Here is a 106,174-nt window from a genome sequence, read left to right as displayed (position 1 = left end):
AAAAAGATGGCGGACTGCGTTGTTTGGCGACCCCCGTGAAATGGTCGTTTGACCCACAGGTTGAGAACCACTGCTTTATATAAATATATTGGAAAAGTAAGGGCTTCATGCTTTAGGTATAGGTGATTGCTTATATGAAAAGAGCACAGTAAGGGGAGGGGGGGAAAGGAGTTACGGATGGAGCCTGGGTTGCTGTGTATGAGTCATGATCTGGGAATTATTTTTTTGTGCCATCTCATGCCTAGTACCAAGACCTGATCTCTTTGTTCTGAAAAGGTATAAAAGGTGGAAGACATCTTTTCTGGTTGTTGCCTTCATCTCTCTACCAGCCACGAAGAGAGATGGAGTCACCCAACTCTATTTTGATCAAAATAAAAGTTGTTTGCTTGCTGAAACCTCGGCTCAGGAGTTTCTTTGGCTCTTTTAAATTCCTGAGTAATGCTGGGGCAATTGTGACGCTAAGTGGAAAACCTTACACTACCTGTAGAGACAGCTGAAACAGATGGCATACACTCTTTTTTTTAATTAGAATCCTGCTTTATCATGTGGAGAGAAGATTATAGCCGTCCAGAGTATGGAAGCTTCATAACAACCACAGAATTCATGCTGGCTTACCAGCACAATAATTGGCCCAATCCTGCTCCCACTGTCAGTCACTACCAGCATTCCAGTGCCAGAGAAACCTGGAATCCTGAAACAAGGCATCCCGAATTACACTGTGACCACCAAGCAGAGGGTGCTGTTGCTAGATGATCACTTGCAGCTAAATTTGCTGCTGTTGTTGCCAACTGGCTAAAAGTTAACACCAGCTCTGCTTCTACCACGTCACTACTGAATCTTCATCTGATTGGCAACATCTCCAGTCCAGCACAAAGTAGCTGAGAACTAAGAGATGAGCTGCTATATAAATTGAAGATAATAAATTGAATTGAGTTGAAAAGTGTGGCCAAACAGTACACTGTTGCTGGATGTCTAAACAGCCTGGTGAGCCATTTTGTCTCCTCTGGCTTCTGAGGTTATCACCATCTGCTGTGCACACTTTCCTTCTAAGCCAGAAAGTTGGATATTTCATCTGCTGTAATTACCATGAGGATCTTTGACCTTTGAAGGGATATGAGGAGTTTCCAGACTTTCCTCAACTATTGCAAATTCATAGAACATGTATAACATTCTTCACCAGCAATCTCTTGTGCCCACCACTAATTTTCACATTCAATCAATCTGTGTGTATTTTTGTGTGTAAAGTAGTTATCAACTGTATGACCTTTCTATGAGTTCTCTGTGGGCATATGGTTAATTACTTTGGAATAGGTCACCAGTCTTATTTGTGACTAACAATACTCTAGTATTGACTTACAAAAATGAGATAAAATCTTCCTGCAAAGCTCACATTATTACTGACTTTTTGATGATGATATAGCATTGCAATTAAAATTATATCTATTATATCAATCATGCTACTTTAATATAGAATTGACAAGCTGTTCTTGTTAAAAGATATGCTTGACAAACAGCAGCAAGTTGAGTAAGGACTATATGCAGTAATACTTTGGTAATCTCAGTACAGTACTTGTTTTGAATAAGATGGGTTTAAAATCTATGTTGAGATTGCAAGATCAATAAAGAAGAATATTTGTAGCTCAGAGTTGAAATGAGGAGTTATTGGTGCTCGCTGAGCTTGGTTGTTTTCTTGCAGATGTTTCATTACCCAAACTAGGTAACACCATCAGTGTTGGCACTAATTGCAATATTAACAGCAAACTGAAGATGGCAATGCATACATAAGTTACCATTCTTAGGACTTGTTACATCAGACCAACTTCCATGTTGTCCCTTATCGTTTTGCATGTAGAAACCAGTTATCACCCCACAAATAGGGCAGTAAGACATTCAGTTTTTTCCACTGCTGCCTTCCAAGTGGGAAAAGGACTGGTATTCCATTGCATTCTGCAATTTAGTTATAATAGTCTGAGTCAAGATGTGCTGTGGAATCAGCTGATAAAAAAATATTAATTTAGACCGCAGACAAAAAATGTCACATTTAAATCAATCAAAATTTTGCAAAGAAGAAACATGTTCTCTCATTCCTTATCATGCTAAATTCTATTGGATTTAGAAATATTGGAAATGTATTTTTAAAAAGTATCCAACAAGCTGTGATGTGTCGTCTGTCCTCAGTCTGCTTTCTCATCTCAGTCCTATGAACAAATACCTCAATGCGACTTTGAATTTAGTTTATTTTCCAGCCAGAATAAGATGCAGATTGTTCTTTTAAATTTAGAATTTAACATTTAGGATTTTTAGATGTGTGATATTGTTCTTACCCTTGTCTCCTATTATATTGATATATGTCATAGATTACCTGAATTTTTTATTAAACTCTGTGTGCACCTCTGAGTCAGGTGGCATCTTCCTGGACTAGTCCCTGTTTTCTTGATGAGATTTCAGAAGTGGCTTGCTATTGCCTTATATTTAGAGAAGAATGACTAGCCCAAGGTCACCCAGCGGGCTTCATGTCTAAGGTGGACTAGAACTCACTACTTCCTAGTCTCTAGTCTGGTCGCTTAATCACTGCCCCAAACTAATTCTCTTTTTATTTAATTTTTAATTAATTAATTTTTATCCTGCATTTATTATTTTTATAAATAAATGTATCTTCCTCCTCCCATTTTTCCCAAGAACAGCAAACCTGTAAGGTGGACTGGGTTGAGAGAGTGACTCAAATTCTCCTGGTTTCTAGTCTAATGTCTTAACCCCTAAATCAAACTTGCTTTCAAATCTTTCTCTTGTTAAAATACACATATGAGTTTATTTATGGCATTTGATATCTCTATTTAATAATAAAGGTAGCCTTAATTTACATAACCACTTAAGCAAAGCTTTTGATAGAGACTCTAAAATCCATGAACATTGTAAGAGGACAATTGCATTAGTCTATATTAGCCAAAAAACTGAAGTTTGGTAATGACTTTTCAGAGCTGTATAATTTAATGGAATTAAAAAGCAAAGCTTTTGTGAATGACAGCTCACTTTGTCAGATGCACAGAATGGCTTATTGATGTTGCATTAAAATCAGGATAAGGTAGAGGAGGAAAATGTGTGTGGAGGTGGACAGAGTATGCAGATGCAGGTTACAGTACATGTGCAACAGGTTACAAGTGACCTAACTAACAATTGTAATGTGGTAAAATCTCACGTACTTCAAAACATTTCAGGCACAGAAGCAGAATTTAGAGCTCTGTTGTGGAAGAATTCAAGAGTACTGAGATAGAAAAACAAAGGTCCTAATTCTTGACTTGGATGAAACATCTCCTAGCTACTCTGAATGCCTTCTTGTCTGCTCACCAAATACTTGGGCCAGCATAGTTATCTTCCTTACTCTCTTACCTTTCAAAGAGACTGTCATCTTTTCAAGATCTCCATTGTGACAGTGGGACCCCTTGTGATAATAGAGGAAAAGGAGAAGCTGAAAACAAGCACATCTTTCAGACATATTTCTCCTACAACTCTCACTAAAGCAGGAGAGGAATGGAGTGCAAGATCAAAGACTTAAGGGATCACACAGCAATTCATCACAAGTCTAGAATCACAAGTCTAGAATCACTACAGCCAGAATTACTTTCCCCTTTCCTGATTTTAGCATCAAGCAGAGCTTCATTTAGGAAAGTCCCTCTGGAAGTGATTTCTCAGGGTTTTTTTTATTACTAAGCAGAATCCTAAAGTTAGTGGCCCTTGGATTCCATCAAGCAAATTATGATATAAAAGAAATGCATTCCTAGCTTTTAAGAATTTAGTTCACTCAACAGACTGCAAGCTGTCAATAAGACAATTGGTTAAAGACCTTTATATATGTCAAGGCATTTGAAATAAAGCTGTGTTGGGTTGCCTAAACAAACAAACAAGAAATAATTTAGAGTGTCTCTTAAGATCTCAACATACATAGTGCATTTTTAACATATTACAATTAATAAGTACTTATAATTTATTTTATGTGTAATCTGTACCTGCATAACCACTCTATCTTCTGCCTCCTCCTGCCCCCCCACCTTATGCCAATTTATATCCTACACCGTATCAGTCTAGTAACCACATTGCATCGAATGAAATACCTGTGGCTCATAAAAAGCTTATCCCTTTTTGTACAATTTGTTAATCTGAAACGATGTTATCAGACTCCTCCTGATTTTAAAATATCAGAGAAATATCAGAAGGCCAGGACGTTTTAGGAGCTTTATTTTAAAAAGACCTGCATATATTAAATAATGTTGCACAGTACAGGTAGTCCTCGACTTTACAACAGCTCACTTAGTGACTGTTAAAAGTTACAACGGCACTGAAAAAGTGACCTATGACCATTTTTCAGTTACGACCTTTGCAGCATCCCCATGATCATGTGACCAAAATTCAGATGCTTGACAAATAGTTCATATTTATGACCATTGCTGTGTCCCAAGATCATGTGATCACTTTTGGTGACCTTCTGACAAGCAAAGTCAATGGGGAAGCCAGATTCACTTAACAATCAGGTGACTAATCAACTGCAGTGATTCAGTTAAGGTCGTAAAATGGGGCAAAACTAACTTAACAAATGTCTCACTTAACAACAGAAACGGGCTCAATTATGGTCATAAGGACTACCTGTACTGGTGAGGTTCATACACTATACATGCTAAGTGAGGGTTTTAAAGACATGTTGATCAAGTCACTGTGGTTTGATAACGGTAGTACAAAATATAAAATCATAATGAGTGAAATCATGTATTACACAATGCCAAAATCAAAGAAACTGTATTAAGATTTAACTCTGAAATAAGCAATCTGTAATTTCAAGATTGTTTGGTAAACCCCCGTTTTCTATTCTAGTGCCAGTTGGAATATTAAAACAAAAGGGAGCAGACTAATCAGTCTTATCTTTCTGGCCAATATTTTGTACATTATCTTTTTTGTATGTTCCTTTTATGCTTTTCTATGTGTATTCTAAACAATCATATCTCTCTAGCTGTCTTAGAACTGTGGAGTAGATAAAACAACAGCCAGCAATAAACCTACGGTTGACTGTGTTTGTTTCATGCATACACAATGCAAGCTATTCGATCTGCAAGAGCTGCTCAGCACCTGCTGCACAACAGTTTTGTCTGAACTAGGTAGATTGCAGGGGAGAAAAGCCCATTTAGAATAGGGGCTAAAAAGTGGACTGGATGATCTTTCTAAATCTCATTCAACCTGGAAAATAATTGCAACTCATACATAACCATATTTCCAAACAGAAATGATGCCAAACCTTCATGTAGAACAATATATAAAATGTATGCATGATAATATATCTTTCTTAATCTAGATAGGTAAATATAAAACTATCTGCAATGTTGTGCAGTATATTATATATGCACATGCATATTACTTAACCTAACAAATTAGCTGCAAACATTGTCCACAAACTACAGCAGACATATAACCTAATCAATGTTCTCATTTTCTAATCTGAAATGATCAATAGGGAGAATGGTGCACTTATTGTAAAGGAGATGAAATAAATATAATCAACACCCAACTTTTGTGTAAAAACTGATTTCTAGAAGCAGAAAAAAATATCTCAACTGCAAGTTAAAAATATACCATAAACCAGGGGTCTTCAAACTTTGCCCTTTTATGATTTGTGGACTTCAACTCCCAGAATTCCTCAGCCAGCATGCCTGTCTAAGGAATTCTGAGAGTTGAAATCCACAAGTCATAAAAGCGCTAAGTTTGAAGACCCCTGCCATAAACTCTGGCAAAAATAAATCCACTATAAAAATCTTTTTAAAGTAAGGCTTTATTTGTTCCTAGCTATAAAGCCAGTCATGGGACACCAATACAATTATGTGTTGGTTGGGAGTTTGAGAATTCTTGCCCACTATAGAGATGAAATGTAAACAATTCAGTGACATATGATGAAAGAGGAGAAAACTCTGTCCAGCGGTAGCCTTTAGTATGTCCAAATTCCTGCTTCCCCTTCAGTGAGATACTTTGGTCTGTATCAGCCTTGCCTTCTCCAACCTTGTGGTCTTCCTTTGTTAAGAAATCTCTATTATTCCTATTTGACCAAGATGATGGGAGTTGTAGTCTAACAAAGATGGAGAGGCCCAATGTGCGGAAATCATGTCTGTAAGTACAGGTGGTCTTCAACTTACGACAACAATTGAGTCCAGAATTTATGTTGCTAAGTGAGAAATTTGTTAAGTGAGTTTTGCTCCATTTTAAGACTTTACTTGCCACTTTGTTAAATGAATCACTGCAGTTGTTAAATTAGTAACATGGTTGTTAAGTAAGGTGACCAACTTTTTTACAACAAAAAGGAGGACACGAATAAATTGAAGAAAAAAATATCGTAAATAAAAGAAACATTGTATTTATTGCAACAATAATACAGAATACACTATAATATGATCAATGCATAATAAAAACATTTGTAACAATAACATTTTATATTGTAATTATGCTTACATGCCTATTAATTATTTAAATGAGTACTTTTCCATTGAATGAATATTTTTTGTCAATGTATCATCTTCTAACAATATATTGGAAATATCTGAACAAGAAATATCCTTCATATTGAATTTTACGGCAAGTGCTGCAGCTAGAGTATCAACATTCAATCTCAATTTCTCACTTGTCCAAAAATCTACACGGCTGGACTGTGCGGGGGTGGGCAGCGGAGGCAGGTGTTGTGAGCCAGGCGCTCCAGGATGGCCACGTAGATGCGCAGGGTGAGGTGGTGCACTGGTCAGCACTGCGTAGACCATCAGCTGGCGCGGCTCATGGAAGCTCAACTGCCCGCCGCGCCCCTGCCCACAGCCGCGCTGCCAGCACCGCTGCCCTGCCGTGGAGAGCCGGCCCCGCGGCTTGCAAAGCACCAGTCGAGCCAGCTCCAGCCCTGAGCCGCCCCCCAGCACACCGCCACCCTGCGCATCCCTGTAGAGCCGGCCCACGGCTCACAAAGGCAAAGCACCAGCTGCTCCGGCTCCGGCCCTGCAGCTGTCCCCCCAGCCATCCCCCAGCACCACTGCCCACCCTGCGCATCCCCGTAGAGCCAGCCCTGCGGCTCGCAAAGCACCAGCCGCGCTGGTTCCGGCCCTACAGCCACCCCCAGCACCACTGCCTACCCTGTGCATCCCCGTGTAGAATCGAACAGGGAAGATCAAGAGAAACTTACCGCTCCAGTCTCCTCCAGCTATCTGCGGAACTAAGTAAGAGATGGTGTAGTTGGGTAGCAGTGAGGGGTGCAAAGTTCCTGCAACTTGCACGTGCAAAGTTTGCCGCCTGGGTGTTTTGGCGCGCTCAGCAGCAATTCCTATTGGCTTTCAAAAGCCAATAGGAGGAGTAGCACAGCTCAGGCAAAAGTTGAAAAAAGCCATCAAAAAAAGGTCCCGGAATGCCTTCTGGACGTTCTATGAGGGAAAAAAAGCCCTGCAGATAAGTCTTCAAATATAGAAAAAGAGGACATTTAGGAGGACATTTTCGAGGGAGGACAGAACTCCCAAAAGGAGGACTGTCCTCCCAAAAGGAGGACAGTATATGGAAAAGGAGGATATTTAGGAGGACACTTTTTGAGGGAGGACAGAACTCAAAAAAGGAGGACTGTCCTCCCAAAAAGAGGACGGTTGGTCACCTTATGTTAAGTGAATCTGGCTTCCCAATTGACTTTACTTGTCAGAAGGTTGCAACAGATGATCACATGACGGGGACACTGCAGCTGTCATAAATATGAACCAGTTGTCAAGCGTCCAATGTAAATTAGGTGACCATGGGAATGCTGCAATGATTGTGTGAAAAATTGGTCATAAAAATTGGTCATTAAGTGTCATTTAACTTCAAACGGTCACTAAATAAACTGTTGTAAGTCAAGGACTACCTGTATTTTTTTCTTGGGATTTTGCAGAAAAGTTTTAGGTGCCTTCACACTTAAAAAAAGGCACTGCACAAACCTGTCTGATTCTGGAGGTTGCACTGCACATTGTCTTTAACACACAGTTATTTTAGATACAGCAATGCAAAAAGCTCACTCACTCGGTGAGTGGTATCTAAATTTGATAAATAAATATTTTTTTTTTTTTTAAAGGCTATGCAAAGGAATCCCTTCCCACTCTCGCTTTTGGAAAAGAGCGCGTCTGAAGAGCTGGGCCCCCGAACGCAGCACCCACGCAAACCGTGTAACCCGGGGTGCCTTCCTTTCCCGTGTCGCGTAACTCCTTCCCAAGTGACATTGTCCGAATGGGGGCTGCTTGCTGACCGGCCCATCTGGAGGCCAAAGGCGGGGACGCAGCGGCGGCTGGCACGCGGGGAGATAAAAGGGCGTCGCGGGACTCTGCTGGGCGCGAGCTTCTCACTGCCTCGGCCTGCCACCTCCTCCTCCTCCTCCTCCTGCCGCCGCCGCCGCTGGTCTGCACCCCTTTTGACATCGAAACGACATTCGCCTCTCTGCATCGCTTCCATCCCGTTAGCAGACTAAAGTCATGTTACACTGGGGATACGAGGAAGACAACGGTGAGGAGGAGAGCTGGTGGCTCTCTGGGGGAATAGGTGCAGGGGGCGGGCTGTCGGGAGACGCTGCCCGAGGGCCAGGAGAGACTCCGCTCCCGCCACGACCATCCTCATCACACGCCCAGTTCTTTCCTTCAGTTGGGATGGGAGCGGGTGGAAGGGCTTCCTTCCTAGGCCGTTGAGTCTTCAAGCCACTTCCACTAGACGTGCGACCTCTCTCTTACATTTCACGAGTTTCCTTGAGAGCAAGCCTGCTTTCCAATGTGACGGGATTTACTTCCAAAAAAGTACCCATGGAATTTATTACAAACGCGGAAGGAACATCTTCGCTTAGATTTTCTCTCTCTCTCTTTTTCTTTCTTTTTCTCTCTTTTTCTCCCTCCCTCTGCTATATTCCTTTGGAAACCAAATTCCTAAAAGTTTTGTATAGATATAGGTGCATTATTTTTTGTGAGAGAATATATTTTCTCTGAGTCTGGATATATTTAGAGATTAAATGAAATTTCTTGATCATAAATTTGAAGCTGCAAAGTCAGGACAAAATGTAAAAATGGAATTTAAAAGGATATTGCATAACAAATTATTTTTCATACTCAGTTATCTAATTCTTTTCTATTTAGCCATAATTTTGGAGGGAAAAGGAACACTCACCAAGGATCTGTGAAGAGAATAAATCACAAGTTATCTTAAATTGCTCTAATATTATAGAAGGATCAAAAATCTTGATTTTTACTCCATTGTTCCTAATAAGAGAAAGAAACAGTTTCATTTTGTCTGCATGAGTGGCGTTGGAGCATTTAAGATATGCTAATTGAGATAAGACAGTTTACTGTTCTCCCATATTTTGATTCTTTTTTGCTATATGTAATGTTAAGAATCACAATTAATATTTTTCAATACAGACTTGTAATAATGATATTCAGATTAAATTTGAAGGCTCATGGTTTGCACATTCTATGTATCTATTCTATCTCTGCACTTCTGTACCTATTACATTAAAATTAATATCAGGCCAGGGAAAATATTAAACTGAGTTCACAGAGATACTTAAAATTAATTTTACTTCAATTCTAGTTCTTAAATGGCACACATGAATTCTGTTCATGTAGTTATTCAAAAGAGAAATGCAAATTATCAACAATACTGATTTTTAGTTACTTCTACTTCTTTTAGTTAATTTTTGCAAATAAAAACATGGTGCAGCTGGAGCTCTTGAAACCTGAAAGTGATTTTGAACATGGAAGGAATAAATGAAAGATTCATGAAACATTTATTAAATATTATTCAGATATCAATACGTTGTCACTATCCTCAAAGGCTTCTTCTATAAAGACCCCTTTAATTTTTTCCAATACAAATATATTTTTTGAAAGGTTCTAAGTTTCCGAGTGTTTGGTTGATGAGTTTAGAACAACTCTGATTTTGTATACTCCTTTACTGTCTGTGATAGACAGGATTCAGTAACAGATTTAGGAAGACATTTTAAAATGTACCATGTCTTATTGGATGTGTAGTTATCACAGTAATACAGGTAATGAAAGACTTTAGTTTGGGATGCTGTTGTCTAATCTCAGTGCTACAACAGGGTGGATGACGTCTGTTTAGGAAGCAATGTATTAAAGATATCCTCCAGAACTTTGTGTCCTGCTTCATAAGGAAGAACTTAGATAAGTTATTAGAAGGCTGGGTGTTACATCTAAGAGATATTGCTTTGGTGGACTAAATACGTATCAAGATTATCCAACAGTTAACATGTCAAGCTTAATTTGTTTCCACTATCAGTGGGGGCTCCACTTTTAATACATTGGGGTTCCTAGGTTAGAGAACCTACTAACATCAAAGCTTTGCAAAACTTTGTCCTTTTCTTATCAGTGACTCCAGTTGTGTTGTTGTGATCATACAAACACACAAAGCATTTATGTATTACTTACGTGGTGTCTACTCATTGGAAGGAAGATTTATATTATTAGCTCATACTAATAATCACTTGTATACATTTTTCCATTCACATTTATTCCTGTGAATAAGTTATTATTAGATTCTCATTGTAATTACCTTGAATAATGGGTTAGATTAATAACTTTATACTTTCACTGAATTAAAAAGTTTGTGGTAAACCATTCCACAATTACTAAAGCCTATTATTCTATTATCACTTTTAGTAAACATAACGGAAATTCCTCTTGAATAAAATCTGCATAGGATTGCCCCCTATATCAGCATGCTGGCATTTAAAACTTAGTAAATTTAAAACATTTGGGGAGCAGAAGTTATTTATTCCTTATTTGATATACCTATGCAAAGATAAAATTACTTAAGCAATCATCTCAGTAAACTTTTGTCTGTCTTTTTCTATACTGAATGATAAATATTAAATGATATAAATGTTCTTTGAGGAATGAAAAATGATATAGCTGACTCATTCTAGAAGTACAATTTGTCTTTGCATATATGGTATGAAACAGTGCAAAAGATAATCTTGGTGGGACAGAAATATGGTTGACGTAAAACAGACAGTGTGTCCAAGAGATGATAAGGAACATGATGCTGTATTTTTTCTCTCCTGAATTAGAAGCACAGAAGGTTGAGATATTATTTTATTAGACTAAAGGACTTTAGGCAAGCCAATAATCTCTCCATCTCACCTATCTTGCTAAACTCTTGATGAAGAATTTTGAATGATGGATTCTGACCAGAGTAATATAAAATGCTAAACGTGAATTGGGTTTTCTGTGTTAGGAAATACAAAATATAGGTTTGAGGATTTCATAATTTCTTCCCTATCAATACTTGATAAATCAGGTATAATATTTATTTAAAAAATATTCCCTCCCATTTAAAAACACAACTCTAGGTGGCTCACGGCAACAATAAAACCCAGAAATAAATCATAAAATCATAGAATTACATAAGTTCATTTGACTCTAATGCTTAAGCTTAACCAGTGTATTCATCATATTATAGATTGGGTAGAATCAAGTCAGCTTAGCACCTTATACTCCTTTCATTTTTTGGGGGGGGGGGAATTTCAAAGACAAGCAAAGTATGTATTTAAAATAAAGATCCCTTGTGATTAAAATTTTATGAAGGAACCTTGTGCTTAGGTAGGAATCTTGCTTTGAACACTTAAGATAATTGATTTATTACACTCTGAATTACACTCTGTACAGTGTTTCAAGAAGTTAGGCAGGACCAGACTCTATTTGGGGAGGGTGGTATTAGGATTTTTAAGTACGGAAATCCATTCCCTAATCATTCATTTTATCTCTTAATAATGAAAAAAAGGGAAAGGTCCCAAAATTTTGGTACCACCTTCAATGGCATAATGACAACCTGATTTTGCATTCCTGCTGAAGGAAATCTAAACTTAAACCAAATTCCAAGTTTGGCTAGAAGCGTTTCTGACAACAGAAATAACAAAACAATTTCTGTTATTCCTTTCCCAATGCAGAATTCTTCACTGAATGAAAAAGAATAATAACCGCTATTCCACAATCTATTGCTCTTCATTTGTGTTGCGATTACACTTCCTAGAATTCCCATTAATGGCAATCAGCCTGGGTGGGCTATTTCAGAGTAAGCAAGGCTGCCACTTGCTTGGTATATTTTTAAATAACATTTTATATTAAGGCTAATGTGTAAAGCTGATCTAAATGCCAGTTACTCAAAATGTTATTAGGATCAATAGCTGACCAGTAGTTTGCATCTATGATATACTGTAACGAACAGATATCACTTTTCCCAAGGATTGTACAACTACTGTTTTATAATTTTGTTATAATATCAAAATGCCTGACACTTTTACTACCTTATAATTCTTTTATTTCTACTGAAGAAAGCTGGGACAATTAAACTAGGATAACAAGTACCTTATATGTAGTTAATATGCTGAGTATTTTGGTTCTATTTTCTATTGTGCTCTAGATTGATATTTTTGAAGTTTGGAGCTTCTAAAATTTAACTCTTGGTATTGCACATATGATAATGACTGGTAAACTGAGACTTGGTTGTTTTGAAATAAATGACTCAGGTATTTTAGGGGGAAAATGTAGACTATACAAGTTCTGATGGCAAAGTTAGGAAATCACCTTCTACATTGAAAAAATGTATATAAATGTATATAAACTATACGTACCAATGAGAGCACAATTTTTAAAACTGTTAGCATTTTCCAATTTAGTTCTAAGTGATATTGTGTAGTATGCCATCACAATTCTATCTTGCTGTATTGCATATATAAATCAGTTCTGAACCGTCTTCCGTGACGGTGCAGTATTTTCTTTCAAAGTGACCATACTACCGTATATCAAGTTTGGAGATCGTTTATGGGCTTCTTAAGCCATGCTTTGTTTCCTGAATTCATTAGGCGAAATATCTTCTTCAACCTTACCTAAACTTTGATGAGCCAAAATTAATCTATGTTTCTGAATAAAGCACTTTCTATGTTACTGAACCAAAGTAAAACATTATAGTTGTGTGAATCACAGATTAAATCATCTGATGGATAAATGTTCTCTGAATCTATTGCATGTGTGTTAATTTCAGGTGTTTGCTGCATTCCTAATGACCAGAATGCCTGGAAGTAGGCAGAAAATGAACAACTCTAGTGTTCTAACCTGCATCCTTGGGTATTCAATTCATTAGAATTAAGATATTTATGTAGAGGGCTGCCTTTCAGCCCACCAAAGATGATGGGGTGGTATATATTCCATCCCTTTAAATCCAACCATTTTTAATTATTTTATTTATTTTTTTAAAAAAAGAAAAATAAGAAAATCCAGGTAGGTTCTTGTGCATTTTCTTATATGACAAATTCTTTGTTTGTCTGACTGTACCAAATGATATTCTGTAAACAATGTTTTCACTATAATGTATTCTAGGACCTACTCACTGGAGGGAAATTTTCCCCATTGCTGATGGAGACCGGCAATCTCCCATTGATATTCAAACTAAAGAGACTAAATATGACTCCAACCTGCTTCCTCTCAGCCCCAGTTATGATCCTTCCTCTGCTAAAGTCATACTCAATAATGGACACTCCACCAGTGTGGAATTTGATGACACTGAGAATAAATCAGGTTTGTTTTCTAGCAAATCTATGTCTGATTTAATGCTCTATAACTAATTGTATCTAAATTATAAGGCAGCTATTCTCCAAAGAAGATCCTTTTACCTTTTCACTTGAGTGAGTTTCAATTAGTTGTAATTGTCTAAATATGTTTGCATTCAAATGAGCTGTCCACATCTTTCTTGAATATGATTTTATCTGATTGGGTGCAGAAAATTGGATACCTTCCTAAAAGCCCTATTCAAAGTGGGCTAAATTCCTTTCTCAAACACTGCTTTATGTCGCTCCCATTTTATGGGAACAGTTCAGACATCCTTTGTAATCACAGAATTTTTTGCTTGCCTTTTTTTTTTCCTCTGTAGAGTGAATAGCAATTTTCAGAACAGTTATTTAGAATTTTAAAAAAAGCATGCAGGGGACATGCAGCCCTACAGTGCTAAGCTAGAACCTCCAGCAGTTATTTAACACTGAGAGATCCAGTCAGTGTTTTCTACACCAGTTTTGTGTTAGTTTTCAAGTAGTCTGAAAATACGCTTAAGCACTAAAGGTTTCCCACTCTCTGTTTAATAATAAGAATTATTAATATTTTTTACAGTGCTAAGTGGGGGTCCACTCACTGGAAATTATAGGCTGCGACAAATCCACTTCCACTGGGGAGCCAGTGATGACATTGGTTCTGAACATGCTGTGGATGGAGCAAAATTCCCAGCAGAGGTAAAGTACTCCTCTGAGCTGTTCTGAAGCAACAGGATTTACTTTTGCAGCATAATTAAAGCTGTCCTTTCTAAGATGACTATTGCATATAGCACTGGTGTGATTTCAGCAGTAAAATTATTATTAATTTTCAATGGTAAATTTTATTATAGGACCGGTTGAATGTGTTTAGTTATACTGCCAACAAAAAATGTAGCTGATCAAGTTCAGGCAGGAAAATGTAATACTGTATGATGAATTTTATTATTTAGTTGGGAAATTTTTAGTTCCTAATATGTAATTTTTGGAATTTAAAACTAGCCTGGCTGAGAAATTTTCACTGTATCTTGTATATTGATCATATCCTTGGTAGTAAATTCCATGGATTTCCATGGGAATTACTCCCAATCACATCTGCTTAGAATTGCACATCGGTGTTGTTGTTTTTTTCATTAAAACCTGTGCTTTTGATTGTTTCTGGTTGCTATGGAAAGAGGTTTTGGTGTGATCTCAGCAACATTTCCATATTGTCTTTCATTTATGTCTATTGCACAGTATGTTTTTAGCTATTATGCTACTAGTGCATCTGTAGCCCATTGTGAATTTATTGTCTCTGCTTGCCACATGTCTGTGAAAACTGAAATTTTTAAAGGAACGTACCTTTTGCCGAACACAGGTGGACAAACATGGCGAGTTATTCAATATTCTGACCCTCTCACACACAACTGCTTTGGATGCACATCTTCCTTTAAAATATTCCAGTGTTCACTGTCAAGTGACATGGTAAAACTGCTGTGCAAAACATGGAGGCCCTGGAATTAATCAGCTCTTTGGGTTCATATTGGTGAACATCAGAATAAATAAAGCAAAACTATATTGCATATCATTTTCTTCTCTGAGAATTAAACTTGTAAAACTTTCTTGTTCACTGAAACTATAACTAGCATTCTAAAGATGAGAAGAGGCTTTGAAATAATGGAGCTTGACTCAGTCTTCTGCATTTAAATTCCAAGATTTTCATTAGGCTTAATAATTTTCTGTTTTCCTCCTTTTCACTTCACTTCTCAGCACATGGGAAGTATGCACTGATCTCAAATTGGCATTACATTTTACTAAGCCGCATAAGGAGCATAAACTTGTTGGAAGAAAATGAGGGTCAATTAAGCATCTGGGAATACCTAACCTGTAAATACTAAGACTTCCCTTTTATATTTTTCACAGTATTTGCATCAGAGAGAATAAAACTCTTAGTAAAACAGACTAAAGTGCTTTCTGTTGATGTTTTCAAAAACCAAGGGAAACAACACTATTTCCCTCTTGGCTGATTTATTGGTCTGCTGGATGGGCTTGAGACCATGCTGGGTGGAGCTGTAGTGAGGTACATCTGTGTGGAACCAAATTCAAACACTGTAAATGTTCTGTTTTTATAATAGGGTAACAATTCTCTCAGATAAAAAGTATAGTCTAGTTACAATCTCTGTCAATTCATTTTAATGTGTTTTCCATGCTGAAATGAAATTGCAAAAATGCTAAATGGAAGAGACATTACTAATACATTAACATTTCCAATGATTGCTTTTCTCAACATGAAGTCCTCAAAAAGTATAAATTGCTTCTAGTTAACTAACATTAAGCAAGAAACTTTTCTGTTTTTTTTAAATATTTCTGAAATGGAATAGTAGTTTGAAATAGTAGCACATGTTTGTCAGTACTGTAATGAAAGAACGAAGATTCACATAAATAATGTCCTTGATCAAATAAAGGAAGATAGAAAAATGCCTAAAATTAATGGGGGAAAATCAGTTGGGGGAAATGACATTTGCAGTGTTTAAAGACTTATGTTTTCCACAGGAACCAGGTGAGATGGAATATAACGAATTAATAAGAGGTGCTTAGAAAACAGTATGTTCCAAAACAGATATATAGCTGGAAAGAAATAAGTTCCATCTAAGAAACCAAATGGAAGGAGAAAATATTTAGGAGTGTTTAGTCAGTTTAAAACATTTTCCCTCTGCCGATTATCAAGAACCCACTAGAAACCTTACTGATTTTGGAGAAAAAAAAAAAGACCCTAGATTTGAGAGAGTGACAGGCTGATCATACGGGTGGAGATATGCCCAAAAGGTCAGTGAACAGATGTACGGTGTTGAGCCCCGGGAAGAAAAGGCTCTTTGGCTCAAGAATGCACCTCTGCCAAATTGGCACATGCAAAAAGAAAGAGCTGCTCTGCAGACAGAAGACAACACTGTTCCTCTGGCAGATGATCTCTGTGGATCCAAAGTCCTATTAATCTGAGGCAGCCTATCTCCTGGACCCAGGTGTTTCCAACAGGCTGCGATACAGTTCTGCTGAGGATGATGCATAAAAGAAACAGGCCTTAAAAGATTTCTCCAACAAGCTGTGGTGAAAGAGCGGTGGTAAGACAAGATACAGTACATACATCCTTTAAAAAGAAGTCACGGGCCATTGGGATGGGCCTCCCCCACAGTGTTCCTCGTGTCTTTTCTTGTTTGTTATTTTTCATTAATCTACAATAAAAGCCATTCCTGTTGAAAGCATTGGTTTCCTTTTTGTAAAATGTTCACAATATTTCAGGAGATATATTGTCCGGCTTTTTTAAGTGTGTGTGTTGACACCTTAAAAATCCAGATTTAGCGAACTGAGCCATTAGAACTGCTAGATTTTATTCATAATAATATTTTGCACTTACAAAGCAGCTTTCCTACAAGGATGTTAAAGCCCTTGATCCAGTATGTGTGACTGAGAATTTGTGAAAGAAAAATGAGGGTGGGAACACGGCTGGTGGGAGGGACTGGCATGAGGATTTGTCACAGACTCTTTTATTATTTTTATAAATATGCCCCAAACTAGGACTGACTAGAATGGATCTTCAGAGCTTTGGACCAAAGTGTGTGGAGCTTCCAAAGGACTACAGGCGTCAAGATGGCTTTTGGCTACTTGTAAAAAAATAATGACTTAGCTCCCAATACTCCATCATGTGTTACAGATTCATCAAAAAGTGATGATTAATTGTACTTATTTTCTTGCTTTTCAGCTTCATGTGGTGCACTGGAATGCAGATAAATACCCCAGTTTTGTTGAAGCTGCTCAGAAACCTGATGGATTAGCAGTCATGGCTGTTTTCTTAAAAGTAAGGAAATAAAATGATATTCTTTCATTTCAAATGTAGGAAGCAAAAGATCAGACTATTGTTTAGCACATAATTTTGTCTGTCTGGGCAAGGAACATTTTAGTGGTTCAAAACTAAGCATAATGGCTTCTAGGGGGATGAGAATCATAGTGGTTGGGCTTATCATTTGTACCTTTCACCAATTTGGGTGCTGGAATCAATTATAGACCCTCCAGGATCCCAAGTGGATGGGTGATTCTTTTTTCCTGGTTTTATTTGGGGAAAATGGAATTTTCTGCTGTTTAAAAACAAGCCTTTGTAAACTTATTTTACATTTACTCTACTGTTTTTAGTACTTTCTGTCTCCAAATGTTGAGAAATTAAAATTTGACAATACAATTGGGAATAGATTCAGATTACACAATGGATCACCTTGTGGGTGCCAAACTCCCCCTCCACAGATATATATTTGTATTCATATTTAATTTTTTTTACAGCAAATACCCTGAAGAATGTACGTGATGTTTTAGTACATACAAATATATGAAATATTATATGGGTAGCAAAGTATTTATTTTTCAAACTTTTAAGCAAGAACAACTTCCTAGATGCAGTTTCCTTTTGTGGAATGTGTACCCTCATTCACCTCATTATTCCAAAAGAGCCTTTAAGACGATATTCTCCAGAAAAAATATCTCCAGAATTCTACCATACAATCCATGCAAATCTATTCAAAAGTACATCTTCCTGGAATTAGCAAAGTTTACATTAGATAGTGTGAAGTGGGTTGCATATTCATAATTGGACTTAGTAATAGAATCATAATTATAGAATAGCTTTTCATAAAACCTCTTATTTTTCTTAGGTATTTTGACATTTTTGAACATTGGAATTTTCTTTTATCTTCTGTGGTTATTTTTTAAAATACATTTTCTTAATTGCATATATTTCTGCTTTCTTTTTAAACTTTTCAGATAACCATTTTGCTGACAAAAGTTAATGATAAAAACCAGTAAAGTTTAAAATCAATAAAACCATTTTCTCTCAGACAAAGAAACGATCTTACATTTATATTTACAGTTGGGTGAATGCAATTCACAACTGAAAAAAATCACAGACCAACTGGATACCATTAAAGTGAAGGTAAGGCAGATCAGGTCCTTGTACCGTTTATTCTTATTGGGATTGCAATGGAAGCTTTACTACTAAAAACTATTTCAGATAATAGATGGCAGACCTGTCTATACTTTTCGTTAATTCACAGAGTTATGAATTCTCTCCAGGTAGTGTGGAACACACAATATCGCTATAAATATAGATGATGAATCAAAATCTACATGTTCTCTTTCCGGTTCCCCTCAGCTGCTTTAATAGAGTATTGTGTAATAATTTCTAGGGTTGTCCATACAATTGGAGCTCTTTAAACCTTTCACAAGCACACTGTCTCTTGCCATTTGCAGGTGGTCCTTGTTTAGCGGCCACAATTGGGACTGGCAATGCCATTATTAATCAAAGCGGTCACTAAGTGAAACTGCAACTATGCTCATGATCTTACTTCAGATTTCCATTGCTTTATAAACCTGCAAAGGTCATAAATGCTGTGATAGATCACAAAGCTACTTTTTCATCACTGTCATTAATGACAAATAGTTGCTGTACAAGGCAGCCCTAAACGAGGACTACCCCTACAACAGACACGTCAAACTCGTGACGTCACATGATGTCGTGCAACATATCAGGACAGTTTTGCCATTGTTGGCAATGGGGTGGGCGCGGCTTCCACGTGATGCGTTGGGCCTACAGGCCGGCAGTTTGACACTCCTGCCCTAGAAGCATTAAAAGCTACCAAATTTTGGCAGTAGAATGTGCAAAACCTTTAAATGGAAGTTGAGAGGATACAGAAAATACTAATTCTGCCCTCTAGGTATTGTCCACATATTTGCAGCCCAGATCTGGTAGTCCGACAAACATTAGAGTTTGAGGAAGGGCAACTAGTGCTGAGAATGAGATGCTGCTATGCCTGAACAACCATAGAATAATCTAAATCTCTCTATGCTCATGGAGGCAAAAGTGGAAAAGAAAGGTATCTTCGGGAAGCAGGAAGCCTGCCATAGAAGGAAGAATTAACAGTGGAAGTTATATGCCACATTGTGATGAAGAGGGCATTTGCTAATTCCTGCCATCCTTCTTTCTTCAGGGTAACCAGCACAGGTTCACCAATTTTGATCCTTCCTGTCTGCTCCCTCATTCACTGGACTACTGGACTTACCTTGGGTCTCTCACAGTTCCTCCTCTTCTTGAGAGTGTCATTTGGATCATCCTTAGGGAGCCTATAAGTGTTTGCTCTGAACAGGTAAGTTTTGGCTCTGACCAGAGAGGATACTTTCCCATTTGAAATCTCTCTTCTTAAAGGGGTTCTCATATGAACTTTTGCCATTTATTGCATTCTGATATCAGAAGTCTACATGGGTCACCTATTAAAATCTAACTATATTAACCACTCAGATAGTCAATAGGAAAAATCTGTCTATGTATCTTGTAAAAGTCAGCATTGACTGGATGGTACATATTTAATCAATCAATATTAACCAATAAAGTGTAAGTATAATTAAGAGCTCCTGTATTCGGTTTCAGTGGCTTCTCAAAATTGTGAGATAGTAAATGTGCGTTTGAGGCTTGTACATAATGTGCTTAAATGTTACAGTGCAAATTAAATACATTCAGTTTATGTTTACAAATGTTATGTAGGCACTGTTTCATAATAGGTCATCATTCATTAACTGTTTGTTTTTGTTCAGGTGTTATGTCTTTATGGGTTCAATTGGAAACTAATTGCTCATAAAAAAGCACAGGTTTATACCAATATGTATCACAAGGAAGAAAACTATGTGCATGTGGAGTGCATTTTTGGCATTAATTCTTGCTGAATTTTGTACCTTTTTTATCCACAGCTGGCCAAATTTCGCAACCTCCTGTGCACTGGTGAAGGAGAGCATGCCTATTGCATGCTGAAAAACTTCAGACCACCACAGCCTTTAAGGGGGCGGGAAGTAAGAAGAAATTAAAGAAGGATAATTTGCTTGACACTGTTTTGGATGCAAAACCCATTTAAAAGATTGCCCTTATTTTTTAAAAAAATGTTTTAATTTGAAGTGTGCCAATGTTTTTCATTTTTAAATTATAGGAATTTTGTTGGAAATACAGAATAGAGTAGAGTAGAGTAGAGTAGAGTAGAATAGAATAGAATAGAATAGAATAGAATAGAATAGAATAGAATAGAATAGAATAGAATAGAATAGAATAGAATAGAACATTATTATGATCCCTGACAATTTTGCCCCTACAGTATAAATCCCAAATAAAAACCTATGAGCTTATATAAAATAACAGTAAATGCAAAATCTGTGTAAGTAGTGAGATGATAAGGAGAAATAGAACTAGAAATACTTATATCCAATTCAGGATATAAAGTTTATTTTATTGATACAATATTTTTGTTCAATTATTTGATTCATCTATTTTAAATAATAGTTTTCTTGCAGTTTGACTATGTTAGAAAGTCAAGACACTCCCTTTTTATTAAGAATATAATTAACAATGTAAGAAGTTATTGGATTGCAATATGATATAATCAAACACATTTATTCTGAATTGTAGTTAATACATCAATATTACATTTAGTGGTCTGAATGAACTTCATGCTATTATTTGATTGCAGTATAGCATGCTAAGTGTAGTGATGAGGATTCTATAGACATAATTTAAGGTTTGTGAATGAAATGAGGATTCATTTCTAGGCAGAGGATTAAATGCTTTAATCTTCTACTCAGGGATTCTAAGCGTTTATCTTCAAAACATCCTAAGAATTGTTGCTCTGTAAAGAAACTCAATAGGAAATTATTCAGCTCATTAGACCAGAAAGCAAGAATGGCAACACACTTAAAAAATCCAAACAACTAACAATATAATGATGGCAACGTATTTGTTTTTTAAATCTTTTTATCAGTGATAACATGGGTTTTTGCCTCTATTCAGAAGTGAAGTTTGGATTGAAATATGCTTGTTGAATTATATAATCTGTATACTAATTGGTGGGTATTTGTATATAAGGCTATGAATGATGGTTTGGACATGACATTGTTTCATATTTAAAAAAACTACGGATCTTAATATTTTCATGCTATTTAATTTCATAAAAACATTGTTAAGGAGTAGGGGGTAATTTTGAATCAAGGTAAGGAGTAAATAAATATTATTGGTCTATGCTCTTATGTTAGATATTTTTTAAAAAAAATATTGACAATAAATTAAGTTTTCTTCTAACAGTATGTTTAGCAATTATTTCAAATAACAGCTAATCATTTTAATGTTTTCAAATTTACATATGGTTAATTTTTTTAATTTGCACATATGGAAAAGTAGGCTAATTGCTCTTTGTTTAGCAATTGCATAAGACATATGAAACCAGATCCAATCAGAAATTATAATGGGATTAAATGTAATTTTACAATTTTACAATTAAGAACAAGATTAATTGAACCACAGTCAGTATTTTATTCTGTTACATTTTCCTTCAAAGTTCCCACTGAATGTAATGGAACTTACTTTAGCATAGAGATACATAAATGTAGATAACCTTGATTTGAGGCTGCTCCTGATACTACATAAACAGATGTTTATACAGTTTTCAGATTAGAGTGCAGTCAGAGAGCCCACTCAACAAACTCAAAAGATTAGATGTAGTTCTCAAATATATGCTTCATGGGGCTTAAGTCCTTTCATTAAGCTACATCAGGAAAAATGCTGACTGTGGTTCAATTAACTTTTCTGAGGCCAAGAAGATGTAGAAAAATAGAGAAAGAGGTGGGAATAGGGAAAAATGCAAGGTACCTAATGTGTGTATGTATGTGTGGCAGTAACTGTGAGAGGGATCTCAGAGTCTTAGTGGACAATCATTTAAATATGAGCCAGCAGTGTGCTGCAGCTACCAAAAAGGCCAACACAGTGCTAGGCTGCATTAACAGAGGGATAGAATCAAGATCACATTAACTATTAATACCACTTTACAATGCCTTGGTAAGGCCACATCTAGAAAGAGTACAGAGAAGAGCAACAAAGATGATTAGGGGACTGGAGGCTGAAACATATAAGGAACGGTTGCTGGAATTGGGTATGTCTAGTTTAATGAAGAGAAGGACGAGGGGGCACATGATAGCAGTGTTCCAATATCTCAGGGGCTGCCACAAAGAAGAGGGAGTCAAGCTATTTTCAAGCGCCTGAAGGCAGGACAAGAAGCAACGGGTGGAAACTAAGCAAGGAGAGAAGCAACCTAGAACTAAGGAGAAACTTCCTGACAGTTAGAACAATTAACCAGTGGAACAACCTGCCTCCAGAAGCGGTGAATGCTCCAACACTGGAAGTTTTAAAGAAGAAACTGGACAGCCATTTGTCCAAAACGGTATAGGGTTACCTGCCTGAGCAGGGGGTTGGACTTGATGACCTCCAAGGTCCCTTCTAACTTTATTATTATTATTGTTGTTGTTGTTATTGTTATTATTGTTATTATTATCTTTGTATGTTTTCCAGCCTAGCTTGGGAAGAAAAAAGCAAGCAGGACAGGAAATGACAATTTCATGACTTGCTATTGGGAAAGTGTCAAAAAGATATCTATAATACAAGTCCAGCTTCCCTACAAAGTTGCCCACAGAATATGGCCCCCAAACTCAAAATATTTGCCATATAAATAGGTGATGCTTTGACCACACCACTGTGGTTTCCATCTTGGCTGCAAAACTCCCTAATGTCCCAGTTAAATATTGTCAGTGTTCGATACAGAGTCTTTGGAGTAGGTCAGGACTAGCTGGTTGAACAACACAGTGGAAACAATAATAACTGCTGTTCAGGGTAGTGATGTTAAACCTGTGTTGTTTAATTAATAGAACTATCAACTAAAGCCAAATATTGACTAGGGCAGGGCTCAGGAATTCTGGAAGTTGACGTCCACGAGTCATAAAAGAGCCAAGGTTGCCTACCCCTGGACCAGGGTATTGTATAATCAACACAGTGGAAACAATAACAACTGTGGTGTTCAGGATAGTGATGTTAAACCTGTGCTGGTTAATTAGAACTAATTATTTAGTAGAACTATTAGAACTATCAACTAAAGCTAAATATTGACAAGGGTATTGCGTAATTAACATGAACATTCATTAATATGGATAAATTCATATTTTCATATACATTTTGTCCAAGCCCTATTCCTTATGCCAGAATTTTTATATTATCCGCTTTGGAAATTCCAATCTTTTATGCAGCACTTTGGACAGCAAGTTGGGAGGTATACACATAAAATAAAATCATTAACTATATAAGGAATTTAACATGCTTTTCCCAATCATTACTCTAAAATTTGACATTTCAAAAGAAAGGATTTATGAACTGGACTGTATTTTATGGAGGCAGAAATTTCTCTTTAGCTTTTCTGACCAGTAGGTGTCATTAGAAGCAAAGTAATATTAAGATGTGATCTAAAACCATTAAAATTATTTTTAAAGGATAAAAGAGCTACAGCTTTGGAATGAATAAACATGAATGATTGAAACGTGGCAAATAACTATTTTTTTCCAGCAAATAGTAAAGCATTAAAGCAAAAAACATCTGATACAAATGACATCTTTCCTTCCAATTTATTGAATGCAAAGCAATGAACATTTTTTAACTCAATGAGAAAAATGAGAATACCAGTAACACAGAGATGCAATTATAGGTATTAAGGAAGATTTCAAAATCTAAATTATCTAAAATAAGGGACACTAATGTGGGGTGAGATGAAAATAACATTTATTCTTTGAGTGATGTGGCTAAGGGCAGATATTTACATTTGCATTTAATTAATTGCATTACATTAAATTTGATTAAATTCAATTAATATGATTCCTCGTGTATTTAATAACATTACACATATTAAAGCTAGTTTAGTGAGAACTTTTGGAGAGCTATGAAGTCTCTACTATAAGGTCTTTCCTAATTTATACTTAACTACAAGAACACCCTAGTAACACATTTGTGCTACCATTATATTGCCTTCAACTCTTCCCCAATCCATGAGTGAGGCATTCTTCTTAGCTCTACTAGTATCTTTCCTCTTCAGCCAATGGCATATATAACATGTTTTTGATCCATTATGTCATAGGCAAAGGCAGGTGACCTGGTGGGAATAGAATGGTGCTTACCAGTCATTCCAAGCTAATTGTGGCTGTTCAGACTTGTTTGATGCCATCATATTGTCTCCTTAGAACTGCCTACAGGAGTGCATTAAATATAACAAAAAACAGTTGGACAATATAGGCATCCATGGCTAATCACCAAAATGTGAAAATAAAAAAAAAGTATCATGACATCACTACATGAGCCCTCTCCTTTCACACTTGCACCCCAATGACAGACGCCTCAAAACCATAATGCACGAAACTTAGTTTTTTTTTCTTAATTTGAATCAACCTTCAATATAGAACTACCCAGCATTTTCTCAGAAAGGCACCCACAAGAGAGTGCTAATCCTGTTTTTAAAGGCCAATCTAAATCTCTTCCTATGTTTATAAGGAAGCTAAATAATACCTAGCAAAGCATTAAGTGCTCAAGGATGTGCAAAAACTGGCAACATTTTTTTTCTCCTTTAAAAGAAATATATTGAAGACATTTTGTCTTCCCATCAAATGAACTGGGAAGAGAGAAGATTTGGAAGATTGTTTTGGCACAACGTTCATTTTTATGCTGTCTCTGAAAGTTTCAAATATGATGGATTAAAAACTCACTCATTTGCAATGAAATACAAGAAAGACAGCTTTGGATGTGCTGACAAGCTAAAGGCAGAATGCAACCATGTCCTCCCATTGCAATTATAATTGTTACATTGCCAGATTCTTTAGCTGCAACTTCCAACATAATGCTCCCCCTAAAGTATCATTGTTCCCCTTCAAAAAGAATCAAGCAGGATTTATTGAACAAAAAATCAGTCCAGCATAAGCAGTTTCAATTTTGGGGGACTCTTGATGCTCTCTGAGCTTGGTTGTTTCTTGCAGAAGTTTCATTACCCAAACTAGGTAGCGTCATTAGTGCTAGTAAAGAATGGGGTTTGCTCTCAGTTTATATTCTAATGGCTTGCCCTGTCAGTGTTGGTGGGAGTGTTCTTGATGGTTCTTTTGGCTTCTGCAAAGCTCCCAGCTTTTTCAAATCTTGTTTTCTTTAGATGAGAAGATGTTTTTTAAAATATTTTACTGCATTTAAAATATTAGCAGAAACAGAAAAAAGCAAATGGAACAAAATGCAAAAATGCACACATTATAAAAAATACACGTGCTTAAAAACTTGTTCAGTTTTTCCACTGGCCCATCTTCCTTAAGAAATATATACCAAAATATACCAGAATGGTATAAGGTTTCCTGCTTGAGCAGAGGGTTGGACTAAAAGATCTCCAAGGTCCCTTCCAATCCTATTATTCTACCGGTTTGTTCTACAACGAGCTTTAACCTACTAGTCTCTCATTTAATCCTGAGGACATCAGCTTGAAGATGGATGCCTTCTCCATTTACATCCCAAGTGCGCAAAAGCAGTTGGAAGATGATCAGTGATCACGTACTAATTTGCCAGCCTTGTAAAGCTAGGAACAAGAAGAAAAAATACTTACTAAAAGTTATATTCTTCCTCAGGAAATAAACAAAACCTCACTATATTTTATGCAGAAATTGCTTGTGATCACTCCTCTCTTCTACAACATTACCTCATCTTATGTGTACTGTGTTTGTTTGGCTACTGGCTGAATGATTATTACTATCAGATCAATTTTAGCAACTACATAATAAAACATTATTCAGAATGGTTTGTCTCCAACCTGGCCCTCCAGGTTTTTTTATTGGAGTACCCATTGCCACAATAATTGGGTTATACTGTGGTCATCCTCTTCTTTCCTTTCCTTCTACCTTTCCCAGCATTTATAGGCTTCTCAAAAAAAAAAGCTGGGTCTTTGCATAACGTGTCCAATATATGGCAATTTGGTCATCTCTATCTCAAAGCATCCACTTTGCTTTCATAGAGGGTCACAGGAAAATTGTCTGTGGCATATATTTTGAATGCTAGTTTATTTATTTTTAGTTGTTGATCCTAGAAGGCAGATGTTGTCCACCTATTCAGTATCTTCATTGACCATTCTCAAACGGATTGCTACATCTATTATCATTAGTTTGTCTTATTTATATTTCTCATTTTTCCATAGTTCTCCTTGACCTTGATTACTAGGTTTTACACAACATTTACTTTTTCAGCTATCATATTTGATTATGTGTAAATCAAATGTGAGCAATCCCAATATGAACTAGAACTACAAAGCTATCAAACCAGTTTTCCTTTTGAGAGAGTGGATAAGCCACCTGCAGCCAAGAGACTTATGGAGAGAAATGTTTCTGCAAAAAAGAAATGAAATATTTACAAGAACCACAAGGGTGCAGCATTTCAGAGAAAACATTACATTTTATTGAAATTTCAAATAGACAGCATGGTGCCAGAAATAAATTGGCTTAGCTTTCAAATATTGCTAACATAATAAATTACAGAAATCAAGAAGTGATTTTTTAAAATATTCATTATCTGACAGTACCAAAAACAACTGATAATGTTAGGCTGAGCCTTTTAAACTAAGATTGCACACCCATATTATGTGTTGCAAGATTAGTTTGAAGGAGCACAATACTTGTTCGCGTTCTTCATTTGATCCCACATTTGTTGTGGGATCATTTAAAACATTCCCTAACTTTTCACAAAGCTGCAAATTGCTGTGACTTTTCCCTCTATGTTGGTATTGAGTTCAACTATCTGGCAAGTATCATCTCAAGAAAATAGAAACCATTTCTTTCTTATAGATGAGGAAGTTCACCCACTGGAGCAACGTTTGTCAAACTTGGAAAATTTAAGACATAAAAGCTTTTCATTCGAACTCTTTTGTGGGAAACAATGGAATATAGGGTTAGGGTTAGAGTTAGATCCCTTTAGAGTCAGGGCTGAAAAATGGTGCGACAACTAGGTTCTAGAAGGTTCTGAAAGGAAAGGGGACATAAAAGCTTTTCATTCAGACTCTTTTGTGGGCTGCGTTGAAATACATGGGAAAATCCCATTGACAATGAAAATGAAACTAGGGTTAAGGTTAGGGATAGATAAGGTTAGAGTTAGATCTCTTTGGAGTTAGGGTTGAAAAATAGTGTGACGGCTAGATTCTAGGAGGGTCTCAAAGGGAAAAGGACATAAAAGCTTTGCGTTCAGACACTTTTGTGGGCTGCAGTGAAATACATAGAAAAATCCCATTGACAACAAAAATGAAACTAGGTTTAGGGTTAGTGCTCAGGTTAGTGTTAGGGTTAGATATCTTTGGAGTCAGGGCTGAAAAATGATATGAGGGCTACATTCTAGGAGTTTCTCAAATGAAAGAGAACATAATATGTTTTCGTTCGGACTCTTTTTTTTGGCCGCAGTGAAATACATGGGAAAATCCCATTGACAATGAAAATGAAATTTGGGTTAGTGTTAGGGCTCACATTTGGTTTAGGGTTAGATCCCTTTGGACTCAGGTTTGAAAAATGGTATGAGGGCTATATTCTATGAGATTCTCAAATGAAAGAGAACATAACAGCTTTTGATTTGGAATCTTTTGTAGGTCGCATTGAAATACAAGGGAAAATTCAATTGACAATGAAAATGAAACTAGGATTAGGGTTACAGATAGGGTTAGGGTTAGTTCCCTTTGGAGTCAGGCCTAAAAAAGGGTGTGAGGGCTACATTCTAGAAGGTTCTCAAATGAAGAAAACATAACAGCTTTTCATTTATATTCTTTTGTGGGCCACAATGAAATACATGGGAAAATTCCATTGATAATGAAAATGAAACTAGGGTTAATGTTAGGGATAGGGTTAGGGTTAGATCCCTTTGGAGTTAGGTTTGAGAAATGGTGTGAGGGCTAGATTCTAGGATGGTCTCAAAGGGAAGAGGATATAAAAGCTTTGCATTCAGAGTTTTTCGTGGGCCACAGTGAAATACATGGGAAAATTCCATTGACAATGAAAATGAAACTAGGGTTAGGGTTAGAGCTCAAGTTAGGTTTAGGGTTAGATCCCTTTGGAGTCAGGATTGAAAAATGGTGTGAGGGATATGTTCCAGGAGTTTCTCAAATGAAAGAGAACATAACAGCTTTTCATTCGTACTCTTTTGTGGGACACGCTCAAATACATGGGAAAATCCAATTGACAATGAAAATGAAACTAGGGTTAGGTTTAGGGCTCAAGTTAGGGTTAAATCCCTTTGGAGTCAAGATTGAAAAATGGTGTGAGGGCTAGATTCTAGGAGATTCTCAAAGGAAAGAGAACATAATACCTTTTTGTTTGACTCTTTTATGGGTCACAGTGTAATACATGGGAAAATCCCATTGACAAGGAAAATGAAATTAGGATTAGGGTTGAAAAATGGTGTGAAGGCTAGATTCTAGAAGGCTCTCTAATGAAAGAGAATATAACAGCTTTTCATTCTTACTCTTTTGTGGGCCACACTCAAATACATGGGAAAATCCCATTCACAATGAAAATGAAACTAGGGTTAGGTTTAGGGCTCAAGTTAGGATTAGGGTTAGATCCCTTTGGAGTCAGGGCTGAAAAATGGTATGAGGGCTACATTCTAGGAGTTTCTCAAATGAAAAAGAACTCTTTTGTGGGTCACAGTGAAATACATGGGAAAATCCCGTTGACAATGAAAATGAAATTAGGGTTAGGGTTAGGGCTCAAGCCAGGGTTAGGATTAGATCCCTTTAGAATCAGTGGTGAAAAATGGTGTGAGAACTAGGTTCTAGGAGGTTCTGAAAGGAAAGGGGACATAAAAGTTTTGCGTTTGGAGTCTTTTGTCAGCCGGAGTGAAATAAATGAGAAAATCCCATTGACAATGAAAATGAAACTAGGGTTAGGGTTAGAGCTCAAGTTAGGGTTAGGGTTAGATCCCTTTGGAGTCAGGGCTGAAAAATGGTGTGAGGAATACGTTGTAGGAGTTTCTCAAATGAAACAGAACATAACAGCTTTTGATTCAGAGTCTTTTCTAGGCCGCAGTGAAATACATGGGAAAATCCCATTGACAATGAAAATGAAATTAGGGTTAGAGTTAGGATGGGGTTAGGGTTAGATCCCTTTGGAGTCAGGGCTGAAAAATGGTGTGATGTCTATATTCTAGGAGATTCACAAATGAAAGTGAACATAATAGCTTTGCGTTTGGACTATTTTTTAAGCCAGTGTATCTGAAAGGCACTAAGTTGGGTTCAGTTTATTAAGGAAGAGATATCATCACACATTGGTAATATCCTACCCAAGTAGATCTTGTTGGTAGATACCTTTTCATAAGATTAGAAACCTTGAGGACATTCTAGGTGGAGTCCTGTATTAGTGTATGGTGAAAACAAAACAAAACAGGAGTCTGATAGTCTAAATGTTATTAACAGACGTGAGCTTTTGTAAGCTGCAGCCCCTTTCATCAGATGCATAAAGTGAGCTACAGCTTACAAAACCTTATGCTGTTCAATAAAATGTGTTAACTGGAAAAGGTGCTATCAGACTCCTGATTTTAAGCCTTGAGGGGTCAGCTGGAACACTGAGTTCTAATATCCAATATGTGCTGTAAACATTGTGTAAACCTGTTGCGCCTGATACTGCTGGTAGGGAATGTGGCTCTATCCTAGTTTCTGTGTCATAGTTGAACAATTTTATCACTCTTGCAATGCACTTGCTCCAATGGTTGATATGAGCTCTGAGTCTATCATAACTCTACAGGATTAATATCCATTAAGTATTGCAATATGCAAAGATAACAATATCACAACTTATATATCATTGATTATTTTCTTTAATAAGAACAATCAACTCAAATTTAAAGTACTGGTGTGCCTGAACAATGTCACATTACATATTGTTTAAAACAAACAAGACATTTAGATATTCACCTTTAAAAGACACAACTTGTTTTTAAACAACTATTATATCTCACGTGCTCCATTTTTTTAAACTGTCCAAGTCTGAGACAAAGTTTTATTTTTACAAACAATATTATAATTTATTAATTTGATATGCCTCTTGACTTCTCCTAATTCTGGATTAAAAAAGGTAATGTGTAGACCTCTTTTCCTTTATTTTTCTTTTGTTATCTATATTATAAAGTACTATAAAGTATTGCTATTAACAACTTCAAAAGAATGCAGTTGCAATGCTTCCAATATTACAGTCAAAAGTTTTACAATAGCTATTTCAGAATGTAATCATTTATTCTGGCTTTGACATTTTATGTGAAAAAGAATTATGATTTATTTTAATTCAGTTAAAATTAAAAAATATATAGTTTTCTTCCAGGAAGGAAGGAAGAAGGAAGGAAGGAAGGAAGGAAGGAAGGAAGGAAGGAAGGAAGGAAGGAAGGAAGGAAGGAAAGAAGGAAAGAAAGAAAGAAGGAAGGTTTTGTAGATTTCTATGTCCTAAGGCCAAGACTTCTGGTGCTGATAGCAACTTTAAGAGTTCAGATTATAGATCCCTAGGCTAGGAAAACAGTCCCCAAGTCTTTTGCTTTGAATTTTTTTGAATTCTTTGGTCCATGCCAGCCATATCTATTTAGAATCATTGGCTAAATATTATAATATAATACTATAATATTATATTATAAATATAAGATACAAATTCCAATAATTTGAATTCTACATTGAACAAAAGAAAATGGTAAACCACTATATCAGTGGTTTTTACTCCAAGAATGTAATTTATAGCAACTGTTTCTTGATTCGTGAAAACACTGTTCAAGATTCAGGAGCAAAACACTATTCACTCTTTGATATCTTCTGTATTCTGTTTAGACATTTTATTTAGTGGTAAAACTGGATAACCTGTAAATGTATAAATGGAATTGCTGAGCAGCCTTCTGAGTTTATTCAAAAACCTAAGTCAGTGCAGAGGTTTATGCAGATGTAATAGGAAATGAATTTAGTAAGTCTAAAAAGAAGATCATGTGCAAATAGCAATGACACCCTCTTGTTTCAGATTACAAGCATAGAAATGAGTCTGCCTAAGATCTCCTAATTAGAGTATAAAGTTCTTGTCTGAGTATGCTTGCAATGTGAAATCAATTCATTTATACAGTGAAACTGAGAGCTTTAAACAGAGTTTTGTTTAAGAAATAACTAGCACCTCTCCCTCTAACTGAAAAAGGCATGGTCAAGTGAATAGTCTTGTGTTATCAGTGATCACAGCCTTGGTCATGCTGACTTGAAAAGTAGGGTGGGTCTTAGTACTAGAGCAGTGAAGAACACAAGATTTCCATGATGATACTGTCTGCATGGTGACATACAGCAAAGCATGCAGGCTCACTTACTCAATGGACCTATACTTTTAATAGCTTTGACATAGACACTTCGTACTATGAGAGTTTTGAAGTCATTTTGTCATTACTGTGAGTCTCATTTTAAATTTTTATAACATCATTAAGAGCTAAAAACAAATGGCAAGATGTCTCAAGCAATGATTTCTTTGGCCTGTGCTTGTCTATCTTAAAACAAGCTATACCTTCTTAAAATAACCGTGGGGATAGGAGAGTGATGGTGAAGTCTGGCCTATCTATATTTTTCTTTATTTTTCAGTTTTTTTAAAAAAAGGTCTGAGCTTTTTAGCCAGAAAAGATCTAAAAAGAAGCATGCAAGCTTCATCCTGCTCTTTCGTTCTTTTGGAAATAATGCCATGGCAGAACAAGCTCAGTATTCAATTGGAACAGTGCAAGAAATTAAAGTCCCATTTTGGCTGGAGCTCTAAAAGGAAAAATGAGAATAAGGAGAAGGTTATGTTGGGACATCATTTGCACATCAAAGGAAGCTGGGGATGGTGGCTTGAGGAGCCTTTGAATTTGCCCAGCTCCTTAGACTCAACTTTGTGAAAATGCTTAGGTTAGAATTTCCTGATCTTGGATAAAGCCAGTCATGGACTGTCAGGAAATGGGAGGGAGTTGTGGGGAGTCTGATATCCACTTTCCCTTCCTACAGTTAGAACAATGTCCCCATTCTGAGAAGGAAAGAACTGAATGGAACAATCCTATAGCCTTGATGACCATGGGCATCTCTGGTGGAGGGAAATAAGAATGCCAAGTCATATCAGATATGGCCATCACATCTCATAGCCATCATAACAATACCTGATAAACATTACCTAATTTGTGTCATAGTGCATTCATCATCATGACTTCTTCAAGAAACCTATAATTGGAACAGTATTTCTGGGATCAACAGATGGTACCTAAATAGTTCTAAATATATTATGGGTCTTGCATTTAATCTCTAAGTGCACTACGTATATTTACCGTAACATTAATGCTTTCATATTAAATTCTAGCATTAGAGCTTTTAGGTGGAGAAAGCTGTTGCAATCTGCTTTAGTTTTCCTAAGCAAGTTGAATGTTGTATTTTTTAGCCAAAATAACAGCAGTATATTTATAAGAGATGGAAATGCTATTACTTGACAAATATGTCCAGAATCCTTCCAAATATTTGCTCTTCACATCCACAAAGACCTTGGCTCAAGTCAGATGCTAACAACAAATGTTATTTTCCAGATCCCCTGCTGCTGATATATACGTGTGGAATTTAATGCACATGTGCAAAACTTTTTTAAAGGTTAAATCTATAGCTGAAACATCTTTATGCAGAAAGAATTCTGCTTTTTGGCTTCTCTGTTCTGGCTAATTTCTTGGGAACAATTTTGCTGCCCACAACTTAAGATATTCATAGAACAATTTAATACATACATGCTGTTCTCTTTTGGAGCAAGCAATTAAATGCAAAGTGCAGAAAATGAGTAAGAAATAATAAGTAAAAAAATTGAAGCAGGAGATGAAAAGAAAAGGAAATGTCGTCACTTAGTTTGCTTGAACATCAATCACTGTATTTCTCCATAGCTTTCTCTCCTTGTAAATCATCATTGCTTCCATCACTGCTTCCTATGTTACTCCTTATTTCCAGGTTGTTACTTCATATTAGGAACTCACTTTTCTATTTAAGCCACATTCATCAAAATAAAATGAAAGAATTTGTCCATACATAGGACAAATCCTTCCTGCTTCCTGGGCATGTAGAACAAATACCTGGACTAAATCTGACATGCCATGGAATACGCAACTTGCTAACCAAGTGATGACTGAAAGCGTGGAGAAAGGCTTTTCTTCCTCCCTAGGAAGTAGGCAACAAACCTGGATCTCATGCAATTTCTCTCCCTCCCATTTATCTTGCAAAGATCATTAATACATTGGTTCCAGATTAGCCACAATAGTCTTCTTCCTACTTATGCAAACAAGGGATTCTGACTTTGTGGGGGAGGAGTTCCCCTTTTTCTACCTCCATCTTTGTTACTCTTAGAGCAGAGCTTCTTAACTGCTCCAATAACTGCCATGGATTCACGGGGCTTCTCCCCAACCTGATCTTCTTCAAGTTGTTAGGATTCCAGTTCCCAGAATTCCTAGCATGCTGCTGGGGAATTCTGGGAGTTATACTCAAAACACAGCAGGCAGACACAGAACTTAGGAAAGAGGTCATGAAAGCAGTCCCTGAGATATTTATTCAAAAGTAAATGTACAAGTGCATAGTGATACTTCTATTATGCATAAGCCTCTTTTTTTTAAAGATAAAAGTAAAAACTATATTCTAATTTGAGTATTGAAGAGCTATTTTCTGTTAGATAGGTTCTGATTGAAACATTATAAATTGGTTTCTCGTTAGATTTATTGTAAGAGTGAATATATTATATGGAACTGTAAGCCTATTTGTGGATTGTTATTATGCAATAGGAGTAATAATTTTGATGTTAAGGAATTTCATATCCTGGTGAAGACACACCAAAAGAAGCATTTGCTTTTACTTCATTAATTCAAATCAGTAGATTTTAAAATCTTAAAATGACATTTAAGACGTCTCTGGCATTCTGACTTTGTTTTAAAAAAGGCATACACAACTGGCAGTTATTATTCATACAGGCTGCTCTTGATGGATAAACTGAATGCAAGTATCAGTTTTGTACACATGTCCCTCAGTGAGGTAAGGAGTTGGAGATATGGCCATGGGTATCATAGCCAGAGCAGGATTTGTCATCATCCCAGGAAATTGAGGGTGGGGTACATGTAAATGTACTCTCCTAAAATGTACCAAATGTTCTTTAATTGTGTCCTGATATAATTCAGTGACCTAGAAATTCTACAAAATTCATATCCAAACAGATAAGCCAGAGGTGTCTGTAGGGAAGGGGTAAAAAGGTCAAAATTTTGGCTGTAACCATGTGTTCTGTCTCCTTTTAACATGCATTATGATCCAGAAGAAAAATGTTAGATATAAAATCTAAATACCTATCACTTTCATTTTTTAAATCAAATCCTTCCTTAGAAGAGAAAGAGAAACACTTCTTTTGACAGAGAGGCAGGAACTATTGTTATTTTTGGAATTGGTTTTTTTCTTGCTTTCTGTCTTCTACATAACTTGCTGTCCTCTGTTATTCTAGAAAACTTTCTATCCTCAATTCTTCTACAAAACTGGTATACAAAGCAAAATTGCCCCTCTTTCAGCTCCACAAAAAGTTACCCTATTTGGCACTGAGTAAGAAGAAAGATCAGTTTCCTTTCTGTAATTCAGTCATATAAAAAGTACTGGTTGAATCCTAAAATGAGAGTTAATACAAGGTGTATTTTGATTAATGTGGCTTAATAATATGGAAGAAAGTAGAAGTAGAAAGATCTTCAGTGCCTTTTGGGAGACACATTTTTGTCCTAGAACTTATTCCACTATTTGAGCAAATGATGGAGCCATTTCTTCCATCTGGGCTCATATTTTTAAGCCAGAACATTTTATTATGTTTATTATTTGTCCATTATCAGAATAGACAAATAAAGGACACAAGAATTTCCAGAAGAAGAAATGGTAAACCAAAGATGTTTTTACAAAACATAGAAGTGAAGCTGACAACTACAGTGGAATGAAGAACTGGCAAGTAAGCCAACTTCTCTGGACAAGGCCCTATTGTGTGTTTTCTGGAGTCTTCAAACATTACACCCTTGAAATTCAACAGCAAGGTACCAGTTTTCTGGCAGAAAGTCAAATAAGCAAATGAATCTTTCATAGCACCAGATATGGTAGGTGCTTATTAGTTTAAATGAGATTTTAGATATAAATACACAACTACTCAAATAATTCCCTTATCACAGTATGTTAGACTTCATAAATAAGGATGCATTATTTTATGGCTCAGGATGTTGTATAACCAAGTGGTCCCATTAATTTTTGTTTATCTGTTGGAGCAATGCAATTTGTGTGATCGATCATATTTTATTAATCCTGACTGAGGTTTTACTGGTCTACAGGGTGAATCTAGCAAATGAGTGACCAGATTCCTTCCAATATGTTCATAGATAATTTTTTAAAACTCATATTAAAAAATGAATATTTGTAATGTATTGATAGCAGTCACCATTGTAATGCACTGAGAGTGTTCACAATTACTCTAAAAATCCACTACTTGTTGCATTGGTTTTACACTTTTATCCCTTTTCCAACTCTGTGAAAAAAAGATGGGTGTTACAGCCAAGCTATTTTTTTTTAAAGTTAAAGTATATCAGAAACTGCAAAACCAAGGGAAAAAAGCTACACTGGCCTACTAAACTTAAACTAGCTTGCTAATAGAGGCTTCTTAAAGGTTTTAAACGTATTAAACGTTTTATTGTTTCTGTTTTGATATCTAGATCAATAAAGGTATTCAGTCAATTATCCGTTAAAGCTATTTTGGTAACCTATTCCAATAGGATATGACCCTAATATGCAATTATACAATTCAAGGCAAAAAGGTGTGAGGTAGATTACTTTTAATTCCTTAATAAAGATAATGACCAACATCTTAGAAATAAGATCCAGTAAAAAACCTATCCTAATGGACAGATAAAAAGGAGAAATAATCTGCAAAAACATGCCTCAGTGTACTTTACCACAACTGATGGCAATTTTCTGGTATCAACATATTTGCTCACTGAGTGAGCATTTTGCTGGCTCTGTGAAACCAGCTTTACAATAAAGCTCTTTTAGATTTTGTGTGCCAAGCTTTTAAGTAATCCTAGGACTCTCTCAGTGCCATAATGTTGCTGTGAGTGATGGAACAACTGCTCTGTTTGCTCCAAAGCAAAACAACTGCATCATATTCTCATCCCTGATATACTTTGCCCTCCGAGATATCTTTTCTTTTTATCCTAATCCAGCATTTGCAAACAATCCAGTAGCAATCTTTTGTTTGTCTAAAGAGAGGAGAAGGATACGCTTTGAACTGTTGCACTCAGGTCAGTCTGACACATAACACCATATATCTATGGTGCATGAAATTTGCACGTGAAACTTAAAAGCTATATCAGATGAAACTGATCTACCTAATTCAGAATAAAGAATATTTCCAAACTTCCATTTCATCTAAGTCAGGAATGGGTAACCAACACCATCATTTTTGCTACTGCTTGAATGTCTTTCTTTTTGCCATAGAACATTGTTACAATACAGTGACAAGTACTTGAGTTTGCACAACAAATAGAAACCAACTTTTTAAGGATACTGAATTATACTGAATAATAAGTAAACAGATCAAGTTGAATTTGCATATGATATTAAGTCAGTCACAAACACACATATATAATCAGGCCTAAACCTATCTAAGTTTAGCAAGTTGTCAAATATAGCTTCTAGGTCTTTAATTCCTTGATTATGTCTGTTGTGAAAGTCCAGCCAAGCAATAAAACGTACATTAAACTTCTTGTAAGTGTTGGTTCTCACTTTGATATGGATTCAAGTAATGCAGGATCAAGGGCATATGGTGCCCTAGGCTACAATCACTGACGGTGCCACATCACAAAAATGGAAAGATTTGCATTTTTAGAATGATTCAAAAGAAAGGACAGTATTGGTACCCTCTAACCATTGGCACTTTGGCTTAAAGCGGCCCTGGAGTCAAGCAACTATTAATAGAGAAAATTAGTAACTGTGGACCTTTTCTTCATTACAGAATAAACCTGCCTCCCGTCTGGGGTACAATGAGGCTAGGACAAAAAGTCTCAAGAATCTCCACTCTATGGTGCAAGTATTGATACTAAATTGAAAACAATTCACACATTGGAATTTTTGAATCATTACTGTTATGTCCCGAGCCTTGCAAACGGCTCGGGCGTTTGCAGGCAGTCCCGGGCAGGTGCAAAGCTGCCCGGGACCAGACAGGCTGTCGCCAGCGCCGTGCGCATGCGCGGGTGCTGGCGCGGGAAAAGTATCACATTTACCCGGGAAGCGTCTATATAAGAAGCTGGGAGGTTTTGGGAGCTGCTGAAGCCATCTACTTGTAAGCTGAACGCTGAATAAAGGAAACTGAGAACTTCAACTGCTTCTCGTGTCTGCTTCCCGCCAAGGACTCAACACTGGCGACGAAGGTGGGATGCCTTACACCGCCTGGAAAGGAAGAAGTGTAAGCTTACCCAAGTGAGTCCTGAGCGGCGGAACGGCGTCGACTTGGCAGCTACCCGCCAATCCAGTGCGCATTCGGGGGTAGGCTGGCTGATAGACCCGTCTTCTGAAGATGGCGAAAATCGGAAGGCTTTCGGAATTCGACGTCTCACATCCAGAGCGGTGGGAGTCATACGTAGCCAGGGTGGAGAACTACTTCAAGGCAAACCAAGTGAGGGAAGAGAGCTTGAAGGCTGCCACCCTGCTTTGTGTTTGCGGTCAAGACGCCTTCGACATCGCAGAAAACCTTGCAGCACCTGTTCCAGTAGAGTCTGTCAGCTACGCAGATCTGAAGAAGCTACTGAAGGAGCACTTCCACCCCAAGATGTCCGTCATCGCATGGCGCCACACCTTCGAGCAGAGGGATCAACGGCCCGGTGAGTCGGCCAAAGAATTCATCGCCGCATTACGGAAGGCCGCCAAGCACTGCGAGTTCAAAGACCTCGAAGAACGACTGAGGGACCGATTCGTGTGCGGGTTAAGGCATCGAGATCTACAACAAAGACTTTTCGCTAAAGAAGAATTGTCCTACCAAGATGCCTTAAGGGAAGTCACCGCAGAAGAAGCAGCAGGCGGCGCTGTCAAGAACATGCGGCCGATCAGAAACAGTCCAGAGGTTGCATCCGTGCACCAGGAAGACGCCCAAAGAAACTCCGAGGAGGATCCGGACGAGGAAGTCGACCGTCTCCACCCCACGACGGAAGAAAAACAGAAGGGAAGCTCTTCAGCTCCGCTCAAGTGCATCGGCTGTGGAGGTCGCCACAGGAGAACCGACTGCAAGTTCCGCTCCGCTACCTGCCGGGCATGCGGCAAACAAGGACACATTGCAGCTGTGTGTCTGGGCCGACGAAAGGTACAACCTCAGGAAGAACTGCGCCTGAAAGGTACCAGATTCCCCAGCCAGAATAGGGTAGGGTTTTGCGCTTCGCGAAGAAGCATCCTTAGGACAGGCACACACAAGCCCATTAAGAAAAAGCTGTCACTCAAGGTGAAGCTACAAGGGGTTCCATTATCTATGGAACTAGACACAGGTCTGCCTTTTCAATTATCTCCTTGCATACATTTAGGAAGATTTGTTCCGGTAGTGGAACTCAGGCCAAGTTAAGGCCTTCTGACATTGTGTTAACAGATTTTCAAAATTCAAGAGTGTGTGTTAAGGGGGAGGCCACCCTTAACGTGCAATACAAGAGTTTTGAAGGTCCACTAGACTTATTAGTAGTAGGGGGTGAACGAACGAGTCTCATAGGACTCGATTGGTTTGAGGCCCTGGGGATACACGTCACAGGACTCAACAGCTTACAAACACTCGACCTACAGGAAGTCTGCAAAGAATTTGCAGATGCAGATGTTTTCAGCCCCCAGCTGGGCACATTCAAAGGACCCCCTGTGTCCTTAAAGCTAGACCCCACTGTCACTCCCATTAGAATTAAAGCAAGAAGGGTCCCTTTTGCTTTAAAGAGTAAAATTGACACTGAGTTAGACAAACTGATTCAACAGGGAATCCTAGAACCTGTTGATTCCAGTCCTTGGGAGACCCCCATTGTCACGCCTCTAAAGGCAAATGGGGACATTCGCATTTGTGCTGACTACAAATGCACTCTGAATAAGGCATTGCAGCAACATGCCTATCCTGTTCCTGTGGTCAGTCATATTCTGGCCTCCCTCAAGGGGGGGCGCGTTTTTGCAAAGCTTGACCTAGCTCAAGCGTATCAACAGCTGCCTGTTGATGATGATGCTGCTATAGCTCAGACTATTGTGACCCACAGGGGAGCCTTTAAGGTAAAAAGGCTGCAGTTTGGAGTGAATGTCGCTCCTGGGATTTTCCAAAGCGTAATGGAAAACACACTACGGGGTATACCAGGGGTTTGCCCCTACTTTGATGATGTCTTAATTGCAGGAGACTCCACACACATTCTAGCTGAAGGCTAAGGGCTGTTCTGTTAAGATTCAGGAAGTCAGGCCTCAAGCTCAAAAAAGACAAATGCAAGATTGGAGTGCCTTCTACTGAATTTCTGGGGTTCAAAATTGATGCTGCTGGGATTCACCCTGCTGAATCCAAACTAACAGCTATTTTAGAAGCACCTAGGCCAAAGTCCAAGGCTGAACTTCAGGCCTTCCTGGGCCTCCTGAATTTCTACAATTCTTTTCTTCCTCATAAAGCTAGTGTAGCTGAGCCTCTTCACAGGCTACTAGACAAACAAGCAGTGTGGCAGTGGTCACAACACATGAGGCTTGCTTTAACAAAGTCAAGGCCTTGCTCACTTCTAACAGTGTACTTGCACATTTCAACGAATCTCTTCCTGTGTGCATCGCATGTGATGCGTCCCCTTACGGGGTAGGAGCTGTCCTGAGCCACCTCAGGTCTGATGGAACTCAGGTTCCTGTTGCATATTACTCCAGAACATTGTCTTCTGCTGAGCGCAACTACGCTCAGATAGACAGGGAGGCTCTGGCTGTTGTTGCTGGAATTAAAAAAATTCCACGATTTTCTATATGGCAGGCATTTCACGGTCTTCACTGACCATAAGCCTCTGCTGGGACTGTTTACCACACGTAAGCAGACTCCCCAAATCATTTCCCCTAGAATGCTTAGGTGGTCTATTTTTTTGTCTGCATATGATTTTTCTTTACTCCACAAGCCTGGGAAAGAAATGGGCCATGCTGATGGCCTCAGTAGATTGCCTCTGCCAGTAGTAGAAGCTGACCCTGCGCCAGTTGTCAACATTCTATCAATCCAAGCCTTGCCCGAGCTCCCTCTTTGTGCCAGGGATGTTGCCGCTGAAACAGGTACAGATCACACACTTTCACGTGTCCGTTCCTGGGTTTTGTCCGGTTGGCCTGAGCACTGCCCTAGTCCTGAGTTTCAGAGTTTCTGGTCCAAAAGAAACGAGTTGTCCCTTTCTCAGGTTGTCTGCTTTGGGGAAACAGAGTTGTCATTCCCACCTCAATGAGGACTAGGGTCTTAGAATCCCTCCACGAGGGTCATCCTGGCATTGTTCGTATGAAGGCTCTTGCACGCAGCCACTTGTGGTGGCCTGCTTTAGATAAGGATATTGAGGCTAAGGTGCATGCTTGCCATCTGTGCCAACGATCTCGCCCAGAGATGCTCCAAGCTCCCGTGCATAAATGGGAGGAAACGCAGTCCCCATGGTCTAGGGTGCACATTGACTACGCTGGGCCCTTTCAGGGCCAGTTCTTCTTGGTCCTTGTTGACAGCCATTCAAAATGGCTTGAGGTTGTACCTGTCTCTTCCACCACCACTGCAAAGACTATTCAGGTACTGAGGGGGATTTTTGCTGCACACGGGCTTCCAGATGTCATCGTGTCTGACAACGGCCCTCAATTCACTTCCTCCGAATTCCAAGCTTTCTTACAGGCTAACATGATTCGTCATGCCACATCTGCACCCTTCCACCCGTCCACCAACGGTATGGCTGAACGTATGGTGCGCATCACAAAGGACGCCTTGAAAAGACTCACCTACGGGGACTGGCATCACAGGTTGGCTGACTTTCTCCTTTCTTATCGCACCACACCGTCCACTTCTACAGGGAGAAGCCCAGCTGAACTTCGCTGGGGGCGTCAACTTACTACTAAACTGACCGGTTGCATCCGGACAGACTGCCTTCATCTACCTCACATCCTAGGGCACCTAGACAACTACTTGTGGGTGCCCCGGTTTGGGCTCGCAATTACGGGCCTGGTCATACCTGGGTCCCCGCTTCTATTTCCAGGGTCACAGGTCCTCTCTCCTACGAGGTTGCCCTGGACAACGGTCGTGTCCTGCGTTGGCACATCGACCAACTCCGCCCTAGGCGGGACTTTTCAGATGAGACTCCTGGGTCTTTTCCAGGGGGGGAGGGGGACCCTTTGGAGCAAAGGGAAGGGCACGAGCTGCTGCCCATCTCCACTGATGGAGCCACAAACGGCCCATCCCAGGGTTCCGCGAGAGCTCCGAACAAGAATTCTATGAGCCTACCTAACTACCAGGCATCCACGCCTACTCCAGCCAGGGAGTCACCCCGGGGGCATACTCACTTTCCACACACATCACACAGCACTCCAGTCACGGAGGATACCCGGGGGCATCCCAACAAATCATTCCCCGCAAGAGAGCTGGCACACAATCCCCAAGGTTGGCCTGACCTTACCCCAAATCCTACAGGGGGTCAAACATACAGGGAGGTGGTCGAGGAACCAAGTCCTGACTACAACACCTCTAGCCCAAATCAGGGAGTAACTGAGTTTTGGGAAAGTACAGAAACCCACACAAGCCCGGAAACAGAACGGGGTTCAGGGAATGGTCAGCCTCCTGACATGTCTTGGACGGACCTAGGAGGTTCAACAGAGACGCCCAGCAGTGGCTATCACTTCAAGGGGCCCGAGGGTCTACAGCTAGGCAGGTCAACCAGGTCACAAAGTGACAGAAGCCTGGCCTGACGAGCCCGGTGGGCAAGCAAGCAGGCCAGGCATCGGGGCACAGTCCTTGGAAGGCACCAAGGCAAAATAAGGAGAACAGGCTCACATCTCCCTCCAGTCAGGGAACTCATGCTAGTAACTCAGAGCTGAGAAGGTCACAGAGAGCAAAGAAGTCTCCTAAATACTTAGAGGATTACATAACATTGATGGCTAAACAAAAGCCAGGTAACGATAGGAGCACTGAGAAGCAGAACACTGCATAAAATAAATGATTATATGTTGGTAGTAGTTTTAGCCCGGGGGAAAGGGGTGTTGTGTCCTGAGCCTTGCAAACGGCTCGGGCGTTTGCAGGCAGTCCCGGGCAGGTGCAAAGCTGCCCGGGACCAGACAGGCTGTCGCCAGCGCCGTGTCCATGTGCGGGTGCTGGCGCGGGAAAAGTATCACATTTACCCGGGAAGCGTCTATATAAGAAGCTGGGAGGTTTTGGGAGCTGCTGAAGCCATCTACTTGTAAGCTGAACGCTGAATAAAGGAAACTGAGAACTTCAACTGCTTCTCGTGTCTGCTTCCCGCCAAGGACTCAACAATTACCATTTTCATTTTAGTAAAATTTACTAAAGAGAAATTGAGAAAAAGAATCACTTTTACTTCAAACCATTACAAAAGATCTGGAAGTTCTGCCCTGTTTAATACACCTATTTTGTCTTCTGCTCACTCTGTATAATGGTTACATGTGGTCATCACACAAGTGAGAGAGCCCAACTCCCCAAATGTTGGTGTTTCTCAGTTGTGTGATGACCACATGTAACCATTATACTCTTAAGCAGTGCTTAGAAGGCTAAACATAATTTTTAAAACTGCTGTCTCCAATGAAGAAAATTATGCACTTCTAATATAATTGGAGATTTCAGGCATTAAATTTAGAATTTAACTACCTATGGGAGTTTTTATTTCTACTTCTTTTTTTTAACTGAACTATATAGCAATGCAGATTGGGATAGTCAAAGTTGTACACTCAACACATTTAGGGGACATCATATCAAGAACGGCTATTTTAGATAAGACCTGTTTATTTATCAAATTAAAAACTCTTATGCACAACATGTTTTCCTTTACTATATCTGCCGCCTTAATATTCAGTTACTGGGAGGACACTGAATAGTACTAATTGTTAGGGCACCATTTGTCTTCACAAAAAAAATAAGAAAGTTGTCAGGCTAGAGAGACTATTGTACTTATCTCAAATGCCAAAGGCCATCAAGTAAACTGACAAATACCCACTACCTTGGAAAGATAGGAAGAACATAGATGCATAGAGATCTGAATTCTTTGCTCTGCAGTGCACAATCGGTGCTGGAATCTGAGATTTTATTCTTGTTTGGTATAAAGATTCTAATCTATCTGAGCCATGTCTGAGTGTCTACTACCTGGGCAAGCCACAGGCACGAAGGGGTGTGATGTATTGCCAGGTTCTGGTCAGCAAGACAGACATCTGATAACAAAGATCTGTGGTTGTTACTATAAATTTCGTGTCAAACACAATGGCCCTTGAGTGGAGCCTTTTTCAACTGCAAATCATCAAGTGTACAGCATAATCCAATGATGTTTACAGTGAAGAAGAGGGTTCATTACCTGATGCCTATACTTGCATTTGGAAAAGCTCTCACCTTACCAACTTTGCAAAAACCCTCATCTTTTTCTTGGTTGCGAATGTTGGACCTTAAAAAAGCAAGACAGGAAGAAAATCGATTCATTTAAGCCGTGATGCTGGAGAAGGACCCTGTGTATTCATTGGACAGCAAAGTTGACCAACAAGCAAGTACTGGAGTGAATAACATCAGACATGTCAATGGAAGGCACGATACTGCATTTCATTTGCTTTGGCCATGTCATCCAGGGGAATTCATTGGAGAAAGCAATTATGTTTGGAAGAGTTAGCAATAAAAGGAAACCAGGTCATCAAAGAACTCAGTGGCTGGACACCATCAAAGCTAGTACCAGCCAGAGCATAGAACAATTCAAAGAAGTAGTGCAAGATCAGAAGATGTGGAGAGATTTGACCCACAGAATCACCAAGAGTCAGACATGACTGAATGTGTAACATCATCACCATATTTTCCTATTTAGAGATTATTTGAATGTAGATGAATATGGTAGACAAGAAGTAAAGAAGGTTTAGGGCAGTGGTTCTCAACCTTTCTAATGCCGCGACCCCATAATACCGTTCCCCATGTTGTGGTGACCCCCAACCACTTATACATCACCAGGTGCCAGGGGCGTGGCCAAAGAAAAGGGGGGAAAAATGGCGGACAGCCTTGTTTGGCGACCCCCATGAAATGGTCATTCAACCCCAAATGGGGTCCCAACCCACAGGTTGAGAACCACTGGTTTAGGGCCAAATATTCCAATTGTTGCCACAATTCAGTATGTGTTAAACTAGGGTATTAGGAAACAACATGACAGAAATAGCTCTGGTGGCAAAAATGATTAAGTTATTTGAAAACTGTGAAATAGCTTGCAAGTATTTCTAGCATAAGTAAAATGAGGTCTCAGTGAATGTCTATAGAAAAGACCTGATTCAGTCAAGAATTTCATCCCCACAGTGGGACAAAATGGGAAATAAAGGAACAACTGCTTTTTATAACCCCAGAGCATCTGTTGAGAATGACCTGGTACCATCATGCCACACTCTGACTGTATGATGAAATAATTGTTAAGCTAGGCATAAATAGTCTGAAAGCAATATTTGTTTTATCAGGTTTCAAGAAGTTAGGAAAGGTACATCAGGATCATCTTATTTTATCCATTTAATATCTCTACAAAGGAGATCTGTTTTCATGGTTGAGTAACAGTTTGAACCCATCTCTCTAAACTAAAATTTGATCCATTACTTCAGTCAAGACTGCATCCATCAAGAATCTAACCGATGCAGATTGTAAGGAAAAGAGACTGTCCTCAGAAGAAACCTTGGAATCAGGAAGAGCTAGGTTTGAATTTCATCCCTGTTATAAATCTCTGAAACATTACCAACTGTCCTGTTGTTGAAAGATTTAAAAGTATACGAAGCACTTAAACTATTAAATGTTTATAAATATCATATTTATTGGTTGGAATAACAAAACACTAACTTCACTGTTGTGCCAACTAGACTGCAAATTCACTGTTTAAAGTGTTTAAATCTATTTAAATCATGCCTTTTCTCAAAAATTTTAAACCAGAGGTCCCCAACCTATGGGCTGTGGTCCATTATTGGGCTGTGGAGTCTTGGCCACTCTGCTAAGTGAGTGCCTGGCCAGTGAGCGTGTGTGTGTGTGTGTGTGTGTGTGTGTGTGTGTGTACGTGCTCACCCCCCCTTGCGCTGGTACTAGCCTTGCCACAAGCCTCACACCAGTGCTAGCAGCTCCATTTGGGGAGTGTGCATGCTCATGGCCCTGTTTGCATGCACATCACGCAGTCACATTTGCATGTGTGCACATGCATGCATAAAGGTGCCTGCCCCTCCCTTTCCCACAGGGCCACCAACCCAGGAAGGTTGGGGACACCCTGTTTTAAATAGAAAAACCAGAAACCATACTGTTGGCAATGTTTCAGTGGTAGATGCTGACCCCTAGTGTCTATTAGCAAGAAATAGTTGCTGAAATGGAAATACTCTATTATCAAGCCTTTCAAACATACAGTAGCTTAAGGACAAGAACCTCAGAAAAATGAAAGAATAAATCCATGTCTTTTTAAGGATAATTTATTTGTATAGTTATCCAAATTTCATTCTTACTTTCTTGCTTGCTTTTACCTCCATCCCTGAGTCTTGTGAACTGTGACTCAGGACATTTGCAATAAACCACTATAGAGTTTTATAAATAGTTTGAATTATCCATGTTGTTTTTTTAAGACTCTGCTAGGCCTATTGTTGAAAGGACTGGCATCATTATTCTTTCCAGTTTGGCTGCCACATAAAAATTGTGAACAAAGAATGGTATCAACTCTTGTTCAACTTCTTGATAGTTATAGTTTGTCACTAATTCATATAAATATGTAATTCTAATTGATTGTTACATAACCCAGTGTTTTTACATAGTTTAATGCAGGACTTTTCAACCTTTTCACCCATTGTACCACTTTTAGGATATGGCAACATCCTAGTATCACCAGGTGCCTAGAAAGGTGTCAAAAAAAGGAAAAAAGTGATAAAGTACAGGTAGTCCTCGACTTACAACAGTTCGCTTAGTGACTGTTCGAAGTTACAATGGCATTGAAAAAAGTACCCCCCAAGCCACAGCCGAGCAAGACACCTGCCTGCCCACCCGGTGGCACTCTTCCTCCTGTCCGAGGTTTTCGTTGTTGTGAGCATTTCTGTTTAGGATTGGCAGCGGGGGTGGGGTGGGGGTGTTTGGTTTTTATTCCCCCCGTCTGCTGGGTGGTTGCAGCAGATTTTGGTCACTTCACATGACCCTGGGACACTGTGACTGTCATAAATATGAATCAGTTGCCAAGCATCTGAATGTAAATCACAAGACCCTGGAGATGCTGCAACATTCCAGCTGATCGGCACTTCTTCTGGGGTCAGCAGAAGTGCCAGGATCAGTGCTGCTTTCCAGCTGATTGGTGCTTCTTCTGGGCTCCACAGAAGCACCAGGATCAATGCCGAGCTCCAGCTGGAGCCTGGCGCTGATCCTGGTGCTTCCACTGAGCCCTGATAGCCCCGAAGCACCGATCAGCTGGAAAGTGGCACTGAGCCTGGCGCTTCCGCTGAGCCCTGACAGCCCTGCAGCTCCAGCCATCGCTCGCTCAGGTTTGTGCGGTGCTGCCACTGGTTCAGCTCATTCCCCTCCCCCACTACCACTTTTCTAGGATGGTTACATACCACCTGCCAGGTGGTACCCGTACTACTGGTTGAAAAGCCCTGGTTTAATTTCAGTGGCAATAAATGAGGATCAGTCTAAGCAGAGCTAAGAGATATCTAGCATTACTGTTGCAGAGTCAGAACCAAATCAGAATTCCTCATGGCCAGAAAACTCTTTGAATGATGTTACACTAATTTGCATTAAATAGATATAATTTTCTAGATATAATTTGTTCCTTTCACAGTTTGGGACCTAGGCCAGGGGTCCTCAACCTTGGCAACTTTAAGACTTGTGGACTTCAACTCCCAGAATTCCTCAGCCAGCAAAGTTGTCTGGCTGAGGAATTCTGGGAGTTAAAGTCCACAAGTCTTTCCAGAGCAGCCCCACCTGGCTAGATTTTTTCTCCCCATTTAAATAAATGCAAGCATTGCTGTTGTACAGATTGGATTAAATATGGTTGCAGACAGTTAAAGTTGCCAAAGAAATGCCTCAACTTCAACACAGTGTCCTTAAAGCCTTTAAAAAAATGCTGTACTTTTTTTTCGAACAATCGGCTCCCAAGATGTGCTGGTAGACAGAGAACATTGATTCAACTATTCTGTCCATAGTTAGCAATACCAACAATATGGAGATTGTGATTATGGCCTTGAAGATCTGAAGCTGATTTGATCCAATAAATCCTTCCCTATACATTCCTTTGTTAGACCATTCAAAAGAGAAAGCAAATCTCAATAACACAAAACTCAGTGGTAGTGAGTGGAAAATAGAACATTGTCAGACTTTCCATAATAATTCAGAACAAAGAAAATAATGGCTCCTTGTTTCTAAATTGGTTTAAAGGGACACACACACACCCAGCAACAAAATATGTCAGGTTTGAAAATTTCACCATAAACTCACCTTGAATTGTAGACCACATGGCCAGGAACAATCTCAGGGAGGCAAGCTCAATGAAGTCAAGATGGTGACCACAAACATGTGATCAAAGCCACATCTTTTTTTACATGTGTTATTCATTTAAAGCAGAACAGGGCTTCAACTGTGTGGTTACAGCTGCCATCTTGACTTTTTTCAACATCCTCAAGATGACCTTACATAGGGCTGAAAATCTTATGTAAAGTTTCACTTACCAATAATTCAGCAACATTCAGAGTTTCTTCATTTTGTTGAAATGTTTGGACAATAATATTCTCTTGCCATAAGAGGGAGCTAAGAAATCAGTATTCAATTGCTTTTTGAACAATGGGGGACAGGGATATTATTTAGGCTGACTGTCTTCCCAGAATCAATTCATCTAATCTACAGCATGTTCATTCTAGACAACTCACAGGGTAATTTGTGCTGAGCAGTTGGAAGGGCAGAATAGCAGAGAAACATCCTACCATACCTTCCCTACATGCTCTTCCTACCAAACCACATTCAGATGGCTGCAGAGGATGGGCTTAGTAATTCACACATATCCAGAATGCATCAGACTGGGGAAATTTGTATCAGATTGGGAAAAATTGCAATTAATGTGAGAGAGGAAAGAAATATTCTAGAAGTTTTTGTATATTATATATAATATACTTATATTATAAATCTATAATATCCAAGTAGTGTAGTGGCTAGAATGTTGGATTGCACCAGTAAATTCCAGGTTCAAGTCCACACTCTACCAGGAAACTTAGAGCAGTGGTTCTCAACCTTTTTAATGCCGCGACCCCCAACCGGTCGTAAGTCAAGGACTACCCAACCAGTTGTAAGTCGAGGACTTTCCCTGCCCGGGCGTGTCGCGCATGCATGGTGCCGCCCCCTGCGCCGGCCGAGGCGTAGCTGGCAAGCAGCAGAGACGGCGCAGGCCGACCACCGGCTGGGCCACCCTCCCTGCGCCCGCCGGCCTCCAACCTTCCACCCCTGGCTCTCTTTTACTTACATTTTTAGTAGTTGCTCAGCAGGGAGGGGTGGAAACTTCCAGACAGCTCACCTTTGCTGCAGACAACTTGCAGCACCGTTTGCAGAATGGGACTTTTGGCGGGCTCAGCAGGGCAGAGACAGCATGGACAATTCCTATTGGCTTTGGAAAGCCAATAGAATTAGACTCTATTCAAGAGAGTCTATTCTATTGGCTTTCAAAAGCCAATAGAATAAAAGGGAGTAGCACAGCTAAGGAAAAGGGGGGAAAAATGGTGGACTGCGTTGTTTGGTGACCCCCATGAAATGGTCGTTCGACCCCAAATGGGGTCCCGACCCACAGGTTGAGAACCGCTGACTTAGAGGGTGATTCTGGAGCAGCCTTTCTTTCATCTCATCCTATATTATGAAATTGTTATGAAGGTAAATGTAAAGAAGAATTTGTAGGCTCTCCTGAGTTGCTTGGAAGAAAGTGAATAGAAAAGTAAGAAAGACATGAAAGTAACATTGTTTACAGAATAAAAATGATCAACTTTTCTAGTTATCATTTTTTTAGAGAGCTCGTTAAAAGAATGAAATTAATATATTTGTTTTTCATTCCCATACATTTTTCATCTTTTAAAATATTAGTATTGGCAAGAACCATCATTTCTGCAATGAAATCAGTAATAAAGGAGTTAATTCCTGCACCAGTTTGGGTATTTCATTCCAAACCTCACATTCACCCACCCCCCTTTTGAAAACATTATTGAAATGAATTTAAATCAACTATAATAATATGGAAATAGCATAGTAACAGTACTAAACAGAATTGACACCAGTGTGATTCCTTGGAATTTTTAACATTCTCCCCCAAAATAGAAAATCTTAGGAAAGTCTGCGCTGGATGAGACCAAAACTCTCTTTAGTGTTTATGTTGTGCAATGGTAACTTTGTTATGGGTCTACAGGAAAATAATTATGCAAGACCACAATAAAATTCTGCCATTCATTTTCCTCAGCAATTGATGGGTAAACATACTGGAGACAGCATTATGACTAGTAACTACTGAGAACCTTATCTTCCATCATAAGTCTATAATAATCTGTGGTCCACTGTCTCCACTACCATTTATAAGATTAGCATGCACTGCGGATTTACAATTACAGAAATATGCAAATCATACAGTGCATTCTCACTGGGGACAGAGACTGGCAAGTATTAGGAAAGGTGTATGTTACTGCCTGCTATCTCCTGAGATGTATGCTTTCCTCTTTAAACAAAAAACAAAACCTCCCTCTCTGTTTTATAGAATATTTAATTATATGGGCTGCTGAAGCCCAACAATTTCAAAGTTATAAACATTTACTTTTTATGCATCATGCTTTCAGCATAATTTACTTTTATTCCTCAACATAATCATATCTTTGCAGTTTGGGGGAGGAACGACAAAAGAGTGTGCTGTTGCAAAGTTCCAAAATGTTGCTCTTTTCTCTGGAATTCAGTATGAGTACACACGTGTACCATATTTCCAAGCAGGGAGACATTTCAAGGCCTTCATTTTCCTACAAATAGGATATCATTACCATGATCCTTGCTTTATTTGAATGCATAAATACATAAACTGGCAGAATATTTACACCTAAATCTCTATTTCCTATCTAATTTCTGATTATCGGCTGTGAAGTTCTTGACACAGTTAACACTAATCAGGGAATCAGAAAAAGTCTTGCATTTTGACCAATGCTTAATCCAGAATCATCTGTGGAAAGAAAACAAATAATGACATATCCATGATGATGTCATCATACAATCAGTGCACAATCATATGTGTGTTGTCATTTTAGTGTCACTGCAGTTTGTTGAAGTTACTGCTGCTAAAATACATAATATGGATTTGATTCCTTAGTAAGCTATCTTTATATTATTATCACTGGGATTGAACAGCATGTTGCCCCATTTCCATATAGAGCAGAGATGTCAAACTCACAATGTCATGTGACGTTGTGCAACTTATTGGGACAGTTTTGCCATTGCCGGCAATGGGTTAAGTGCAGCTTCCGTGTGATGCATCCGGGGACCGGCAGTTTGACACCCCTGATATAGAGAGTATAGTGCTTTGGAAATAGAAGAAGGGCCCTTAGCAGAAAGAACTGGATTGGCTGGAGATGAAGAATGAGACAGAAGCGCTGGCTCCTCTGATCCAAGTAAACAATTCAGCCAAATATTTGATGTGTTAAACAAACAATGGTGAAACAAATCATGATTTTGAATACCATAGGAACTCAATCATGCTCACAGAAAAACAACTTGTTTATCTCCCAATGAGCCAATGATTTAAAATAAGTTCTTGCAGTTTTGTAGTAAATCCATTTTTTTAAGTTTGCCAATGTATTAATAGGAAGGGAGCAAATTCAGCTCCAATTCTCAACATGGCTAGGTGGGGTATAAACAATTCAAAATATTGTACATCTAAGTTTATTTCTAGAACAGAAGTATTGGGGCACTTTGGGAAATAATCATTTCCAGAGCAATACCAGCATCTGGATGCTTCCTTGCAGTACCATGTTCAAAGGAAAAAAAATGGAGAACAGAGCATCCGGGTAAAAAAAAAAAAAATCTCTGAATGCCTAGCTAATTTCCTTTCTTGTTAGCTATGTAGCTAGAGTTAGAAAGTTCAATGGATTAAAAAAAAAACATCTTTCTACATTTATGTTCCTAACTCATTCCCTGGCAGGGAGTAGGAACAATTCATCAAAGTGGCAGGTACTTAAATAATCACAGAACAAATTCCATGCAGCTACCAGCTGGGATTAGCCATCAAAATGTTGGATTTAAATGGTCTATGATATGCAATTCACATTTGGACTGAAATCTAAAAAAAATCTGTATATTCATGGAATATTGGTATGATTGAATGCTTGATCATGTCTCTTTGTCATTATGTTTAACAGAGTTAGGTTTTTCTGCAACCTGTGGAATTTTTCTTATAGCTATTCATCAATGGCTAACCGGCTGCACTCAGAGTGTGGTCCTCAATGGAACTGCATCTACATGGAGGGAAGTGTGTAGTGGAGTGCCCCAGGGCTCTGTTCTGGGCCCAGTGCTCTTCAACATCTTTATCAACAATTTGGACGAGGGGATAGATGGGGAACTCATCAAATTTGCAGACGACACCAAGCTGGAAGGAATAGCCAACACTCCAGAAGACAGGCTTAAGATACAGAAGGATCTGGACAGACTTGAACACTGGGCACTAACTAACAAAATGAAATTCAATGGTGAAAAAAGCAAGGTTCTACATTAGGCAAGAAAACCAAATGCACAGATATAGTATAAGGGGCACCATGCTCAATATAGTAACTGTGAGAGGGACCTCGGAGTCCTAGTAGACAATCACTTAAATATGAGCCAGCAGTGTGCTGCAGCTGCCAAAAAGGCCAACAAGTGCTAGGCTGCATTAACAGAGGGATAGAATCAAGATCACGTGAAGTATTAATACCACTCTACAATGCCTTGGTAAGGCCACACTTGGAATACTGCATCCAGTTTTGGTCACCACGATGTAAAAAAGATGTTGAGACTCTAGAAAGAGTACAGAGAAGAGCAAACAAAGATGATTAGGGGACTGGAGGCTAAAACATATAAGGAACGGTTGCTAGACTTGGTTATGTCTAGTTTAACGAAGAGAAGGACAAGGGGGGGGACATGATAGCAGTATTCCAATATCTCAGGGGCTGCCATAAAGAAGAGGGGTGTCAAGCGATTTTCCAAGGCGCCTGAAGGGCAGGAAAAGAAGCAACGGGTGGAAAAACTAAGCAGGAGAGAAGCAACCTAGACTAAGGAGAAACTTCTGACAGTTAGAACAGTTAACCAGTGGAAACCACCTGCATCCAGAAACGGTGATTGCTCCAACACTGGAGATTTTTAAGAAGAGATGGACAGCCATTTGTCCGAAATGGTATAGGGTTACCTGCCTGAGCAGGGGGTTGGACTAGATGACTTCCAAGGTCCCTTCCAACTTTACTACTACTACTACTACTACTACTACTACTACTACTACTACTACTATTATTATTATTATTATATTCAACAAAAAAGACCACTCCATGGAAGGGAGCAGAAGAAAGTTGTCTTGAGTAATTCGATTAAGATCAGCTAGATCTAGATCGGGATGTCAAACTTGCAACGTCACATGACGTGTCGTGACATAATGTGACTTTTTTTCCATTGCTGGCAATAGGGTGGGCACGATTTCAGCATGATGCATCTGGCCCCTGGGCTGGCTGTGTGATACCCCTGATCTAGATTAAAGCCAAACTTCAGCCACAGAACCTCATGAGATGACTGGTCAATCAGCCCTCTTTGCAACCTTTTTCATGTGGTTGTTGTGACAAAGAAATGGAGGAAGTACACTGTATGACATCTCAGATTCCTGAAGGAAAGGTAATCTTTAAGTATGACAACAAATAATTCAGAAAAAAATTAATTTTAATTGATAACTAAATTCCAATTTATGTATTGGTTCAAAATACAAAATACTTTCTGCTTGCAAACAAATGGAAATGAAATAGATTTCTCCCTTCCTAATTAGTTGCAGATAATACATGTTACATTGGCTTAACCTCTATGTATCATCACAAACTTTTCCTCTAACATTTAGACAATGAACTATATGAGTTCCTGTACATATGTTTTTGCTTGCAGTACTTAATGTCTGATAATCCAGCCTGGAATCTTGTAAAGTGTAATGTGATCTCTAGTAGGCAACTTAAGATGCTTGTAAATCCCTTCTCCTTAAGTATTATTGACTATTACTATCATTAAACTTGCTTTTTTAATATGCTCAATATTTTATAAATGTCTTTCTTAATACATGTGTGCGTGCATATGTGTGCTTACATATATCTGCAGACATATAGGATAAATCAGATGTCATTATAGACCTAAATTATAATTCCAAACATGTCCTTCCAAACATGACTTGTAAACTGCTCAGAGTTATTTAGGTGAGATAGGCAGCCATACAAACCAAACCAAACCAAACCAAACCAAACCAAACCAAACCAAAATATATTTGTATGAGTAGCCATTGAATGTTTGGGGTGGCTTAATAAACAAAAAAGGCAGCTTCTTGTATGTGCTTTTAGCACTTTATCTGGAGGAAATGGAATAGGAGGGGAACCATTTCTGTTTTTGTTCAACCAGTATAATAATCCTTTCCTGTTGATTTTTTCAGTAAGCAAATATTTGTGTTTTCCTATCTGTAATGTTTGTTTATGGAACAGTGGATAGGGCATTGAGGGTGGGTAGGTGACGTTTTTCAGTTGGCAATTGACAATGGGCAGCTGGATCAAAGTGGGCATAACTTCTTGAGGAATGCTTACAGGAGAGGTGACCACCCTAAACTAGTGCTTCTGGGCTGCAAGGCAAATGTATCATGGAGATAAAGAGGTCGGCAAAAAGGGAGAACTATTAATATGTGACCAAACTTTTCTATGCTGCATAGAAGGAGACTGGTGTGGAGGGAATGTCTACATAAGATAATTCCATGTCTACAGAATACAATTGCTTCTCCAGGTGTACCATTATCTTCTCCAGGATGAGTTTGGACTTCCCAGTCTAGCCTACAGGTCTAGGATTTTCTAATGCTCTCTGAGTTAAATACTAACCATATCCAACTCTGCTTAAATTTAGATGAAAGAATAATAATATTAAAAATGCTTGGACACAACATCTGTTTTTTACTGTAATTTAAACACTTCAGATATGTGCAAGGCACACTTATACAACACACTTACGTGCTCAGTAATATATGAGAACCGTACAAATATTTATAGATGTAACTGTTTCAAAATATTTTCCTATGCATTGTATTTTGGCATCTTGGGGATGGGAAATATTGGTCATAAGGAAGATATTTTGAGATGGTACACAAATCATGTAATCTCTCCCTCTCTCTCTCTCTCTTTCCCTCTCTCTCTCTCTTTCCCTCTCTCTCTCTTTCTCCCCTCCTTCCCTCCCTCTCTCCCTCCCTCTCCCTCTCCTTCTCCCTCTCTCTTTTTCTGTCTATGCAGGGAGGAATCAATGACATCAAAATAATGAACACAATCTGGTAATTTAAACCCACTCCCTTTGTATATGTATACATTGTGTGCAACACATATTCAAAAGAGGCAAGGCTTCAATCACTCAGTTGTGACAATAAAAAATAAAGCCACAATATGATAAACCCAAGTTAAATCCATGAATATTAAAAATAAATTAAAAAACATTTAACAAGTTAAACCCATTTCAAAGATGTGTGTTAATGCTTTCTAAAAAAAAAAACAAACCAAGAACTCAACCCTTGAAGTCAGCTAAAAGAACATTCCAGAGACCTGGACAGAGACCTCATGAAGACTGAGTCTGAATCACTGAAGGAAAACTCATAACAACTAGAGCAAAACTTATCAGATGATCCTTATCAGTCTTTCTATTGGGATTTCAAGGACTTCGCAATGAAATTTTTTTCCCTTTACTCAGGACACTTGTACTTTGCTGAAAAGCAAGTCCAAGACTTGCAATGCTTTTCAGAGACTTTTAAATCTCTTTAATTCAGGATTAAAAATGATGTCAGTCGTTCTTGTGAACTCTGGTTCTGCAAACTCTTTTGTACAATTTAATATCTTTGTTTAAAAAGTCCACCCAAGAGAAGGGGACGCCTCATCAAACCAGACCTATTATAGAACTGCAGAACTATGTGGCAGCCTATCACCAGCTGCAGCACCTCTGAATTTATGGCTAAACAAATGTTGCAAGCTCACAGATGAAGGCATGTCAGTTGTTGACTTGTTGCCCTACAACTTGCGTAAGTGCTATAATTGAAATCCTGAGTTCATGTGGCTGTGGGAAAAGGAACAAATTCAGAATGAATGCTTTCCATGCTAGGGATCATGGAGTATAGTGTGGGCTCTTCCTGAATAGATGCAGAAAATTTATGGAATTTTAAAAATGGAATTTTTAAAGACAGTCTAGATGGACAAGAAGGCAATAGACATAAAGATAAACTAGTAAAGTATTTTCAGAGTGCATTTAAAGTGGCTGCCAGTAAAATCAGTGTGAATGTTTAATCTGGCAATTAAGATAATGAATTACATCAGCCACATTTTGTGCACATGGATGGGGAAACCCAACTGTTCTAAGTGAAACATTGGGTGAGGCTGAATGCTCTTGAAAAGTAAGCAGGATGACTGTATTTTCTTGTCTTGGCTGTTTCTACCACACTACTTAAACATAATATATAATTGAATTAAATCATGCTATCATAACTGAGATATTAAAAATAAAAGTGAAAGTATGAACAGTTTTTCTCTGAATAAAAATGAATTAAAAAAAATGAAGATGAACAAAAAGGTTTTGTTAATACGTTCAGAATTGGTTGACAGTAGCAAACCTTTGTGGTTGTAGTTGTTGGCTTAAAACATATGTTGATTTTAACTACTTGTATTATTAACTGTGATAGCCTATGAATATGTAATACATAACTCATATTAATCTATGAGATGCTAAGGAACTTCCTGGGAAGGCTGTTTAACCATTACTATGCAAAGGTCTAAGCACTATATGTGGATAGCGTTCCATTGAATATAATGTGAAAAAATTTAGACACACTGCATGACTATACTAGCTATAATTTGGGACCAAAGGATTATTTCATGCCCTGGAGTCTGGACTATGAGTATCTAGAACTAAGTCAGAATATCAGCAAATAGCCCGAGCCTGCAAAGATGAAGTGAAGAAAGCCAAGGCTCAAAATGAACTGAGGCTTGCGACCAAAGTCAAAAATAACAAAAAAAGCTTCTTTCAACATGTAAAAAACAAGAAAAAAGTGAAGGAAATGATTGGTCCATTAGTGGGTGGAAGTGGCAAGAAGGTGACAAGCAACAGGGAGAAAGCAGAACTATTTAACTCATTTTTTGCATCTGTCTTTACACAAAGGGAAAAAACAGACCAACCTATCAAAAATAGTGCCACAAAAAACAAAACAGAAACACAAGTTAAGATAGGCAAGAAAATCGTTAGTGAGCACCTGTCCAGCCTAGATGAGTTCAAATCGCCAGGACCAGACGGATTACACCCCAGAGTTCTCAAGGAACTGGCAGATGTGATATCGGAGCCACTGAACTATATTTTTCAAAGATCCTGGAACACAGGGGAACTACCAGAGGACTGGAAAAGAGCTGATGTAGTTCCCATCCTCAAAAAAGGAAAAAAAATGGATCCAGGAAATTACAGACCTATCAGCCTGACCTCAATACCTGGGAAGATCCTGGAAAAGATAATCAAACAACGAATCAACGAACACCTAGAGGCAAACAAAGTCATTACTAAAAGCCAACATGGGTTTGTCAAAAATAGATCATGCCAGACAAATCTTATTGCATTCTTTGACCAAGTGACAAAATTAGTGGATCAGAGGAATGCTGTGGACATAATTTACTTGGACTTCAGTAAGGCATTTGATAAAGTAGATCACAACCTACTACTTGACAAGATAGAAAAATGTGGGGTAGACAGAACCACCACCAGATGGATCCGTAGCTGGCTGACCGGCCGTACTCAGCGAGTGGTCCTCAATGGAACTGCATCTATATGGAGGGAAGTGTGTAGTGGGGTGCCCCAGGGCTCTGTTCTGGGCCCAGTACTCTTCAACATCTTCATCAACGATTTGGATGAAGGGATAGATGGGGAACTCATCAAATTTGCAGACGACACCAAGCTGGCAGGAATAGCCAACACTCCAGAAGACAGGCTTCAGATACAGAAGGATCTGGACAGACTTGAACACTGGGCACTAACTAACAAAATGAAATTCAATGGTGAAAAAAGCAAGGTTCTACATTTAGGCAAGAAAAACCAAATGCACAAGTACAGCATAGGTGGCACCATGCTCAATAGTAGTAACTGTGAGAGGGACCTCGGAGTCCTAGTAGACAATCACTTAAATATGAGCCAGCAGTGTGCTGCAGCTGCCAAAAAGGCCAACACAGTGCTAGGCTGCATTAACAGAGGGATAGAATCAAGATCACGTGAAGTATTAATACCACTCTTCAATGCCTTGGTAAGGCCACACTTGGAATACTGCATCCAGTTTTGGTCACCACGATGTAAAAAAGATGTTGAGACTCTAGAAAGAGTACAGAGAAGAGCAACAAAGATGATTAGGGGACTGGAGGCTAAAACATATAAGGAACGGTTGCGAGAATTGGGTATGTCTAGTTTAACGAAGAGAAGGACAAGGGGGGACATGATAGCAGTATTCCAATATCTCAGGGGCTGCCATAAAGAAGAGGGAATTAAGCTATTTTCCAAAGCACCTGAAGGCAGGACAAGAAGCAACGGGTGGAAACTAATCAAGGAGAGAAGCAACCTAGAACTAAGGAGAAACTTCCTGACAGTGAGAACAATTAATCAGTGGAACAGCTTGCCTCCAGAAGCAGTAAATGCTCCAACACTGGAAGTTTTTAAGAAGAGACTGGACAGCCATTTGTCCGAAATGGTGTAGGGTTTCCTGCCCGACCAGGGGGTTGGACTAGATGACCTCCAAGGTCCCTTCCAACTTTACTACTATTACTAGTTTGCTTCTTTATGTGTAATAAGAGTAATTAGCAGGAAAATAAAGAACCATTATGCTTATTTCCTTTTTTAAATTCCTTTATTACCAAAGATAAAATGCAAAACAAAGAAAAGGAAAAACAAAAAACAAAAACAAAAACAAAACAGATTAACAAACAAAGAGAAAAAAACAGGTGTACAAAAACCCCTCAAATATCAAATACATCTAACATTAAACATAAGAAAAAAATCCATCCCGGCTGAAAGATGCATAAAAAATCTAATATCTTCCCCTCCTATTACATAATGGGTCTATAATAGTTATAAACTTTCCCATCTATATTTAACAAAAATGCTATATTACGTAAACAAATATCCCTGATGTGAAAATCTATATATCTAATAATTGAATCGACCCAACATCTTTACACACACACACACACACACACACACACAGAGAGAGAGAGAGAGAGAGAGAATATGTATGTCTGTGTATGTTTGTACATATGTGTGTGTGTGTGTGTGTAAAAACAGTCAATAGGTTACCCTAAAATTAAAACCAATCTTCAAATCCTTCTGTTAACCATCAGCCATTGTATTTAACATGTAGAAAATCCATAAACAGTTTCCAGTCTCTTATAAATTTGTCCAATCAGATTTTGTCTCTAATCAGATTTTGCCATCTCCGCTAATTCAGTCAATTTTAAAATCCATTTTTCACTAATCAGCATCCCCTTTTCTTTCCAATGCTTAGCATATACAATCCTCACAGCAGTCACCATGTAAAGAAATATCCCAAATTGGTTTTAGATTGGTTTGTCCATAATACCTAGAAGAAAAACTTCAGGTTTAATTAATATTTATATTTTAAGTATTTTCTGCATTGTCAATATTGTATTTGTACAATATACTATTTACAAGACCATCACATATGATAGAATATACCTGGATTTTGGTTGCATTTCCAACACTTGTTTGAAATCCCTCTATACATTTTCACCAGTCTATCTGGAGTCAAATACCAGCAGTACATCATCTTATAAAAATTTTCTTTCAGATTGTAATTCAAAGTGAATTTTAAACCATTGTTCCATACATTCTCCCATTGATCTAGCATTACATCGCAGCCAAAGTTTTTCATCCATTTTATAATACAATCTTTAACAAATTCATCTTCCACATTCATCTTAAATAACATTTTATAAACTTTGGCAATCAGGTGGTTATCTCCAGAGCATAAATCCAAGTTGGATTTCACTTCTGCAAATACAAAACATTTTTATCAAGTTTAAATCTTTCAAAAATTCTATAATAATTAAGCCAATCACAAATGAATTCTTAACTTACTAATTGTTCTGTTGTTTTTATCTTAAATCCCTCTTCTTCAAATATCAGTAGATCTCAATATGTCATCTATTTAGAATCCAATAGTATGTCTTTTCTGTGCAGTGCTTCATGGGGTGATAACCAGTGACACTTTGTTAGCCAAGCTTATTTTATATTTCACCATACATGCCCAATCGATTGTCTAATAACCTAATTCTTAAAACCAGGCTTAACTTATTTGCATTACAAATAAACATGCCATCCAAATCTCAACTCAGAACCTTCAAGACCTAATGATGTCAAGTTTTTCAATATTATCCAATCTTTTAACCATGCCAAACAACAAGTTTTGTAATACAATCTGAGATCTAGCAAATTCAGACCTCCTCTTTCTTTAGCAACTTGTAGGAGTTTATATTTTGTTCTTGTTTTTTTGTTTCATTAATAAATTTGGATATTTCTTTCTGCCACTATTTAAAAGAAGAATCTTTAATCAATATAGATATAGTCTGGGGAAAAAAAAATAACATTCTGGGGAGTATGTTCATCTTAATTACTGAAATTCATCCCATTAATGACAAATCTAGTTGTTCCCATCTATGTAAGGTAGAACCATTGGGTTTATTTCCATACTTTCTCATTTGCAGGTCCTATATATATATATATTTAGAATGACTGAAGAGAGATCCTACCTAGTTAATGGTCAGTTCACCTGGGCAAAAGTTTTTTGCTTATGTCATTTAGGATTAGATTGTATTCTCCTTTTAAAAAAAACATGGACTGGGATGCCATCAGATCTACTTCTGGCTTTAGATGGCTTACCTAAATGGTATCTATGGCATGAAAAACCTTTTCCAACTAAGGCCAATATGCTAACCAAGACCCTCTAATGGACAGAAATAGCCTGGCCCTCTTATCCATGCGTTGATAACATCCAGGTTCAGTTACTGAAATGAATTATATGTAGGACTACCTCTGATGATTACTGAAGAACACTAATGCAGAATTCAGGAGCTAAGTTAAATGTAAGAAAAACTCCATAGAATATATCTTGCTAGTGATCAATATAAACCAAGTGATTGACATATCTTGTGATACAAATACATTTTTCTGGTAAGAAGGACATAATGAACAAACCTTTGAGGTCTTCTAGATAAAATCCCAGTTCTAGAACTCTTGTGAGATGAATCCCCACTTATCGTCAAGTTTTAACAAGGACCTTTTAATTTCAATATATCCCCGCATCAGTGGGGATATGCAGTAGTGGAAATGCAGTTTCAAGGCAGTGAATGGCAGTACTTAGTCACTTGTGTTTAAAGAGGCAGCCACCACTATTTTTAGAAGTGTTTTATTTATTTTACCACCCCAATTTGAATATGCAGCAAACAAATGTATTATAGAGCAAATCTATCTACAGTTTTCATTCAAGGAGCAAATGACAAAGATCCAATTATCATATTTTGGATGCATTATATGAAGACGTAGCTCTATGTAAAAAAAACCATAATAATGGGAAAGGTTGAAGGAAAGAGAAGGAAAAGAAGTGACCAACAGAAGGGTTTCCATATACCAAATCTCAAAGCTGTGATTAAATAGAAGAAAGATCTGTGTTGCATAAACCTCACATAATAATTTTCTATAAAAATGCACAGATTCACAATATTATATGGTATCTAGGGAAGGTAATATGAAAAAAAAAATCTAGGTTCTAGCATTCTATGCTCAGCAAATTTTAGAAAGCTTTTGTGAGAATTTACATAATTGTAACTCCCAATGATGTACTTGTAAAAATGGCTAGAGGAAAATCATTGAATAATGTAACTGAGAAGATGTTTTATAAATAAGCTGTTGTCTTTCTCAGTAGCTTGTCTTCTAAATTATAATATTCATAAAAAAATTAATGAACTAAATTTAACAGAAGGAAATATGACATCATAGACAAAAAAAGCAACAATACTGCTGAATTTCTCTTAAAAGGGAAGTGGAATATGATATTTATTTATTGTTTATCTTTAAAATGGGGAATCATTTTAGATTCAGTGATTAAAAACAAAGGGATTTTTGAAAAGTAATCTTGTGTGTTTTGGGGAGGCATCTTAAAATTTTAAAGTCATTTTCTGTTTGGATAAATATATCCGTGTCTTCATTTTACTGTTTTAGACTTACAAACTTTTCCAACATGGATCCTGCTTTTGGATTGGAGTGGAGATGGATCTACTTACCTACCAATAGCTACCAATTTATCTTCCTACCAATACCTACCAATCCATCCATCCATCCATCCATCCATCCATCCATCCATCCATCCATCCATCTATCTATCTATCTATCTATCTATCTATCTATCTATCTATCTATCTTTCTCTTTTATCAAGTCAATTCAAATCTAGTTCACCTCAAACAGGAGTCATAAAATCATTTAAAACCATTAAAAACAAATGTGAAATGAATATATACAGTATAGCCAAAAATATTATAGTCCATAAAGGTTAGCATAACCAGGAATAGTCTTTCACACATTCAGGGCCTCAGGCCAGGGCACATGACTAGATCTTTAAGACCTTTCAGAAAGCTAACAGCATCCTAATTTCAAGAGGGAGTATGTTCTTCAGGGCAGATGTTAAGGCTGAGAAAGCGTAACTCCTGGTTCCCATCAGCCAACATTCCTTGACTATGGGACCCAGCACATCCCCTCCTGCTGGAATTGATCAGCAGGTACAAACAACTACCAGGGAACCAGTGCCAAACCACGAAGGGCTTTAAAGGTGACAACCTGCTCCCTGAATTACACCTGAAAACACACTGGCAACCAATACAATCCATGAAGCAGTGTTGTTACATGTGCCAAATAACCAATATCATTTACAACCTGTGTAGCTGCATTCTGCATCAGCTGAAACTTCTAAATGCTCTTCAGTGGTAGCCTTATATAGAACTGTTAACAATAGTCCAGATAGGATGTCACAAGGACTTGAATCACAGTGAGAGGAATTACCAACTGGAACAGAACTCAATGATCCTCTTAGCTAGCGGTACCACCTACTGTTCTAGTGGGAGCTGTGAGTCCAAGAGAATTCCTGATTGTGCACTGGGACTGTCTGTGCACTGGGACTGTCAGGATCAGATGCAGAAAACCCTTAACACCAGAAGGCTCAAGCACCCAGAGCCACTCAGTCTGTTTGGGTTTTGCTGAAGTCCATTGCACCATAGGCCCTTATAGCCAGCAGACACTGAGATATATCTCTCAGATGGCCTGGGGTGGAAATATAAAGCTAGGTTTCATCAGAATCCTGATGATACTTTGCCCCAAACCATCAGATCACTTCACCCAGCATCCTCATGCAGAAATTTAACCATGCTTACTGTGATAGTGGAATGTACTATTGTGAAGTGACACCCTGCTGTGCTTGCTGGCAGCAAACTACCACCAAGATCTTGGCATCCTTCAATCAAATCACAGCACAACATACCTTCAAGTATACTGAAAGGCATGTTATAGATGGAATGCCACCAACTACTGTTCTCTGTCTCATATTAGGCAGAATCAGCACTGGTAATTAAAGGTTCAAATTTTGCAGATGCTGTTGGGTAGTTAAGTTACCCCTGCCATTTCTCATCTCTGCATGAGCCACAGGCAAGAGTTTAAAGCCATAGCTTCTACAGCCGTGTTCATAAAGAAACTAGTGGCACAGTGTTTTGTTGATTCATTGCTTCAGCAAACCAAATTTAAAAAAAGCTTTGATGCATGTTGCTTGGTTTCTAACTATGCAACAATTTTTAAAGAAATATTTGAGAGCAGGATACAGTTGCAATCTTACTGATCATGGGCAATTGCCCAAAGGCAAAAATACTGATTGGATTTCTCCTCAAAACCAGAGAGAAAGTACCCAGCTTAGGAAAGGAAATCCTTCATTCCTTTCAGCTTTCGAAGGTTTCACAACACTGGAAATATCAATGTTACAAAGAAAAGAGATGTAGGAAGGATTGGGTCGGTTGCATTTCAGGAGTGGCTGTGAATTAGAGATACCGTATCTGGGTGACTAAAATTTGTATGGCCAGTATATAGAAGCAGAGAGGTATAAAAAATTCTCCTTGCTGCCTTCTAGTGTTTGGTCTGATTTTTACGGCTGTGTTAGTCTTTCCCATCTCCATTATGCTTTCCCCCCACGGAAAATTAAATGAATCGTTTAGTTGGTTAAATAGCATCATTTCCTATGCTTAAATTAACTTTATATAGGGTGGTGCATATTTATCATAGTCAGCTGTTATGCTATCTGTCTGGAATTATTCTCAAGGAGTGTTTATTTCCTCTTAGATTAAAATGTATCAGTCTAATATTTCCTTGGGGACTAGTGTGTTATCTCCTGAACATGAGACATAGTGATAAAGTATACTATGCTCATTGTGCTTGCATTTCTTTTCCAAAGCACCTATATGCTTAAATATCGTGAGATACCAAGGCGTTAGTTCCATTTTCTCCTTTTCCCAATTTAAATCTATCTAGGAGATTTAAACATACTAGAAAATATTTTACATCTTTGCAACAATAATTAGTTGGCTGTTCTACCTGCATCTTTCTCTAAAACTGCTCCCACTTGGCATAAATAGCTGAGGCTGCTTTTAGATTTTGTGGTTTGCTTCTGACAGAGTAATTTCACAGATATCAGTTATGTTCCAGAGAATCCTACAGTTTATCAAAGTTCTCCAAAGAAATAATCAATGATGAAGGTCTACAATCTTTGGTAAACAGCTTTTCTATCATTACTGATAGATGTAGTGATCATGTAGTTTGCAGCCACAATAGACTCTAGATACCTAGGAGAATGAATGAATGGCTTACATAGAATTCATTGGGACATATTTCTAGACTTTTGGAATTCATTAGGACATATCTCAAAACTTTTTATAAGATATAAGAGTTCCTCAGCTGACATGCAGAATTAATGAATAATTGTCATACTCATAACCTTCTTATTATGGGACTTCAACAAGAAAGGAACCTGCCCCCCCCAAAAAAAGCAAGGGCCAAATAGATTTTGAGCATGTTCAGTTTGTGAAGCTAAGCCAGAGCATGGTTTCACCATGACCCACAACTCCTGACTCTGAATCCATGAATTCTAACATGGAAAGTTGGTCAACACCCTCACAAGTTGTTATAATAGTACTTGCTGTTTTGAGATAAGTCAGAAGAAGGAGGCAATGGCAAACCACGTCTGAAATCTTGCCAAGAAAACTGCAGATACTTCTCCATGCAGCTCCTAGGAGTCAACAGTGACTTAAAGGTGGGCGAACACACAGTCAATTCTCAACTGGGACAAGATGGGATGTTGAACTGCTGCTCATCCCAAGCCTTGTTAGGAAAAGATTGGACACAGCTAAGCAAATTGGGTAGCCTTATACGTTTTGCATTTCCAAGAAAAAAAAAGTTCTACTGGAGTTTTCTGTCTTTCTGACACTTTTAGACCAAACTGCCCCATTTATCAGCCTATGTTTGTTTCTTGTCAAAAATCTTCAAATTTATATTAAATGTTGTTTCTTGGTGATGTTACAACTAAGCGTTGTACCCCCATTTCTTCTGTGTGCTATCTTACCTTCCCTAACTTGTTTGCCTTACCAGCAACAGTAAAATACAGACTTGTATTTACCTTTTCTTTTTTTCACTATTATGTGGAAATGCCAAGGACTGGGTCTGGGACTGTTCCATGGAAAGTGGTTGCTCAAATACCAAACCATAGACTTTCTTCTAACAGAATTAGCAGGATTAGCAAAATTGCTTCACTCTGCAAAATTTTGTGGGATGGAGATTGAAGGCAATCACATTTATTTGTTTCAACAAAAATCACAAATAATTTTGTGGTTCCTAAAATACTAGCAACATTGTATCAGCAGGAATTTCTGCAATTTACAGTTACTTGATCTTATATGGTACTTTCAGCAGCGACCTTTACTTTTTCTTCTTTATGACTGTAGTTGTTCTTCATTCTTTGATCATTCATCTTCAACTATATACCTCAAGGTCAGCAGAATCAGAAGATCATTTGATGGCAAGAATGAATTGCCAATCTTTTGGAATTTCAGAAGAGACACACCTCAAGGTTATAAAAGCAAACAGCTTAAAGCAGATTTTCATTCCTGGATTTTTTTATATTTTTATTTTTGGAGCTACACTATGCCAGAGTGCATAAAAGCAGATTGTGTAACTCAAGCTTTCATATTTGGAATAAGTTTCTGGCTGATCTATTCATGCCACACAACTGAAAATTTTCAGTGATATACACCCACCTGATGAGTGAAGCAATTATGAAGCTGTTTGATCACAAACTAAACTGCAGTCAAATATTTGAAAAGCAGAGAATAATTGTACATACATTACTATCATATGCCTTGCACTTCAAATATTTTTTAAAACCATTTGGTATGCCTTGTTCTATTTGTATGTTCATATTTTAGATGTACATCTTCAATTTTTGGGAAATGTAAAATCAAATGGCACAAGCTCTGATATACAGGAGCTGGTATTGGTTTTGTTTCCTTGGTGAGGTACATCTTTGCTGTAAGGATAAGATACAAATCTTATCAATAATAATTATGATATAATAGATGGCAATTTTTACTGTGACTGTGTAAAATATTATATGGTCTGAGATCTATTTGCAGAAGAACAATACACAGAAGTTTTGTTCTCACTGCTACCTGTCATTTCAGATCTGCTGTGGAATTAGCATTAGAGCCCCTCATAGGAAATAACACACAAATGGGCTGAATCTCTGAACCCTCTGAATCCACTAGCCCAGAGTTCCCCAACCTTTTCTGGGTTGGCAGCCCAAAGCAGGAGGGAGGGGGAAAGAGAGAATGATTTTGTGGGTAGGACGTTCATGGTGATGCTCATGTGAGTGGGACCATAACCGCCCTCAATGATGCTCACTGAGTGGAGCCGCAAGGATCCACCACAAGGCTCACATGAGTGGGGCCATGAACACCCCCAATGATGCTTGTGCAAATGGGGCCCTGATCACCCCTGATGCTTGTGGCACTGCTCACGTGAGTGGGGCCATGCACACTAGTAGGGCTGTGCACACGCATGCAGATGCGCTCACGCCAGCCAGCCACTCCTGCCGCCCAGTGGCAATTGGGCCACGGCATAGTAGTGGGCCATGGCCCACAGGTTGGGGATCCTTGCACTAGCAGGCATTAAGTTACTTACACACACTGAATATTTTTATTTAAATATCAAATTTCTTTGGTTGCCTATCTTATAAGAAGTGACTCAGGGCAGTCTACATAAAAAATATAAGAACAATATACATGTCAAAAGCAGTCAAATTAAAAAAAAAGTTTAAAAAGCATAAAACCCACAAAAAATTAGACAAGAAAAGGAGCTACCTCAAGACTTCACCAGCCCCTTGAGGCTCCAAGGCCAAATGACATGCTCAGGTCTTGAGGGATTTCCAGAAAATAAATAGGGATGAAAATGATCTCACCTTGGGAGAGAATGTTCCATAAGGCAGAAACCATTTATAGTGGTCACATAGCTAATCTAGATATACAATATGCTTGGTTTTTTTACAACTATGTATGTACTGTGTAACAGATTGCCAGTTTTATAGCAACTTCCGGCATTATGCTACAAAAATATTTTTGTTACTGTAAAATATGGAAACAAAACACTTTCATTATTTTGCCTGATATTTGGTGAGTTTTCTGCAGTTAAGCCTTTTAAATGTATTCTCCTGTGAGTAAGACTTGATGAATCAAAGAGGAGTTTTTTTCAAAGCTCTGGGCAGTTAATCACATTTCTCATGTAGGTTACTTTACCATGCTTGTCTTTCCACACTTCTTGCATTTTAGCTAACAGGCGTGTGGGGTTTCAAACTACTGTACCTCTCTATTGTCTGTCTCTCTTTGTCTCTTGCTACCACAAGACAAATAAAAAGGGCAGCTGCCATCAAGCGCAGGAGAACAATATGGGAAATATCTTTTAGTGCTCCAAATAAAATAGGGAAGTGGTTTACAGGCTGCTGCTGTTGCTTTGTGGGGCATGAAGTAGCCAAAGGAGGACTGGGCTGGGTGCGACAAAAGGTGTCAGTATCATCTCATGGGCTATATTGGTGAAGGCTTGAGTCATTTGCATTGTAATCATAGAACTCTTGTCAATTTGCGCCATGACATCAGATGACATTCCGGACAGGGGAAAATTAATATAGATACAACTGTTTTGATCAGGGAGTGGAAAAAGTAAACGATCATGTGAAGCACTGCCTTAACTTTTAAAAAAAACCTAACTAACCAACCTTCAACTATTATTTACGAAACTAAAGGATATTTGACATAGCAAATGCTTTTTTTATTATTCAAAAGTTCTATGGAATGTATTTTTTGACCTTGACTGAATTATTTAGCTAGGTAAAGTTAGGAAAGAAGGAAGAGATTTTTCTCACCTCTTTCCCTTCTGGAGTCACTCCAACTGCCCTGTTTAGCTCCACCTGATGTGGATTCACAAATTTCCCTGCCACCTATTTTAGGGCCTTATTTTTCAGCTGCAAACTGCAGCCAGTAAACAGCTTTTCTCAGTCAAAAAACCTTTTGCTTAAACTCTAAAAAGAACATAATTGAATTAAAAAAAACAAAGGAAGTTAATTGTTTATTAAAGGTTACTGCAAGAAAATATTGCACTAAATGGAACAATTTTTCCAAGAATATTAAAAGTATAACTGCAAAATCACAGGTTGGGGGAAAGAAAAAGAGATTAAATTAACCAGTGCCTGATGATGTTTTTAGAAAGAGAATTCCATGCCTGTGCGAAAGTTTGTTTACCTCTCATTGGCAATGGCTGTCAATGAACAATTTCCAAAGATTTCAAGGTCAAGAGCAGTGGCATTCACAGCAAACCCCAATGATATCAACATGGCAATAAATGAGTAATGAGCTCATTATGCAAATATTCTTCTTGTGTCTCAACATCTGACACAAGGGAGTAAGCAGAGGCATCAGTTTGTTTATGTTGTCATACTTGTTTTGTCACTTGCTTGCTGTCCTCACAGATGCCCATGGCAAAGACAAACTTACTCTAGGTTGCTGATGTCAAGAGAGAATTATGTGCCATACAATTGTGATATACTGTATAAATAATAAACTTCTTGAATTATATTCCCAATCCAGTATCTCTAACTGAGTTGGCCTATAATGCGGTCACCTGAATCCAACAGTCTTGGAAGGAATCAATTTTGGAAGGTTGTTTTAATCTGTTAAAATGATTAAGCCCCTTTCTGTTCTCCCCTGAGTTTGTTTTCTTTGTTGTTGTTCCTTTGTCTTGTGCTTCTTTTGTTTTTTTAAGTTTTAACAATTAAAAACTGTCCAGAGTTGTTGGGGGTCAGGTGGCATATAAATTTAATAAATTATTATTATATTATTAATCAGTAATAGAAATCTGGATATGCAAATTGAGAAACTACAGGAAATGAGTGGAATATACAATAAGGTCACAAAAATCATCTTAAGCATGCTCAATTGGAATAAGATTAACATGCCTCTAGTAGTTAGTGGAACAGACATTTGATCCTCTATTCTTATTCATATGTAAATCTGTTTTGAACTGCAACAGAAAGGATTATTCATTTGTAGAGAAGATTGTTACAATTTCCTTTTTCATTCTGTCCTGCAGCATTATATGAAAACCAAATCAATGTGTTAAAAATGAATAAAAAAGCCTGAAGGTACTGATTGTTAAGAATTTTGAATTTTTTTCTCTCAGAACAAGACAATTAAAATGAAATTCACATTTATACAAAATACATAGTTTGGAACTGTAAATTTATGAGATTAGAGTCGAACTCAAAGCAGCTAAATTATATTGCTCTCCTGAATCAGAAAACCATCACTGTGAACTCTCCTGTCCCCCCACCCACCCCACTGCTAGCCTCTATGTTGCTTTTATTGCCTCTGCTTCCAGTCACTGTGGGTCCCTTGATTTCCCTCCAAGGTAACAGGTGACAAAGCCTAATAGATTTTTTTTTATATCTTGAGACTGTTCTGGGATGGTGTCCTGTTTCAGAAGGAAAAACTGCTCTAACATAATCCTGTCTCATTCAAGGGCTATGGAAGTGATAAGGGCAATATCAAAGGGTCATAGGAGAAAAATAAATGCCTGGAAAAGTTTGTGCTACTGTTAGAGGCAAGTGGGAAGAGTACTAATATCCAGGTGAATGTCTGCTTGACAGGCCTCTCTTATCCAAATACAGAATTCAAATCAACTCTCACTTGACCACTTTCTTAAGTGTCATTGCACTGCTGGGTTGCTTATTGTCATCATTATTTTTAAAACAAGGATGCATAACTGATCTGTAACGCTTTAGCTTACACCATAGGGATTGATCTGTTTTTAGCCTACAGAGTAGCTAAATTCATTCAAATGAGCTCAGAAATATACATATGTACGGATGGACAGACGTGCATACACACCTAGATTTCATGTCAGTCTTGACTCCAGGTGACTGCCTGGACAAATCCCCACTGGCCTATTCTTGGCAAGTTTTTAAAGTAGCTTGCATTGCCTTCTCCCCAGGGCTGAGAGAGAGTGACTGGCCGAAGGTCACTCGCTGGCTTTGTGCTTAAGGCAGGACTCAAACTCACAGAATCTTGGTCTTTAGCTTGATGTCTTAGCCATTATACCAAACTGATTCTCTGAGGTGTGTGTGTGAATTAATTGAAAAGCTGAAAAAGTGATAAACTAATATTAATGCTGTACATCAAGATCAAGAGGCTTGTTTGGTATCTTTGTCTCTGTATTTCAGTAATGTTTATGGGGTGATATCATAATTACAACAATCTATCTTGGAATATGTTCTGCTCTTAGATTGTATTTCACATAGATTTTATAAAGGAAGCACTAGCTCTGCTAGAGATATTTCATGAAGATATAATTTCATACTTGAAATAAGCAAACAGTATGGTCTATAGTAGGAATATCTGTCACCAATCCCAATTTTAATTCTGTTTCCAGAGAGGTAGCAGAGTTAGTCTCTTGAAATAACATCAACTTCATCAGGTGGTATTAGCTACAAAGTTTTGTATGATCATACATGGGTTAGTCTTCACTAACACACGTATGAGAAGGAAGGAAGGAAGGAAGGAAGGAAGGAAGGAAGGAAGGAGGGATCCTTCCTACAATGTGAAAATGTCAATTAATTCTGATACTGAATTTGGAAAGTATAGGGAACCACTGTCTGACAACCATCAACCCCCAAGCCGGATCCTAAGGAATATACAGAAAAATCCGTTGAGCTCGACTTCTCTTAAGCTGAGCGTTCTTCCAGCCGCCTATAGGCCCAACTGAAGGGACACTCCAGGTTTCTGGGAAAACCGGCGCTGGTGAGTAGCTCCCCCCTCCGGCCTCCGGCTGTAAATGATCTTTCGGCTCCTCCGCCTCCGACGCCGGGCTGTCCCAAGGCTGGAGTCCGCTGAGCCCTATAAATGGTTGGGGCGTCAGAAGTTCGCGGCCAGCGGTGCTGCAGCCCGCCAGAGAAGATGATGCGCAAGCAGTCTACCGGCGACGCCCTGACCTGGGGTTACAGCAAGGAAAACGGTGAGTGGGAAGAAGTCCCCAGCCGACGGCTTTCCATCCCGCCACGGCCCCCCCAACTGCCCACCCTCCAACCGAGCGAGGCTATCCGGGACAGGAGTCCCCCTCGCAGCTCCGTGGCTCCCGCAGCATTCAGCTGAACCGGGGACGGAGCCTTTCCCCAATCTCTCGGGAGTGGGATTCGGGTCGCTGCGAGAGATCGCCTTACCTGGTCCCTTGACTCTTTTTGATACTATCAAATAGGGCATAAGTTCTCAAAGACAGTTTTTCCCCATCAGGCTTTCCTTTTTGGGGTGCATTGCACGCATGATGGACCACAACTCCTATCATCCCCACTGAAAACCTGGCTGTAGATTTATTGGAGTTCTTGTTCATTCTGGTGAAGGATGTTTAAGAAATGTTGCTTGGAGTGATACCATGAAAGCAACTTGCAAAGGCTAAGGAGTTCTTCCTTAGATTGAATATACTTGGAAGCCAAATTAACCAGATTGTTTGCATATCTATTTTAGGAATGAATTTTGGACATTTCTGGATTTTTGATGGAAGACTGTCATTGTCTACTGCCTCATCCTTGTTAGTAAATGAGGATGTCAAAGACTGAAAATAAGCCCTTTTTGCACTACAAAATTACCTGCTTTCTTGGCTGGGAGACGAACAATTTTTATTTTTATTATCATAGGAAAATCATGTAACACTCTATCTTCTTAAAAGATTGATGTGTTTATCACATCTTTCTTCTAATGCTGGACTCACAGGAGACTTCCTGGCACTCACTTGTTGTATCCTGTACAATAATAATATTAATGATAATATGCCTGAAATTTGAAAGCATTCTATCTTATTGTTTTTAACAATAATTAGTATATTTAATTAGAATAACAGAGTGCCTTAACATTTCGAAGTGCTGAATAAAACAGTTTTGCTCAAATAATCATATATAACAATACAGTGGAGACTGTAGTATTTAAGTATTAAGCTTAAGATTGAAGCTTAATACTTAATACCATGTATAACAAACATATATATACATACATAGCATATACATGATACTATGTATAACAAATTGTTTGGTGCATTTTGCATTTGTCTTAATATGATGTTCGGTTTTAATTTAAACAACTTTATCCTGTCAATATTGGCATTTTAGAAATGATGAGTAACACTGAAATAAACAGCTTTATTTTTAAAAGTTTAAATTATCTAAGTATGAGAGTATCAATAATCTCCAGTCAATATTGTATACATTTCCATGGACTCAATATTTTATGTTTTATAATAATGCTGTAAAATGGAAAAGAAAAAAAAAAGAAAGAAAAATAGGAGAGCAAAAAAAAGAAATTTTGCACCAAGTGGAACATTGTTTGCTTATGAGTCTACAATTTAATAAATGCACTTGAAATAGAAAAGGCTTTCAGGAGGACTATTGTGGTAACTGCCTGATGGGTGAGATCAGGTTTCCCCCCTTGCTACAACATTCTTCTTGAGAGAAGGGGAAATTCTTCTATGTGGGAATGCCCATTTTCCCCAATTAATCATTCCCAGCCCAATAATAAGTCTTCACTGAAAGTGAATACACAACACTTTTCTCTACTCTAGTAGTACTCTGGTCGTTCCCAATCAGCAGGAAAAAACCTTTGAAGGATACTCCATTGGAGGAGGCAGAATTAGTCTGTGCACTCAGAATGACATTCCAGAACCTGTTTTTCACTTAGATCCCAGGCTTGAATATATAGCAATAAAAAACACGATTCACTGCTTTGTATAACACTGTGCCTCTGCCTACAATTAAGTGCTGCTATAGTAACTCTGCCACTTCTTTAAAATATATAGTTTTGCTATCCTACCTTTTCTAAATTAATTGCACTTGAATAAAAGCCTCTTTGACTTTAATGTGGCCTATTTTTAGTAGACATCAAAAAATTGTTGTTTTAAGATTTCCAGGGAATCACATTGGAACTTTATACTGCATATATGCAGAACTGATTTCCAAATGGATTTTTTACTTTACTCAAGAAAGTGGACTTGATAAAGAAATCTAAGCAGAATCCTTATTGTCCGTTATTCCTATGATGACCATACAGTCTTAACAATGTTCTTTGAAGTTTAAATAAATGAAAATTTTCCTAATACAGAAAGTTGATGGAATGTATTTAGCCACTTCACCCATTTTGCATTTAATTAGCAAAAGTTTATGCAGTGTGAAAATTATCAATAGCACTGCATGTTTTTAAATTTTTTTTTCTGCATGAATCTATATATGAAGGCAACCTCATTGAGTCTGGTGCAATTTCCTGTCAGATTATACAGGATTGCAGGCTTTGTTTTAAATTCAAATCTAGTTTTAATTTCTTGTTTTCTAATAAGGAATAGAAAGGGTGATTGAAACTGTAACAGCAGTCATTGCCTCCAAGATTTAAAAACCCTTTAAGAAGTAATTGTAAAGACTAAATCGTCTTGGGATAGGGCAGTGCTTAACATTGTTCATTTGACTTTTCCAGCCTCATGTCCTTCAGGTGTTGGAACAGGCATTGTAGCCATCTGGGGCTAGAATATCAAAATAGCTGAAGGACAACTTGTTGGGAAAGGCTTCTATATGGTACAGAATATGACACACCTTTGTCTTGGCATGTTTCCCTCTCAGGACCTGATCACTGGCATGAAACTTACCCCATAGCCAAAGGGAACAACCAGTCACCTGTTGCAATTCTTAGCAAAGATGTCTTCAAAGATCCTGCTCTTCTGCCTTGGTTTACTGGCTATGATCCAGGTGCAGCTAAGAACATAAGAAACACTGGGAAAACACTACGGATTGGATTTGATGACACTTTTGATCGCTCAGGTAAGTTTACTTTGGTAAATGTTTGCAAAAGTAATCACGGTTAAGCCTACAAAATCCTTGGTGTGAAATGATCTTCTAAGGAAGGCTTCATCTCCCAAACACAGAAACAGCTGATGGAAGATGAGTGATTTGTTGCTTATTGTGCTTGTTGGATTATTTACTTTCCTCTGCCTCTAGGGATATTTTCCCAATTTCGAGAGATATGCCATCCATGTCACTAGTCAATTTTCAGTAAGTCTGCAAACATTTGAAACCCAATGTTTTTCAGCAAAGTTGGGATTTTGTTCCTATTCTGTCCTTCAGTGTTTATTCTGTGTTGTAGAATGATAGATGCAGTCCTCCTGATTTTGCATCCCAATCTGATCACATGTAATTTAATTGGAGTGCATTAAAGTGGAGAGCCAGAATGGTGTAGTAGTTAAGGCATCAGGTTAGAAACTATAAGACTATCAGTTCTAGTCCTATGTTAGGCACAAAACCAGCTGGGTGACCTTGAGCCAGTTCTCCTCTCTAGAAAGGAAGCAATGGCAAACCACTTCCAGACTCTTGTGGAGAAAACTGCAGGGACTTGTTCAGACAGTTGCCAGTAATAAAAAAAAAACCTGGCTCAAAGTCTCCAACTCCCCACCCACCAACTCACTCACTAACTGTCAATTTTATTAAAAATCATAAGCACTACTGTATTTTCATGTCAGATTGATTGATAACATGCCATTAAGTCATTGTCAACATTTAGCAACTACACAGATCAATTTCCTTGATGGTCTGTCCCTAATCTGATCTTTCAGCTCCTCCAAGGGGTTGCATTCCTTGCTGTTGTAATTGAGTCCATTCACCCTACTGGTGGTCATCTTATTCTGCTCTTTCCTTTTGCCTTTCCCAGCCTTTTAAATTAGAACCTTGTTCATTATAATTTTCCTATTTTTTTCTTGCCTCTACCTTTTTCCTCTGCTTTCGCCCTTAATGGAAATGTGTATAATTTGTTTATATAAAGAGAGGGGGGGGGGGGAAGAAATCAATTCTGCCTTTTCTATTCAAAAGAAGGTAAAGCTGCTTACAAAGCAATCACAAAACAAGGAACAAGTCACAAGTGCAGAAAGAAATTTAAGAATAAACATAAAATAAGTCTTATAATGAACAGTTAGGTAAATGCAATAAACAATTTCTAGTCAGCAAAAATTCCAAACAGCCAAATTGTACATCAGTTGTAGCGAAGGCCCTGATTCAGTTCTGCTTGCTTTGGAAAGAATCCTACTCTATATTTCCAATAGTTTCATTTAACTATTTTAAAGGTTTGGAAGATGATTTGTGATGTTAATCTTTTTTGCCACAATATTGATTGGATTAATCCCTAGACTTGCAGTTCACATGGAAACAGCTTGCAAGAATGCCATTTTACTGTGATCTCTACGATTCTTTCCATATGCATCTGTGGTTATATATCAATATATCAAAATCTTCTCATTAGCCCATGGCATTGTCCATGAAGCTGATTTTTATTTTCTGGTATAGGGTGAAAGCAATAACCTTTTCTCAGAAAGTGGAAAAGGAGTTGCAGAACAGCAGTTTTTTGCTTTTAAAAGAAATGTTAGAAAACTGACCATACTTGGACCAATGATATGATTTTAAGGCTTGTTTTAACAGCATAGTTAAGATACAGTCCTCATGGACTGTAAGTGCTTTCAAATGTTTAAGGATTAGAACCCCTGCACACTCATGTACAGAAATGTATTTTCTTGCTTTTGTGTGTGTGCATTGCTGCAGTTTCAATGTAATATTTGTATTTTGTATTTTCCTTTATGTCAGTTCTTATCTACTCTCTTGTTGGAGTGAATTCTTGGCTATAAGGTTACATTTTTTCATTGGAGTACCTGCTATTCATGTTCTTGTGAGAAGGAACAAATCATGTGCCTTTTTGTTCCCTTTGTCACTTTGCATTGTATGGTTACAATAGAATGCATCCCTTCCTCATGTACTGTAGCCCTTGGATATTTTTTTTTTTGCATCATTACATTTAATTGATTATAATGTCCTTTTGTATGAGTGCTCCAGTACCACTAATCAAAATGAACAGAATTCCAAAGCTGAAAGGGAGAGACAGTGTTATTCTGGACTGGCCAACATCACAATGCCAGCTACAGAAAAGACAAAGCTAAGCCTTTTGCCCTATGCTTAACATATCTTTTATCCTTGAGTATTCAAGTACATAGATATTAATCACTGATGAGAGACCAGCAATGCTCTGACACAAAAGGTTGAGCTCTGTGGTAGCATTAACTCTGAAATTCCATGCTATTGCTGGCAGTCAAAAGACTTGAATGTTGCTTCAAACGAAGGCCCTCTTGGATTGCGGTAGTGATCAGCTTTCTGCCCACTGGAGTCGGGTGCTTTCTCCTTTTTAGGCTGCAAAAGAATGTGTGGCTAGAATCTCAGGAGGCCTAGAGTTAAAACTCATGGGCAGGGGCATTTTAGGTCAAAACTGAGATTTGTTTCCAGTATGCTATGCTAGAATAATCTCTTCTCTTTGAATTCAACATGACCTGAATTCATGAAATAAATGGCACTCTTGGGCATTATGAAAATGAGCAGTATTTTAGATAGGCATTTCCATCTCAGAAAAGTCCACCATATCATTGTCAAAAGTTCTTAGCTGACTTTATTGACCGTTATGTTCAAAGAACATGCCAATTGTCTATTTATTCTTGGACCTGTTAATTGCATTGTTATTGACATGGCCAACTGTGTTATACTGTTTATTTATTTTTAATCATAAAACAAAACTGCAAAGCCATCACTTGTCCCTAAGGGATGGCTGAGCTTCCTTTTTTTTTTCACTTGTGGTTCTCACCTGTTACTGTAAATCTGACAATATATGAAGCTTTTCAAAACTTTGTATCAATATAGTGTGGTCTTCCCATGACTTTATGTGAAGCGGAATAACATTCCTGACTTGATCAATCAGTGCCATTCACTGATACCACAATGTACTAAGGATTTTTTTATAATGAATTTTCAAAGTACTTCATACAAAATATTATTCAGTGTTGCAGTGTTTTTGTTAGGAACTGACAGAATTAGAGTACTATAGTTTGTTTTTTTTAAAAAAAAGGCTTTAAAAAGTTGCTTTTTTATGTGACCTAGACCAGGGGTTCCCAACTCCCGGGCCCTGGACTAGTATGGTCCTTGGGCTGTCAGGAACCAGGCTGTCCAGCTGGAGGTGAGCAGTGGGTGACTGAGCTAAGCTTCATCTGTATTTGCAGCCACCCCCCTGCCCTACGTAAACTGCACATGAGAGGGATCTAGGTTGCACTGGTCTGTGGAAAAAATGTCCTCCATTAAACTGATCCCTGGGGCCAAAAAGGTTGGGGAACACTAACCTAGACTATTGTCATAAAAATGTTGTCGTTAAGAAAAATGTATGGGTTTGAATTCCTCTCTTTTGCTGTGAGGACAATAGATGAGCATTTGAAGATTTTTATTGGCAAGTTATTAATAGATTTATTCCATGCCTGAAGAATGGAACATTTGTCTTTATTTTTATGCAGATAAATAGTAGCCAACCAAGTACATTAAATAACTGTACAGGATGGACAGAAAAGTACTTTTTTCACTATTCCTCCTTTGCAGCTGGCTTTCAAGTATGCTACATATGAATCAGAAAATAGAATACCCATTGATATACCAGGTCATGTGACTCCATATTCTTTAGTGTTCTTAGTAAAGAAACTCTTGGAACAAAATTGTCCTTCTACACTTATTCTCTTCAAGGCTGGCCCTATTGGTGAACAATGTGGAGTACTTGCTTCAGGTGACCGCAAGATGCATGATAAAATAATTGCATACATGGCTACCCTACATCCTGAAAAATAGCCTGTTTCCTTCATATTTAATAGATGATGAATGCTATTGGAATTAGTGTACACTTAGAAGATGCCATGTTATTTTTCTATTCAGACAGCACAAAATCACAAGGCTGCCTGTTTATTTTTCTTCTCTGTTAAAGAAGCAGCAAGCAAACAACAACAAAAAAGAAAAATATATATTCAATTATATAACTAATGAGAGGTTTAAGCAAGTCTGCAAAAAGGATAGTCACTGACTCCTTGGAAATTTGGTGGTAATTAGTCCATAGTCCAGTGGCATAGACATATAGGTTGGTAATAATGGCATCAAAATGTGAAAAATTAGACATAAGTACTCAGAGAAGTTATGAGCATTTTGGAAATTACTTAGGTACTTTCATGACTGTATCTAAAACTAAATACAATACATAGAGATCTAATTGTGCAGGAAGCAGTTGTGTGAAACAGCAGGTTTTTATAGCTCAGTTGAGTGCAAATTGAGAGAAGAATTTTATTGATATGTTGGAAATAGTTTGATATTGATTTTTTTCATGCAAATAATTTTTTTCCATAGTTAGAAGGCCATACTGTAGTAGTGGGCCAATCCATATCATATGACTTCTGTCCTGTCTGGTGCTTGCCTTGGGGATGGAGTGCACAATGCTGTTGTACAGTTCTGCCTATAAGTTCATTCACTGGTTGCATTTCCCTTAATTGACATTGACATTGAGACAGGGAAATATAATCTTAATAAATTAGACCTTCTTATCTGACTACAGAAGTGGACACAGTGTAGAATTACATTGTCATTATCTTGGCTTATGTGTTATACTGAGCATCTTTTAAAAATATGTAGGAGAAAAACTTCAGGAGGAAAGAGCCATGGCATCAGTACAGCAACACATACTTTTCTGAGCTGCTGCCTTTCACTTTCATGTTCCTTTATAATGGTATATTTTAATTACCTGGATCCTTTTCAATCAGGATTCAGACCTGGGAATGGAATGGAAACAGCATTGGTCATGATTTTGATCTCTAGTGTGGGTGTGAAGGTGGATGTGGGTCCATACTTACCTTACTTGGCCTCTCGGCAGCTTTCAGTATCCCTCTGGATTGATTCAAAAGACAGGGGGAGAGTGGCATGATGTTTGGCTGGTTTTCAGGGTTAATTCCAGTTGGTGGTGATTGGGGAAGAGAGATCCTGCCCTCAGGCTCCTATATGTGATATGCTCCAAGAGTTGGTGTTCTTTATCCTCCTATTTATCATCTACATGAGACACTGGGTGAGCTCATCCATTGCCATAGGGCAGTGTTTCCCAAACTTGACAATTTTAAGGCATGTGGACTTCAACTCCCAGAATTCCACAGCCAGCATTGCTGGCTGTGGAATTCTGGGAGTTGAAGTCCTCATGCCTTAAAATTGTCAAGTTTGGGAAACACTGCCATAGGGTGATGTATGATCAATATGCTGATGACATCCAGTTGTACATCTCTTCTCCTGACAAGTTTAGTGATGCTGGGGATGTTTTATCGCAGTGTCTGGAGGCTGTGAGGGTCTGGATGGGAAACAACAGATTTCAACTGAACCCTGGGAAGACTGATAGGCTTTGGATTTTGAGAACTCCTGGTAATGGAACTGTACCATCTTTGGTGCTGGATGGGATTGCATTATCCTAAACAGACCTTCTACACAATCTGAGGGGGTTCTCCTGGACTCATCACTCTGGTTCAGTGAGCAGGTGGCAATCTTGGCTAGCAGGACCTTTGCACAGCTTTGTTTTGTGTGCCAGTTGCGTCTTTTCCTGGATCAAAGGATCCTATTCATGGTCACTCAAGCCCTGATGACCTCTGAGTTAGACTGCAGCAATGTGCTGTGCATGGGTCTGTCCTTGATGAATAACTGGAAACTTCAGCTGCTGCAAAATGTGGTATCATGAGCAATTGTGTGTGCTTTACGAGCTGCATTGGTTATCTATGTCTTTCTGAGTCCAATTCACGATACTTTGTTGACCTTTAAAGCCTGTCATGGTAGAGGCTTGGTTTCTTGAAGATTGCCCATCTCTAACTGCCTGTTCCACCAGAATCTAGCAGAGAGAGTATGTTATAGGTTCTGTCAGCTAGGGAGCTAAGGGCCCAAAGTGATGGCCTTTTCTGTGGTGTGCCCACATTGTAGAATCTATTCTGAGGTGACACTGGCCTCATCACTTTCTAGTTTCACAATCCCTTAAGACCTGATTATGTCATTATTAACATCCTTTGCTGTTATTTCCTGTTTGTTCTGTTTTTTTATAATTTTAATTTTTTTATAATGTTTTTATAATTAATTTTTTAAATAAAACTTTTAAAATGTTTTTCTAATTAATAATGATAATTGTTTTTATGTATTTAAAACATACTAACTATTGAGGAGATATTCTCTATATTGAGATCCTTACAAGGTCCATAATTGCAAATCAGAAAAATCCCCTACAGAATCATCTGTGAAAATCAGCTTGAATCCAGGTGCCCTTGGTGATGAGGAAGAGAGCCACACATTTGCCCCTAAAGCATTTCCGTATCACACCAGCCTAAGACTTATATGGAAACTTACTGACATATTCCTCAATGATTATAAATAACCCCGCCTTAGTAGATCCCATGCAGGATCATCATAATACCTGAACTCCACATCTGAGAACACTGAATGAAGTTGCCGCGATGCAAGTACTATTGGATGGTGCCAACTTTGTCACCAGAGAAGTGGATTTCCATGAGCAACCACAGGATTTGCTTGGCAGAGGTCCTGCTGACCTTCTCTGGTTCACCATCCCAACATCATGCTCTTACAACATTGGCTTGCCAAAACCTGCTTATATTACTCTTACCAGATGCTCATGTGATCTCCCTATTAATTTGGAATATAGCAGGCTGGTCAGAACTATTAAAAGACCATCCTTTCTTTGATTACGTAATGTGATTTGATACATTTTTTTTTACAAGAAACCTGGGCCTCAACAGAGGTGGAATAGAAGTGGCTGGGCAAATTCAATCTTGGTTACCCCAAGTAAAGTGGGAGGAAGATCCAAGGGAAACATTGCAACCCTAATTAGTACAGCTTTACAACTGAAATGTGTTCCTCTGCCTTCCTAATCCTAACCCTAATACTCCTTTCTCTTCCTATTTTCCCTGCAACAACACTGGGAGGTAAATTGAGAGAGAGAGATGGCTTTCATGCCTAAGGCAAGATTAGAACTACACTCTTCTAGTTTCTATCCTGGTGCTTTAATAATGAAACCAAACTCTATTTGATTTATCTTTCATATTGCAGTATTTTATTTTTTGCTGTTCATCAACTGAATAAAGTGTTACATATAGGAAACTTCCAAATACTTTTCTGTGATATGAAAAGTTACCTTACATTTCAGATCCTTTCTAGTTACTACATATAGTTCTTCATTAAGTGGAAAGACAAGATTTATAGATAGGAAGGATATAAATTTGGGCCAAAGGCCAGTCTAACCTAAGATGCAAAAAGTTAATTAAATCAGAAGTGACAAATGTGTGAATTCAGTCATACTGCCTGTTCATAATTGGCATCTACTGTTAGATGACAATTTGTATCTTGTACATGCATTGTTCCTAATATTGGCAAAATATCATGGCAAAACACTATAACACTCAATCTGATGATCAGTTGGGTGTGGGGGAATAGCATGGCTCTGGCCAAAGCAATGGACATTGTTCTTCTCCATCAAAATATTTCCTAGACTATTTTCAGTTATGGCTAAACCAATCACTTGATACAACTTGGAATATTAAAGCAGAAAAGAAGGATACTAAATGTCACGACATATACCTTTCAACGTGCTAAAGGTAGGTGGTTGACCAAAGATGCCCTGTCTTATGAACATTGGATTGGAAATGCAGTGGAAGATGAGACGTCCCCTTTGCCATTAGTAATATTGGCAAGAGATGCTCATAAATGCTCATCTTACTTTATGGTTGTACCATGTGTTATAGCATAGCAAAATCTCCTGTTAATCTAGACTATTCTTTGCAGTGATTAGGGGAGGACCACTTCCTGGGATTTACAGGCTCCGTCACCTTAACATCCACTGGGGTTCTACCAGTGACAAAGGCTCAGAACATGTGGTGGATGCAAAAAGGCATGCAGGAGAGGTGAGTAGGTTCTGTGGGAAATACTGGAAGATCTCCCCTTATCAGTAGAAAACCAGGTGCAGATAGTCTAATAAAGGCTTAGCAGAGATGGGAAGCCAGTTGTCCGCTAGATGTGGATGAATTGCAGTTTCAATCAGGTTCCACCGGGGTTTATGGTTGGTGGCCAGAGATAAAGGACATCAGATTTAATGTTCCATGCATGCTTTCAGTGTTAACATGTTAAGTCTTTGAATTAATTTGTCCTAGGCAAATAAACAAGTTATTTCTTCTGGTGAATAAATAATAATTCAAACTCCAATTGACAGATGAAAATGGATCACAGAATAGGGTTGGATCTCAATTTGAAAGTTCAGATGTGTTCTTTTCAAGACTCCCAAATGACCAGAGAATATAAGAAGACTGGGGTAGTAGCATCAATATCTGTGTCAGTATACAGATGAGGATATCTACTGTATATAACCAGCATATATAGTGATTGATGCAGCATTCTTTTTTAAAATGAAAATGGAAATTGGCTGGGCACATTTATCAAAACAGGTGCTAATTACATATATACATGTAGATACATATGCATTTATTCATAAAAGATGTCCTGTCTCAGAATATGTAATATGTAAAAAGTCTATATATACTTATTTGTCAGTCGTTACAACTTGATATGTTGAAAGCACGACTAATGGGAATTTTTATAGTATTTTGATGTTATCCTGAAGATAATTAAACCATGGGTGTTCAATATATTTTATATGCTTCCAAAGGTATGTGATGACTCATAATTTCAGATCTGCTTGGCCATTGCTCATATTGTCTGAGAATAAGTATTATAGTCTGGAAGATGTTCGGTTGGAGAAAAATGGTAGTATCAAAACCATTTAATTTAAATTTGGCAATTTTGTGTAATCTTACCTTTTGACCCTATCATTTTAAACATTTTTTCTAAAAGAACAAAAATAATTAGATAATGCATAATACAGTTTGTATGTTTCTGATTTTTAACATTTTCATTTCAGTGATTTTCATTGATTATCTAGGTACTAAGATTCAGATAGATATTGGGAAATGCAAAGAATTTTATGAAATTTTGCCAAGTTCCATTAAGACCTGTTTTGATATCTAACTATAATGTTTTCCTTGCTTTTAGATTCATTTGGTACACTGGAATTCCTCATATAGTAATTATGCTGATGCTTTGAGAAAAACTGATGGGGCGGCTATTGTAGCCATTCTAATGCAAGTAAGTTCTGATTGCTATTTTCTTATGCATATTTTCACAGTAATTTTCAGTTGTGGCTCCAAAAATCGTATCTGTTTTGGACATTGATGCTATCTGTTTTTCACCATGCATATCATCTTTGTGCTGTTATGGACCTTAACATACAGAGTGCCGACACCTATCTTCTACCTTCCTCTACTGTCCCATCATATGCCATACTAATGGACTGACTGTACAAGCTTATCTTTCTAATTTCTAATGAAGCTTGAGGAAAGAGTCCACCATAGTATTCACAGTGTCCCTTAATACATGGAATACTGTGTGAATGTTCTTCATTTTCCAAGGACTGGATGTACCACAGTGTAACAAATCTGTATACAGTGTTTTGTTATAGTTAACGCCTTTTCCAATAATAAGCTATTAGTCTGGGTTAACTCCAGTCTTCTTGGCTTTTCACCATATAAATGTGTCTTTAACACTTAATCTTTTATATTCAGTCCTTTTCATATTTGGTTGAAATAAAAGTCTGTAAAGTGGCTTACAGTCTTTGTCTATTGTAATAGTTGGGATGAGATGCTGCCTTGGTGTGGATGCTCTTTTCTAGTTGCTGCTGAGTTCCAGGCCAACCTCCAGGCTCCAAGCTCTGCTCTTAAGCAGTGTTGTTTTTGAGTATTCCAGCTGAACTCCCAAGCTGAGTTCCTGGAATTCGATCAGGATGTGCTGCTTACCATAGCTTGTGGTTCTGGCAATTGAATGGTAGTCCTGTCAATCTTCAGACATCACCTCCCGCTCTCTCGCCTGCTTGCTGTTTTCCTATCTTCTTTTCTCCTACATACCCATACCCATTCTTAGAATTGGCTTTGGTAAGCTTCCTCTATACAACTCTTGAAAATGCCATGGTGCAGCTCAATTATTGCAGGCAGGTGAAACATAAGTTTGTATGCTTGTGAATAAAGTTGTGAGTTGAAGAATGAGGAAAAAGGAATGAGAAGCATTTATGCCTGGCTGCAGTTAGTTTTCTCAACTTCATCATTTCTCAGCCTTTGGCTAACATCAAGTGTAGTATTTCAATTCCTCTCCCTCATTAATTATAATTATTATAACAGTAATAATTACAATTAATTATTGTTATGTAGATTTATACAATTAAAACACAATTATAGTCATGTTGCTATATTCACACGTTGAAAAATCTTATAGCTGTTTCTTTGAATGAAAACTTGATGGAATGGAATTAAGTTACTGACTGGAGAGGAATAGATTGTATTGCTATATACACCTGGAATTGCACATCTGTCAAATCTCAGAAATTTTCTTTTTCTTATTCTCTTCTTCTTTTAGAATTGTTTATTTATTTTAATCCAATAACATTTGTAGGTTCTTTCAATCCACATAGATTCTTAGGGATGTTTAATGGTTGAAAACAGTATTCAGTTAAAAATAATGATCTTTAATAATATTCTGCTATAATGACTATCCAAACAAAATTGCAGACCCCAAATTCCTTGGAACAGTCCTACTTCAAACTTGCTTCTTGAAAGAAGGAGGATTGGTGTTATTGAGTTCAATTGGTCAGGTCATAATACCTTTTTCGTGTCTTTGTACTAGATGTGAACTTATTGTTTTGTAAATAGTAGAAACAGTTTATTAGTCATATTCAGTTTTGTTACAATTTAAGGCAATAATTCATACAGAGTATTATTAGTAATTAACATTTGTACTTTAGAAATATGATACAAAATTCATACTTGATACATGACCCCACCAATTGAACGCAACAACACTAATACTTGGTATTTTGAAGAAAATCTGTACAGATCTTGATAAGAATGTTTAGTACTTTAGAGAGGCCTCCTCCAAGCTGGTGACTTCTGCATGTTGAATTTGACATCTCCAGCTAGCATGAAAAAGAGCCACACTTGCTGGGGTTTATGGAAATTCATTCAACATATCTGCAAAGCAGCAAGAAAGCTGCCTTAAGACATAGGAAGTTGGCTTGGATACTGCAGAGTCGATCATTAGGTCAGCTTTCCCTAACCTGATACTATTAAGATGTGTTGAAGTACATCTCATTGTGCAGGGGTTAGAATACAGTATTGCAGGCTAACTCTGCTGACTGTCAGCAGTTCAATCCTGATCAGCTCAAGGTTGACTTAGCCTTCCATCCTTCCGAGCTTGGTAAAATGAGGACCCCAATTGCTGGGGCAATATGTTGACTCTGTAAACTGCTTAGAGAGAGTTGTAAAGCACAGTGAAGTGGTATATAAGTCTTATTGCTATTGCTGTCTCCCATTATTCTCAGTCTAAAAATATAAAGAACTATTATGGATGAAGACTGCAGGATCTGTAGTCAAACACAGCTGGAGAGCATCAGTTAGCCAAAGATGAATTTGTGAATATTTTCAATTATTTTTCACTTTCAGCACCACTGCCAAAATGTTTTCTGAAGTCTAGAAACACTCACTGAAATTAAAACCATACTACAGTCATTCAAAATAGAGCATCATTAAATAACACCAACCAATGTTATTCTCTTTTTGTTTGTATACTTAGTATTATTGGTAGGAGTTGTAAGATATTCCCCAAATGTTGCTACTTCAATGGACATATGGGATAGTTAACAACTAATTCTGTATACTATTATAATTTGAGAGATAATCACCTTTCATGCCTGCTCACTGTCTGTTTTCTGTATGACAGGTAGGAAAAAACCCTAAGCCAGAGATGAAAAGAATTATTGAAGAAATAGATGGTATTAAAACAAAGGTATGTAAAAGAACATTCTAGTCAGTACCAAAGCTTTCTAACATGGTCAATCTAATATGTTTCAATAAAGGGAGACAACATACTTAGATAATGCATAAAAATATGATATTATGAACATATGCCAAACTACAGTATGCTTAACTGTGATTTATTGAATGAGACAATTAGCTGGCTTCATACTAAGCCATGCCATGCATATGAAGCTCAATGATTGTATTTACACAAAATGTCAAGCAGTATGAAATGAACAAGGTTATGGTTATGAGTGAGATATGAATCTTCTGTAGCAACAACTAGTACTGAGAACTAGCACGAAACATATGGACAATAGGAATATTGTAACAAATCTTTAAAAAAAGAATAGCTGACAATTTCCCATGGGAAGTTTAATGAGAGTGGAGCAAGTAAGAGATTATTTAAAGGAAGATTTTCTAGACACAGCAGTCTTGATTCAGAAGTAAAGCTTCTCAATTGATTTTGCTCATGAGATTCTCTTTATTGCCTTTAAATTGAAAGTTGGGGTGGTTTTTTTGGTCAGAAGAAGCAATTTGGACTAATATTTCATTTTTATTATGGATCCAGATTTCAAACTACTTGGGGATACTTAATAAAATCAATGCAGACTTAATAAGGTCAAGGTATCTAATATTAGGTAAATCTGGAATAACTTTTGACTGATGATAGATATTAGAATAAAATGTTTATTAATTTTATTATTCTGTGATCTCAACTACACCTTGAAGCTATCTATACCAGTGATCATCATTATCCAGCTGTAATAAAGCTTTTGTAGAGAGCTCTTTTGTCTCTGCCACTGAATTTAATTATGTTATTTCTGATTTATTTAAGGGAAAAGAGGCTCCTTTTCCAAACTTTGATCCATCTATCCTCTTCCCTCAAAATCGAAGTTACTTTACTTATCAAGGTTCTTTTACAATGCCTCCATGTGAAGAGTGTGTTACCTGGATTATTATGAAAGAGCCTATAAGTGTTGATGAACAGCAGGTAAATTAGAAATTAGAGCAGTTATTTTTTATATATATATATACATTATGCAAGTTTAAATATGCCTGTGCTCATTAGTAAGTATAATCTTGCTTTACCAAAAATTATATACATGATTCTGATATATTGTGTTGCTGTATTCATGAGAAATATTGGACAATTTCTAAAGGAAATGAATCAGAATGATAAGCAAAGACCTAAGAGCATTTTACAGGTAGTCCTTGACTTACAACAGTTCATTTAGTGACCGTTCAAAGTTACAATGGCACTGAAAAAAATGACTTATGACCCTTTTACACACTTATGACCATTGCAGCATCCTATGGTCATGTGATAAAAATTCGGATGCTTGACAACAATGATTGCTGTGTCCTGGGGTCATGTGATCATCTTTTGTGACCTTCTGACTTGCAAAGTCAATGGGGAAGCCAGATTCACTTAAAAACTGCTTTACTAACTTAAAAACTGCAGTGATTCATTTAACAACCGTGACAATAAAGGTTATAAAATGGGGCAAAATTCACTTAACAACTGTCTCACTTAACAATAGAAATTTTGGGCTCAATTGTGGTTATAAGTCAAGGACTACCTGTATAACATCATAGAATTGTGGAGTTAGAAATTAATCCATTCTTCTGCAAGTGGTAAGAAAATCAGTTAAACCATTTTTTAAACAAACTTGCGCCCTCAGTAAGTGGTCTTATTCCACTATGTTAAGTAGGGATTTTAAGATCAGGAAGTATTTTCTTATAATTGTGAAATCTAGGAAGCTACAGCTTGTACTCAGTATTTCTGATCCAATTTGTATGGAAAATAATCGCTGACCATCTTTTCTATACCATCTTTTTATATGTACTTGAACATTGATATCATGTCTCCCCTTAGTCTTCTTTTTGCCAGATTTAACTCTTAAGCTCCTTTAATTTTAAGTTCCTCTGTCTCCTTTGAGGATTTTAATTTGTCAGTTTTCTTCTGAAAATGCAGTGTTCGGAATTCCAAGTGTGGCTTCAACAGCACAGAGGGATGCAGAATAAGGACTTCATGAGTTTTTGATACAAAGCTTTATATGATGTAGTCCAAAACTGTCTTAGTTTTTATATCTTTCAAGCAGGGAGATAGAAAAATTCCACTATGAAGTCTGGGGTGACTTGCTCCTAATGGACTTTATAGCATTAAATGAATTCCAGCTAAAACCCTTTTTGTTCAATAAAAACAGGAGGTTGGCAATTACACTTACTTTGTGATGCTATAAAGAGAATTAGGGGAGGATATCTTATTTTTCAAGTAAATGGAGTAGAGCTAAACTCCAAGAGGCCCCATTTTTACTGGTGCTTATTAAAGTGTCCAACTGATCACATGACATTAAACCTTACATAGACATTCTAGGAAGCAGTGCTGCCATGAAGAGATTTTTATCAGCAGATAAGCTCCTTTCTTGCAGCAATGGGAGATCACCTGATCAGTGTTACCTTTGACATAAGCCCTATAATGAAAAACTCTATAATACTTATATATTAAATTTATTTATTTATTTATTTATTTTCAAATATTTATATGCCGCCCAATCCCAAAGGACTCAGGGCAGCGTACAAAGTAAAAAAATAAAGAACCTCCAAGTCCCTCAGTTACCTTATAAACATAAAGTGCACACCCACCTTAAATCAATACAACAATGTTTTTTTTCAAAATAAGATCTTTTTTTAATGGACTTAATAAAGCTTGCATATCTGTATCGGTATCAGTATCTGTATCTATATCTATATATCTATATCTGTGTTATTGATTTTTTACAGTAACAATCTTTGGTGCTTGGTAAACAACATGTTGTCTAAATTCACATATTTAACAATGATTAATAGTAATTAATTTCTATAATTCCATAGTTAACATGTTAGATAGTAATATACTTCCTTAATTCTCTTCTTCCAGTAATATTCTCATTTTACCAGCATTAAGCAAATACAGTTCTTGATACTATTGAGACATACAAAATTAGATATAGACATTTTTCTAGTTTTTATACAAATAACAATAATATCAGTATATAACATCTTTTCTAATCAGCTTATGTTTCAGTTGTATTTGCAATTAAGGTCTTCTTATTGAATCAATGTAGATCCTGTTTTTCAAGCTCTTATTTAAATTTAGTTTCCTATCAGTATTCAAAATATTCTTGTCAGTTATGATTTTCTCAAAGTTAGTTACATTTAAATGTCCAGACATTTTCACTCACATAAGCCATCCCAATATTTTTACATTTCCCATATCATAAAAAAGTGCTGTTCTAATTATAAATCATATCCCTCTTACTATAAAATCCATTGATATCCAAAAGTTATCTATTCTTTTAATCATATTCAAAAAAATGTTTGGTCATGTAATACCCCATCTGGTAGGTCAAATAATCTGTTCTCTTAAGCCTAACTCTAGCCTTCTTCCTTTGCCAAGCCACTTTCCAAGTCAGTGTATTCAAATCACCAAGGATTTTTTCTGTATTTTTATGGATGTTGTTTAGAAAGGGAGAGACAATTTAGGTGGAGTATTTTTGAGGGGGAATTTTGCCCATTTGTATTCATTAAACCACTCCCACTTTTCTTCTCCCTCAACTTCTCTTTTCATTTTTTGTCTCCCAAACTCTAGTGATTCTCCTGACAACTCTATAATCCATTTTATCAGATCTTCTTTCTTGTCCTCGGGTATATTTTGAAGTCCTGAAAGATAAGGTGCCTTTTCCATTTCCAGTATTATAATAAAATCTTGTAGACTTTTCTTTGCCCTGTGCCAGACTGTAATTTTCTTTATTTGTAGCTCCAACTTTTGGTCATTTTCCTCTGGTTTATGTTCTATTTTCTGACTTGTTTGTTCATTCTTTGTCCTCATTTTCTGAGAGTTTTTTTAATTGTAAGCTTAGATTAAGAACTTGCTCATTTATGCTGTTTAGATTGTTTTTATTCTCATCATGTTTTTTCTTGTGTCTTTATGTGAAAGAATTGTCTTTTGAATTGATTGCAGTATAGCATGGATTTCCTCCTGGAAGTGTTTGCCTTGTCTTGAGGTGTCACTCCTACAGATTCCTGATATACCGGGCTGGGGGCTTTAGATGAAAATATTGAATGTGGTTTTCTACTACTTTTGGTTAGATATGCAGCATCCATTTTATCTTCCCCCTCAGATATTCTATCAAAAATACCATAATCCTTGAGTATTAGCCCTATCTAATACAACCAGTCTTAAGGTCCATGCAGCAAAGTCTTGTATAGTTCTTATGGTCTTTATGTATGACCTTTATAATCCAATGTGTTCCCAGTTGTTAATCCACCACTAAAAGCAATATTTTATAACAGGTCTTCTGCTCAGGGGTCCAACAATTATCAATCAGCCAAAGTTTGCAGTCCAAAATATTCAACCACCTAAGAACAGTCCAAGAGCCCCTAAAAAAGTAGCCAAAAGTCAAGTTTTTTCTTTCTCTGCAAATAGTTCTTAAGCTTAAAAATCAAAGCTCAGTAGATGTTTATAATCCAGGAAGGTCAGCAGTTTTTATAACAATTGTAGTTCTCACTCTGTGGTAGATAACCCAATGTATTTTTCTCTGTTCCTAGCTGTTCTCTATTAAACTAAGAGTCACTGGGGATCAAAGGAACAAGTTGTTATCTGTTTCTGGACATCTTGCCAGTTTCTCAGTCAAGACAGTTGTAGTGCTATTCTCTAATCCACCACTAGATGTCATTAGATATTCATTTTCCGACTTTTTAAAACAAAAAAAAATATTTTCTTGTAGTTTCTTCCCAATACTCTTTCAAACAATTTCCTCAGTTTTGTTTGTCCAAACTATAGCTTTTTATTAGTTCTACTTCAATGTATTTCTGTCCCCCATAAAAATTAAAATGCTGCTTCCTATGGAAGGGTGGAGCTGCAATCCCTTTCCTTCTTATTTTCGGAGGGTTTTTTTTGCTTTTTGGGGGGTCTTTTCCAGGCAATCCAGCTGTAAAATAGAAGAGAAAATATTGATATTCTCACCCAATTCCAAACACGTTGTTCACAATCTGTTCTAGTTGGTGCTTTTTTTTGTTTCAGTTGTCTTAGCTAGTCATGGAAGTGCTGCTAGCCTTTCTCCTGCCAGTTTGGAGGGCTTTCCCCAGATCAAATGGATCAACTGCCATCTTTCCATGATCGACACGGGTCCCCTCCTTCTTTACCATCTCTCCGGGATAACTTTAGACCCATTTAGGGTTCCCTGGCAGGGCGAAACCAGCCGTGGGGTATGGAGCCCTGCAATCCCTTGGCCGTGTCGCTATGATACAAACTGGAAGTCCAAAGTTTGCATATCTTGAATCTCATATTTTAATTCAGTCTCATAAAAGTGGTTGGAAATTTTATTCTTTCTAACAGATAAAAGAGTTTTTTTTATTTAGACAACAACACTATCCTTTATCAATTCTATTAGAGAAAGAAGCACTCAGAAGAAATCTAGTCTAATCTAAATCTAATCTAGAATAGACGACTGGATAGTTATAGAATGTTTTTAAAAAGAATCAAATAAGTAACAGGTAAGAGTTCATTTCTACTTGGGTGAGAAGTTCACTAGAAAATAAGCCAAGCAGAAGTTTACAGAACAAATACAACAATGGTTCTATTGCATTTTTTTTCCCTTGAACAAAGTCTGGCAATTTTTAGGAAATTATCTTTCTAGTATCTTTTGAATGCTTTTTAAGATCATTTTTAACTAAATTTGTCTTAGGAACATCTTTATTTTTCCTTTTCATAGATGTTAAAGCTGCGTAGCCTTTCTAGCAATAGCGCAGAAGATATTCATTGTCCTTTAGTGGACAACTGGCGGCCTCTTCAGCCTCTCAATAACAGGATGATACGATCAACATGTCAATAGAATCTTTACAGGAGTAAAGAGGAGTCATGAAGATCTAAGGTTTTGCACTCATATTGTATATAGGTGGTTCTTCCTCTGGATCTGTGCTGTTGAGCCAAAAGTTTTAAGCAATGAAGCAGGACAACTTACTAAATGAATCTAACTTCCTGAGGGGGGAAAATAATTATAGTAAAACTTTAATTTGTCTATCGATATGTTGGACCTCTCTTTTCAGAAGTCATATACTACTTCATGATGTTACAGAGACTGAGCAGCATGTATCAAATGCTTCCAATTGCTCAGCCTTACTCATTTGGCTGTTCCTGCCCACTGCCCTGGCTAAACTGTTTTCTGCAACCAGATGTCTTTTCTATGTGTGGGACTCCAGCTAACAGACATCTGACTATTGCAGTTATAATATGCCTAAGAAGTCAAGTATTGTTTTTAACTTCAGAATCTGGCTTATGAGTATTGCAAAAAGTCTTTTATCTGATATAATGATAAACGTTCTGTGATTTATTTAGCCATTCCCACTGGAAGGAGAAGCCATCAAATAATAGATCTATGCACTTGCTGAGTTGCTATAATTTCCCCATATTATAGTGATAACCAAACCAGCTTTATGTAATCTTGAAATATTTTTCTTTTCCCCTTTCACAATTTATTAAAATGTTCTTAATTTAAAACTGGTCAAATTCCAACTACCTTCTATACCAGTTGAAATTGGTGAAAGAGGATTTTTTTTCAACAATAATCCTATATGCCTTTAAAGGTCATAGACAAAAAAATAACATTCAAATTCTATTTTTATACCAAATTTCCTTGAAAGGCCTATTGATTTTAGGAAATTTGACTTTGAGAAAATATGTGCAGTTAAATAATAAAAAAGAAAACCCCCAGCATATTAATATATTTACAGTATTTATTTATCCTTCTTGAAATATAAATTAATATCTTCAAACAGAAGACAGGATGAGATATAAAACTTATATTCTATCCTATAATTGTGAAACTTTATTTCACGTTAATAACTATGAATATTTTGAACATCTTAGATTTGCTTAATATGAAGATAATCTCAGAGAATTAAAAGCACACTTTTTTCTTGAAAGGGGAAAAAAGTATGATGTATTTGGTTTTTAGTTGTGCTTTATTGTTCTGTAGCATACCAAAAAGTAATATTCTGATCTTATCCTGATTTGATTATTTAGTCATTCATTTTGTGGCAATGCAGATAGTGTGCATTATATTCAGAATTGCTGTTATAAATGGAAAGAAATTTCATAATGCAATGAGATTTACACAGATCTCATTTTAGATTTGAAACCAATTATGAAATGGAAAATATAATATATCTGGACTTTTCAATGTCAATTACATTTTTGAAAAAAAACTTTTATATCTCCTATGTATATATAATTAGTAATTTATAAGCGTCAGAGTATTTTCCTCAAATTTTAAATAATGGATTGTTTCCTTCCAAATTAAAAATAAAATCTTTGTCTTTGCATTAATTATTAATAAAATGTTGGCTTGGGTTGATTTTCTTTCTTGCTTTGGGTTTTGCTTTCCAAGAAAAGCAATTCAAATTGTACTGTATGATGGCAACATACTTGCTTTTGTAAAACAACAAAAATAAATCTATTTCTTTCAGAATCAACATTTTTTTCTGATCACATAATTTGAAGTCCTGAAAAGTATGCTTTGTGTTTTTTTTTAATAGATTGAAATCTAAGTTTGGTGTCCTCCATCAACAGACAATGCACATGGACTATTTTAAAAACAAAAAGGAAAAACCAAAAAATTACAAGGTGACAGGTCACGAAAATTGTCCATACTTGTTTACTTCATTTTACTCCATAGGACAGTTTTCATTTTTTTTTAGTAAGTTAAACCTTTAAGAAATTTCTTTCTAAATATTGCCTGTCAGATTCTCCCCAGAGGTGAGAAAAAATACATTTATTTATAAATATATTATAATTATTTATAATCCACATTTAGCAACCAAATTTCAACTCCACATTTGCTGAAAATATGTTATAAATCAAGCCTATTTGCTATATCATCTGCTTTTTCTAAAGCAACAATCATAAATAAATTTTATGTCCATACAGTTTTTGATGACTTGATCAAGAACTAAATTTGGGAATTTACACTGCAATTCCAAAATTTTGCTTATTGTCACCTCTTCTACTCTTTCAAACACAATCCTCCTGTAGCCTTTGCATTCACCATTGCTACATTTCCATTTGTATATGGGAACAAAACCAAACATATTACAAACATCAAGCAGAAAGAGGCCATCAACACCTATTTGAAAACTTTCACCAGCGAGGAATTATTATAGGTAAACTCTTAATCTGTTAAATAGCGCTTACCATCATCATATTCTGCTTGAATGTCCTCCTCATCCCCAATTCAAGCCACTGGTCCTTGCTCAGTTTCCAAAAAGAGCAGACCCACCTTTTCTTGTATGTGAAATATTTCACATATTTCTTAAGTACTGTTATATTTCCTATTAGGCTTGTTTTTATAAGGTAAATATACCTAGTTCTTTAACTTTTCCTTATAGGATGTGATTGTTTATTCTCCTAAAGCTAGCATGTTACAGCAAATCACTAGTCACTTGGACCTGAACAGGCTAAGAGCAAGACTCACAAGATTACGTAGATCTTATAAGGTTTGTAGATCAAAGATATTTTGAGTATATGTACACACTATAGAAGATCTTAACTAGAGAAAAATTTGCTTTAGAACTGTCTATGGAGATTCTCAGTCATCCAGGTATGGTTGTCCCAAAGATGCTTTTCTCAGGAGGCAAACTGGACTTTCTTGTGGTGTGTCTTTTGAAGACATTTCACTTCTCATCCAAGAAGCTTCTTCAGCTCTGAATAGATGGTGGGGAGTGGAAGGATTTATATTGCTTACAGACAGATGATCATTTGCATTCCTTTAGAGCAGGGGTCTTCAAACTTGGCCCTTTTATGACTTGTGGACTTCAGCTCCCAGAATTCCTCAGTCAGGCATGCTGGGAGTTGAAGTCCACAAGTCATAAAAGGGCCAAGTTTGAAGACCCCTGCTTTAGAGAGCCATTGAAACCATTTGGAGGTTTACCTGTGTCCTCAGGGTCACCTGGTGCAAATGTGTGTGGAGCCTTCTTGGCTGCAGGATGTTTTCTGCCCTGTGTCCCTTCACTGAATTATGCTAATGCTGAATTTTCTTGCTTCTGGAAAGAAGAAATAATAGGTATTTCAAGGATTTCTGAAAGACCTATATGTGAAATGTTTTTTTTTAAATTAACATTTGGAAACAGGCCCATTTGTATCAGTGCAAAAGTAGTTTACTACTTACATGGGAATGCAAATTTGTCATATTTTTGGCAACCATTCATCATGGAATATTTATCCTCCTGTATAATTTCAGTTATAAGAATGTTACTATTATTGTTGTCATTTTAGCTGGAAAGAATAAAACTTCAGCTTTATTCAGTTATGACCTTTCCAATTTTTACATTTGGGTGAGCAGCTTGTCTTCACTGATAGAAAGTCTCCTAGATATAGTTGATGATATCTTGGCTTAAATATCTTTAATTAGACCAATGAAATGTAATAAAAACAGTGCTCTTCACCTCTCCAGAAGCTGTTTTGTAGTGAAACATGGAGTCTGAATTTAGCCTATATTTAGTCACTTTATCTTAATAAATGCTTTTTAAAATTATATTTGATAGACATGTGGATTATATATTCAAGTACTAAAATTCTGTGCCACATACTGAAATGCATTGATTTTTTGGCATTCGTTTTAGGTTTGAGTTTTCCATAAAAGACTAGGTCTTTTTGACAAAATTACAGGGTATTGTAGGAAGTGAAACTTGCTATATCATTTAGCAGTCCTTATACTAAAGGTGATGTGGAGGCTAGAACAGGTCAGTATCCATCAAACAATTAGAAAAGCAGCTCAGTTGCACAGCTATTAAGTTCCTGTGTACTTTGTTTCATGGCCAGTAGGTGGTAGAAAATGACAAGTATCTGAACTTTGCATAGACTTAAATTGAAAGCAGAAATACTGTAGTTTATAGGAAAAGAGCTGGAATGGGTAACAGAAGAGATTGTGGATCTAAGACAGGACAGTCCAATAGTCAAAGCTAACCCAACGTGGCTTTGAATAATAGAATAGAGGTCAGGTTATATGGAATTTAAGATTAAATTAAAAATTTATGGAAAAATGTCTCTGCATCTGTCTGTATATTCAAAAGTGTCGTAAGCAAATCTGTATCAGTGTACTTTGTTGCAAAAAGCAAATGTACTATAAAATAATACAAGACTTATTATTCTGGATCAGCTCAAGATCCGCAAAGATCTGCAGTCTATTTCAAACAGGATTCAGATGCTTCTGGAAGCTCATAAATTGGATATCCTTTTTTATCTATCTAGAGTAGCATTGGGAAATCTTTTGATCAAGATGAGCATTCCTCAAGCTTAAATGAAGCCACATATATTTTTCTTCAGTCTTTCTCTCTCCTTGCCACCTATTTGCTTTCTCCTCTTTCTTTCTAATAGTCTTTTTGCTTAAGATCTAAACTGAACCCCTACCCCTTATCACTGACTTGCAGATTTTTGCATCTATACTCCAAGATATTTCTTTTGGTTCTATGGAACTATCATAACTAACATCCAGTAACAGACTTCTTTTTATATTAACTAGATTGATCAAAATACCGTAGACTAAGCTGCTCCAGAAAAAAAAACTTCTACAACTACATAATCAAAACAATTAATTGTCTGCAGGACATATTAACCTGCACAACATAATCCTATCATCTCTAGAATGAAGACTGTAAAATTCATTTCCCAAGATTTTATTTATTGATACCTATAGGGCTGTAGAATTCTTTTATAAAGGAGCTTTAAATACATGGTGCCTACTAATTATCACACAATTACTTGCTAGGATAGAAGTTGGAAACAAACAATTGGCAGTTTCAATGCATTTATAGGTGAGGAGGGTGTTGGGGGGAACTGGGTAATTTGCATCTGGAAAAACTGGTACCACTTTAAAATACAAATTACAAATACAAATTAATATTTTCTGGAAGCTTTGTATAATAGGAACTAATTTCAATGTAATTACAGACAGATCCTGTAATGCTATCTGTCAAAAAACAATGTTTGTCTTGTGGTAAAAAGAAAAAGGGAGAAGAATCAATGAGAAAGGAATGCTAGGATTAAAACATAATGTATGTCTGGACCTATACCATATGATTTTTAAATGACACTAATCCAAACCAAACCATATTACAGTGTATGGTGATGTGCTGACTACACCAGTGGAAAGCTGCTGTTACTCTCCTGATTTGAGGTTTGGTCTAGATGGCTGAATCTTCTTCTCTGCTCCTCAGTAAAATTACTTTTATGGGCTTAGCCATTACAAAATGATGCCATGTTTAAAAACACTGTAAGTTACAAACTTCTCCCTGGAACAAAGAAGTGCTCAGCTGAAACAGAATTTCCTATATGAGTATGCAGCATTTCCTCCTTCTCTGTCTATGTCCCTCCTTCTTGTTCCTGAAAGTTGATTGACCCCACTTAGGAGGACCATTCCTTAAGGTAGGAAAAATTAAAGCAAAAGTGTAAAACAGTTTGCTTTATTTTTGCTAGCAGTTCCTTAAGTTAGATCTGGCTTAAGGGTTCAGAAAACAATTTCTCACTTAACTCTAATGGAAAGATATTGACGAAGGAGCACCTCTGTCAAGTTGACATGGATCTTTCAGAAAGTATCAGCTACCAAAACACAGTCTCCGAATGATCAAACATGCTTGGTCTGAATTTGAGCTTAATTTCGTTTAGGGTTTGTTTACTGAAGGTCTTAAGGCAAATGATACTCTGCCTTCCCATATTTGCCTCTTGAATTGGTACGACTTATTAATCTTAGAATACTGAAAAGACTACAGCTGTGGAAGGAGAGAAAAAACAGATTTCCCGCTGAGGGTTAGTCCTGTTGCTCTCCTGAAGGCAAAAAGATAATGAAAATGTCCCGTGATTCTTTCAAGATTAATACATTTATAGTGGCAGAAATTTTTACAGATTGTGTAGGGATACATGAGGGGACTTCAATTGCCAGCATTCACAATCACACATGGGTTTAGAGAGAAAGAAACAGATTTAAATGACAATAAAATGCAAAACAGGGCAACCTTTGGCAATTCCAGGTTGCCAACTTGAAATAGATATGTGATAGATGATTTTAACACTCTTTTATTCTTAACCTCTCTTTATTTTCTCTGTACCTGTGTGTGAAAATATGATACTAATTACAATAATAATATAACGTAATGTAATGTAATGTAACGTAATGTAATATAATAATATAAATCACATATCTACAGACATATACAATAACTGAAAATAGCATTTCATGCATTTGATGAAAAATGAAACATAGCCAGGAGAAATATTTCTTCATGGATGATGATGACATTGATTTCTCTGAAGTGTCTTCTTCAGTCCTGACAATAATAATGTTCATAATATGGAGAGCACTGAGTCTTTTCTAGTCCCTTCTCTAATGGCAAGTGACTCTGAGCAGCCTACAACTCCCATATTCAGACTTCAGATTAGAAACCATTAAAATAACAAATAAATAACATATAAATAATTATGATCCTGAAAAGCCATGGAGGGGGAAGAATACGTGATTAATCAGATATACTCCAATCAATGAGTTTCATTTTTTTCCTTCTGGCTTCTTTTAGTTTCTTTGACCTGATGCAAAACCATGTTTTAATGGAATTGCTAAAAGCCAGGAAAGAAGAGACTGTTCATGTGTCTGGAGGCAATCTTCACTCAGGTGTGGATATAAAAGGCTGAGTGGTATAAAAGGCTGAGTGAAGGATAATAAACTAATATAAAAAGCTGAATGAAGGATGATAAACTGATTCGGACAGGAAAGTGCTCCAGTAACATGAAGGATAAATGACTCTTTCTCATATAGTGCTTCAGAACATCTACTTTCCTTTATAACAAATAGATGCAAGAAACAAGTTTGTTCTTCCAAGGGCAGGATGTACAGTATAAGAAAGAGCAAGATTGCCATATATTAAAGGACTCATATAGTTGTTTTCCAGTGTTGATTGCATGAATGAATAGTGGTGTTAGATCTGGGCAGGAAGAATCCAAGTCTTGGCTGGAGGGTAGGAAGATCGGACACACTGTAAAAGTCAAAGTAGATGAAGAGAGCAGTACAGTAGACACTGTAAGTAACAGAGAAGTAGTAATCTTCTAATATAAAGTAGCAAGCAGGATCAGGGACTGAATCTAGTAAGTCCTAGTAGTTGACTTTCTTCTCTGCAAAGGTAACAGAAAGTGCTTTCGTCTGGGTGGGATTGATTGGGCGATATCTTTACTAGAAAATGAGAGAATGGCAAAGAGGGCACATGTATTTCATAATTTGCACATAAGTACTGCACAAATATGCCCTGGCAACATATTTCCCCCCCCCTTGCCTTACTGATGTTGACCCATCAGTAAGATGGACTTGTTCCTAGGATACCCATTTTAAAACAGTATTTTCCTCCTTTTTCCAACATTTTCCAAGGGCATCCATTACCTGAGAATGAATGAAACTTGAAATATGAATAATAGAAATAAAGCAGGGATTGCTAAAGGTGTTTGCATATTTTGTGCTAGTTTTCTGCAAGAGTAGGTACATAGAACTTCAGTTCAGCAGTTGGAAAAGGCACTGAGTTGCATCACAACTAGGTTATTGCATCTTGTTCCATGGAAAGATGTTGATTAATAGGAAGCTATACTTGGTTCAAAAAGCTATACAGATATTCTCACAATGACTGTTTGAAGTGATGATGAACTTCAAAGAAAGCTCCTCGAAGTTATGACTGCCACACACACAAACACATATACACCCATGATTATAGGGTGGCATTTTGGGTGCTTGACAAACAGCTTGCATTTATGAGCAGTTGCAGTATCCTATGGTCATCTAACCACAATTTCTGATATTTTTTTGTCATTTTCCAGCTTGCCTATTGGATATGCTGAATTTGCTTAATAACCATGTGGTTCACTTAAATATGTGAGTCCCTTAATGTTTAACTACCATCGTAAAAATGGTCATAAAATAAAATCAGTCATGTGGTGACTTAAATTCTGGGCTCAATGATGATCATAGGTCAAGGATTATCTGTAGGTTTTTTCTTAACCTGAGCTGCATACAGGAAACACATTATGACCATACTAAAACAATTACATTGGCTTCCAGTTTATTTTGGTATACAAGTGGATGTATCAGTGCTGACCTCTAATGCCTTCAATGGTTTGGGACCAAGATAATAAAGATTCTCATATACACCTGCCTTTTGCTGCAATCAATTATGGAAATCCTCTTCTATGTTGCAGCAACCTTTGAGATGCATGTGGCAGTGATTCGAGGGGGAGGCATTTTCAATAACCGTATTTATATCTCAAAATTCCCTTCATAGAAAGACAGATCTCACTTCTTTGCTAACAACTTTCCAGAAATTGGAGTAGACCTTCAGTTTCAGAAACACCTCCAACATGAGCCTTACTTTTATGGGGTTTTTTTGCAAACTGTTCTTTGAACATTTTAGTCTTTTAAAATAATTGTTGGGGTGTTTCTGTTCTGTTTAGTGATTTTTATATTTATATATTTTTTGGGGGGATGTTGTGAGTTGCCTAGAGCATCATATAAGATATGAAAGATATAAATTATTCAGAAAATACTGTCAGCAATACCGTAAAACTAGCCAAAGTTTTATGTAGAGAAGCATGATCAATAGCAGGGGTCCTCAACCTTGGCAACTTTAAGACTTGTGGACTTCAACTCCCAGAATTCCTCAGCCAGCTTTGCTTTCTGGGAGTTGAAGTCCACAAGTCTTAAAATTGCCAAGGTTGAGGACCCCTGATCAATAGTATTATCCATTCCAATCACTCTTGAGAAGTTGGCTGAGCCATTAAACAGTTTTATTCTGATTTTTAACCAGATTTCTGTGTGGCTGGGAAAAACACTTTATAACTGATGCAGACAAGGGAGAAGGTAGGAAGGACTCATTTTGATGAGGAACAATAAAGTCGTCATTGGCAATAATGCAGAGAAATGATCAGAGGCTAAATAAAATGCTTTCATTTGTGAGAGGCTAAAAAAATGTTGACTAATGTCAGCAGGAGTTCTTTGAATTGTGCCATTTCCTTTTGGTGTGTCTGTCACTTTTGTAATGTCTGGAAAGTTGGTGAGATTCTTTCCATGCCTAATGTACCCCCTGGGCCATGCAAACCCCCTCTGGTTACCCTCATTTAAATTGAAAAAAGAGAAAAGTATCACAATAAAAGTCAGTAATTTTGCTGCTTATAATGCAGCAAAAATAACCTTAAGAATTTACCACCACCACCACCACACCACCACCACCACCACCACCACCACTACAATCAAGTTGTAATCTTCAGCTGAAGACAGCAATTCACATGATCCAAGGTGTTTCCTTACCATCCACACTTCTAAAAAAGATGCAGTGATGGCTTGACTGTATTTTTATAAATGCCAAATCTGACATCCCTTGTCAGAATTGGGACCTGAAGAAAAAAATGTAGTCTGGGCTTCAAGATCAATGCAGACAATTGCTTTAAAAAAAATATTATTATGTCTCATTGGAGTACTTTATTGTAATGTTATCCTCCGGAATCAGCTTTATTTATATTTTTATAAATCTGGTGACTACAAAAGCTGGAAGTGTCTCAAGTCTTCAAAGTTCAACAGGAGAACTGACAGCTCTAAGAGGCCAGTAGGAGCTTCTTTTTGTAGAAACCACAAACACTAGTAGAATGCATTTTGAATTTGAAGGAAAGCTATAGCCTTGCTCCATTTCCTCTTAATCTCTTGCCAGGCACAGGGACTTAACTTTTAATATGGAGATGGTAATGGGGGAAAGTGTTTTAGGTTATTTTCTTACAAATCCTGTACTAGCTCCTGAAAAGTTAAGCTTTTTTATATATAAATGTATATTGCTACTTTTGTTCAGGTGACTAAAAATACACAGCTTTGCTCTCCTTTTAATTTTATTTCCACAACCACCCAACCAATGAGGCTAAGTTGGAAAGATGATGATCCAATTCCCATGATGAACTTCCACAAATGAAGATGGACATGAATCTGACACTTCCTGGTCCCAGTTTAACACTTAACTGCAGCACAATACTGCTTATTTATTACAATGGCAAGAAAATCTGATGATTTCCTGCTGGATCCAAACCAAAAGCATATTTTGTCCAATATACTGGCCTCGCAAGGAAAGCATGATCACAACAATTTTTCCTACTTATGATTTATATCCACTGGAACTAAGACCTGTATTGCTTCTGAATATTCTTTTTATTAGAGAATTTTAAAATATATAAATAATAAGGAGCAATAATAGTGGGAGGTCCCATTTCCATGGAACTCAGATGACTGTATCATAGAATTTGGTGTACATACATACATATCAAACAATATGTGCTAATATGGTATAGACTAGAGCTAAGATGCTAGTCAGCTAGATAGCTTGGTCTAATCACTTTATCCTAGATAGGAAGTTGAAGAACACATATCTATCTAACTGTGCTGGACCAAGCATGGTAGGTTGATCATAACCTTCAGTGAAGAGACTTTCAACCTACAGTGGATAGAGACTGGATTATTACTGTATAAAATGATTTCCACAAACTTATCTTAATCTAAACACTAAGAAAGATTAAAAAAAAATGCAAAGCTTTCACATACCTTTTATAGCCATCTCCTTACTAAATTTCTCACGTCTTTTCTTAAAGCTGTCTAAGCAGACAGTTTGAGGTGGCAAAACATTGTTGAGAAACATTGTAGCAGACTTGTGAATTCTTCTTTGTCACAATGGTAACCAATGAAGAAGGCTTTGTTGGTTATTGAGTAGCTGCTTCTACTTCTATTGCCCCCATAGTCATCATGAAACCCTGTGCTGGTTATGGGAAGTGCTTGAATGATGGATCAGCTCCTAGAACACTTTCCTAGTTTGTGATGGAATGTAGAATGGATTCTGGGAATTGGGAAAGAAAAAACAATAATTAATGGAGGAGCTTCCTGTCCTTGACCTGACCTTCCTTGAAGAACTGACCCAATTACACAGAACCTGTTTGTGGTCATGCTGCACTTTTTATATCACAAGTGCAGTAGAACTGAACTGGGATGTTCCTGCCAGTTGTTTACAGTATGTCAGCATCATTTTCTCCCTTTACCCTTGCTTAGAATATCTCTCTGTCCTGAGCATGATTCAGGGTGGCAAATAAATATTCATACCAAGCAAGAGATAACAGGATTGAGCAGCACTCTGCTCAAATAGCTGCCTCATGTGGCTTTGAAATGTTTTGATTGTACAGACAGCTCTCATAGTAAGTAATTCCAAGAAATACTATAGAGCAGGTATGTCAAACTGCCAGCCCATGGACCGGATACGTCATGCCAAAACTGCGCCCATGCCATTGCCAGCAATCGGGAAAAAGTCCCGATATGTCACACGACGTCATGTGACGTCGTGAGTTTGACATGCCTGCTATAGAGAAATCAAGTTGTCTAAAAGTTTCTTCTCTTTCTCTTCAGCAAAAATTTCACTGTTGACTTCCAATCATTCCTTACTCAGTTAATAATCAAGCGCACATATTACACTTATTGACATAAGAGCATTATATTTAAGGTATTTTTCCTAGTCCCAGCCATAAAATCTCAAACATTTCTCCTTGTGAAGTAGCACATTTATGTTGCTTGCCTACATCTAACATACATGAGATTCCACTTGATGTACTACATGATCTCTCTCCCCAAATATTCATAGAACACTCTGAAAAGTTTTTAAATTATATTTCTATACAATGAGAAGCTATAGCATTCATGCATTAGGCCAAGGATCTCCAATTCTTGAGCTGTGGACTGGTACCAGTCTGTGGCCAATTAGGAACTGGCCTATGCAAACAAGCAAAGCTTCATCTGCACATGAGTGGGATTTAGGTAGCGTGCAAAACCATCTCTCTCTCCCCCAGGAGAACCGGTCTCTGGTGCCCAAAAGGTTGGGGACCACTGCATTAGGGTTCAAGGTAATGTCTGAAATATTTTAAAACAGCATGTATTTTAAACAAGTGTACTTTTAAATCCTATGCAATATTAAAGCTAGTATCAGTAACAAAATGGCTTGGTACATACCTGAACTTTAATTGGGGGTAGAAACACATCAGCATTTTTGGATATAGGTGAAACATTGAGAGACTGTAATGGACCTTGCCCATCATAGTTGTAAGTCATGACAATTGTAAAATGTTCATTAAGTGAATGCCATGATCATTAATCAAACCAATGTTCTGTGTGGGAATGGTTTTGTCAAAAACTGGGTTTTGGCAAAGTCATCATAAAACATGGCCATATGGCCACAGAATGCTGCAAACAGCCATAAATGCAGCTATGTTGTCAAATGCCCAAGTTTGAATATATGACTGTGGGGGGGGGGAGGATGACTGTCAGAACTTTGAACATGTGTTGTAAGTAGCCCCAAGGTAGGTCCATCTTGAACAGTCACTAAGTGACCAGTTGCAGGTCAAGGACTATCTGTATTCTGTACTCATATTACAAAAATACAAGGAGATCCCATTCTGAAAGCTATCCTCCCCCTTTTTAATGATCCAAGTGTGCCTGGATCATATTTTTTGCTCAGGGAGCTCCAAATGAGAAGCAATTCCCAAAACCCTTATGGCATATGGTAGATAGAAAGAGGCGGAGTGGGAGAGATTAGATTAGCCTGTGCAGAAATATGCAAACACGAAAAGTCTTTGAATTTGCATCATGGAATCAGTAGGACTGATGATCCTTATTGATCCTCTGATCATTCATTCAATCTTTTCAAAAACAAGTAATCTGTACAGTAGCACTAAAAATGTATAATAAAAGCAAAAGACCCATTGGGCCAGCACTAGAACCTTAGTGGGGTTGCACTGCTACATTAGTAGAGAGGCCTGCCAGACTGCCACTGCCAGGCAAAATTGACATCCCTGTGTTGTCTTAAAAATATATGATATGCTTGTGGTAAATGTAATAGGCATCACAAAACATTTCCTGCAATTATCTTGGAATCTTTATTTAAAGAACAAAGGACTGCAGTATTTATTTGTACATACTGTACCTTTACAGCTCTGCTTATGATGCAAAACTCTATTTCCTGACCATGAAAAAGCTTCAAGGAAATTAAACAGAGTATTGAAATGAAGTGAAATCAGCTCACTGAAGACCAGTACTCATATGTGTGGAAGAAAAGGAGAACACTAAAAGAGACACTGAGTGGTGGGAGTTCTAAATCAAACCCATTTTTTGAGTCAAGCTTTGCTGATGACATTATAGATGCATCCATGTAGTTTCCTTGGACATCGTGTAGAAATATTTGCTACTCACTTCTGGATTTTTGGTTCAGCTTCCTGGATTACTTGGAAATCTCTTTCCCAAGCAGTAATCAGGCCCAACCTGCCTCGCAGCCCAGCCCCGCCTGATTAATAACAAATAAACTTGAAAAGCCACATGATAATGAAATGTGGAATCCCATTAGAACAGTAAAACTTTTTTAACCTGGACAATATGCAATTGAATGTAACACTGTTATAGAGAATAAGAAACTCTTGTAAGCGCATTCATTTTGATTTCAACTCAAAGAAAGCCTCTTTACATACTACCACCATGGGCCTTCTATTTGTGTTTGTGTTTATGAATATTTACTAAGCTATATCTCAAAGATTTTATCAGTCCTGAAAATGTTCACTAGAA

At 37.6% G+C, this 106,174-nt stretch overlaps 2 protein-coding genes across 11 annotated transcripts; both read left to right on the top strand.

Annotated features, from left to right (window-relative positions):
• Positions 1 to 8,330: 8,330 nt before the first annotated feature.
• On the top strand, positions 8,331 to 21,739 carry CA13 (carbonic anhydrase 13). The gene is made up of 7 exons (XM_039345469.1): positions 8,331 to 8,526; positions 13,404 to 13,601; positions 14,187 to 14,305; positions 17,340 to 17,435; positions 18,495 to 18,557; positions 19,612 to 19,767; positions 20,366 to 21,739. The coding sequence occupies exons 1-7, from the start codon at positions 8,496 to 8,498 to the stop codon at positions 20,477 to 20,479; spliced, it is 777 nt and encodes a 258-aa protein (XP_039201403.1). The 5' UTR covers positions 8,331 to 8,495; the 3' UTR covers positions 20,480 to 21,739.
• A 9,498-nt stretch (positions 21,740 to 31,237) lies between these two features.
• On the top strand, positions 31,238 to 94,002 carry LOC120308860 (carbonic anhydrase 3-like). Of its 10 annotated transcripts, none has more exons than XM_039345459.1 (8): positions 31,238 to 31,919; positions 35,373 to 35,567; positions 74,293 to 74,490; positions 82,372 to 82,490; positions 83,632 to 83,724; positions 86,404 to 86,469; positions 87,319 to 87,474; positions 92,240 to 94,002. In XM_039345459.1, the coding sequence occupies exons 2-8, from the start codon at positions 35,471 to 35,473 to the stop codon at positions 92,357 to 92,359; spliced, it is 849 nt and encodes a 282-aa protein (XP_039201393.1). In that variant the 5' UTR covers positions 31,238 to 31,919; positions 35,373 to 35,470; the 3' UTR covers positions 92,360 to 94,002. The 10 variants fall into 10 exon arrangements, 9 of the variants coding, with proteins under 9 accessions (XP_039201393.1, XP_039201398.1, XP_039201395.1 ...); XM_039345464.1 differs by lacking the exon at positions 35,373 to 35,567 and adding an exon at positions 55,228 to 56,000 and having other exon boundaries at positions 31,241 to 31,919; positions 92,240 to 94,001; XM_039345461.1 differs by lacking the exon at positions 31,238 to 31,919 and adding an exon at positions 34,487 to 34,542.
• The last annotated feature ends 12,172 nt before the right edge of the window (positions 94,003 to 106,174 follow it).

Source organism: Crotalus tigris, unplaced genomic scaffold, assembly GCF_016545835.1.
Source record: "Crotalus tigris isolate CLP2741 ecotype Arizona unplaced genomic scaffold, ASM1654583v1 scf7180000017952.28453644438:3035480, whole genome shotgun sequence".
In the NCBI taxonomy this organism is placed as follows: Eukaryota; Metazoa; Chordata; class Lepidosauria; order Squamata; family Viperidae; genus Crotalus; species Crotalus tigris.
The sequence above is the reverse complement of the archived record's forward strand: the minus strand, read 5'-3'. Positions and strand labels throughout refer to the sequence as shown.

Bases quoted from the DNA above. Each gene is read 5' to 3' on its own strand.
- CA13 (XM_039345469.1), top strand. From the start codon at position 8,496: ATGTTACACTGGGGATACGAGGAAGACAACG. The intron at 14,306-17,339 runs GTAAAGTACTCC...CTTGCTTTTCAG, and splicing joins GAGCAAAATTCCCAGCAGAG to CTTCATGTGGTGCACTGGAA. The intron at 17,436-18,494 runs GTAAGGAAATAA...TTATATTTACAG, and splicing joins TCATGGCTGTTTTCTTAAAA to TTGGGTGAATGCAATTCACA.
- LOC120308860 (XM_039345458.1), top strand. From the start codon at position 71,543: ATGGTTGGGGCGTCAGAAGTTCGCGGCCAGCGGTGCTGCAGCCCGCCA. The intron at 74,491-82,371 runs GTAAGTTTACTT...TATTCTTTGCAG, and splicing joins TGACACTTTTGATCGCTCAG to TGATTAGGGGAGGACCACTT. The intron at 86,470-87,318 runs GTATGTAAAAGA...GATTTATTTAAG, and splicing joins TAGATGGTATTAAAACAAAG to GGAAAAGAGGCTCCTTTTCC.